At 45.0% G+C, this 137,558-nt stretch overlaps 2 protein-coding genes and 1 long non-coding RNA gene across 11 annotated transcripts; 1 reads left to right on the plus strand and 2 right to left on the minus strand.

The window, feature by feature from the left end:
- Positions 1-1,055: 1,055 nt before the first annotated feature.
- LOC137431261 (uncharacterized) lies at positions 1,056-17,865 on the minus strand. Of its 4 annotated transcripts, none has more exons than XR_013624085.1 (4): positions 17,546-17,709; positions 16,021-16,169; positions 12,149-12,211; positions 1,056-4,012 (listed from the first exon to the last, which is right to left on the minus strand). It is a non-coding gene; the product is annotated as an uncharacterized LOC137431261 (long non-coding RNA). The 4 variants fall into 4 exon arrangements; XR_013624086.1 differs by having other exon boundaries at positions 16,015-16,169; XR_010985236.2 differs by lacking the exon at positions 16,021-16,169 and having other exon boundaries at positions 17,546-17,859.
- A 546-nt stretch (positions 17,866-18,411) lies between these two features.
- Positions 18,412-115,921, plus strand: LOC137431262 (E3 SUMO-protein ligase PIAS1). 4 transcript variants are annotated; one of them, XM_068122376.2, is made up of 11 exons: positions 18,412-18,730; positions 93,559-94,087; positions 95,356-95,440; positions 95,565-95,615; positions 96,242-96,332; positions 96,504-96,635; positions 98,157-98,262; positions 101,050-101,123; positions 108,707-108,867; positions 111,349-111,485; positions 114,728-115,921. In XM_068122376.2, the coding sequence occupies exons 1-11, from the start codon at positions 18,707-18,709 to the stop codon at positions 114,931-114,933; spliced, it is 1,596 nt and encodes a 531-aa protein (XP_067978477.2). In that variant the 5' UTR covers positions 18,412-18,706; the 3' UTR covers positions 114,934-115,921. The 4 variants fall into 4 exon arrangements, with proteins under 4 accessions (XP_067978477.2, XP_067978479.2, XP_078637882.1 ...); XM_068122378.2 differs by lacking the exon at positions 18,412-18,730 and adding an exon at positions 34,404-34,757; XM_078781756.1 differs by lacking the exon at positions 18,412-18,730 and adding an exon at positions 46,930-47,502.
- LOC137430549 (E3 SUMO-protein ligase KIAA1586-like) lies at positions 85,940-88,356 on the minus strand. Of its 3 annotated transcripts, none has more exons than XM_068121373.2 (2): positions 88,159-88,356; positions 85,940-87,484 (listed from the first exon to the last, which is right to left on the minus strand). In XM_068121373.2, exon 2 carries the CDS (start codon positions 87,470-87,472, stop codon positions 86,300-86,302), a length of 1,173 nt encoding a protein of 390 aa, XP_067977474.2. In that variant the 5' UTR covers positions 87,473-87,484; positions 88,159-88,356; the 3' UTR covers positions 85,940-86,299. The 3 variants fall into 3 exon arrangements, with proteins under 3 accessions (XP_067977474.2, XP_067977472.2, XP_067977473.2); XM_068121371.2 differs by having other exon boundaries at positions 87,866-88,205; XM_068121372.2 differs by lacking the exon at positions 88,159-88,356 and adding an exon at positions 87,778-87,862.
- Positions 115,922-137,558: the final 21,637 nt, after the last annotated feature.

The following is a 137,558-nucleotide window of genomic DNA, read 5'->3' on the forward strand; positions in this document are numbered from 1 at the left end:
GGCCTGGGCAGCTCACCATCATATAATCCACTATGAATTCTTCATTGTACCAGAGGGTGCTTGAGGATAATGTGAGGCCATCTGTCGGAAAGTTGAAGCTCAACTGAAGGTGGACCTTGCAACATGACAATGACCCTAAACATACCAGTAAATCCACTCAAACAATGGCTGAAAAGAAAGAAATGGAGGGTTCTGGAATGGCCAAGTCAAAGCCCGGATCGAAATCCCATTGAGATGTTGTGGGGGGATTTGAAACGAGCTGTGCATGCAAGAAACCCCTCAAACATCGCACAGCTGAAAGAATTCTGCATGGAGGACTGGAGGAGTGGGCAAAAATTTCTCCCAGTCGATGTCAGAGACTGGTGGACAGTTATAAGAAACGCCTACTTAAGGTTGTTTCTGCCAAAGGGGGCAATACCACCTATTAGAGCCAAGGGTGTACTTACTTTTTCCACATGCGAAATTTGCATTTATGTTTATTTAAATTATACAATGGACTACAAAATGTAAATGCTTCATGATATTTGTTATGTTATATCACCTTTATCTATCAATATTGTTGAAATGAAGATCAAATAGCTGTATGTTGAAATATGTTGAAAAAGTCAAAACTTTCCATGGGGTGTACTTACTTTTTCACGTGACTGTACATTACACCCGGGCAGTGTATAAACAGCCAAGGCCTGCAGGCCTTATGTGTTGGGCCCACCAGAAAACCAATATGGCGGCCTTGTGATTTCATCTCGGTGCGCTATGATGGGTGGAGTCAAGCGACAGATGTGGATGTGGTCCAGCAGCTGTGTAACCAATGGATGCACATTTCAAAAATCGACTCACGAGAATAACCCCAATAACAACATCATCAACGCAAAGCTCTTGTAGACCTGCGACATGTCGCAGCTAAAAACAAATGTTCCCAAAAATACTCATTTGCACTATATCAAATTGAACCCTTTCCATGGCATTTCATCGAAAATTGAACCATTGCACCTCGGTCAGTAAATCGAGCATATCTCGTTAAATTTTAAAGATACAACAAATCTGGTACCAAAATATAGGTTATGCATCTCCCCTTTAATACATTATGTTATGCTAATTAGGCCATTTGCAAAATCATGAATATTCATTACATTTAGAAATGTTGATTAAAATTTTTTTTAAATGTCAACTTCAACACATCTCAGAAATTACAAAGAGGATTATTCAAATCAAAATCTGTACTATTGCATTTCAAATTCAACACAATTACAATGATACCCAATTTGTTACTCTGGAATATGAATAAGTAGATAAGTTAGCTGAAAACATAATGCCTGCCATGGCTACCTTGAAAAACTATCATTTGTTTCTTCATGTCTCACGATAGCAATCTGCCAATGGAATTTAAAGAACTTCAGGCTTGACCCAGTGCTTGTTGCCCTAGCCTAGAAGAAATCAAGTTGATGTTTCTGGATTGTCATAAACAGTGTTTCAAGGAGGGTGCAAAGCAAGCATTTTGTGCCACAAGGAAGCCACCAAATTATCAATTACTATGGCACGACCTCTCTAAGACAATGTACATAACATATTCCTCTCAACTTCTCCAGTCTATTATTATCAATTAACTTTATTTACCCAGTTCTTAACCAAATAGGCTGGAATGCCAATGTACACACCTAGATAATGGGGGAAAATAATTCAGGTCCACTCGTTTCTAATTACGAGTAGGTTTTTTTGCAAAAAATTGAAGATGTCGGAAGTAGAAATTGCATTATCAAGTCTAATGTCTGGGGGGAGCTCCTCATCAAGTACACTTGATGTAAAAGAGGAGCCACCATCTGAATCGTAGTCCTCATTCTCCTCAGGGCTTTTACCCGTTTGCCCAATATCCATAGTAGTTTCAGAAGGGGGAATCAAACATGTAGGAGGGACACACTCAGTAGATACATCCTTGTGTGTGTTATTAGCTGTAATAATAGCTATATTGTTATCCTTAGCAGGAGAGGTAGTAAGAGGTGTGGGATGAAGAGGAAGAAGAGAGGGAAAATAAGAAGGAAGAAGAGGAGAAAGACCGGGAGTAACATTAACATCACTATATAGCATTTTAGAGGTGCCAGGTGAATCAAAGGAGGAACCAGCTGGTAAAACAGAAGCACATGCGGCCTGTATTATTGGGCGAGTACCCACGACCACTTGGGCAAAAGGAAATGGTACCAGTGAAGCAGAAAGAATGTTCGTTCCGGGTTGAGCTGCGCTTTGAGAAGGAGAAAGACATCTTCTTGTGCTGTGATTTATAATTTCAGCAGGTGCTACGTTTGAATCTCTGGTTCTTTTTTGTCATATTAACTGAGACAGGAAGTTGTTGCAGTGATGAACCTTGGTCAACGGTTCCCAAAACGTGACTCGTCCAAAAAGTCCTGGCCTCAGCAGTCAGTTTGCCTGACCTCAACTCTTGTGAGTTGCAGTGCTTTGCTATCATTGAGATGATTCTACAGATTGCAAGAGAACATTTGAAATTAGTTCTAAACAGCCACAAGTAAGCCTCGTCAATAGAGGGCCTTCAAAGTTATCCCATAATGCTGTAGGCACCACCATGTTGGTTGTATTCACTTCCCTGGCAACGATAGTATCAGTAGCTCTACAATCTAGCACGTTTACCTGTATTATGTAGCATATCTGTATGGCACGATTTTGTTTATGTGGCCAAATTCACCACAACCATAACGGACAAGGGTTTCTGTAATGGCATATCCCATACAAGTATCCTGCTCTATTTTGAAAGGGTATCTAGGGGGAAAGTCATAAATATCAGGGTCAGAAAAAAGCTCATGCTCCATGACTTGGGAAACTATCGGGACTTCAGCAACACAAATTTTTTTTTGTTCATCCGCGAAACTGCATTGAACATTTTCAATTCGACGATCTCACCAGCGGCAATTACTAACTTCTCTATGTCGATCTTTGATGGAATAAACACACACTAACTTGTGTTTACCGGGTTGATGCTTCAAACAAAGCAGAACGTAAACTTTGAACAGCCATGACTCTTCAATGAGCGGACATATAAAAAAAAAACTACTGACACCGTCCAAATTTCAATGGGTAGTGAGAAAAAGAGAAAAATAGGAAAGAAAGAGTAAAGAAGGAAAAAAAAGAAAAAAGAGTAAATAATTAAACACGATAAACTAGTTAAACTCAATAATATAAATCGACAGGGACACCACCCATCACTCAAAACAGAAATAACATGCTGAATACCATCCTAAGTACTCTTTTCGCACTATCTCTGACTCAGGGGAGAGACAAGAAAAGGAGAGGGGGGAGAATGGGAATAACATAAAGAAAACCAAGCTGAACAGTTTATATTTTGTATCCCACTGATATGCCAGATTTGGATCCGGACCTGAGGCAAAATCGAATCGGCTTGTTCTTGTCACCTGCTCAACTCATCCACCAAGTTTTGCCATAATCCGTCCACAACCATTTGAGATACACTGCTCAGACACAGGCAGGGGTGAAAACATAACCTCCAACCACCTTTGGTGGTGGAGGTAACCAAGCAAATATAGTCAGTCCAATAGATTAGGATACCACATTAGGGAAAGGCAATAAATACACAAAACTATCTAACGAATTGAAATTGTACTGCATCATCATGGTTAAATCTTTTTTGCTAAGGGTGTAGGCTCATGGAGGAGCTAAATGACGACAGCAGATTCACAAACTACAAAGGCCATGAGAGTAAGGGGTGGGGGCATACACAAGGATGGAAGAATAACACAAAACGAGTAAAAATGACCCAGAGAAGAACAGAATGGGAAATAATTTGTATGTACAAGAGATCATGGATGTGAATGGGTGAGCACATGAGGTTGTGATGGGCAGTGCATTTCAAAATCTGAAGTGAGAAGGACGAGACAACGGACATCGGGAGACGATTCCACAATAGAAAGCATCAAGGGGTGAATAGATGCAGGTGAGCCACCAAGGCTGGACTTTGGAAGGTGAGGTTCTATTGAGGAATGTGGAAACTCTGAGGGAGGGCAGAAATAGGATAGGGCAGGGCAGGAGGAACAAGGCCACATGTAAGATTGGTGTGTATAAAACTATATGCCCCATTGTACATGACGCCTGCAAACCTACTCCTCTATCCCTTCAACGACTTCACCTTCTACACCAAAGATATTAATTGGAGCAGATCAAGATAAGCCACTCGGCCGTGAATGGGAAGTATCCAATGGGTGTGCTCGACCGCTATTTTAGTAAGCAACTGCGCAAGCAACGCGAGCTTAGAGCAGAGCATGACACAACATTAGACCCTATGGGCCTACCTACAATCATGGACGTCCAAAAGGGAGGTTGCGGGAGGGGGGGGGTCTGCCCCTCCCCCCTCCCCCGGACCTTTCTCCATTTTCCCTTGTGGTGAAGCACGTAAAATAAAGATAGCAGATCTTTTAGGTGTTGCACACTCCACCTTAAAACGCGATTTTAATGTAAAATCCCGCAAAAAAATTGCGTAAATTCCTTCTTCACTTTAGTAGGCTCCAATTTACTGAATTATGTATGTTTCAGCAAAAAGTTGTGGTTAATTATCGTTTTTGTGAACTTATTATACGGGAGTTTCAACAGGACAAGTCACAAAATATTTGTCCTCCTTTGAATTCCCTCCCCCCCCCCCCCCCCCCTTCTGAAATTTATCTGGTGAATGCCCATGCCTACAATGCAAGATAGAATCTCAATCTCCATAGCCATGCCATCCAAAAATAATAATAACTTGCCATATCTTGTGTAACATAGTTGTGGGAGCAGTTTCAATCACATTTTGACGTGAAATATTTATCCACTTCTTGTCTGAACCAGGATGCCGTGGAGAACTTCTTCTCAACCATAAAGGAGGAAAGGTGGGTGCAGAGCCAATCAATCCATCTGCAAAGGAATTCAGGTGTGCATTGAGGATGTTGATGGTTGCTGAATTGATCAAACCGGCTGCTGGAGCAAATTGCTCACCAGACTCAGACAAATTCATTCTGACCCTGCAGTCTCACCAACAAGAAAAAAATGAGTCGATCAGTGCAGTTTGTCACACCTGTTCAGCACAGATAGAATAAATGTTGCAATTCCTAATGTTCAATTCAGGCTTCCTCAGCAGAACAAACCAGCATGCATCTCTGGTTATCTGTGTCGCAGAATCCTCAATGGACATGAATTGCTGTCATCGTGTCTGGTTTGCAGAAAGGCTTTTCGAAAAAGTGGTGCTGAATTGGATGATCCCACCCTGCTCTTCATTCACAACAGCCCATGCGACATCCAAGTCCAAATTTCGATCTCTGATAGTCCCATCAGATGAGTTCCTCACTTTTTGTTCACACTGTGAGGAAGCATTTCACACTGAATTCAGTGAATCTAAGATGAAGAGAAACAATATCTGTCTCCTCCTCAATGAAACCGTGCATCAGATGGATGTCTACAAGGGTTTGTACGGTTGCAGTGAGCAAAGGAAATCCAGAACAAGTACACATACATTCAAAGTACACCGCCCCCATGCCAAATAATTAAATATCCTACAGCGCGGCATTGCCTGGGCGTCTCCGGCACCCGGCAATACCGCAGTGCAGCTCATAGAGGCTGCATTGGGAGGCAGAGATGTACACTAATTGATTGATTAATTGTATAATTAAAATCAATAAAAGATTATCACAAAATATTTTCTTAATCAATTGGCTAATAGCATAACTAAACCACGAGTGCTTCATCCGAAGATGTATCTTTTAAAAATGTAATTAAATATGTCATTAATAAAAAATTAAATAATTAATTGATTAATCAATAAACAGTTAATGGATTAAATGATTAATCAATAAATCAAAAATAAACCACCACCATTTCATCAGAATCTGTAACTGAATTTATTTTTTTTCAGTAATTAATCGAAGAATTAAATATTAATTGATTAATTGATTAATTGATTAATCAATAAATCAAAAATATCCTTGATAGCCACATCACAGTCACTCATGTCCAAATATTAGCTTCCGAGCTCAAAAGGTGCCTGAGATATTGGCCAAATGAGAAAGAAAATAAATAAATGATTAATAATGAAAATAAATAAATAATAATCATTAAAAAATTAAATTATTAATCAATTCGGTCAGAGAACACATAAACCACCACCATTTCATCAGAATCTGCAACTTAAAAAAACAAAATTGTTTAGTCATTAATCGAATAATTAAATAATTAATCGATACATTGATTAATTGATTAATCAATAAATCAAAAATATCCTTGATAGCCACATCACTTGGTCACTCATGTCCAAATATTAGCTTCTGAGCTCAAAAGGTGCCTGAGATATTGGCCAAATGAGAAAGAAAATAAATAAATGATTAATAGTAATGAAAATAAATAAATAATAATCATTAAAAAATTAAATTATTAATCAATTCGGTCAGAGAACACATAAACCACCACCATTTCATCAGAATCTGTAACTTAAAAAAAAATTTTTTGTCATTAATCGAATAATTAAATAATTAATCGATTAATTGATTAATTAATAAATCAAAAATAGCCTTTGCAGCCAAATCACCTGGTCATGGGCATGTCCAAATATCATCTTCCTAACTCAAAAGGTGCCTGAGTTAATGGTCAGAAGAGAAATGAAATTTAATTAATAAAATAAGTACTTAATTAAACGCTAATAATTAAATAACTCCTCAATTAATTGATTATTCAAAAAACAAAAAATATCGTTTTTGACAAAGGACTTGCTCACTACTGTGCCGAAATTTCAGCTTTCTAGCTCAAAGGATGGCTGAGATATCGTCCGGACAAACAAACAAGAAAACAAACAAGAAAACAAGAAAGCAAGAAAACAAACAACCAGAGTGAAAACTGAGTACTCTCTTTCAGCGTGCGTCACTGCCGAGCCCCCTTCGGTGCCCAGCAATGACGATTTGCAATGCCTGGAGATGGCATAGGAAAGGAGCGGTGTACAACAAACAAACAACCAGAGTGAAAACTGAGTACTCCCTCTCAGCGTGCGTCACTGCCGAGCCCCCTTTGGTGCCCGGCAATGACGATTTGCAATGCCTGGAGATGGCATAGGAAAGGTGCGGTGTACAATAGTTGCAACATTTGTACGTGTCCATCATGCCACTGTCAAGAGGGGGTGTAGAAAAGTTCAAAAGGTGTCACACAAATAAGAACCAATATATTGACAGTTGCAAGTGGTTCTCGTAAAGACGTTGGACAACGTGCACATGTCGGGCAGTGTGGCAATCTTCATCTTGATGAAACAGAACTTATACGGAAGAAAGAAAGTAAGGTCAATTTACATACACTTGACTGAAAATGTTGGGTGATCATTTTGTTTGTATCAATAGAAACTGTAAAGTTGAATGAATATATATGAATGATAGTTTTAAGGCCATTTTTCCCCGAGAGAGCGGGGGTTAGCCTTGCGGGCCCCATGACAATCATGGTTCCCTGTTTGAGGCAATGTTTTTATGGCCGGATGCCCTTCCTGACGCCAACTCTTGGTCACGCTCTTACGATGCGCAGGGATACAGTGTGCCTATTCTGAATCGGGGTACACACCATGATCATTCATCCCAGCAAGCTGGTACTCAATTTGCCGACCTCGGAAGGATGACAGGCTGAGTCAACCCCCCTGGCGTTAATTCAGCGATCTACCGGGATTCGAACCCAGGATCCTAGGATCCCAAGCCGGCACCCTAACCGCTAAGCCAACGCCAGGCTGGTAACAGAAACTGTAAAGTTGATGCTTGAAATTGAAGGATGTACATTGTGGATATTTTGCAAGTTCTTTTCTTCTTCGTAAGTCTTTGATATATGGTTTAAAGAAGACAGGTGGTGGTCTATGCACTCTGAAAAAGTTGCCAGTATAGTAAATAAAATGATACACAATTAAAGTGAATGGTCGTGATGTACATAGTGGTATTTTGGAAATGTAAGACTGAAGAGAGAAAAGCCTGCCAAGAATGTGCGATTATGGAATGAGAGAAGATTGACGTGGATGTAATCTTCATTATGTGAATGAACTGTAGAGACTGAAAGTTTTGCTGCTATTGTGCACATTTGTTGGCATTATAGTGTGTGTGTGTGTGTGTGTGTGTGTGTGTCTTTTTTTGGGGGGAGGGGTGGGTGAGGGGGGGTTGGGGGGGGGAGAGAAGATCTATGGACACCACAAGTCTGAATATCAATACAAACAAAAGGGGACTATGGACTGATGCCATATATTTCAACTTCCTACCGATCCCTCACTCTCAAAACAAATAATTAGAAAATAAAATTAAAATCAAGGCGGGTTAAAAAAAAATTCCTGTTTATCATCGCCGCCCGCCCCATAAAAGTCGTCCGCCCCTAAAAAAATCTTTTCTTTTTTTTTTTTGCTCGCAAGTCAGTAAAATCCGTTCCCACTCAGTGGAACAGGTTCAAATTTGGTATGTGCTCGTGTACTGTCTGAGCCAAGTTACATGTGCGCGACAGTTTGACAGAAAATGCCGTTCGTTGTTTGCCAAATCCGGTGAACGTCCAGTGTTCTAAAGGCCTGGGTTGGTGTCAAACTTCCCTGAAAATGTCTGCTGCTCTTCTTCTGCTCCAATCGGATCATCTGATCATGTCCTTGTTAAAGTGGACATCTCTCTGACCATCCTCAGGGAGCCTGCTCAGCGTCGACGAGTCTGGCATTTCACTCAGGCCAACTGGCACGGTCTTCAAGCAGCCATCAATCATCTGGACTGGTCTCCCATCTCTACCACCTCTGACATCAACTCATCCTGGGAATTCTTCCAAAGTAAATTGCTCTCTCTCATGCACAGATTTATCCCATCTCGTCTTCAGTTGTCATACCCTTCCTCCCGTCCATGGTACACGGAATCTTGTGGTGAGGCTGTTGCCCAGAAACAACTTGCCTTCATCTCCTGGAAAGCAAATCCAACGGAAGGAAATCTCATTTCCTTTCACAAAGCCCGAAACAAGTGTGTGTCCACCCTCAGGAGAGCCAGGAAACAATATCTCTCCGTTCTCAAGACCGAACTCTCTTATCTGTCTCCCTCTTCCAAATCCTGGTGGCGTCTGGTCAAATCCGTTTCTGGTGTTTGTTCCCCCTCCATCCCCTCCCTTACCTCAAACGGCTACACAGCTGACTCCGCACGTGAAAAAGCTGAATGCCTCAACTCTGTGTTTGCCTCTAAATCTTGTGTCCCAAACCCATCCCTCTCTGTACCCACCATACCCAGTCGTACCCTGCTGCTCCTGGACTCCGTGTCCTTTCCTCCTGACAAGGTGGAAAAGTTTCTGTCAACCCTCGACTCTGATTCTGCAACTGGACCCGACGGCATCAGCCCACGGGTCCTAAAATCCTGCTCTGCCGCTCTATCTCACCCTCTCTCTGTTCTCTTCACCCTCTCTTTTGCTCAAGGTCAACTGCCATCTGCTTGGAAATCAGCCAACATCACCGCTTTGCACAAAAAAGGTGCAAAAACAGATCCTAGCAACTACAGACCAATCAGCCTTCTCCCAATTATCAGCAAAGTCATGGAATCCATCATTGCTTCGGATATGAAATCTTTCCTCTTCTCCAATGGCTTGATCTCTGATCATCAATTTGGTTTCAGACCAGGTCCAGACCTCAGACCTTTTCAGACCAGGAGACGAAGACTATGGACATGCTGCTTCTGCTGTCTCAACAATGGATGGAGGTCCTCAATGCCAAACAGGAAATTAGAGCTGTCTCCCTCGACATATCACGTGCCTTCGACACGGTCTGGCACCCCGCTCTGCTCACCAAACTCTCCTCCTTTGGTATCCATGGAAATCTCCACGCATGGCTGGCGGACTTCCTCTCTCGTCGTCGTCAACGTGTGGCCCTGAATGGGTTTCTCTCATCTCCTCTTCCTGTTCAGGCTGGAGTTCCCCAAGGCAGTGTTCTGGGCCCCGTGCTTTTTCTGGTCTTCATCAATGATCTCTCTGACTCTCTTGAAAATCCTCCCTATCTCTTTGCTGATGACTCCACTCTCTGCCGCTCCATTCCTCTTCCCTCAGATCGGCAGTCTGCAGCCTCCTCACTCTCTGAAGACTTGGACAAAATCACTGACTGGTCAAACAAGTGGAACATGTCTTTCAATCCTGACAAATCTCACTCTTACTATGTCTCTCCGAAAAGATCGACTGGACAACCCTCCCATCTACTTTCTCAACAATCCTCTCCAAGAAGTTCTGTCGCTCAAGCTTTTGGGTCTCACTATCTGCCATGATCTTTCTTGGGAAAACCACATTTCCAAGCTGGCCTCCAAAGCCAGTCGCCGACTGGGCATCCTCCGTCGTGCGAAGTCCTTCCTCGGCACACCTGAGCTCCTCACCACATACAAGGCTTTCATCCGCAGCTCAATGGAATACTGTTCTCCCCTATGGGCCGGTGCTCCTGCCTCACACCCAGCTCGGCTTCATGCTGTTGAAACCAAAGCTTTTAGAATTATTGGAATCTCCCGCGATGAAGCTATCTCTGAGGGCCTTTCACTCACTCACCGCAGGCAGGTAGGTGGTCTTTCTGTCTTCTACCGACTCCTCTCCGGCCTTGCACCCCCAGCTCTCTCTGTGCTCTGTCCCGCAAATATTCCTACAGGTCGCACAAGATCTGCCAGCAACCCTCTGATGGTTAAACTGCCGAAATCTCGGCTCTCTGCTCACCTTCACTCTTTCATTCCTCTTTTCTCCCGCCTCTGGAACAAACTCCCTCACTCCCTTCAATCCCACTCCTCCCTCCAGGTCTTTAAAACAGCTGTTCACCACCATCTCTTATCTTCCCCCATCCAAAACCTTGATCTTTTCTACCCCCGCTAATTCACCCCAGATCCACCTTGTTTGAAATTCCAACTTCTTTCCTGGAAGTCCTGGCAGTGTCCATATGTTTTATACCTCTCCCACCGCCCCCTTCCCATGCCCCCCCCCCCCCCCCCCCAAAGCCCTCGCCCTCTCTCAGATCTCTTGATGTCTCCATGTCTCTCGGTCCCTGCTCTCAAATGTGTTTGTGTCCTTCCCCCTCTCTCCCCATCTTGTCTACCGCTCCCGATGTTATATGTTTTATGTGTCGGTTTGTCTTTCTGTGTGATTAATGTTCGCTCTTTCACGAGCCTCGATCTTGTATACAAAAAAGAAAAAAAAGAAAAAAAAAGTGCCACAAAATATCACTCTAGACGTGTATTATGAGCTCGTGTCGGGAACGCTTGATGGTAAGAAATATAACCGTTTTAATGTGCGTTGTTGTTGTTGTTGAATATTTAGTGTGTGCGGGTTTTCCCCTCACTCCCCATTTACGTGGACCGCAAGGTTTTGCTTCTGATAAATGGGGTGTGCGCTTCCTTATTTTATTCATAAAGAATGGTGGGAAATGTTGGACTCCAGTTCTGTTCTAAACTAAAATCTGTCGATATATATCTGTACTGAGATCCCAGATCTGTATTTCTAGTTTTCATTCCCGGGTGGTTCAAAATTCCAAACCAAATCCAGACTTGGAAAAAACAGAATTTCAGTACAAAACACTGAATTTGATCTGAGACTGATGAATACTTGCAAAATTGCAAGTATTCATCAGTCTCAGATCAATAATTATTATTAGTTGTGAAAGGAAGTGTGCGTGTGTGTGTGTGTGTGTGTGTGTGTGTGTGTGTGTGTGTGTGTGTGTGTGTGTGTGTGTGTGTGTGTGTAGAGGGGGGGGGGGGGTGCTCATTTTTTCAATGTACAATTTTTCCCCACATTTTTGTTGTTTGAACCTTGATGTTTGTAGCTTGGCTGATAGGTAAACAGTATAGTAGACAATATACAACTATATTTTATCGTGATTTTTCTTTTTCAGGTGTACCAATTGAGGACACCAATGGAGTGGTAAACATCTCAGTGGGAGATAATAAAAAAAAAAGACTATGACCCATGTTGCAGCTAGAGATTCAACATTGGCAGATGTCATCAATACCCTTGGAAATTTCATTGAGTTCGTTATTACATGTTATTTTACATGCAACGTTATTACATGGAACGATGTGACAGAGAAGCCATACTACACGGCTGGCTATGAAGATGTGTGCTATTTCTGTGGCTGTGTTGAGGAGCTGAGTACCACAGATGAGCCATATCCTATATGCAGTACCTGCAGTAAGAGTCGTACTGCCGAGAAGAGGCCCACTCGGAAGTTCAAGAAGTAGTTGGTATTCTGAAGGAGAAGCCAAATATCATCGGCAAACGGGAGAGCCTTACGTGATAATTATTGATGTGGATTTCTAGTCAAAAATTAAACGAGCGCCACACTACATGTGTTAGTAGGTGATGATAGATACATGAATAAACGGCAATCAACATTCTCTTGGTGTTGAACTCTACTCAACATGTATGAGTGCTATAATAGCAGTCGCTGCTGATTGATAGGTGTATAAACGCGAATGTGGACCTCCAGTCAGTAGCTGCTGATATATAGATGTATAAACGCGAATCAGACATTCTTTTGATGTGGTTTATGTCCTCTTCCATGTCTACCAAACTGCTCAATATGCAATTATGCATGTACTGTAAAGTGATATTTCTTGGTGTGGAACTCTAGTCAAACATCTACAATCACGTGAAAAAGTAAGTACACTCCATGTAAAGTTTTGACTTTTTCAACATATTTCAACATACAGCTATTTGATCTTCATTTCAACAATATTGATAGATTAAGGTGATATAATATAACAAATATCATGAAACATTTACATTTTGTAGTCCATTGTATAATTTAAATAAATATAAATGCAAATTTCGCATGTGGAAAAAGTAAGTACACCCTTGGCTCCAATAGGTGGTATTGCCCCCTTTGGCAGAAACAACCTCAAGTAGGCGTTTCTTATAACTTTCTACCAGTCTCTGACATCGACTGGGATAAATTTTTGCCCACTCCGCCATGCAGAATTCTTTCAGCTGTGCGATGTTTGAGGTGTTTCTTGCATGCACAGCTCGTTTCAAATCCCCCCACAACATCTCGATGGGATTTCGATCCGGGCTTTGTCTTGGCCATTACAGAACCCTCCATTTCTTTCTTTTCAGCCATTCCTTGGTGGATTTACTGGTATGTTTAGGGTCATTGTCATGTTGCAAGGTTCACCTTCGGTTGAGCTTCAACTTTCCGACAGAAGGCCTCACATTATCCTCAAGCACCCTCTGGTACAATGAAGAATTCATAGTGGATTCTAGGATGGTGAGCTGCACAGGCCCTGATGCAGCAAAGCTGCCCCAAACCATAATATTTCCACCACCATGCTTTACAGTTGGTATCAGGTTCTTGTGGTCAAATGCTGTCTTTGGTTTTCACCAAACATGTCCTCTGGTACTGTGGCCAAATAGCTCTACCTTTGACTCATCTGTCCAGAGCACATTGTTCCAGAAGTGCTGGTCTTTGCCTAGGTGTTCATTAGCAAACTTTAGTCTTGCCCTGATGTTCTTTCTGGACAGCAAAGGTTTCCTCCTGGCACACCTCCCATGTAGATCCACTTTGTGCAGCCTCTTTCTAATGGCAGACTCATGCACTTTGACATCAACAGTGGCAAGAGCTACCTGTAGGTCCTTTGGTGACATTCTGGGGTTCTTCGAGACTTCTTTCAGCATCTTGCGGTCTGCTCTCGGGCTGAACTTGCTGGGCGGCCTAGCCTGAACAAGTTGGCAGTTGTTTGGAATCTTCTCCACTTGTAGATGATCTTCCGGACAGTCGAATGATTGATTTCAAATTGTTTGGAGATCTTTTTAAATCCCTTCCCAGACTCGTAGGCAACAATAACCTTCTTTCTGTAGGCCTCAGAGAGCTCTTTTGATCTTGGCATGGTGACGCTGCACACTTCAACAACAAAGAGCAAACCAAACTAAATGTCTGAGGTTTAAATAAGGCAGCTTCCTCCAAGATCCTCTCTAATTAGTGCTGTTAGCTAGATTCAAAATCCCGTCTCGGAACCGTCTCGATAAATTTTCAATTTTCATAACGGGATCTCGGCTCGGCTCGGTTCCCGGCAAAGTAAAAAAAAAAAAAAAAAAAAAAAAAAATAATAATAATAAATAATAAGGCTTCACAAATAATGGAATTTCATTACAATATATAAACAACAATGAAAAAAATTCATTTCTGATGTTGAGTACTTAAATTCCGACTTAGCTTCCATTTACCGGGATGAAATAAAATACACCGCCTACACATGCAGATGATCGGCCACCGACGGGACCGGGTTATCTCATTACAGTTTGTATTGTCGTGTAATTTCTTGCTCGGAATGTCAGAGAGAGGGAGAAAATGTTTCTGCCCAGGCATATTCGAGTCCTGGTTGGAGTTTCATTATCATTTTGTGAGTTGTGATCGCCAAGGGGCTCGCTCCCCCCCCCCCCCCCCCCCCGTTCCCCTCCCCTCCCCCGCCCGGCAATGCCGGGTACTTCTGCTAGTAAATTATAAATAAAGCAGGCGGTGTAGTGATCACCCCCCCCCCCCTCCTTATTTTGACTCTGTGACTAAAGTAAACGTAATCAACTTATCAGGCCTAAAGTGGAGATATAAAGATAACCAAAATACTTTCACATTCAAACCGTCAAACCAAACCCCGAGGGATTCTTACAATTTATAGATTTAGCGTTGCAATTAAACATAAACGTTCATCAAAAACTCATTTCATAAAACTACATAATGTATTGTACTTGTATTAATACATTGTGTGTAGAATAATCCGTTATAAACGTGTTTTTAATCTAAATAAACATCGTCCCTCCAATCACGGGGCCTCCAGCGAGTCCCTCGATATTAATGTGCTAAAGACCATAGCAACCACATTCCGTAACTCGTCTCCAAGGACGGACACGTGACCGCAGCGGGGCGGGGCGAGGCGGAGTGATACAGCGGAAGGATTCAACAGTTTAAATAAAGCCGCGACGCGGCGGATTTTCATTGGGACCTTCATCCTGATTTCGTTACCTCCGCCACCAAAGGTGGATGGAGGTTATGTTTTCACTCCTGTCTGTTTGTCCGTTTGTTTGTGAACACAATATCTCAAAAAGTTGTGGACGGATTCGGACGAAATTTTGTGGAGATGCAGCGTGTGTGACAAGGACGACATGATTAGATGTTGGTGAAGATCCGGATTCCGAATTCGGATTCGTTTGCAGTGCATTGTTTGTTGACGAGGGGAAAATCCTGGAACAGTGAGTTTACTTTATCTATCATCGTTTGTGTCAGTTCAGCTGCACTTGCGAAAAATGATGCTTGTGCAGAAGCAGAGTAATGAAAGCAAGGCTCAATAAATGCCTCTATTATGGAAAATATCTGCAAGAAGTTGGAATTTTAACCGGGATTTTTTTACCGAGAAATTGCGTCAATCAATTTATCTCGGGACCGTCCCGAGACCGTCTCGAAAGCCGAAACCGCCGGGATTTCGTCCCGGTCTCGGCTCGGTTGACAGCCCTATCTCTAATGATGTTCTACATTTTCACTTGAGCTGGTGCACCTGATTCTAATTTTAGGTATTTGAAGTAGTGATAAATGTAGGGGTGTACTTACTTTTTCCACATGCGAAATTTGCATTTATGTTTATTTAAATTATACAATGGACTACAAAATGTAAATGTTTCATGATATTTGTTGTATTATATCACCTTTATCTATCAATATTGTTGAAATGAAGATCAAATAGCTGTATGTTGAAATATGTTGAAAAAGTCAAAACTTTACATGGGGTGTACTTACTTTTTCACATGACTGTATGAGTGCTATAATAGCAGAAGCTGCTGATAGATAGATACATCTATGAGTGCTATAATAGCAGAAGCTGCTGATAGATAGATACATCTATGAGTGCTATAATAGCAGTAGCTGCTGATAGATAGATACATCTATGAGTGCTATAATAGCAGTAGCTGCTGATAGATAGATGTATAAATGCGACCCAGACGACATCCTTTTGATGTGGTTAATGTCCTCTTCCATGTCTACCAAACTGCTCAATATGCATGTACCGGTACCATGAAGTTGTGGCGGACACAAAAGCCCACTGGCGTGGTGACATCATTCCGCGCACCAAGTGGGCGGTGGCCACGCCCGAGGTGTAGGCGTGGCCTCATGATATACACCGGGCGCGCAGCCCGGAGCGCGCCAGTGTTACAGTGAGCTCCTGAAATAAAGACGCTTATAAGTTACCGCTTGTCCGCTTCCTCCTTGCTTGCAAGCAGCGCGCGTAACACCGCGCTTTAAAGTGATATTTCGTGGCGAGGAATTCTAGTCAAATATGTATGAATGCTATGGCAATAGCTGCTGATAGATACATGTATGGCAACCGGACATTATTCTTAAAAGCCGAAGTTTTGGTCCACCATTGTTATATGTATCAGCAAATATTTAAAGTAAATAGAACTCAATGTGACATAGGTTTCTTTATTTGAATCGTATAGGCACCCGCGGAACTACGTAACTTCCGGTTAGTGCACCCTTCGCGACAACAGTCACGTGATTGGATACGTTGAAAACAAACCACAAAAGGGCACGTGTTACTGCTGGAAATTATGGAAACGGTGTAGGTTATTTGATCATAACTCGTTTAATTCTTGTCTGATCTTTAAAATTTTAACTTTCCGACAAGCTAGAAATAATTCTCTTTCTAACAATATAAAGTTTTATGAAAAATAATACGAAATGCTTGTATAGCCGCCCGCGGAACTACGTAACTTCCGGTTAGTGCACCCTTAGCGACAAGTCACGTGATTGGATACGTTGAAAACAAACCACAAAAGGGCACGTGTTACAGCTTACTTCCGGTAGTCTCACTCTCACCTATCAGTGCGTACATACGAAGGTTTACTAGTTTAGAAATCATAACATGATTCATCATGTATGTCCGATCAAGTATATTTAAGAAAAAAACATATTGTGCGTTGAATAATCCATTAAAATTTCACTGAAAAAAAAAAAAAAAAACCCTCCCTACCCACCTTTTTTTGAAAAAAAGTGATGATAAACAGGAAAAAGTTTTTAACCAGCCCAAATAGAAAAGCAAATAGACAGCACCAAGGAGACAAGTCAACACTGTTCCAGAATATTTGCATGTTGTAGTTTAAACCCAATAGTTGTTTTTTTTGTTCTTTTTAATTCTTTTCTTGTTACAAAAACATTGGTGATTCTACCATTACGCCACCAAAGTAAAACATTTCATTAACAATGCAATTAATCCCATTCATTTACACACGAAAACAAGCTCGAAAAAAAATCTGCCTTTAAATTGATATTCCCTCCACTTCTTTGCACCAAAAGGAAAAAGAAAACCCTTCACCATTCAGTGCTACGTCATTGACACAGTAATCATGGAGCGCTGCAGGTAAGTTGCTTACTAAAATGGCGGCCGCTCCGCGCCAGTGCGTACTTCAATCTTTTATATGGGTTTACGGCCAAGTGGTTCATCTTGCTCTGCTCTAGTATCTTTGCTCTACACTTCCCCTTCACCCATTCATATACATTACACCCCACCATATTTTTTCACCCATTTCCTCCACTTACTTCACCATCGGCTTTACTTGACGCAGCACCAATTCGTCCTCGCCATGTTAAATCTTGGGAATGTTCAAAAAGAATTCCCATTTTTCGAGACTACTGCAGCTAACTACCTTGTCTTTGCCACTACACAGAGATTAACAAAATGCTAGCCAGGGGTGTGTTCACTGTTCACTGTTCACTTCCCAGATTTCTTGTAGAGCGCTCGCCAAATGATTTAAGCCGCCAAGCGAGCACTATCTATTCGAAACTGTTAATAAGCAACGACTGGCCTCGCGGCTCGCAAGCACTAGCTGTTTATTAAGTAGTAACTGAAGACTGAACACACCGCTGGACACTGGTGCTGAATAAATATTTGCAAAGTGACATTAAAGTTTCAAAAGTATTAAATTTCCAATTAGATTAAAATAAGTTTCACCATAAGCAATAGTAAAATAATGGGTAAACACAAATCCAATTGATTTTGTTACCACAGTGACTCGAAATAGTGCTTGTTCACTTGTACGATATGGCTTCCTATTATATATAATATAAAAGAATAGTACGTACTGGATATTAGTCCGAATAACAAATATTCAAACAAAATGTGAGGACAATTTATTTCTTCAGCACGTACTAGGTAACAACGTTGAGGTTATACACCACCCAATTTGTTTTAGTTCCCAGAATTTTACTTTTAACACATAAGGGGGTGAAAAATTTGATCATTGCAACCAAAATATTACCTCCATTCATACAGTCGCCAAGTTCTTCGTTGGAGATGGAAATGAACTGAGCCAAAACCGGAAGAGCGATCTTGTTGAAAAAAAAAAACATTCACCCCTTGAATCTTTCTAATATTCATTCGTTTAATTTTTCTATATATTTTTTTTAATTTCGTTTTTATTTTCTCAATTGAGCTGTTTATGTGGTTTTCTATGTTCTTCGTTACGATTTGAACGATATTAAGTGCCGCGAGTAAACGGAATCTTAATTCCAGACTTCATCGGCCAAATTGGGGGCGCTTGGCGGAAATTGGAAGTGAATTTTGAAAGCTGACTTAAAATTGGAAAGAATAGGATTTTTTTCCGAATTTACGAATGTTTCGAGTTATAGTAATATTTTATATAGAAGAAAGGTACGATTAGCGCCCTCTGTTGCTGTTAATGGCTAACTGCCTCGACGACCATGAGCGACTTGGCGGAACTAAAGGTAAATCGTACATTGCAAAACGACAAGAAATGACGAGAGGAATTTAAATCGGGAACCAAAGGTGTAATGAACATTTAATATAATATAACTGAAAAGGAAGTATTGTAAAGAACATTGTGCGTTTTTCCTCAGGAGGTTGTTGTGATTTGTGCTGAGCCTGAGGTGCTTGTTTTTCGTAACAGTATTAGGCCATTATGGCCGGCCAGGTCGGCTCCTCGGCGATTGGGTCCCAGTGACCAATTGTATGTTTTTTTCTGTAAGGATTTGAAATGTCACAATCACAAGGGTTTGGAGGAGGGAGATTCAAAGATTGAGTGTTTATGATGTAGAACAGGCAACCGCTTCCATGTCTTACTTTTTGGGTTACGTGATGGTATTTTAATGCTTTAATGTTCTGTTCTTGATGAATGCTAAAAATAGACAGGTCCATTGTACGTGACTACATGCATGATAAGTTAGAAGTGACGCATAATCGGGTTTTTCCCCACAAACGGGGTAAAAACTATCCAGAGGTCGTCAGTGACACAAAGTACACCAGACTACTGAGGGAGTCGTTTACAGAGGGGGTTCAGTACCCATGATGCAGTGCTCGGGCGCCATATTGGTTGGCAAGGTAAATAAGGCCAAATAATTAGCGTTAGCTTCCATTGCAGTAAGTCAGGATAATGAGGTAAACGTGCAAGATTGTAGAGCTACTGATGCTATCGTTGCCAGGGAAGTGAATACAACCAACATGGTGGCGCCTACAGCATTATGGGATAACTTTGAAGGCCCTCTATTGACGAGGCATACTTGTGGTTGTTCAGAACTCATTTGAAATGTTCAGTTACAATCTGTAGAATCATCTCGATGATAGCAAAGCACCACAACTCACAAGAGTTGAGGTCAGGCAAACTGACTGGCGAGGCCAGGACTTTATGGACGAGTTGCGTCGTGTGACTGTTTGGTGTTGTAGGCCCTACAGGCTTTTTATGACCTCTCTGAAGGAGGTCTCTCGGTGGATAAAACCTAGGACACGAGGTTTTGCAGAAGAAGGTTCGCATGTGAGGAGTGCAGGCAGTGTGACCTCATTTGACGAGAGTGCCATTGGAAATTAGTCTTGTTCTTGTGAACTCGAGAAGATGCGTTCCTTTCCGGCATTCTGGCATTACTACTGAACAGAAGTCCAAATCGTGGTTACCCATCTGCTATTCTCATCAACTTTCCTTCCAATATGGCTTTTGACGTTACTAAAATGCGCTCGCGTGTTTTCGGCAACGAAACCGGCCAAACCCGCGTCATGCGGGTCACTTGGCATATGAGGTTTTATAACTCCTACCCAGGAATTAGTATATTGAAGAAACCCACTTTACTGGGCAGGAGTAATAAAAAGGCTGGAATCTGTGCCGTTCTTATTTCCTTCTTGTATATGTGTCAACTGTGTTAATTTGAGGTCTATTCTTAGTCGGCGAGCATCGTAACTCACTCACGACATCATTCAGCCTGTTTCTGCCTTCAGTTTTCATCACTAAGCTTGAGAATGCAAGTTCACATAGGTAGGTTGTTGGGAACATCACTCGGACTTGCGTGACTACCTAGCACAGATGGCTCACGACCCACCGTTCGAGATACACTGAGCTAGAGAGTTCATAGAACACCTTGCCCCGTGCATTCTTGAGAAAAAGGACATTGGCGAAGTCTGTGAGCAGCAAATTTGATTGGTCAAGATGATGTACAATGCTGTAATATTTTGTCCAAGTACAGCTAAACTAAAGGTTTTTGAAAGTGCCAATAAGGTGATTTGCAGTCTACAGATGTGAAGTACATAATTCAATTAAAATAAAATAAAGGTTGTAGAAAAAACGATTTTTGGAAGTTTATGCAGCATCTTTTACACCACCTTATCTAACATGTTCAATTAGTTATCTGTGCCTGTTGTTTGTGTCCTTTATGACGTACCTAAAACAGTAAGTTTCTTGTTTAGAATTATTTTCAATTTTGATTGACTGCCAGAGTAAAAAAAAAAAAAAATCTCACTCCCCTCTACACATGTATGATCAGGATGAATTCAAAGCCAAAGTGCAGGTAAACTACAGGTTCATTTTCTGATTTGTGTTCAAAATATAACATTCAGTAGAAATGAAGTTATTCCTCCATCATAAACTTGCGTTTGTGGACAGGCAGACAGAGACAAATTGCTTGACTCCACTTTTCTCTTTGAGTGCTTGGGGTAATAAACATTAACAAACATAGAGGCAACCCACATCCCAAAAATGTGCATGAAAATAAGTGATTATTGGCCCAGGCCATGCACCTGTGACCTGACAATCGGCCTCCCCAACGTGCAAGCACTCATAATCTGAACACCCCCTCATAGTTTCAAAACATCATAATCAGGACTTTAACCCTCCCTCTTCCCCCTCAAAGACATTGCACATGATAACGCAACATGAAGTTGGTCATGACCAACAACGTGCTGTGGGAGATGCAACTTCAGATGCACTCCAAGGATTGATGTTGTGCCTTGTAGGTCAAACAATAGGTAAGTTTTCCTTTAACTGCTCCTCTTGAGAGTGAATGGAAAGCTTGTATCAGATGGTGTCAGCGCAAGTCTTTGTATTAGTGCAATTGATACTCTGAATTGGCTTGAAAGGATCTCAGCTTTGAGATGGTGTAGAGGAGATTGTCTAGCCATGAGTCTCATGCCATTGCATACCGGTAGTCGTTTCTTTGGATTCAAATTTCACAACTTTAGGATAATAGGTGCCCCTTCTTTGAGCTCAAGGTTGTGGAGAGGCATTTCAGATGGAGTGATGCTGTTCAGAGATATCATTGGATATGCAGCAGCTTCTTGTAGATAATCGCACACAATAAAATTAACACTGAGGTAAGTTGTTAATGGACTTTGTAATTGTTGCAAAACGAGGCTGTTAAGCTTGAACTTAGACACTAAGTGTTTGTTATTTGTTATCGGTGTTATTACACAAATGGAAAAGAAGCATTTCCTACTACGATCAGCAAGTTAGAAAAGTCTTCTTATCGTGTCCACGGACAGTCTATGCATGGCCCAGCCAAATCTGGACACATTTTTGCACCTTGTTGTTGAATTCGGCAAGATCTGCAACAGTGCAGGGTTCCTCTAGCGATGGACATTGCAGGAGATGTTGCATGGTCTGTGGCTCAGTTCCACATTCGCACGTTGTCGGGCTGGTTGTACATCCCCATTTGTTTAGTGACACCTTTGAACGACCTACACCAGTCCTAAGTCTGTTAAGGCACTTCCATGTTATCCAGTTGCAATTAGCTCCTGGGGGGAGGCTTTCATCAGGTAGAATTTCCATCACTGGGGGTTGTTTTCGAGACTGGCAAGCCTGTCTTTCCACAAAGCGATGCGGGCTTCAGATGGGGTTGATTGTAATGAAACGACACTGTTCATGAAGCTCTTCCTTGACTTTAGGCGGCTGAGTATAGATGTATGACCATGCAGAGAGTGCCTCTCATCTGATGTTTGACGGAGTCGCTCTTTCTTGCTGGCTACCATTCTTCTTATATCAGGGGGAGCTATACCCGCCAAGATATATAGGCTGTTGGTGTTTGTTGGTTTTAAACAACCTGTGATAGATCGGCTGCTTGCATTCTGAACGGCATCCATCTTCTTAGCATGAGTAGATCTTTCCCATGCAGGGCAGGTGTATTCAGCAGTGGTATAGCAAAGAGCAAGTGCACTGGTTCTCAATGTTTTGAGCTTGCTCCCCATCTTGTGTTAGTGAGCTTATTCAGGATGTTGTTTCGTGCGCTCACTTTTGCCTTTGTTTTCTCGATGTGGTTCTTGAAGATAAGGCATCGGTAAAGAATGGCTACTAAATAGATAGGGTGCTCGCAATGCCTCAGTGTGGCTCCACACCAGGTTACCTTAAGCTGGTGTTTGGCTTCACGGTTTCTCGGAGGTGGAATGCACAAACTTGCGTCTTTGCTGGGTTTGCGCGAAGGTGGTTTTATTCATAGGATATTAGTCCCTCCAAGGCCTCAGACAGCGTTTTCTCCATGGTGTTAAAATCAGTGCTTTGGGCAGTGATACATAAGTCATCGGCATATATAAAACGGCATGTAACACCATCTGTAGGTTGGTCATTTGTGTAGATGTTGTACAGCAACGATGCAAGCACGCTTCCGTGAGGAAGACCAATCTTCTGAATACGCCACCTTCTGCACTTCCCACCTAGTTCAACATAGAACCGGCGATTCTGAAGCATGCTTTCTAACAGCTCTGTTAAGTGGATATATTTTATCATCTCTAGGATCTTGCAGAGGAGACGCCTATGGTTCACTGTATCGTATGCTGCTGACAGGTCTACAAAAACAGTGCCTGTTAACATACCTTGCTCAAAACCATCTTCGATATGTTGGGTTGTTGTTGATTTGCCAGGACGGAAACCTGCTTGCTCTGGAATGATATTCTCATCTACAGTTAGTGTTATCCTATTGAGTATCAGGCGTTCAAACAGCTTATAGGTGTAGCAAAGCAGTGAAATTGGCCGAAAACTCTTAGGATCTGAGGGATATTTTCCGGGCTTTAATAGTGCTATTTACGTGTGCCTTCTGCCAAATCTTAGGCAGCTTTTGTGTTTCCAGACAGTGGTTAAACAATTGTAGGAGCCATTTCTTTGCTTGCTGTCCAAAATGCTTTATCTGCTCCGTTGCCATGTTGTCAAGACCATTTGCTTTCCCGTGTTTTAGACGAGATATACCAGTTTCCAGGTCTTTCATGGTAAATGGTCTAGTAAAACCGAGGTCCTCGCTGTACCTCTTCCTATCTAGTTGTGCTCTTGGTTGTTTCTTGTTGATTTTTCCATTTAGGAGCAACTGGTATGCAACTTGGTTAGCAGACACGTTTGGATGTTGGGCAGCTTTCTTGGGATCACCTCCAAGTTTGCGTATGAGAGACCATGCCTTCTTGTTATTTTTTGTAAGATCTGTTGTCTCCATCAAGGTGTTCCAGGTGTTTTGATGCTCTTGAGAGATACTTAACATCACCCTCTCACCAGTAGATAATATTTCCTCTGAAAAGGGGTCAGATTCAAACATTGAGACGTACTCTCAATAGAGTTCAGCATTCTCCTTGGTGAGACCAGGGATGTAGTGTACTCCGCAACCTTGGGGGATCTTCCTTCTGGCTGTTTTCTGGACAGCTTTTCAAACAGGTTGTAGTGCACAGGTAGTAGTGGTTTAAAGCATTTAACCTTGTGGTCAAGTGCTCGTGTGAAACCATTCCAATCGGCCTTCGTGAAGTTGAAGCGCCTTTTGAATGGTACGATGGTTGGTAACACTGCTGCATTTACCTGAATACCAATAGGACGGTGTTGTGTCTGTGGTATTGGGTCTGTGACAAACTTCTTGCAGAGGCCAGCGATGTCGTTGCTGACAATGGCAAGGTCTGGGTTATAACTACACTTCCAGCGGGCACTGTGGAAGGAGGCTGGCATTTTTGGATCGTGGATTAGCTGGTTAACGTGGGACTAAGCTGGTTAGCGTCCATCCATTCTTCGACTGCTTCTCCATCATTGTTTGACTCCTTGTACCCCCATTGGGTACTGTGGTTATTGAAATCTCCAATAATCTGTGGTTTTCTGTGCAGGTTGGGTACAGGGTTAGAGAAACTGAAATCTGTGCCAGGTGGCTTGTACACGTAGGTCACTACTACTTTGCTCAGCTCCACAGTTAGAATTTTGATGTTATCCTCATCTGTTTTATAAGTGGCTTCTGCAACTGCACCAGCTCTAACAAATACAGCACTGCCATATTGTCGATGAGGTCTTTCAATAGCCAGGACCATTCCTGGTATTTTTTGGCAGTTGTTCACACTTCCTCTATGTGTCTCCTGCAGGCAGAGGACATCACACTCAGCTCATTGCATAATATGCCAAGAATGTTTTGTTTAGCTAGAGAGAACCCTTCAACGTTAGCAGATATAACAGTCAATGCCGGTCTTGAAAAAGACCCATGTTTCTGACATTGACGACTACTTCCGTATTCAGGCATGTTGTTGGTACTTGATCAAAATCAGCAGTACGATAATGTTGTATACACTACTTGCTGTGCGTGGTGGTGGTAGAATTGGTTGAAACAGGGCCGTGACGTGAACGCTTCTATCTTGGCCCCAGTTAGAAAAGTGCTCGTGGTCCTCATCATGCATTGTCCTTACTAGGGCATGCGCGTACTATATATATATCTAAAATTATATCCCCCCCCCCCCCCCCCTCTATTTACATGAAATGGTTTGGTCCATTCGCAAAGCCAAAGCGAACGGCTTGCGAGTACGGTGACAATCCCCCCCCTCTATTTACATGAAATGGTTTGGTCCAAAGCGAACGGCTTGCGAGTACGGTGACAATCCCCCCCCTCTATTTACATGAAATGGTTTGGTCCAAAGCGAACGGCTTGCGAGTACGGTGACAACCCCCCCCCCCCCTCTATTTACATGAAATGGTTTGGTCCAAAGCGAACGGCTTGCGAGTACGGTGACAACCCCCCCCCCCCTCTATTTACATGAAATGGTTTGGTCCAAAGCGAACGGCTTCCGGAGTTTGGTAAAGAAATCGCCATCGCGTGCACAAACGCGCAGGAAAGCGAATGAATCGCAAATTCGTTTTTATTAGTTTTAAAACATAGTTTAACGCCAACATAGTTTGCAAACGTGAAATAAATGAATACGCTCTCAAATGTGCCATCCGAGGCAGAGTGTGTCCGCCACGTTCGGCACACGCGATAGTTCGCTGCTCTCTGATTGGTTGAATCGTTTTTTGGACATAGCTCGGTAAGTAATTGTCCGATTAATATGAAACCTTGAAAAGGCACATCCTCGGGTCCCCAGCAATATACCTGGCAAGTTAAAAGTATATCGGACCCGTGGTTGTTGAGAAACAGCGGTCACAGACAAACAAACGTACAAACGTACAAACAAACAGAGATTACTGGAATTATAGATAGATGTTCTGAGTGAGGTGCAATTGTTGGAGGTGAGTCCCACGTGGTCCCACGGAGGTGAGCTTCTCACTCAACTCTGTACAGTAATTGCTGTACTTCCATTTTGGACGACAGGATGAATGTGCCAGAAATCTCCTCCGAGAATGAAACATTCCCCTCCAAATGGCTCTGGCAATCCCCTCGGGTCTTTCAATGGTCAGTCCATTGTATTGAATGTATATCTGCAGGAATCATTGATGCTGATATCAGTTGAAGAGTCTGAGCATCCTTTTTACCATTGGCAATATTACAAGTGGAATTTCGTTTCAGTAGAATAGAGATTTTGAACCGAGAACGTGGGCATTCTATCTTTGAGAAGTGTGCTCGCTATGCCAGAGTATGCAACATACACAACTTTGAAAGCCATTCCTCGAAAAATGTGCATAAAGGTATGATAGAGAAATGTTTTTCCTGGGCCACCTGTTCCATCTACACAAAGACATCGCTGCTGAGATTGTCTGCATGGTGACATGACGTTGAGCTTAATTTAGCTAATGTGTTAGTTTGCTTTCCCAATTGTTGTTCTGCCATTTAATCGGTGGCATTATCCCTCGGTTCTTTATTCACCTCAACAAACTTATGAGGAATTTGTGGGAAATTGAAGTCAGATAATCTACCTTCCTGATATACAGTCGGACCCCGACATTCGTGGTCCCAACATTCGCGGGTTCCGCATATTCTCAGTTGATAAATTGCGACCTGCTTCTACATTTGCGGCCCTGTGTCCTGTGTTCGCCGTTTTTCGTGGATGCAAAAATTTAATTTCCACGAGCCATGAGCATGACAGTTCTAAAACACATCTTCCACCAGCTAGGCACAAAGCAACTGGACATGCACAAAAAACATATCTTCCACGAGCCATGCAGATGACCTGCTTTTGCATTTGTAGCCTGTGCTTCTCGTTTTCACGGAGGTTCGCGATGCAAAATATAAAAATATTTTAGCTGCGCTATAAACGAGCTTCGTGTGATATCCCACTATTCACACTGTGGACAATGCTTTGTGGGATATTCCACCATTCATACTGTGAACATAGTTTCGCGGGATATCCCACCATTCATACTGTGAACACAGCTTCATGGGATATACCAGCTGCGTAACACGTCACCCCCCACGAGTTACTGCACAGAATGAAAACACTCCACCGCATCTATTAGTGCAATTAGCTGTCCCCATTTTCCCCAATGGAACAATGCCCCAACATTCACGGATTTTTCTCACCGTTCGCGGGATTTTCTTGGACATTCGTGGGATTTTCTGCAAATCAGGAACCGCTGAGAACCTATCCCCCTTTTTCCCATTGCAACAATGCCCCCACATTTGCGGTTCCGACATTCATGGCATTTTACAGGAACATATTCCCCGTGAATGTCGGGTTCTGACTGTAATTTCTATAATTCTAACTAATACCTTGTAGAGAAAGATGCTTGTCATTCAGAATGAACCAGTGTTGTCATCCAGGCAAATAAAATCGACAGGAACAAAATTGTCAAACATTGACTCTTCAAAGTACAGGAATAGCTGCATTATCTGCAGGCTGCCAGAAGGCACAATAACTCTCTCATTAGCCTTGGCATCTGCATAGGATTTGTTTCTTTAAAAAAAATTCTGCTATTCAAACTCAGTCCAACAACCCCATTGCCGTCACAGTATTCCCTATATGTGGTGTCGTGTGTAACTCACCATTGATTATGTGTGGGTCTGAAAAGGATGTTGCACTTGTGCGATGAAGGAGAAGAATTCTCAAGCTGAATCCTTCTGGCTTTGAGGGTTTCTCTTGGTACATTCAGCCAATGATGTTGTGGAATTTCTTTATCTTTGTCCATTGGACTTGCTTGTGAAAAACAGTGTTCCAGGATATCATGACGCAAATACTGATCTTCCTTATCACTGAAATTTGGATAGAAGTCGGTTGACAACTCAGAGATCCAAGCAATGCCATCTGAGGCATATCCAAGACCTGTCATGAATTGATTTATTGTGGGTTTACAAAAGATTGCTGATCTTCATGATGCAAGTGCAAAAAGGCAGGACTCCAATGCACAGCTTTGTTCCTGCATAGGAGAATTTTATTTAAAACTTGGACTGTTAATTTCGGGAGTCTTGCATCGGAGCTTGTCCATGTAAATATTATTTCTACTCTTTAAAACTGGATTCATTTGTCGCACAGGAAAATTTGTGAATACATTTTTTTAAAATATTGGTAATCTCAGGGGTCGAAATTATCGACGGCATCGACGGCAAAAGCCGGCGTGCCTAAGCTATTTGCCGTGCTGCCCCCAAACTTTTCATGATCACTACGGCAGAGAGTTGCAGTGCCCTTTTTCTTCAGTTGCTGCTGTGCCCTTTTTGTCAATAAAGCATAATAATAGAGACCAAAGTATGAATAAAGTAATGATGAAAACAACAAACTGACTTCGTCGGCTTTCGTTTTCTCAGTGCATGTCGGAACATTAGCGTAGTAAGCATATACATTGTCTAGGCTACCTCGTTTCCCGTTCTCTTACTGAATACAGAATGTTGCAGTCCTACTATCGTCCTTGGGTACGGGAAACGAGGTTCAAGGGCATCCCATAATTTATATTGGCCCCGCCTACGACCATTCGTCATCCCATACGTCATCCAGCATCATCAATGAAACGCAAAGCATTATGGGCTTCTATGAGCGCATAAATTACAGCGTGGCTATTATTGCCGATGTTTGCAAACCCACGTCGTTGCCTACCAACCGCACTGTATTAGCGGGTGTAATACTCGTGGTTGGGACGGCCTTCCGATTGCTTCTGTCCCGACTATAGGTATGTTACAATCCCGCAAGGTCAGCGGTGGTGTACATCTGCCGCTGTACCTATGCGCACATGTCTACGAGAGGCTGTAGGGATCTCCAAGAAATGCAGGTTTTTCATTGGCTGTCGGAGGGTATTTCCGCGTACGTCATAGCCGATGACGTAGTGGAATTGTTCGCGCTTCTAACCTCGTTTTCGAATTTACACGAGACCTCTTCAATTTATGTCATACGATCGACTCGAAAGTTTGGCTTGTGTTCAGCACTTTTCAAATCAACGATCGAATGTTCCGGACAAAATAAAAGGTATGTTGGGCGTTTTTCCAACATGTTATCTAGTTTGTGGTGGAATTTCATTGCAATCTGATGATGCGAAGTAAGATATTTTGGCCCTGATATCGGGCATGGTCCTTGCCGTGTTGAGCAACATTGAGAAAAGATGGCGACCTGTGTGATAAGATGTACTTACACTGTTGAATTTTTTCGCCGATTGTCGCCCGATATTTAGTATGAAAATATTGATCGTGGATATACAATCACGCAAAATATGGATGATTCAGATGTTAGTCTGGCATAATTTTGCAAAAAATGATGATTTTGATCATCTTGAGAGTGGATGTCAAATGATTTGCGAACACATTCAGCAACGTAAAATCAGCAGAAATGGCAGCATATCTAGTGACCATCTCTTCCACAGAGATCATGTACGGGAAGTGTAGCCGAAGTTATACGTAGTGTCATTGCTGCATCATGTACATGAACTGATTTTAACTCATTTTCATTCAGTTCTCTTCATTTTTAAGGAAGTTATGGGCTTTTATGTCATTAAATTGACTGTCCTCGATCACAGCTTTTGTTTTAAGTTAATGGAAAAACAATAGCAAAGAAGATGATAATTTCCGAGTATAAAAATGACCATAACTTCTTTAATACTGAAGATATGAAAGTGAATTAGGTATCAAATTAAAGGTCTTTCCATGCTTGTTCCTGTTCAAAAGGTCAGCGAAAAAGTGGAAGAACATGGAACAACTTACGGGCATAATTGATGAGCATGTGCTTAAACCAATAAAAGCATGTGGAACCAGATGGATTGGTCACCGACTGCTTGCTGTAAAGGCTTTGGACAGGGATTACAAGACCCTCCGTATGCTTTTTGACGACCTGGGCTCTGGTGAGAGAGAAGATACAACTGCAACGGTGTCTGCCACCATGAAGGGGTGCATCAAAAACTTGAAAACCCATAAATTTGCATTGTATCTGGCAGTGTATCAGGACTTGTTGCAAGAACTTTCAGTTCTGTCGAATAGATTCCAGGCAGAGGACATCCCCATCACCTCTGTGAGAGCCAGTGTTGAGGTTGCTGCTCTTGCCCTGAAGGCACAACTGGAAACTCCAGGCACTCATGTACAGAAGTTTCAGAGGGAAGTGCAGGAAGCCAACACTGACTCTGACACTGAGGATGGGGACAATCAGACCAAGAGGCTGAAGTACAGGGATCTGGAGCTTTATGGTCCTAGAGTTCCATCTGTTGAGGAGTTTCAGGCTGGACCCTTGAAAACTGTAGTTGACAAAGTGATTGATTGTTTGGACAAGAGATTTAACGAGTTCTATGAGAATGAGGTCCTGATTGCGTTTGAGGTGTTTGACCCCAGCAACATGCCAAAGGGCAAGGACACCCTTGCTGCCTATGGCAATGCCAAAGTCACTTACCTTAGCAATCACTTTCAGCAAATCATTGAAAGAAATGGTTGTGATCCAAGTCAAATACAAAGAGAATGGCTGTCCTTGAAGCTTGACATCAGCAGAAATCATGGAGAGGAGTCCAATTTCCTAGGTCTATGGAAGACCATTCTGACAGAAAAGGGCCACAAATACCCTAATATACTTCATCTGGTGCAGATCTGCCTTGTGTGCCCAGTGGCCACATCACATGTAGAGAGGCAGTTCTCAGCAGTGAAGCGTATTCTTGGGGATTGGAGGCTAAAACTGGGGTTGGGTATGCAGGAACACCTTCTGCGCATCAGCACAGAAGGGCCCGACCCCGACGACTTTGATCCTACACGTAGCGTTGCCAGGTGGCATTCTATGAGTGCATTTGGACGTAGGCCTGATACTACACCCCTCTCCCCCAAGGGTGATTGAATTGTAATCATGTATACCTGACTCAAGACTGAGTCAGTATTGAGTAAAGATGATGTCTGATGATGATGATGAAAAAAGTTCAACTCTGTCAAACAAAAGTTAACTTTGTTACATGGACATGATGACAATGCAGTTCTGACTGAGTTGAGTTGAGTTTTGAGAGAAATCAAATGTGGAACTGTTATTGAGATTCAAATTCTAAAAATACATTATTTAAAAGTTTAAGTTGATTTACTTGTTCTGTCTAACATTTCCCTGCCTGTTTAAGTTACCGACACACTTTGCCTTTGTGCCCACAAGAATAATTCTAGATTGCCTTGGTGCCCCCCAAACCCAAAAGAAAATGCCTTGGTGCCCCCCAAACCCAAAAGAAAATGCCTTGGTGCCCCAAAAAATTTGAAGTCATCAAAGGCAAACATTGCTGTGCCCTCCCTACAGAGTAATTCGACCCCAGTAATCTTGGTCGCCATTTCGAAAAAATGGTGACAGGATTGTTTAGAACTATTCAAAATGGTATGGAATCTAAAAAGATAAGCATGTTTACACATTTGGTGGCCATGTTGGAAAATGTCCACCCAAAGCGATTTTTTTTATTTTTTTTATTTTTTTGCTTCCAATGCCTCCATCTTATTAGTCCCCTCCTGGTTCCACCGGAGGGGACTATTGGTTTGCTCTCCCTGTCTGTCTATTTCTATGTCTGTCTGTCCATCCCAACTGTGGCTTTTCAGGCTTTTTCCCATACAACAACAACAGGCATTTTAAGGCCATTTTCCCTGCGAGAGCAGGGGTTAGCCTTGTGGTCCCAATGACAATCTTCTCCATTTTGCCCTATTTTCTGCATCTCCACTTGTTAACCCCCTTGCCCACATTTCTTCTTCCACCATCTTTCGCCAAGTCTTTATTGGTCTTCCCCGTCCTCTACTCCCTTCTACATTCATTTGCATCACTCTTCTCAACCAGTCACTTTCATCCTTCCTCAACACATGACCAAACCATCTCAACCTGTTCTCTTCACAGCATCAATCACAGGCTCTATTCCCATCATCTTTCGCAATTCATCATTTGTCTTCCTCTCTCTCAACGATACTCCGCACATCCACCGAACCATTCGCATTTCCACCCTTTCCAGCCTTCGTTGCTGCTCTACGTTCATTACCCATGTCTCGCTCCCATAAATCATAACACTTCTCACACATGCAGCATACACCTTTCCCTTCAGCTTCAACGACACTCCTCTCCTCATCAGCATGCCATTCAGTTCCCGAAACTTCTTCCATGCACATCTCACTCTAGCAACTTTTTCCCATCCCCTTTAACATATTCAACTGAAACTTGGTGCATGGCTTCATTATGACAAGTTACTGAACAAATTAGAGTTTCAGGGGTTTCGTCAATTTTTCATTGAGTTATGTCCTTTTAGGACTTGTTAAATATCACATCGCTAAGGGACATGTATTGCAAAGCAATTCTCGCTCTTGTTTTACTTGCTATAGCTTCTTGAACATGTTCCAAATTTGGTGCTTTTATAAGAAAGTGCACAATTCTTTTGAAATAAAGAGCTATGCCGCTGGACTAATAGCCTAGGCCATGGATAGTGACTACCTTCAGCTTTGGGTCCACTACTTGGAGGCGTCGCAATCTCAGGGTTCCACGATGCCATTGCAAATGCATTATTGTGTTTTGTTCACTCCAATCGCAAAAAGTCTCCAGTTGCCCATCTCCGCATAGCCAGCATCATCATTAGTGATCCTCGTGCTATTGCTAACTAATTTAATCTCCGTTTTCAAAGCAATTTTTCTTCAGATAACAATCCATTTATATTTGTTCCTTGTAGTTATTATTGCAATCTGTCATGGGGACCGTAAGGCTAACCCCCACTCTAGCAGGGAAAATGGCCTTAAAATGCATGTTGTTGTGTTGTTGTAGTCATTATTGCAATCAATTTATTTGGACACTCATTCAGACTAATTCTGCTGAAGTTAAGTTGCTTCGTACTCATAAATCACCTGGTTTTGACACCATTTCCCCTGCGCTCCTCAAATGAGCTGCCGATAGTTTACTTACCCATTAGCTACGATTTTGAATCTCTCACCACAGGCAAGGTCCCATCTGAATGGAAACCTGCCAATGTGGTTCCAATACATAAATCAGATAACTCGCACAATCCATATAATTACAGTCCAATTTTGCTTTGCTCTTCAGTCAGTAAATGTCTTGAGAAAAAAAATTGGCAGCAAACATCTCACTAATCATATGTACAGAGGTGGCATTGTTTGATTGCCAACGTGGTTTCCTTCCAAAACGTTATTGTATTGCACAAATTACTGCAATTTATCAACATTGGGCCAAAATATTGGATACCCCCCAAACCCTTTTACATTGACATTTTTAGACTGGTCCAAAGCTTTTGATTGTGTGAGTCTTTGTGTTCTTGACAAGTTGCATAAATATGGAATCTGTGGTTCAGTCCTGCCGTTTCATTCCTACAATCCCACCAACAATGGGTGCAGTTCTGATGGCTACATTCGGCCTAGGACTCCTGTTCCCCAGAGGTCAGTCCTCGGGCCCATACTTTTTAATTATTTCCCTATGACTTGTCATTTTGTGTCCAGTCTAGTTTTCTAGTCTGATATTTCTCCAAATATCTCTATCCACTGCCTGGCGAAGCTCTGGCAAAAGATAGCTTGGTTGCAGCCTTTATCCCACCCATCCAGGCTCCAGCACATACACTGTCTGTCCCTTCCTCTACTTTCCTTTACCATACCCAACATGATTTATTTCTCCAGACTTTCGTTTTCACCTTTGGTGTGTGTGTGTGTGTGTGTGTGTGTGTGTGTGTGTGTGTGTGTGTGTGTGTGTGTGTGTGTGTGTGTGTGTGTGTGTGTGTGTGCGCCAGTGTGTGTGTGTGCGCCAGTGTGTGTGTGCGCCAGTGTGTGTGTGCGCCAGTGTGTGTGTGCGCCAGTGTGTGTGTGCGCCAGTGTGTGTGTGCGCCAGTGTGTGTGTGTGTGTGTGTGCGTGTGTGTGTGTGTGTGTGTGTGTGTGTGTGTGTGTGTGTGTGTGTGTGTGTGTGTGTGTGTGTGTGTGTGTGTGTGTGTCAGTGTGTGTCAGTGTCAGCCATTGGAAAGGTAGTAATCGATTTGATTGGAAGGAAAAATTCAAATTGTGTGACGTCTTGCCCGTTTAAGCACAGGTACATTATATGCCTTTTAACAGGATTTGGATCTTGATGTATTGGTTCCATCAGTACCATTTTTATTATTCTACGCCAGCAGGGAACCTTTAGAATATAGCTTCACTGACACGGAAGGAGCAAACAAAATTGTATCTAATAATACTTTTTGACGCAATCGAAAAATTTATACAAGTACACGGAAGGAGCACACAAACAACAACAACCACGACAACAGCAGCAACAACTACTACAACAACAACAACAACTACGTGTTATAAGATCCTATTTTTCACATGTTTCACTTCATTTTACATCGACATTGAGACACAGATAGCAGTGCAATATGCTTGTGAAGTGCAAGATACTGTCTTTTGATTTGACTTGTAAGTGTAAGCGAAGCAATGGCGAGGCCCTGCTAATTGATGTGCATATCGAGCATCACGTACGTCGTATGAGCGACTAATAACTCTACAAGCTGTGATTATAAGATGCTTAAATCTAACAGAATCGATGAATTTTTTGAGCAGCGTCGTTGTGAAGCAGCAACACAACGTCAACAAAGGCACAGTGTTGCTATGTCGCCATCGCAACGACAAGCGGTTTATGACGGCGATGCGGCCCATATTAGACTTGCTTGTACAGTTCTGTCAGCATCGCAACGACAAGCAGTTCGTGATAGCCATGCAGCCCAGCGTAAAGCTTCCCGTGCTGCTATGACACCATCACAACGACAAGCGGTTCGCGACGCCGATGCAGCCCAACATAGAGCTGCCTGTGCTGCTATGACACCAGCACAACGACAAGAAGTTCGCAACGCCAATGCAGCCCGACTTAGAGCTGCCCGGGCTGTGATGGACCCTGAAAATTGCCGACGAAATGAAGCATGTGAGGTTGTAGAAACGACTGTTTCACGCGCTTCACTTCAGGTGTTTTTTTTCACAATTACACCAAGATTAGTATTTCCATCAGTGAAGTGACGGTTCTCATAGACTAGTACACATGCACAGTTTACAAACACTAGTTTTTACTTTTTTTCCCTGTAATTTCCTGGTCACTTAAATAAGTTCTCATTTGAAATGTCATCAATGTTCAACCTTTGATTGTAATGGTCTTGTCTCTTATCTCTTACCCCCATCCAAAACCTTGATCTTTTCTACCCCCGTTAATTCACCCCAGATCCACTTTTTTGAAATACCGACTTCTTTCCTGGAAGTCTTAGCAGTGTCCATTTGTTTTTACCTCTTTCCCCCCCCCCCCCCCCACCTTGACAAGCCCCCTCCTTCACCCTCCCCCCCTCCCCTTGCCCTGCCCCCTCCCCCACCCCCACCCTCCCCCCCTCCCCTTGCCCTGCCCCCTCCCCCCTTGCCCTGCCCCTCCCCCCAAGCCCTCTTCCTTCCACAGATCTCCCGATGTCCCTGTTCTCTACTGTTGTACTTGTGTGCTTCACTCTCTCTCCCCCCCATCTTGCCTCCTGCTCCCTTTATTATATGTGTCCGTTTATGTTTTTTGTGATTAATGTTGGCTCTTACACGAGCTTCGATCTTGGATACAAAAAATAAAAATAAATAGTAACAGTACCCCACGAGCTATGATCACTTACCTAGGTTTTTTTTTTTTTTTTTTTTTTTTTTTTTTGTATACAAGGTCGAGGCTCGTGAAAGAGCGAACATTAATCACACAGAAAGACAAACCGACACATAAAACATATAACATAGGGAGCGGTAGACAAGATGGGGAGAGAGGGGGAAGGACACAAACACAACATTTGAGAGCAGGGACCGAGAGACATGGAGACATCGAGAGATCTGAGAGAGGGCGAGGGCTTTGGGGGGGGGGGGCGTGGGAAGGGGGCGGTGGGAGAGGTATAAAACATATGGACACTGCCAGGACTTCCAGGAAAGACGTTGGAATTTCAAACAAGGTGGATCTGGGGTGAATTAGCGGGGGTAGAAAAGATCAAGGTTTTGGATGGGGGAAGATAAGAGATGGTGGTGAACAGCTGTTTTAAAGACCTGGAGGGAGGAGTGGGATTGAAGGGAGTGAGGGAGTTTGTTCCAGAGGCGGGAGAAAAGAGGAATGAAAGAGTGAAGGTGAGCAGAGAGCCGAGATTTCGGCAGTTTAACCATCAGAGGGTTGCTGGCAGATCTTGTGCGACCTGTAGGAATATTTGGGGGACAGAGCACAGAGAGAGCTGGGGGTGCAAGGCCGGAGAGGAGTCGGTAGAAGACAGAAAGACCACCTACCTGCCTGCGGTGAGTGAGTGAAAGGCCCTCAGAGATAGCTTCATCGCGGGAGATTCCAATAATTCTGAAAGCTTTGGTTTCAACAGCGTGAAGCCGAGCTAGGTGTGAGGCAGGAGCACCGGCCCATAGGGGAGAACAGTATTCCATTGAGCTGCGGATGAAAGCCTTGTATGTGGTGAGGAGCTCAGGTGTGCCGAGGAAGGACTTCGCACGACGGAGGATGCCCAGTCGGCGACTGGCTTTGGAGGCCAGCTTGGAAATGTGGTTTTCCCAAGAAAGATCATGGCAGATAGTGAGACCCAAAATCTTGAGCGACAGAACTTCTTGGAGAGGATTGTTGAGAAAGTAGATGGGAGGGTTGTCCAGTCGATCTTTTCGGAGAGACATAGTAAGAGTGTGAGATTTGTCAGGATTGAAAGACATGTTCCACTTGTTTGACCAGTCTGTGATTTTGTCCAGGTCTTCAGAGAGTGAGGAGGCAGCAGACTGCCGATCTGAGGGAAGAGGAATGGAGCGGCAGAGAGTGGAGTCATCAGCAAAGAGATAGAGAGGATTTTCGAGAGAGTCAGAGAGATCATTGATGAAGACCAGAAAAAGCACGGGGCCCAGAACACTGCCTTGGGGAACTCCAGCCTGAACAGGAAGAGGAGATGAGAGAAACCCATTCAGGGCCACACGTTGACGACGACTAGAGAGGAAGTCCGCCAGCCATGCGTGGAGATTTCCATGGATACCAAAGGAGGAGAGTTTGGTGAGCAGAGCGGGGTGCCAGACCGTGTCGAAGGCACGTGATATGTCGAGGGAGACAGCTCTAATTTCCTGTTTGGCATTGAGGACCTCCATCCATTGTTGAGACAGCAGAAGCAGCATGTCCAGAGTAGAGTGACCTGGTCTGAAACCAAATTGATGATCAGAGATCAAGCCATTGGAGAAGAGGAAAGATTTCATATCCGAAGCAATGATGGATTCCATGACTTTGCTGATAATTGGGAGAAGGCTGATTGGTCTGTAGTTGCTAGGATCTGTTTTTGCACCTTTTTTGTGCAAAGCGGTGATGTTGGCTGATTTCCAAGCAGATGGCAGTTGACCTTGAGCAAAAGAGAGGGTGAAGAGAACAGAGAGAGGGTGAGATAGAGCAGCAGAGCAGGATTTTAGGACCCGTGGGCTGATGCCGTCGGGTCCAGTTGCAGAATCAGAGTCGAGGGTTGACAGAAACTTTTCCACCTTGTCAGGAGGAAAGGACACGGAGTCCAGGAGCAGCAGGGTACGACTGGGTATGGTGGGTACAGAGAGGGATGGGTTTGGGACACAAGATTTAGAGGCAAACACAGAGTTGAGGCATTCAGCTTTTTCACGTGCGGAGTCAGCTGTGTAGCCGTTTGAGGTAAGGGAGAGGATGGAGGGGGAACAAACACCAGAAACGGATTTGACCAGACGCCACCAGGATTTGGAAGAGGGAGACAGATAAGAGAGTTCGGTCTTGAGAACGGAGAGATATTGTTTCCTGGCTCTCCTGAGGGTGGACACACACTTGTTTCGGGCTTTGTGAAAGGAAATGAGATTTCCTTCCGTTGGATTTGCTTTCCAGGAGACGAAGGCAAGTTGTTTCTGGGCAACAGCCTCACCACAAGATTCCGTGTACCATGGACGGGAGGAAGGGTATGACAACTGAAGACGAGATGGGATAAATCTGTGCATGAGAGAGAGCAATTTACTTTGGAAGAATTCCCAGGATGAGTTGATGTCAGAGGTGGTAGAGATGGGAGACCAGTCCAGATGATTGATGGCTGCTTGAAGACCGTGCCAGTTGGCCTGAGTGAAATGCCAGACTCGTCGACGCTGAGCAGGCTCCCTGAGGATGGTCAGAGAGATGTCCACTTTAACAAGGACATGATCAGATGATCCGATCGGAGCAGAAGAAGAGCAGCAGACATTTTCAGGGAAGTTAGTCATAACCAAGTCCAGAAGAGAAGATGTTCCGTTGACTGAGATCCGGGTCGGGAAATTGACAGATTGTGTCAGTCCCAGTGAGTCGCAGAAGTCCTTTGCTGAGGAGCCATGGCTGGTGAGAGAGGTACCCACACCCAGCCAACTGGCATGATGACAGTTGAAATCACCACATATGAGGAAGAGAGAGTTGGGATGAGTAGATAGAAGTTGGTCCATATCATCAGACAGCGAGATGTAGATGGAGTCATCACTGTTTGGTGGACGGTACAACACACATATGAACAAGAGGTGGGAGCGAAGGGGAAGCCGTAGCCAGAGGTATTCCTGGGGGTGAGGTGGAGAGAGTGCAGTGCAGGGCGAGTGAGGAAGAGAGTTTTTGATAAAGATAGCAACCCCGCCTCCAGGACGAGGCTCAGGTCTATCATACCGGAGGAGGGAGTAGCCCGGGAGAGATACTATGGAATCAGAGACATCATAAAGGAGGAAAGTTTCTGTTAAGCAGATCACGTCTGGTTTGACAGAAGCAACCTGTATGGAGAGATCAGTTAAGTTTGAACGAAGGCCCCGGATGTTTGAGGTCCATACCGTTAATGAAGAGGAAGGGGGAGCATCAGATACAGAACAGGGGGGAGGAGGGGTAGGGTAAGATGTGGAAGAGGTGGAAGAGGTAGGGAGAGCTGTTGAAGGTGTGTCAGAGATTTCAGAATAGCTCGGAGAAAGGGAAGGATGGGGCGGACAAAAGGTTTGATGGTGATTGGGTGAGCCACAATGAGGTGTTATTTGAGGAGGGGGAAGAGCGAGGCAGAAGGTTGGGGGAGATGGAGGTGAGAGTTTGAAGGGGGAAGAAGCGGGGAGGACGCTTTGAGGAGGGGGAGTGAGAGGGGGGAAATTGAGAAGCAATGAGGGTGGGGAGATTTGAAGGGGAGGGGTGAGGGGGAAGTTTGGGAGGGAAGGGGCAAGGGGAGGGATTTGAAAGGGATGGGATATGGGGGAGATTCGGAGGGGAGGGGTGAGGCAGGAGTCTAGGAGGGGAGGGGCGAGGGGGCGTCTTGGCGGGGAGGGGTGAAGGGGTCGTTTAGGAGGGAGGGGGCAAGGGGGGAGATTTGAAAGGGATGGGTGATGGGGAAGATTTGGAGGGGAGGGGTGATGGGGAAGATTTGGAGGGGAGGGGTTATGGGGAAGATTTGGAGGGGAGGGGTGAGATTGGATTTTTGAAAGTGTACGATTTATGGGAAACGAACATTTATTGCAAAATGAGTTGCTTGTGACCTTCGAGTTAAAAATACGTTTAAGGACGCTGGATGGAGGATGGAGTGCAGGAGAGTTTAGGGAATGTAGAAAAAAGGCACTATAGGAGATGGATATTTTTTTGGGGATGAATTGATTTGGTGAGCAAGTCGAAAGCAGCCTTTTAAAGAAGAAGAAGAAAAAGGTGTTATAAAATATGACGGAATACATAACTTGAGGGGAAAGTGTAAACATTGAAGGTTAATGAGTGAAAACTATCTGGGGAAATGGGGGAGAAACACGTGGTCGAAGAACGAACGAACGAATAAGAATGAATAAACGAATGATAACAGAGAAGGAAAATGTTTGTTTTTTTTTTTGTTTTTTTTTTTTGAGTTGAGATTTACACAAGGAAGTAGGCTATGGGTGAAAAGACTGGGAATACAGAGAACGAAAGTTATTGGATCACAAAAGACGGACCGCTGAGAGAAAAACAAAGCCTCAAGGTTGTACAGTGCACACTGTACAAGGCCTCAAGACACGACACGGCAAACAGACGATCAATTTATAAAAGATAAACACCGAGAAATAGGGTGCATCAAACGCCCCATGATTTTCAAAAAGTTGTTGTATTTTAATGTCTATTCCCTCAAATGTTACACTTGTTGGTAGAAGTATGTATGCAAAAAATAGATGAAATCAGAGGTGGTCCTGGGTGGCCACCGGCCACTTTTATATATTTAGGGCCATTTAGGGCCACAGCTAAACTACTTTACAAGATAATGTAAAATTAACTACAAGATAATGTAAAATTAACCATTATACCTATATACAAAAGTAAAGTCCTACTTTTACTAAATGCCTAATATCAAACAGTTAAAACAACCTTACATGTCAATGTAAAATTAACCAAAATCGTTCTTCATATTACAAAGTTGTAGTACAGTGTTGTAGTATTGTACTTTCATTGATTAAAAGTTTGAAAATGTATTAAGCACAACGCCAATGTCACTACTCCAACTTTGCTCGTTTCCGCAAATTTGGCCTCGCTTTGCGGTCACATTCAACCACTTGAAGAAGATTTTGGAAGTGGTCTTCTCTTCTTGCAGTTGAGACAAAATCAGTTGCGAGCTTTACTGCTCTCTCCGCAGGGTCATTCACAACATTAAGCCCATCCACAATGGACTTGGCTGCCTTGAAGTGCTCATTGTTCTGCCAAGTGTCAACATCCTCTGTTAGGAAGGTCATATCTAGGTGAAGAAGGTTTACTGTAAACCACGAGTCCTCGTTCACAAGATCAGCCAGGGTTGTCGCTTCTGTAATTTTTGGAAATGACGGTTTGCCATATCCAGAACCGTAGCGGTGTTTTGGAGTGCTTGGCATTTCATCTGGTTGTATGGCCAGTAACACATCTGCAAGGGCACGACGATCCTTTTGAGGAATTGCATTGCTGAACAGTGCCAAAACAACCAGTTCTGGGGTTAAATACCACAAATGTCTATCAAAGGCTTTCACAGCGCTGACTGAAATGGTTGAGTTGACAGCTTTATAGTTGAGCAGAGTCTTGTAAAAGCACAAATCAAACCATGGGGCATTTGAAGCAGACTGACATATGAGCCACCAATCACAATAAATATAAACAACAAAAACAACAAACTCCTTCAGTTTTTTCTGTTGATGTTGTGTTGTTACAGTTCCTCGAGGTAGTAGAGAAATTTGCTCTTCAAGTAGGCATATTTTGATGGAATAAAGAATCTTTGACATCCACCTTGCTTTATGCATGGCCCCTGGTCTGTGGAGTGTTCCTTGTTTTGTGACATCATCATCGAGGACTACCTGGCAGAGTTGTGCCATTTCCTTGTAGTCTTCCCTACAGTATGAAGCGCTTGTGCGGATTGTGCTTAAAACCTTGTTTTTGCAGGATAAAAGCAGCTGTTGTGCATAGTCATTGTACATGGAAATGTCAATTTTGGTTAAACTTTCATTCTTTGCATGCGATATGCGTTCCCAATTCTTCTGGAATTTTTGGAACAAAGATACTTCTGGAGACTTTGATGCCTCAATTTTGAGAACGTCAAACACATGATCCAGGATTACCTCTCCAACATGATGGCGACATGCACACCACAGAAGAGCACGGTCCAGTTTTGATTGAATGGTAACACAGGCAGCTGTAACGTGTCCAGTGTTTGATGCTGTTGTGTCAAAACATAAGTTGACAACTGATTGTTTGCACTTCCATGAATGTAGATACGTGTAAGTGTGCTCGGCAATGATGTCACCTGATGACCTATCACTTCCAGGAGGATATCTAGCCACCCCCAGTAGCTTTACATCAGTGGCATTCCCAACCAACACTGGCAATCTTTCTTCCTTGACATTCTTGTTTGTGAGCGTTGGTATCTGCTTGCCATCCCAGTGAAGTGTTGCAGCTGTTGGGGCGATCCAATTTTCTTGAATATCTTTGGCGATAGCACTTGTTATTGATCGTCGAGCCTTATCAGCAGTTGAGTACGACTTGGCCACACGACGTGGATCACCTCCTGCCTCTTGAATTACAGCTTTGGTGAGCGCAACCTGTTGAACAGGAGTTATGTTTAGTCGAGTAGCAACAGACACAACTGAATGTCTTTTCAGAATATCATGAGGAATAAAGGCAGATGTACCTGCATATGTTGATCTGTGGTGACTACGCTTCCTTTGAAACTCTGGAATCGCCTCTTCTTCAGTTTCTTCCAAGCTATCTGCAGAGTCACTATCATCAGAGCATACAGAACTAATTGTCATCTCTTGTACACTGGATGATTCATGACGTTCTCGTCTTGAAGCTTCCGCTAAGAGGCGTTTTTCTTTTCTATGATCTTTATCAACTTTCTTCTTGTCAACACCACCAAATGAGGCTAATCTGTCAGATTTCATTGACTCTAAAAATACTCTATCTTCCTCATTCTTAATGTTTGTCATTGCATCTTTTGTCCATACACCAAAGGTCTTATCAAGACGTTCATTCATGGTTTGCAACTTAGCCAAAGTGCTTGGAGATTCTCGGCGAGAAACAGGTATTTGACGCAATTTGTTATTGTCATTAAGAAGGTCAAGTATTAGTTTGCAGCATTGATGGTCTGAAAGCATAGGAATATTTGCTTTAGTGTAGAATTTTTTCAGCTGGATAAGGACGATGCTGGCAGATTTCCATTTCAGTGGCTGAGTTTGTTTGCCTTCACATATTTCTTTCTGGATGTACCACATCACGCATCGAAGAACCTGCCGGCAAGTTGGGAGGCGGACTCCTGTCAATGTACCATCTGCTTCTGTAAAAGCATTGCCAAGACCAAAAATGGCACTTGCTAATCTGGTCTTCTTATCTGCCATCTGAAAGAAAATAAAGGATATTATTAGACTACTAGTATGGGACCCACGATTAGACCTCCGATTTCATTCATGTAAAAATACAAACTAATTATCAAACCATCGTTTTTTGCATAAAATTGTTATATTTGTATTCCTCTCATCAAGACCTTCAATTTGATACCAAACATGACTAGGTTTGGGTGTAAAATAACAAAATCAAACATTTTTACATAGTGCGGCCCCGAAAATGGCCCTAAATATATAAAAGTGGCCGGTGGCCACCCAGGACCACCTCTGATTTCATTTATTTTTTGCATACATACTTCTACCAACAAGTGTAACATTTGAGAGAATAGACATTAAAATCCAAGAACCTAAGGGCGTTTGATGCACCCTACCGAGAAACAACCAAAGTTGCACACAATAACTTCACACACCGAAAGATAAATACAGTTTCGACAAAATACAATTGTGAACAGACTTAACTTCGAAAAACGTGGAGACCGTGTGGAGCTTCGAAAATCCCTGCCGCCGTCTCCAAGATCTCGCGAGTTCGCGAGGTTTAGAGTTTTGTTTTCGCTGCTGTTCTTTGGCGAGGCAATTGAAGTTATTCAAATATTTTGACCTTTATATTTATATGCAACAAATCGTATAATTTATTTAGGTGGTCAGATTGTTGCATGTTGATTCATTGTTGAGTTTAGTGTTCTCTCACAGGAAAGATTGCTGTCTCCCTCTCCCCCTCACCTCACCCCATCAAAGCCTCCTCCTCACTCTGCCCTCTCAAATGCTTCCTCCTCCTCCGATCCTGCATTCTCCCAACGCCTCTTCCTCTATCCCAAGCTGTGTGGACCTCAAACATCCGAGGTCTCCATTCCAACCTGACATCTCTAAATCCAGGCCGCTGCTGATAAACCGGATGCCAGCTGTTTAACAGAATCCTTCATCCCATTGGATGTCCCTGACTCCTTACTGTCTCTCCCTGGCTATTGTCTTTTCCAATTTGATAGGCCTGAACCCCAAACCGGCAGTGCAGTTGCAGTTTACATCAATAACTCGATACAGAACTTTCAAAATGACATTTGAATGCTAAATGAGGCCTTTTGCGCATGTGCTGAGTGCGTGTTTTCAGTGACTCAGTTCTGCACTTTTAATCTGCCATTGCAAGAGCAAGTTAAATATTCTTATAAACCTGATTTTCAGCATTTATATGAAAGAGTGGCAACTTCAGAATGGTTAACCATAATTATTCTGTTCCTGAATAAAAATTAGACTCTCGGAAATATAGGAAATACAAGAAATATCCTTGGATGAGATTTAGAGGTGTTGATTTCCTATAAGTTCCTGTCGATACAATACATCGATCCTGCTAGTGGCCGCAGTGGATATATTAAAATAACACACACGTACGCTTCTCATTTTAGCAACAAACACAACAACAGGCATTTTAAGGCCATTTTCCCTGATTGAGCCGGGGTTAGCCTTGCCTGCCCCATAACAATCTTCTCCATTTTGCCCTATTTTCTGCATCTCCCCTTGTTAAACCCCTTGCCCGCATTTCTTCTTCCACCACCTTTAGCCAAGTCTTTCTCGGTCTTCCCCACCCTCTACTTCCTTCCACATTCATTTGCATCACTCTTCTCAACCAGTCACTTTCATCCTTCCTCAACACATGACAAAACCATCTCAACCTGTTTCTCTTCACAGCATCCATCACAGGCTCTATTCCAATCATCTTTCGCAATTCGTCATTTGTCTTCCTCTCTCTCAACGATACTCTGCACATCCATGGAACCATTCGCATTCCCACCCTTTCCAGCCTCTGTTGCTGCTCTACATTCATTACCCATGTCTCGCTCCCATAAATCATAACACTTCTCACACATGCAGCATACACCTTTTTCTGCAGCTTCAACGACACTCCCCTCCTCATCAGCCCGCTACTCAGTTCCTGAAACTTCTTCCATGCACATCTCACTCAAGCAACCGTTGCCGAGTCTGATCCACCTTCTCCATTCAGCATGTCTCCTAGGTAGCAAAATGTTTTCACACCTTACAGCTTCACGCTGTCTCCAAGATCCATCAACATTTTCTCCATCTGCAGCTCCCTCTGTGCACACCTTACACTTGAATGTAGCTGCCACACTGGTTAATGACCCTCTCAGACCACTACATTTTAAAGAACATTTTTAAAGAGATCGAATTGAGTTCGATATCAGTTTACATCACTTTCAAGGATCAATTCATTTGTTTCGAAATGTGAAATGTGGTTTTTGTTTCTTTTAAAGGTCACATTAACAAAATCTAGAATAATTTCAACATAATTCCAATGAACTTTTGGTTCCAAGACATCTTGAAAAGTAAGTTCACCCCCACAAAAAAAATATTCCATATTAAATGCCGTGTGTGTGTGTGTGTGTGTGTGTGTGTGTGTGTGTGTGTGTGTGTGTGTGTGTGTGTGTGTGTGTGTGTGTGTGTGTGTATATATATATATATATATATATATTGTAGTGGATATGAGAATGGTTTTTTTTTTTTGTTGTTGTGTAAATTGCTGTAAAATATCGCCCTCCTTGCTCCAGTTATGTATAAAGGTCAAAGTGCATCCCGTAATTAGTTCATAAACACCACACGTTAGCCAATCATAGATTTCCCCCCTTGTTGACAGTTATATCCTTATTATGTGTATTAGTGTAAGGCTGTGTCTTCCATTAATTAAAATACTCCATTGCACCAAGTGAAATAAGGTAGATTCCCTTCCAACCCCCCTTTCGTCAATTGCCAACTGCATTTGGCTGTTGTCTGCAATTGCCGCCATTAAGCGTGGTCAGCTCGGGGAAGAAGGGCGTGCCCGCCCATCGTCATCAAGGGCGGAGCCAGAGGGCCGTGCCGACCAATCAGGGCCGAGGCGAGCTGACCGATGGGCGTGTCCTGGACACTAGCGGCTTGATCGCCTGAGGCGCTATAAAAGCGCGCACGCAAAAGCCGAGAGTGGTGGTTGGACTAAGCAAGAGAGGGAGAGGTGAATTAAAAGAGTTGAGTAAGGGATCCCTGAAAGAGCAGCAGCCACAGCAGCTTCAGCCACAGCAGCTTCAGCCACAGCAGCTTCAGCTTCGGGGCCTTGACGGCAGTTTCGAGCGGGGCCGCGAAGGAACGGTGGCTGCTAAACGCGCCGATCGAGAAAGGGCGGCGGCTGCTCATCCCCGACCCGACCGTGCTGCGGTTCCAGCTGAACCTTCCCCCCCCTCCAGCCATCCACCTCCTGCCATTCCTGTCATCATTCCCCGTGTGAGTCTGTCTTTTGTTTGTTCTGTCCTGGGTTAATTAAGACTGTAGGTAAGCTAGCATTGCACTGTCTCGGATTTCTTCTGTATATTATTTTATTATCTTTCCTTCTCCTTGGTTTTTTTGGTGCTGTAAATAGTAAATAAATTATATTTGTATTCCTTACCCTTTGTCTTTCTTCTTCTTCACATCCTTCGCTTTAGTCTTTTCCCCATTGAATATCTGTGGCGCGATTCGGCCAACGTTCAGGAATCGGGTTAGTCGGGGTAACTGTTAGGGCCGTGGTGCCATCCGCTCGGCAAAACAACATCCTATCCGCGGTCCGTAACTATATATATATATATATATATATATATATATATATATATATATATATATATATATATATATATATATATAGTGTGTGTGTGTGTGTGTGTGTGTGTGTGTGTGTGTGTGTGTGTGTGTGTGTGTGTGTGTGTGTGTGTGTGTGTGTGTGTGTGTGTATATATACGCGTGTGTCAGTCACTTTGTATTCTAAAGGGTTCCTGCTGTTGTAGAATAATACAAATGGTACCATATTGTGATAGCTTTACTTCAGCTTTACTTTGAACAAAATAACAATGCAAGTCTGCTTTACTTGGAATAAAAGAACGATAACATCCAGATTTACTTGGAAGAAAAGTTCTAATGTTGTAAGACATCTTGTCCATTTAATCACAAGTCGGTACAGTACTGTACTGTATAATGCCTTTTGCAGTACTTGGAGCCATGTATTGGTTCAATTGTTGCCATTTTTATTATTAGACGGCAACAGGAACCCTTTAGAATATAGCTTGACGAACACGGAAGGCGCACATAAAATTGTATCTCGTCCTACTTCACAAAGGAATAGAAAAAAGATATGAAAGTATACAGAAGGAGCACACAAACAACGACAACCATTGTCACAAAACCGCCACCCCCCACCCCCACCACCACCAACAACAACAACAACAACATCGCGTTCGATAAGATCCTTTTTTTTGTATATTCCACTTCATTTTACATGCCATGGAGATTCACAGTAAACATGTAATATTTTGTGAAGTGCAACATGCCCGTCAGGGAAGCAACAGGGAATGCCTGCGAGATGATGTGCATTTCAAGGGTCACGTACGGGCGACTAAGTGCAAGCGCTGCAAGCTGTTATTGTACGATGCATATATCTAATACAATCGCTGAATTACTTGAGCAGCGCCATTGTGAAGCGGCAAAACAACGTCAGCGACGGCTGCGTGCTGCTTTGTCACCATCGCAACGACGAGCAATTCGCGACACCGATGCGGCCCGGCATAGAATTGCCCGTGCTTCCATGTCACCATCGCAACGACGAGCAGTTCGCAACTCTGATGCGGCCCGAATGAGAATTGGCCGTGCTGCTAAGTCACCAGCGCAACGACAAACGGTCCGCGATGCCAATGCGGCCCGATATCGAGTTGCCCGTGCCGATATGTTGTCATTGCAACAACGAATTGTTCACGGCACCAACGTAGCCCAACATAGAGATGCCTGTGCTGCGATGGACCCTGAAAATTGCCAGCGATACGAAGCCTTTGAAACAGTTGAAACGACTGTTTCACGTGTTTCACTTCAGGTGTTTGTTTTTATTTATTTATTTTATTTTGTACATTTTTATTCCTCCATGACTAAGTCGCCGGTGGCATTATGCTTTCGGTTGTCCATCCAGCTGTCTGTCCATCTGTGCGTCCATCGTCTGTGTGCATAATCGTTTTATAACTTGAGAATGGCTGAAGGGATCGAAGTCAAACTTGGTACAAGTATATATAATGATGCAAAAATTAAATGGATTATGGCGTCAAGAGGTCAAACGTCAGAGGTATTGTTCGGTAAAATTTCTGTTACCGAGTCAATTTACGAAACGGTGATGGGATTTTGACCAAACTTAGTTTCAGTATATATTCTGATGTTTCGACATCAAGAGGTCAAAGGTCAGAGTCTGTAATAGGTTTTTGTTACCCCGATAACATAACATTGGCTGAAGTGAACAAAGTCAAACTTAGTACAAGTATGTATAATGATGTAAAGATAAACGGATTTGATTATGGGGTCAAGAGGTCAAAGGTCAGAAGTCCCGTTAGGTAAAGGTTCTGTGACTGTGCTAACTTGTAAACCAGAATGGGATTTTGACCAACTTAGTATAAGTATATATTATGATGCAAAGATTAACCGCTTAGGTTTCTGCATCAAAGGTCAGAGGTCATGTCAGGTAAATATATGATATTTGTGAACAGCTGAAGGGATTTATTTCAAAGTTAGTACAAGTATGATGTAATATATGTGGATGGAGGCATATTGGGCGCCATTGAAAAGTGCCGTTCTACTTTGCATTGAAGATTGGTATTCCCATCAGTGAAGCAACCAGTTTATATATTATGTGCACATAAATATACACACACATGCACACACACACATATATACATATATATGTATACAGGGTGAGTCAAAAGTAGCGCCCGATTTCTGTTTATATATATATATATATATATATATATATATATATATATATATATATATATATATATATATATATATATATATATATATATATATATATATATACTGAAACGCAAAAGAAACTTACCACCTTTGAAACCTTTAAATATCAACAATAACACAGCGTGTAGTAAATGTGTGAACTTATTTGCGGACAATCGTGTCCTCACTGTCAGACAAAACGGTCACGGATGGTCACTTGAACCTTCAATGGTCACTTCATAGCACAGCTGTTGAACAGCCGTTTTGACTGTCAGTGATTAGCCAAGGGGTACGGGATGATTTTAATGAGCTGCACGTGATGTCTTGATATTGGCTTTAAAAAGGCCAGTGCAAAATGGGCATTTTGACCGAAAAATTTGACCATTTTGACCAACTTCAAAAAGACCGAAAACGCAAAAGAAACTTACCACCTTTGAAACCTTTAAATATCAACAATAACACTGCGTGTAGTAAATGTGTGAACTTATTTGTGGACAATAGTGTCCTCACTGTCAGACAAAACGGTCACGGATGGTCACTTGAACCTTCAATGGTCACTTCATAGCACAGCTGTTGAACAGCCGTTTTGACTGTCAGTGATTAGCCAAGGGGTACGGGATGATTTTAATGAGCTGCACGTGATGTCTTGATATTGGCTTTAAAAAGGCCAGTGCAAAATGGGCATTTTGACCGAAAAATTTGACCATTTTGACCAACTTCAAAAAGACCGAAAACACAAAAGAAACTTACCACTTGTTTGAAATGTAATAAAATTGTAACAGTTAAAAATAAAACAAACCAACAATTGCTAATTGAAAGATTGGCATTTTATTGATGACATGTCAAGTTTTTGACCAAGATACACCATCTCATCAGTTTGTTCTACAGTACAGAACAGCACAGGGTGCAATGTCAGTCCCCTTTCAATAGCGTGTGTGGCCACCATTGTTTTGGATACAGGCAGTGCATCATCGGCGTATACTGCCTACCAGTCTTTGGATGGATTGCTGCTGGATTCTGTCCCACTCAGTCCTCAATGTCTAAAGCAGCTCTGCCCATGTCCTGGCCCTGCCAACTACGCGTCTCCCAAGCTCATCTCACAGGTGCTCTATGGGATTCAGGTCAGGGGAGAGCGCAGGCCACTGCATGGTGTTGATGTTCTCGCCTTGGAGAAATGCAGTGGTAAAGCGAGCAGCATGGGGACGAGCGTTGTCATGCTGAAAGGTTCTCAGTTCTGGGTGGTCTAGCAGGAATGGCAGCAGATGAGGTCGCAGGATGTTATCCACATACCGCTGGGCGTTAAGATTCTCATCCACAACCACCAGTGGCATCCTGTACCGGCCTGATATGGCGCCCACACCATCACACTTGGGCCACCCCACCTGTTGGCTTGACGCACGCAACAATCGGCATATCGCTCGCCAGTTCTTCTCCAGACACGCTCACGCCCATCAGGACTGTCCACACAGAACCTTGACTCATCGCTGAAAGCGACCTCATTCCACTGCGCCAAGGTCCACCGCTGATGCTGCTGGCACCATCTCTGTCAGTTGCGGCGATGGGCAGCCGTCATCACGGGGCCTCTGTATGGTCTTCTGGCAGTCAGGCCATAGTCATACAGTCTAGTCGTCTTCGTGCAGTATCATTGGAGATCCGTGGGTTTGCACGCCCCGGAGTTTCTGCCGCAGTGTGGGATGCTGGACGGAATCGATCCCGCAGGTGACTTCGGACCATCTGCCTGTCCTGCCTTGCAGTGGTGACTCTTGGCCTCCCTGATCGAGGTCTGTCATCTGCAGAGTTGTGGAGGGTGTCTCTGTCCACCAGGGCCGATATCGTCTGGTGTGAACAGCCAAGGCGACGTGCCACCTCACGGTAGCTCAGTCCGCCTTGCAGCATGCCCAGGGCACGCTGCCATTGATCCCTTGACAATCGTGGCATGTTGATTGAAATGCCCATTTTGCACTGGCCTTTTTAAAGCCAATATCAAGACATCACGTGCAGCTCAATAAAATCATCCCGTACCCCTTGGCTAATCACTGACAGTCAAAAATGCTGTTCAACAGCTGTGCTATGAAGTGACCATTGAAGGTTCAAGTGACCATCCATGACCGTTTTGTCTGACAGTGAGGACACTATTGTCCACAAATAAGTTCACACATTTACTACACGCAGTGTTATTGTTGATATTTAAAGGTTTCAAAGGTGGTAAGTTTCTTTTGCGTTTTCGGTCTTTTTGAAGTTGGTCAAAATGGTCAAATTTTTCGGTTAAAATGCCCATTTTGCACTGGCCTTTTTAAAGCCAATATCAAGACATCACATGCAGCTCATTAAAATCATCCCGTACCCCTTGGCTAATCACTGACAGTCAAAACGGCTGTTCAACAGCTGTGCTATGAAGTCACCATTGAAGGTTCAAGTGACCATCCGTGACCATTTTGTCTGACAGTGACGACACTATTGTCCACAAATAAGTTCACACATTTACTACACGCAGTGTTATTGTTGATATTTAAAGGTTTCAAAGGTGGTAAGTTTCTTTTGCGTTTTCGGTCTTTTTAAAGTTGGTCAAAATGGTCAAATTTTTCGGTCAAAATGCCCATTTTGCACTGGCCTTTTTAAAGCCAATATCAAGACATCACGTGCAGCTCATTAAAATCATCCCGTACCCCTTGGCTAATCACTGACAGTCAAAACGGCTGTTCAACAGCTGTGCTATGAAGTGACCATTGAAGGTTCAAGTGACCATCCGTGACCGTTTTGTCTGACAGTGAGGACACTATTGTCCACAAATAAGTTCACACATTTACTACACGCAGTGTTATTGTTGATATTTAAAGGTTTCAAAGGTGGTAAGTTTCTTTTGCGTTTCAGTATATATATATATATATATATATATATATATATATATATATATATATTTTTTTTTTTTTTTTTTTTTTTTTTGTATACTGAATCGAGGCTCGTGAAAGAGCTAACATTTACTTCACAAACAAATCAACCAGACAAACAAAATATATAAAAGGAGGGAGCGGAAAACAAGATGGGGAGAGAAGGGGAAGCACACAAACACAACATTTGAGAGCAGGGAGATGTGTGGAAGGGAGAGGGCTTGGGGGGAGGAGGCGTGGGAAGGGGGGGAAGGGGGAAATATATATATATTTCTGTCAGTTGATTGTTTGTTTGACCTTTGTATTACAGTGTACAAGAAGGTATAAATAAATGAATGACATGTTTATCTAACCATTTATTCGAGGGAAAATTATTACGGAAGTGTACCAAGCTGTTTTACTTGCAATTTTCAAAGCGCCCTCCCTCGTGATCGATGCACAATTGCAGCCGAGCGGCGAGCAGGCACAGAGTGGCACACACGCTTGCAGAGTTCGATATCAATTTCCTCAAACTTTGCAGTGATTTGAGCCTTCAATTCCTGAATGGTACGAGGCTTTTCACGATAAACAAGGTCTTTCATGAGCCCCCAAATAAAGAAATCTGGAGGTGTAAGGTCTGGGGAGCGTGCCGGCCACTCGATCGGACCGCGGCGGCCGATCCACTTTCCGGGAAAGTTTTCATCAAGCCACTGACGAACATGACGTCCAAATGAGGTGGAGCTCCATCTTGCTGGAAATAGCAGTCCTGATCTTGTACCCTGGGCCAATAATTGTCTGCAAGACAATTATTAACATGACATCCCAGAAAGAATCTGACAGCCAAAAAAACAGAAATCGGGCGCTACTTTTGACTCACCCTGTATATATATATATATATATATATATATATATATATATATATATATATATATATATATATATATATATATATATATATATATATATACACAAAGAATTAAGTTAAGCACCCCCCCCGTTTTTTTACAACCTCGCACATTACAAGTTTGTTGTCGTCAAAACAGTGTAATATACCCATGATATTGCTATATTTTCTGGAGAAGTGATATTATGGTCACATAAAAACATAACAATCATGCCGTTTTCAATATTTTATTCTGAATAATTTAAGGTGAAATTTTTTGGGAATTTTAGGCATATTTTCACCTCAATTTAAGTATGGAGCTATAGGTCCATCACGGACAGTGTGGATGACGTTTATGTTTTCTAACGTACAGTCATTGTTCTGAGAAGACCTCTAGCGATCTTTGCGTCAATAACGTGTGTAGGACCCACGTGATCGGATCACTGACTCAACCAATCACTTTTTTTCACTTTGATCACTCAATTTCATCAATGGATAATTGCTAATGTCATACCAATCATTATTTGATCTCACATACCTTAGAATATATGCCAATGTATACATATACACAAAGAATATATATTAGGGGGTGCTTACCTTAATTCGTTGTGTAGGGGTGCTTAACTTAATTCTTTGTGTATATATATATATATATATATATATATATATATATATATATATATATATATATATATACACACACACACACACACGTGTACACACTCATACATACACACACACACAAAAGTTGGATGCTTCAAGACTGAGACGAGACCAAATCTATAAGCCCCCGTTTCGGACTAAGTCCAACGGGGGCTAATAAACCCACAAAATGCTGGTGAAAGGGACATACATACATGCAGTGCTTATAGAAAGTCTGCAGCCTGTTTCAAAATTTTCAACTTTTGTTGCCTTATAGCCTGGAATTAAATTGCATTAAATCGGGCATTTTCCACCTTGATTTACACACAACCTAACACACAAATTCGACAAATTTCATTTGCTTTAAATTGCTTGCATACAGCAAAATAACACATATTTGACAAGAACCCTTTTTCGTGCAAAACCAATCTTGTTTGTCAAATAGAAGCAGTTTTGACACAAAAGTGCAAGTTTTTTTTGTTTGCAAGTCGCTATTCTCAAGCAGAAATATGTGTTTCATCAAATAGTGTGTATTATGCTTGTATACAGCAAAAATAACACATATTTGACAAGAAACCTTTTTAGTGCAAAACAATCTTGTTTGCCAAATAGAAGCAGTTTTGGCACAAAAGTGCATGTTTTTTTTTGTTGTTGCAAGTTGCGATTCTCATGCAGAAACGTGTGTATTTCATCAAATAGTGTGTATGATGCTTGAAAACAGCAAAATAACACATATTTGACAAGAAACCTTTTTCATGCTAAACCAAGCTTGTTTGCCAAATAGAAGCAGTTTTGACACAAAAGTGCAAGTTTTTTTAATTTGCAATTCGCTATTCTCATCCAGAAACGTGTGTGTTTCATCAAATAGTGTGTATTATGCTTGTTTCCAGTAAAATAACACATATTTGACAAGAAACCTTTTTCATGCAAAATCAGTCTTTGTTGCCAAATAGAAGCAGTTTTGACACAAAAGTGCAAGTTTTTTTTGTTGTTGTTGCAAGTCGCTATTCTCATGCAGAAATGTGTGTGTTTCATCAAATCGTGTGTATTATGCTTGAAAATAGTGCATCAAATAGTGTGTATTATGGACAGCAATCTTCATGTCATGCCATTGCTTTTCGATTGGATTTAGGTCGGGACTATGACTGGACCACTCGAGGACATTTATCTTTTTGTTCCTTCGCCACTCCAGTGTAGCTTTGGCTGTGTGCTCCAGTTTGTCATGCTGAAAGGTGAACTTCCATCCCAATTTCAGCTTTCTTGCAGAGGGCAGCAGGTTTTCCTCTCGGATATTTTTGTATTTTGCTCCATCCATTTTCCTTTCAATTCCAACAAGTGCCCCAGTCCCTGCTGATGAGAAACATCCCCATAACATGATGCTGCCGCCATCATGCTTTACAGTAGGGATAATAATAATAATAATTCATTTATTTTGTATAGCGCTTTTCATGAAGCCCAAAGGCGCTTTGACAGAGTGCAAAACATAATGCATAACAAAACATGAAAACAACAATTGCAAAAAGACAAGAATCAATAGGGAAATATTTAAAGCAAAAGGAGGGAGAAGGAGAAGTGATAGTAAGGGGTTAAATGCTGTGGGTTGAATGTTAAATGCAGTGCTGAACAGGTGGGTCTTGTGATGTTTTGAATGTGGTGAGTGAGGAGGAGTCTCTGATGGTGTGAGGTAGTGAGTTCCAGAGGGTGGGAGCAGCGATGGAGAAGGCCCTGTCCCCCCAGGATCTGAATTTGGTCCGGATGGGGGGGGGTCAGGAGGTTGGTACCAGCAGAGCGGAGGTTGCGGGTGGGAGTGTGTCTGGAGAGGAGGTCAGCCAGGTAGGATGGGGCCAGGTTATGGAGGGCTTTGTAGGTCAAGAGGAGGATTTTGTACTGGATTCTCTGGGAGATGGGGAGCCAGTGAAGCTTGTAAAGGACGGGGGTGATGTGGTCACGGGTCCGGGAATGGGTGAGTAGACGGGCAGCGGAGTTCTGATTGTATTGGAGTTTATTGGTGATTGTTGAGGGTGAACCATAGAGGAGGCTATTGCAGTAGTCCAGACGGGAGGTGATGAAGGCGTGGATGAGGGTTTCTGCAGCCGTGGAGGAGAGGGATGAGCGGAGACGGGCGATGTTTTTCAGGTGAAAGAAGGCTGTCTTTGTGATCTGTTTAGTGTATTTGTCGAAGGAGAGGGTTTGGTCAAAGATGACGCCAAGATTCCGGATGAGAGGGGAGGTGGATACTGGGATACCGTCGATGTTGAGGGCAAAGTTATGGGTGGATTTTGTGAGCGTTTTTGGGCCAATGATGATTATTTCAGATTTATCACAGTTTAGTTTGAGGAAGTTGATTTGAAGCCAGGATTTTATTTCAGAGATGCAGTTTGTCAGGATAGAGTGGGTGTCGGTGGAGACGGACTTGGTGGAGATGAAAAGCTGGATGTCATCGGCGAAGCAGTGGAATTGGAGACCATGACGGCGGATTAAGTGACCGAGGGGGGACAGGTAAAGGATGAAGAGGAGGGGGCCAAGAACTGAACCTTGGGGGACACCTTGGGGGAGGGGAGCAGTGGGGGATTTGCAGTTATTGATGGAGATGAACTGGCGTCTGTCAGAGAGGTATGATTTAATCCAAGAGAGGGCAGTGCCGGTAACGTTAAAGGTGGATTCAAGTCGGGTGAGGAGGATGGTGTGATCGATGGTGTCAAAGGCAGCGCTGAGGTCGAGGAGGACGAGAATGTTGAGGTTGCCAGCGTCAGAGGAGAGGAGAAGGTCGTTGGTGATTTTGAGGAGAGCAGTTTCAGTACTGTGGTTGGAGCGGAATCCGGATTGGAATGTTTCATACAGGTTATTGGCAGAGAGGTGATGTTTGAGTTGAGTGGCTACAGCGCGTTCCAAAACTTTAGACAGAAAGGGTAGGTTGGAGATGGGTCTGAAGTTGTTTAGGGTGTCAGGGTTTAGACCAGGTTTTTTTAGAATGGGGGTAACAGCAGCAATTTTGAGGGATGGTGGGACGATGCCTGTAGACAGGGAGGAGTTTATTGTTGCAATGATTAGTGGAGAGAGAGCAAGGAGGGAGGCCTTGACAAAGCTGGAGGGGATGGGGTCAAGAGTGCAGGTGGCAGTTTTCATTCCTATGAGGAGTTCAGAGAGGTCAGTAGGGGAGACTGGGGAGAATTGAGACAGGGGAAGGCAGGATAAGGGGGGGGGCAGGTGGTTGGAGGGGGAGCGGGTGCGGCGGTGGTCAAGCTGTTGTAGATGTCAATTTTGCGTTAGAAGAAAGAAAGGAAGGAGATGCAGTTGTCTACTGTGAATGACTGGGTGGTGGTGTCCAGGGGGCGGAGGAGTTTGTTTATTGTCGAGAAGAGTGCTTTTGGGTTTCCGGAGCCAGAGTGGATAATTTGAGAGTAGTAGGCGGAGCGGGCGTGGGAGAGGGCATCTTTGTAGTGTTGTAGGTGGTCCTTGTAGGCTTTTATTTTTTTATTTTTTATTTTTTTGTTTGTATACTGAATGAACTTGGGAGTGAACTGTGAGACCTGTTTTATTGCTGAGTCTTTCAAGTTGGCGAGCACGAGTTTTCATCAGGCGGAGTTCAGGGGTAAACCAGGGAGCAGAATGGGTGAAAGAAACTGTTTTGATTTTTAAAGGCGCAAGCTGGTCAAGGCAGGAGGAGAGAGTGTGGTTGTAGTAGTCAGTGAGGTCGGAAGGGGTGTGGAGGTCAATGAAGGGAGAAGTGGACATTTTTTCAGAGAGGGTGGATGAGAATGAGGTAGGTGAAAGAGCGGTTAGCTTACGGAAGTTGATAGTGCGATAATGTCTTGGTGTTGGGGTGGGGATGTTGATGGTCATAGTGATGGCTAAGTGGTCAGAGAGGGTGAGGTCAGAGCCAGAGAGATGGTGCAAAATTAATCCAGTGGAGCAGACAAGGTCCAAAATGTGACCACGGATATGCGTAGGAAAGTTGACATGTTGAGTGAGGTTAAAGCAGGTGAGTAAATCAGTGAAGTCAGTGGTTATTGTGGAGTCAGTGGAGTCCATGTGGATATTGAAATCACCAAGGAGGAGGATTGAGGGGGAGAGGGAACATAGCTGGGTCAGAAAGTAGGAGAAGTCAGACAGGAATAATGGGTGTGGTTTGGGAGGGCGGTAGACGACAGCCATGACTGACTGCATGCGACCAGAGAGTTTAAAAGCCAGGTGTTCAAAGGATGAGGATGAGGCGATGGGGATGAGGCTGGTCCTGATGTCTTGACGGTGGATAACGGCAATTCCACCACCTCGGCCCTCCGAGCGTGGTTTATTGACGTAGGAATATCCATTGGGTGTGGTGAGGTTGAGCGTGTAGTAGTCCAGTGGTTGTTGCCAGGTTTCGGTGAGACAGAGAAAGTCCAGTTTGTTCTCCAGGATGTAGTCGTTGAGGATGAGGCATTTGTTGTTGAGGGACCGGGTGTTGAACAGGGTGAGCTTGATGTTGTTTTGAACAGCGGGGATGAATTCAGGTGATTTAGCCAGGATTCGCAGGCAGGAGATGCGATTTTGTGCGTTGCCGTGACTAGGTGCGCTGGGACGATGAGTGGGAGTGCGCTGAGCCGACCAGAGGACGGGGATGGAGTGACCTGATTGTACATATACAAACTTACGACCGGAGCCACGGTGAATGTACCTGGGTCGTCGGAGGAGTCCATTTGATTTGATGGCAGAGATGCATGATGGGGTGGAGCGGGTATTGAGCAGAAGGAGCCTTGCGGCGGAGTACCGCAGAGCCATGCCAGGCAGGAGCGGAGAGGCGAGCACGAGGCCAAGGTTGAGGTGAAACAATGGTCCCAACGCACGGGAGCAGGCCCAAGGAAACGAAGGAGACGAAGGAGCCAAGGTAGATGAAGCCAGGAGCAGAGTCAGGACCAAGCAGAGGGCAGACAGGAGCAAAGAGACGATCACGAGGCCAAGGTTGATCACGGCAAAGCGGGAAATGCAGCGGCAATCAACCGCCGCCGCTACAAATCAAGATCACGGCGGGAAAACCGCCGCCACACCGCTGCGAAGGACACAACCCACGAGAGCGTGCCCGAGGAAACAGCGAGCAGGCGAAGGAGCCGGGTAGGCGAAGCAGGGAGCAGAGCCGGGACTATGCGGAGGGCAGACTCAATGGCCAAAAAATCCGCACGACCACCAAAAAAGCAAGCCACAGACAGTGGCCCAGTCGAAGAAGCGGCGAGCATGTGACGCCTGCGTCCTCTTCAGACCGGACCGGAAGCGGAAGCTCTTTGGGTGATGTGCTGTGTTGAGTCTGTGCCAAACATATAATTTTGCATTTAGGCCAAAAAGTTCCATCTTTCTTTCATCAGGCCACAAAACTGTTTGCCACATGTCTTCAAAATCTCCATCGTGGTTTTTTGCATACCTCAAATGGGACTCAAGGTGGGCTTTTTGAGTAATGGCCTCCTTCTTGCCACCCAACCATACAGGCCAGACTTGTGGAGTGCTTGGGATATTGTTGTCACAATGTCACATGCACACAGTGACCCGTCTTTGCCATCTTTTGCCATCGTCTTTGCCACATCTGCAGTTCCCTCCATAAAGCTCGAAACAAGTGTGTGTCTACCCTCAGGAAACCCAGGAAACATAATCTCTCTACTCTCAGGACTGAACTCTCAAACCTGTCTCCGTCCTCCAAATCCTCGTGGCGTTGTCGAGGCCACTCGCACTGGAATGGGTCACCAACAGACTTCAGACTGATACAGAGGAATTTATTCAGAGTTCCGTGTACACGGAGAGATAAGCATCTACACAAAGAAATAAATATATACGCAACCCTTGCAGATCTCTGAAGAGATGGTTGTAAAGCTGTCACATTTATACAAAGCACAATGCAGTAATACCCCGGCCTACGTCATTAATTGGTTCCATAAGCCAATTGGTTCCATAAGCCGTGATGTAACTAGAGTAAATAACCCGCGAAAGTATATAACTATCGCTAAACCTTAAAGAACACTAAAAACACATTTTAGTCATATTTTTTAATGAGTAATGAACACAATTAATAAATGAACTTGTAAAGAATAAAAAAAAAAATTAATAAGATTATGTTATTCACCTTAAACATGGCGTCTCTTCTGAACACAAACACACATTTTAGCAGTCTTAGCCGGCGGCGCTTTTTCAGTGACGTATGCGAGAATACGTTCCCTATAATGAATGATGGTCGATACCGTCGACCGTGGCAGCCCTAAGGCATAGACCTTATCGCGAATCGGTAAATATCAACATAGGGCGCTCCACCGCAAAGCATGATGGGATCGAAAAGGGGGCAAAGGTAAACACGAACCCAGAAGAGGAAGCGTCTGTCTACGATCGACGCTGTGTTTACGGAAAGGAAGATGGCTAATGTGAAAGAAATTCAGCGTTTTTTGGCATTAAAATCCAGCGATTTAAAGAAATATTTGAGGGAAAGGGGGTTCCCATTGGAGAAGAGAAACAACCTGCTTATGCAAGAACAGTTCCTGAATGTTGAAACCTCGATCGGCCATACAAATATCGCCGGGCTGGAACTTGTCTACAATGTTCGTCATCTTTACAATTTTTTTGTCCGACGTGTTTCCTCCTGTAGGTTTGGAAATGTATGAAATTGTTCCGCTAGGTGTAATACCAACAAGGCACTTGAGAGTAGGTCTTGACTTGTATTGGCTGTACACTTGAGAACAAAACTTGGGAGACGGTGCTTTGTCCTAATCCAAAGCGAAATGCGAGGTCCTCGTCGCGAAGATTAAGCCGAAGCTTCATGAGTGTCATGAGTAGTTGATCCTCTAAAGATTGAGATCGCTTAACTCCGAGTTTTGTAGTATCGTTTATTTGCCAGGTCTTGTCTTCCATTGATAATTTCCCCTTATAATAATGAAAGTTCTGTACATGAGGGGATACTTCTGCTAATAACCACTTAAACAGGTCATAACTAGGTAAACCTGTATAAAGTTTCACAAGTTCATCACAGTTTGCTATATCTGAAACAGTAAGCTTCTTGTTACATACTGCAATGGCGGCTTTCAGTTTTGCGATGGTGTCCTTGGCTTGCAAATACTGGCTCAGGAGCTGATCACAGTTCACAGTTAATTTGTCACAGTAAAAAAGTCCTAAAAGTAGTTTAAAGTGGTAAGGATCACGTAGTGTGTCAATGTAAACAAGCAGTCTGTCAAAGTGACAGCGACCGCCGGCGGCGCTATTGCCCCTTTCCGAACCCATGAGGCATTGCGGTTCCGATTCGCGATAAGGTCTATGCGCTATCACCGACACTTTTTCACCTTTTTCATACCTTTTAATCAGATTTAACCTATCTTCCATCATAACCACATTACGCTTGGAAACACTAGCATTATCCTTCTTAGGACCCATGGCTAACACAGACACAGTAAAGGAATACTGCACGTCGCCTCTGTTTTGAATGAGAACCAGCAGCTGCGCGTACGTACAGTATACTGTACGTACATTTTTATATATTTGTAATGTGCTTTTTATTGTATTTAAATTGTTTTTTAAGCTTCTTTTATTGTTAATTTATGTACTATTTTATTTATTTTAAATGTATTTTAAAGAATTTTTTTTTTTCACGTCCGTAGGAGTGACGTAAAGTCGCACATAATGACGTTTGCTGAACTGAAATTTACTCTAGAAGAGTGGCGTAAAGTCGGATTTGACGTAGGTCGAAATGGCGTAAAACGGGGTATGACTGTATGCTGGCAAAATTCACTCAAGGAAAGGAATGCAGTTCAGCCCACACCTTCTCACCAAAGTTGCACACAAGCATGTCAAAAAGATAACATGAACCAGGTGGCCAACCTTGAATTTGTTCCTAGCAGATATCAAGCGCTTTTTGCTAATTAAAAGCCTTTAACTACGTGAGTACAGTAATCACGTGGTTCCATAAGTCCTGTTTTCCTGATTGGACAAGAGTGACAATCATTATTTCACCCACTTCTACAGCGTCTGGTCAAATCGGTTTCTTGTGTTTGTTCCCCTTCCAATCCCTCCCTTACATCAAAGGCTACACAGCTGACGCTGCACGTGAAAAAGCCGAATGCCTCAACTCTGTTTGCCTCAAAATCTTGTGCCCCAAACCCATTGCTCTCTGTATGCACCTTACCCAATTGCACCCAGCTGTTCCTGGACTCTGTGTCATTCTCTCCCTACAAAGTGGAGAAGTGGCTGGCAAACCTCGACTCTGATTCTGCAACTGGACCAGATGGCATCAGCCCAAGGGTCCTAAAATCCTACTCTGCTGCTCTATCTCACCCTCGCACTGTTCTCTTCACCCTCTCCTTTGCTCAAGGTCATATACCATCTGCTTGGAAATCAGCCAACATTACCGCTTTACACAAAAAGGTGCAAAAACAGATCCTTGCAACAACAGACCAATCCACCTGCTCCCAATGATCACAAAGGTCATGGAATCTATCATCGCTTCTTTGGATGGAGGTCCTCAACGCCAAACAGGAGCAGTCTCCCTTGACATATCTCGTGCCTTTGATATGGTCTGGCACCCCGCCCTGCTCACCAAACTCTCCTCTTATAGCATCCATGGAAATATCCATGCATGGCTCGCGGACTCCCTCTCCTGCGTGGCGCTAAATGTAATTATCTCATCTCCTTTCCTGACCAGGCTGAAATTGCAGGTTATATGGCAACAAAAGGTGAAAATTTGGAAAGCGGGTGTAGACTTTTTATAGACACTGTACATACATACATACATACATACATACTGTTACAGACACGACTTTGATGTTAAGGTGGGCCGAGCGGAATGGCCGTCGTGTCCGCACAAATTACCCGACTATACTCGACGTTGACGGAGCCGCGCTACGCTGGCTCAATAAGGAAAAGAAGACACCCGGTTGGATTACAATAACACAATACGACACCAATGTTTCAATTCTCAAGACCTCCGGAGGAGATTATATTCGTGCGGAAGGTCAGATTACCGGGACGAGAGGTACAACATAGAAAGACAAGCACTTAGACACAATCTTATATTATTCCCCAACAGACGACAGGCAAACGGGACAAGGCTGACTCACACGGGGGTTGATGGCAGGAAAGCGGTTGTCGATGGCTCCAGGTCCTCCTGGGCTCAGGGCAGGATCAACACGGTTCGGTCCAGAGATGCGGGGAGGTCTCGTCGCAGCGCTCAGAGGTGACGTTCTTTCTCAGGCGGGTCTGTCTCAGGCCTCTCCAAACTCAGGCGCATCTGTTTCAGCGCTCGCAGGTCCTTCTTTCTCCAGCTGGGGGCGCATCTCACGTCACGTCCGCTACGTGGCCGCGTATATCCGGCGGGGAGTGACACGCCCTCGGCTCGCTAGCGCCGCCCCAGATGGAATCGGTCCGCCCTTCTGATTGGGTGCGGGGGGTTACCAGGCTCCGCCCTTGAGGAGGAGCTGACAGCCAGCCCCTCCGTGGTAACCCCGTGGAGCGCGTGGTCAATGGCGCTAATCGAGCCGGTGTGAGGACGCATCCTCCCCCGCTCCGCCGCCATCTCCTCTGTTGTTGTTGTAATTGTTGGGGAAGAAGATGGAAGGAGGTATGGGAAAGGTCCTAAACTCACTACTGATGCCATATAATCACATTCTGGTGCAACGAAGAGTCATAATTAATGGAGACGAGGCCTTAACTGACATAGAATAAGAATAACTAGGAAGATGTCCGAAAGTTGTCTACGTGTGGTGCGGTGGACCTGGGCACGACATTTAATGGGGGAATAAGGGGAAGGTCGGCTCTACTGATTGTTATTTACATGCAATGGGACTAGGGAATGGGGGATTGGGGAAAGTTGGGGAGTATTGGAGAAAATAGGGGAATATTTACAAGCGGATATGGAGGCCAAATTCCATATTCGCAACATTGCACCCTTCTCTACCCTCGGGGCGTCCCGACCCGATAAATTTTTACCTACTTTAGTGTGGCACGCAATGTAGTTCCCTCTACTATTAACTCTACCCTGAGTGCGACAGTTTTACAGATATTCACAAATGAGTAAATATGTCCCCCTGCGACGTTGCACCCTTCTCCTCACAGAAACACACCCACAGGATAACCGAATCCGGAAAGAATCCTCAAACTAAACATACAGCCGGTAGGGAGCATTATTTACAAGACTACGCTGCTATTTACACTACGATCCAGGACCTGTTTTTGGAGGAACACATGCAGATGTTATGCATAGAGAGAGCGCGCTTGCCAGCATCGATACACCAACCCACGAGTGCTCTGTGGCCGACGGCCTTTAATAACGTGCAGAGCACCCTTCCCGAGCATCAAAAGCACCACCCCACCACCAATCGGTGCAGTCACCATTGTTCATTGGAATAAAAATAAATTCGACAACCCCTAACCCTGCAGGTGTCTCTTGCTCTTCTTGTGGTGCACTTGGTGTTAACTAAAAGTGGTTCACCTGTATGGCATAGGTGCCACGTTGACCCATAGGTCCATCCCCGGGTGGTGCTTGGCCGCAAACGAACTGCGGTCCATTGTGGGTGGCCACAAACATTGCGGTCCATATGGTGTATCGATCCCGGCAGCAAACAGCGAAAGTGCAGGCCCACAACTGCGCAGCCAGCACCTCTCTCTCCTCTCTCTCTACCCCAAAGCCAGATCCTCGGAGGTGGGAGACAAAAGAAGCAGACAAGTGAGTAAGTTGGTAAGGGCGCAAAAGTGCACGCAATGTAAGGTGATGCACACTGGGGGCACATGGGAACCAGGTGAGACAGGTACGTTCCTATCGTACGCCCCCCCCCCCCCACCAGGTAACCTACATGGCCCCTCCCTTACCCCTTACTGTATCCACAAAACACAACACTACCCATAAACATCTACTTTACAAATCAACAAACATCCCTACTGTCTTCCCCGTTCCTCCCATAAACCAAATTCGTCTTCTCTCCCTCCTAACCAATCAAATTTGCCATTTTCAACTCTCATCAAAATTTGCCATCTCCAACTGCACATCAAAATTTGCCATTACCAATTCATCATCAGTCCCTCCTAGGGAGGGAGAGATGGAATCACCCCAATGTCTCATCCACGTCGTGATGCGTCTCACAAATCCACACAGCGATTCATCTCCTGCAACAAAACAAAGAAAACACAGGTGTGGAGTCATCATCATCACCACAGGTAAGTGGCTGCGTATGGTGCGACAGGTTCATCAATCCTAACTATTTCCTAAGTGACTTTAACAATTTTACACTACCCGGGGTCTTTCTCCGGCCAACCCATTGGCCCTCTTACACTATGGGTTCTAAAAACCAATTCCCATTGGCCAAACTGTGGTGCGCTTCAATTTGGGGTCTCACTCCCCCGATTCATCTCCCGGTGCCCTCGCACAATTTCTGGGCTGCGGCGTGTACCTCTCCCAGTGGGTCTACCCACCTGCACACCTCCACCACTGCAGTTGCCTCCGAGCTTACCTGCTCCTTGCCCTAACCTAACTACCTGGGGAAGGCCCTCTGGCACTCTCCCCACTCGGTGCCCTCTCTGGCACTGGGCTACCCGGGTCCGTCCTCCGGATCCTCGGGCCCCATCCACAACTCTACCGGCTCCCAGAGCCCACCTGCGGCCTCACCTGGCCGACATCCTCACAGTGGTGGAGTGCCCAACCAACTACACGCACTAACAGGCTACACGCCCAGCCATTTCCACAACACTAATGCACCCATTCACAACACCATTCTGCAACCGCACCACAAGTGCCAATATCCAACCACAATTTACCTGTACCCTCTACCTAACACTTACACTACCCGCCCCGGGTACTCGTGAAAGGGGTCCACTCTTCCCCCATCCACACCTTCGCACCATGCACACCACTCCGTACCACTCACTCCAACTCTCTCCACACACCTGTACCTGCACACCTGTGCTCTCACACCTGGTGCCACCTGCACCCTTCTCTCCCCAAGCGCATTCACGCTGATCCACACACTCACTACTCACACACTGCTCCACACACCTGTCCAGTTGCACACCTGTGCAATCACACCTGTCCAGTTGCACACCTGTGCAATCACACCTGTTCAATTCTCACTCACACGGCATCATCTCAGCTAACTACTCCCCTCTGAAACTTGCGCTTCCCAGTCGTCCCTTTAAACTATTGCGCTCCCACGTCATTATCATCCATACTAATCTACCTGCGTCCCCACTACAGGTATCAGTCACTAACTAAACTTAACGTTACCTAATGTCATCTGCTAGATCCCTACACACAATATCCTAACCCACCCGGGCTAGTTTTCACTGCCATACACCCCATAAACTATTGCTCCTTTGCCCCCCTCATGGGAAGGGTGGCAGGGATGCCATCCCACCACATCGGGGGTCTCTCACTACCAATTTTGCACATCAAATTTCAACAAATCAAAAATTTGCCAATCACTACCCATCATCTGCCAATCACTACTGCCAATCCCTTGCCAATCATCAAATTTTGTTTTTCTCTAATTTTGGGTCCAAAACACTAACCTCATCACCCAGTCGACTCACTAATACCTCTCGGTGCGCCAATTCCTGTCCAAAGCCCGGCTTCGTAAAGCCAAGCCATGAATGCTGGTTGTTCTGTGCCAGCGGCTGGGTGCGTCCCGCATTCGGTGCAGGGAAGGAGGTTTACCCGGGCCGAGATCCCACGCACCATCTCGGCACGGAGCCATCCAATGCCCCGATCTCGACCTGCCGGCACGTCTCACCAAAAAGTGGTCGCCATGACGACCCTTTCTATCGGGCTGCCAGCTCCGCCTAGTGGAGCCTGGACGCGGCCGTTCAAAGCGAGGCCCGGCACGCACCGAGGGCCTGCTTCGGCTAAAAGTCGCTCTAACCTCTAACCCGTGTAACGTAGATGCTTCACCTGGACGCTTACACCCCGCAGCCCGTTCCTTGCTCACACATCCAGCCGTGCCCATGCTCCTCGTACCTTTCCTTACACACCCAGGTACACTCATTCCACTCACAGCCTTGGTCACACACCTGACCACCGAACACTTTGGCACACATTCGTCGCTCGCACACCTCACCAATACACCGCTTCGCACCCCCTCCTCGGTCACCTCCTCTGTGACAATCACAGGTGTGCTCTCATTCGCACACCCAACCACGTGCCTCACCACCAACTCCAGCGTGCATTCCCACTCACGCTCTACCATTCCAGGTGTGCATCCTTCCATCCCAGGTGTACATCCTCGCTCACCTGTCACAACTAACTCACGCTCCTTGTCACTCTCGCTACTCTCACCTCCATTCTTGACAGCGCACTCACCCTTACTCTTGACAGCACACTCTTTCCTCGTGCACCTGTCCGTCACACACCTTTCTCGCGCACACTCTCCCGTTACACCCTCTGTAACACTCACCACACCGCGCTTCCATGTGCCCCCTCGCACACGCGCTACGACCGACTCGCTCTCGCCAGCACCCTCACTCCTTGGCACGCACTTTTTCCTCACACACCCCAGAGTCGGACTTTCTCGCACACCTCCTTTTTCGCACACCAGACCTGTCGCACACTTCACCAACGGCCTCTCACGAACACCCGGGTCCATCTCGACCCCCAAGCTTCTTAAATCACCTGGCGCATCATACGCACGACCATATTGGTCACCACTTACACCGGGTCCTCTTCCTCTTCGCTTCTCCTCCATCACCTGCGAATCCCTCATCCGGTTAATGAGCACATCATCACGATCCAAACACAGACTTTGGACCAATTCTTTTATCTCCTCTTTTATCTCTTTCTTATCCCCTCTCCGTCGCTTCTTAATTTCGCTCATCCCTTCTTCCACTTCTTCTAATTTGTGCTTCACCTCTTTTATTCCCCGGTACGTCTCCTCAAGCTCATCCTCTAAGGCTACCTTGACCGTTTCCAGGTGCGTCCTCACCTGCCGGTCCTTCGTCTCCATTACCTCTATCACCTCGTCCAACCTCGTTGTCAGTCCCTCACGTACCATCTGACATTCCCTCTTTGTCGCTATCAAGTCGTTTTTTATGTCGTTTTGTGTCGCTTTCAACCCTCCTAATACCGCAGTGTTCCTTTGAACCTGCTCCGTTAGTCCTTTTTGTCCCTCCGTCAGCTGTTCCACCTCCTGCGTCAGGACCTCTATGCCCCCTTGTAACTTTACAGTCCCCTTTCTCACCTCCTTCTCCATGCGCTCCTTACAGTGCCTCACCTCCTCGCGCACTCCTCCGACCTCCTCACTCACTCCTCTTCTGATCTCCTCTCCCATCACTTGCATCTCCTGCCCAGATGCCACCCTCATCTGCTCCATTTCCTCCCTGTGAGCATCCAGTTTGTTTTCTACCCCCATTCTGACCCCCTCTATCTGCTGCCCCATTTGGTTAACTTCCCTTTCCGCTTGGTCCCTCATGTCCCTCAATTTGCCTTCCATACTGTTTTCTAACCCTATTAACCCATTTCTCACCTCTTTTATCCCGTTGTCTAACCCCTCAAAATTATTGTCTAACTTCCCAAATTTCTTGTCTAACTCCTCAAAATTATTGTCTAACTTCCCAAATTTCTTGTCTAATCCCTTAAAATTATTGTCTAACCCCTCACCGGTACCCCTCGCTTCGTCCCTCATTACCCCCATTTCGTTTCCCATTACCCCCATTTGGTTATTCATTACCCCCATTTTTGCTTCTAGCCTCTCCATAAGGGCCCCCATTTGCAACATAAAAAGGTTCGGATCCACCAGGGGCGCTGCCACGGTCGCGGGCGCGGTGACCAGCGAGGCGCCATTTTGCGCTCCCGCAATGTCGGGCACAACGACGCTATTTTGTGCGTCTGCTACCCTCGCTGCTTCGCTCTCCTCCTGTCCCTCATGTCCCTCAATTTGGTCCTGGACCGACCCTGCTTCACTCTCCCCTACCGGACCCCAGCCGTCTTGATCCGCCATAGCGCGACTTTCAAAATTCGAGTTTCGTAACACAAATCCAAATTTTTTTTTTTTTTTTTTTGTTATAATTTCGGCGAGCGCAGTAACCGCGGGACCGCGCTCCGGATCGATTTTGTCGAGCGCCGTACGCGCTCCGGCTCGATTTTCCCTCCCAAAATTTGGGCCTAACTAATTTAGTCCCGGGTCCGAATCTCACTCCTCGACACCAATTGTTACCGTACTAACACAATTGGTGTCCAAAATTTGGGCTAAATAAATTTAGTCCCAGGTTCGAATCCAACTCCTGACAACCAATTGTTACAGACACGACTTTGATGTTAAGGTGGGCCGAGCGGAATGGCCGTCGTGTCCGCACAAATTACCCGACTATACTCGACGTTGACGGAGCCGCGCTACGCTGGCTCAATAAGGAAAAGAAGACACCCGGTTGGATTACAATAACACAATACGACACCAATGTTTCAATTCTCAAGACCTCCGGAGGAGATTATATTCGTGCGGAAGGTCAGATTACCGGGACGAGAGGTACAACATAGAAAGACAAGCACTTAGACACAATCTTATATTATTCCCCAACAGACGACAGGCAAACGGGACAAGGCTGACTCACACGGGGGTTGATGGCAGGAAAGCGGTTGTCGATGGCTCCAGGTCCTCCTGGGCTCAGGGCAGGATCAACACGGTTCGGTCCAGAGATGCGGGGAGGTCTCGTCGCAGCGCTCAGAGGTGACGTTCTTTCTCAGGCGGGTCTGTCTCAGGCCTCTCCAAACTCAGGCGCATCTGTTTCAGCGCTCGCAGGTCCTTCTTTCTCCAGCTGGGGGCGCATCTCACGTCACGTCCGCTACGTGGCCGCGTATATCCGGCGGGGAGTGACACGCCCTCGGCTCGCTAGCGCCGCCCCAGATGGAATCGGTCCGCCCTTCTGATTGGGTGCGGGGGGTTACCAGGCTCCGCCCTTGAGGAGGAGCTGACAGCCAGCCCCTCCGTGGTAACCCCGTGGAGCGCGTGGTCAATGGCGCTAATCGAGCCGGTGTGAGGACGCATCCTCCCCCGCTCCGCCGCCATCTCCTCTGTTGTTGTTGTAATTGTTGGGGAAGAAGATGGAAGGAGGTATGGGAAAGGTCCTAAACTCACTACTGATGCCATATAATCACATTCTGGTGCAACGAAGAGTCATAATTAATGGAGACGAGGCCTTAACTGACATAGAATAAGAATAACTAGGAAGATGTCCGAAAGTTGTCTACGTGTGGTGCGGTGGACCTGGGCACGACATTTAATGGGGGAATAAGGGGAAGGTCGGCTCTACTGATTGTTATTTACATGCAATGGGACTAGGGAATGGGGGATTGGGGAAAGTTGGGGAGTATTGGAGAAAATAGGGGAATATTTACAAGCGGATATGGAGGCCAAATTCCATATTCGCAACAATACATACATACATACATACATACATCTATATTATAATAGGCGAAGGTGATTCTGTTGGACGTCTGTCCGGGGGTGTGGCTTAGTCCGTTTGCAGAGTAGCTCCACCCATTCTTGGAGAGGCTTCATGTAAACAAATATCCACCATTTTATTACCTCGAATGGCTTTGAGGCCTGTTTAGTTAGGCCCATGCTGTCTTTCTCTCTCACACAGGTTTATTTCAATTCTAATTCGATATATCATTTCATTTTTAACAGTCGCTAACATAGTGTTAAACTCTGTTGAAAAAAAACGGGAAGAGAATCCCAAGAAAGTTTCCGTTTATAGAACGAAATGAATTCTCAAAGGCCTGTAAACTAAAGCCCATTCATTGAGAGTCACCCTCACGATTTTATCGAATTCACCATCTGATTTAATTTTTATCGATGGTTTTAGACTCGGTGTCAGAAATAATTGAGAACATTCATGCACCCACGGGAAATTGCCGAGATATATTTATAAAAATCGCGCCACGATGATACACGAAAATACACCGCCTAAAATAACATTCGGGGAAAATGTCGACATATATTAAAAATTCGCTTTTTCTTTTCCATTAACATTTATTACTTTTACGTTTTATGAGAGTCGGCACAAAAACGACATGTATATCTTCGATCTTTCTTATTTCATTCAACATTATTATCCGGAAGTAAAATATGTTTCAGGAAATTACCCATAGTGGGGCGGCATAGCTCAATATATATCCACAATCGTTCATTTTTGTGATAGAAGCACCAAATTCGGCAGATGTGTTGACTAATATATTTAGAACAAATATGGATATTGGGGCATCAGAAACGCGCCCCCTGGTGGCCATAGCAGCCATTTGATTCATAAACGATTTTAAAAATATATAAATACATTTAAATACACATTCAATTAAGAAAAATACAATTAGACACACACACAGTCACTCACACACATTTTCTGCGAAGCTACCCTCCACAGCTACCCCCACCCACCGCTATCAGGCCAGCCAGCACATGCGTCATGCCAAAACCAGTGCAGTCGACTGTCCAAGGCATCTCCTGGGCTGCATACCATGCAAGTCACCAGCCTGCCGGGGAGGAAATCATATGCCCAAGTGCCCTACTCCCTCTGTTCCACGAGAGTGCCCACACCATGGCAATGATCAAACACGTGATGGACATAGTCAGAAAGGCTGTTCAACATCTGAATGCTGAGCAGACACCGGTACTAGCATTTGATCAACCCTTGTATGCGATTGCCAAGCAGATCCAGTGGAAGTGGCCAGAGATGTATGGGGAAGACAAGATTGTTGTGATGTTTGGTGGCCTGTATATAGAGATGGCAGCTCTGAAGACCCTGGGTGATTGGTTGAAAGGCAGTGGCTGGGTTGAAGCACTGGTACAAGCGGAGATAACAACAGCAGGCACTGCCGACTCCTTCTTGCGTGCAGCACATGTTACTCGCACCCGACGTGCCCACCAAGTCACAGTGGCTGCATTATACATCCTGCAACATCGGGCCTACAGTAACCGTGACACAGATACAGAAGACGATCCTTTGAGCTTTGACGAATGGTGCCGAAAGAGGGGCGAGAGCTGCCCTCAATTCCAGTACTGGGCAACAGTCATGGAATTGGAGCTGTGTTTACTGGTCTATGTGCGATCCCTGCGTCAGTCCTCTTTCAGCATGTACCTCGATGCTCTGACAGAACTCGTCCCCTGGTTCTTTGCTCTGGACCACACTAACTATACCCGCTGGATCCCAGTTCATCTCCATGACATGTCTGAACTACCAACAAGACACCCAGATGTTGCCAGAGAATTAAATGCTGGGAATTTCACCATTCAGAAGAGCAACAGGGTCTTCTCAGCAATCCCTATCGACCAAGCACATGAGCAAAATAATGCTTGCATCAAGAGTGATGGAGGGGCAGTAGGTCTTACAGACAACCCTAGTGCCCTTCGGCGGTGGATGGTAGCTGGCCCTGAGGTTGCCGCAGTGATTGAGGACTTTGAAGATGCACACCAGCTCATGGGAAGAGGAGATGAGGTGCTCCACCATGACCAGACAGCAAGTGTGCAGAAAGCATTTAAGAAAGACGTCTGCTCCCTCATCAATGTATTGGAAGAACTGGGCAATCCATTTGAAGAGGAGAGCAAAGACCTGCTTGTCCTTGACAGCAAAGACATTGCTGAACCATCGGCAGTGGAGACTGTTAAAAAGGCACAGAAGATTGGTCAACAGCAGTTTCAAGCATTCACAAAAGAATGTCTTGTGGATAGAACAAAGCCCATTGATGACCCAATCCACCGCAACCGGTTGACACTGTTTGTTGGCTCAACAAAAAAGATGGCAAGTAAGCAGAAGCAGCAGCTGACCTCAATGAAAAGTGATGTCGAGCTGTTCTCACGACTCTACATTAGCTGTCAAACAAGAGATGGAAACCTGGAAGACTTCTTTCAGCATGAGAACCAAGCATGGCCACCAGCGCTCTCCGATGGAGGAAGATTACGACTTGGGGCCAAGAGTGACCTTCTGACATGCCTGGAGGACCTGTCTCTAGCTCAGACTAAAGCCCCTGATGCTACTTGTGTCGTTCTTGATGGAGCTGCCATCATTCAGATGATGAGGCCAGCAGGTGCCAAGACATTTGATGAATATGCCCAGCAGATATTCATCCCATACATCTCTTCTCATCTGCGCAGTGTGTCACGCGTGGACCTCGTTTGGGATACTTACAAGGGTGACTCCCTGAAAGGCACAGCAAGAGCCAAGCGTGGAAAGGGTGTAAGGAGACGTGTGGTTGGGAAGGCTGCCATACCAGGAAACTGGCAGAACTTTCTGCGGGTTGACAGCAACAAAACTGAACTATTCAGTTTCTTGTCCAGGGTCCTCCTTCAGGTGTTCTGTGAAGAAGACAAGGAAGTTGTCCTCACTGATGGGCAGGGTGTGCTCAGCACACAGCTACTTCAAGATCTCCACACCCTGGCCCCATGCAGCCATGAAGAGGCTGATAGTCGTATGCTACTGCACGTATCACATGCTGCACAGCATGGCCACCAACAGGTGCTGATTCGGACTGTTGACACTGATGTTGTGGTCTTGGCTGTGTTTGCCATAAGTCTACTACCATCTGGATGTGAACTCTGGCTAGCATTTGGAACAGGCAAGAGCTTTCGCTACCTGGCAGCCCACCAAATGGCTGCATGTCTCGGACCAGAGATGTCATGTGCCCTTCCAATGTTTCATGCTTTGACAGGCTGTGACACCGTATCCAGCTTTGCTGGACATGGAAAGAAGGCAGCATGGTCTACATGGAAGTCGCTTCCAGAATTGACAGATGCACTACTGATGCTGGCAAGTGGACCAAACGAGATCCCAGATGATGCAATGAACATTATTGAGAGGTTTGTCATACTTCTCTTTGATAGAACAAGCACCTGCACCAAGGTGGACGATGCAAGAAGGAAGCTCTTTCTACGGAAAAACTCAGTGCAGAAAATACCACCTACCCGAGCTGCTCTGGTGGAGCACGTCAAGAGAGCAGTTTACCAGGGTGGTCACATCTGGGGAAAGACACTGCTACCAGACCCTGTGCTACCAGACCAACTGACTGGGGATGGGTGAAGACAGAAGGATTGTATGAGCCCCACTGGACGACATTACCACAAGCATCAAAATCCTGCTACGAGCTGATCTCTTGTGGCTGCAAGAGTGGTTGCAGAACGTGCTGCAAGTGTAAGAAGGCTGCTCTTCAGTGCACAGGCCTCTGCTTCTGTGAAGGAGAATGTGAGAGCTGACCCTAAAATTCTCTGACCCCAAAAAACATCAAATGACACGCAGGTGTCCGGAAGAACCACACATTTTGGAACTGCACCCCAGAGACACAGAAAACACTGCAGGTGTTTTTCACACTATAAAAAATTGGTTGAAAATCTGCAAAATGCCCCTTTAATGGCTTCAGTACATTCACTGAACGTTGTTAGATATCGTATGTTCAAACTGTTACAGTGTAATTGTTAGTATGTTCACTGAACATTGTTAAATGGCCTTTGGTAATACAGCTACAGTGTAATCCACTATATCACACCATGTTGTTAGATTTCTTTAATTTAATATTGTCCTACATTGGAATACTTTTTTTTTTCACTTTAACTGGTCTTTAAATTATATTTGTGGTGCTGAAAACATGGTAACAGCAGCTTGGGGGTGACCAAAGTGTTCTATTCCATAAACCGCTGGCAGCCATTTTGGAAAATGGCTGCCACTGTCATCAGAATGCCAATCTACAATGCCCCAATATCCAGATTCATTCAACATATATTAAGCTACTAGTACCGACTGCAAAGCCGCAATGAGCCGGCGAAGCCAAAGCCTCTTGCCACTATTTTACCCATCACTATGGCATCAGTAGGTTAGGTAGTTGGTAGGTGTAGTAGGTACCGTACCTGGTAAGACTTGGTAAAAGAGGAGAGCAGACAGTCCTCAAAAAAACATGACCCATCACCAGGGACAGCTACTGCAGCATATTCCCAAAAAGAAGACAATGGTGTCACATCCGATGGCTTTACTTGGTGCAACGTAAAAACCTCTCTCAAGTTACCACGGACTGTTGTCGAATCATGTTTCAGTGATGATAGCACTGGTGGAGGTTGTACCATTTTTCCTTTCATTTCGGTTCTTGTTCTTTCTCCGTAACAGACAACAGTGCCCAAAGCAATGACGATTTAGCTTAGGAAATTTGAGTCTATGATGAGAGCTATTTCGAGCAGCATATGCTTACGCGTGATTCGGTTGTTTTGCACCAACCTCGTTCCCGGCGTCGCAGACGTGTCGAGGGCGCTGGTAAGATGTCCTGTATCGAGGGCGCTGATTGGCTGATTCGGTTCTCCGACGGCCGCGAGATTTCTAAAAAATAATTCTTCGTCAATTTTAGAATATTTGACGCCGTTTTCACCGTCCGAAACGCGTAATAAGCTGGTAAAAAAATATTTTTTCAAATGCTCGAATCTCATTGGTTCTAGTGTTTGATGACGATTTTTGTTGAAGATAACGAGGTTGGTCTTAACGTATTTTAATTACTAATTAGAGGTTTCATTATATTGTGAATCAAAGAACGACGGGTGAAACAAACTCCTATTGAACTTTTTCGCAATTGTTTTATGCAAACTTCCGCATCCGGTCGATGGTGCCCACGCACCCCACCATTGAGCGCTTTCATTTTAGAAATATTTTTGCAAATGCTCGACTCTCATTGGGTCCGGTGTTTGGTGACGCGTTTTGTTGAAGATAACCAGGCCCGTGCGGGCCGATGTTGGTCTTAAATTATTTTATTAATACATCGGAGGTGCATAAGATTGTGAATCAAACGACGACGGGTGAAAGAAACTCCGAATGAACGTTTTAAATTTGTTATGCATACTTCCGCCTCTGCAAGATGGCTGCGCCCACTGTGCTTCGGATTCTCGAGCCAAGGCATAATCAGGTTTTCAACATAATACGTACTCGTTTATTGACAACACCGGCTTCGCCGGCTATAAATGTAGAAAATCTGGCGCTTCTATCACAAAAATGAACGATTTTTCAGCTATGCCGCCTCGCTACCAGAGATATTTCTTCGTTTTTATTTCATTAGTTACTAGCAGAAGTACCCAGCGTCCAAAGCCAGTCGCCGACTGGGCATCCTCCGTCGTGCGAAGTCCTTCCTTGGCACACCTGAGCTCCTCACCACATACAAGGCTTTCATCCGCAGCTCAATGGAATACTTCTCTCCCCTCTGGTCTGGTGCTCCTACCTCACACCTAGCTCGTCTTCACGCTGTTGAAACCAAAGCATTCAGAATCATTGGAATCTCCCGCGATGAAGCTAACTCCAAGGGCCTCTCACTCACTCACCGCAGGCAGGTTGGTGGTCTTTCCGTCTTCTACCGACTCCTCTCTGGCCTTGCCCCCCCAGCTCTCTCTGGGCTCTGTCCCGCAAATATTCCTACAGGTCGCACAAGATCTGCCTGCAACCCTCTTATGGTGAAACTGCCAAAATCGAGACTCTCTGCTCACCTTCACTCCTTCATTCCTCTTTTCTCCCGCCTCTGGAACAAACTCCCTCACTCTCTTCAATCCCACTCCACCCTCCAGGTCTTTAAAACAGCTGTTCACCACCATCTCTTATCTTCCCCCATCCAAAACCTTGATCTTTTCTACCCCCGCTAATTTCACCCCAATTCCACTTTTTTGAAATACCAACTTCTGTCCTGGAAGTCCTTGGTGTCCTTGTGTTTTATACTTCTCCCTCCCCCCCCCCCCCCCCCCCCTTCCCACGCCTCTTCCCCCCAAGCCCTCTCCCTTCCACACATCTCCCTGCTCTCAAATGTTGTGTTTGTGTGCTTCCCCTTCTCTCCCCATATTGTTTTCCGCTCCCTCTTTTTATATATTTTGTTTGTCTGGTTGATTTGTTTGTGAAGTAAATGTTAGCTTTCACGAGCCTCGATTCCGTATACAAAAAAAGAAAGAAAAAAAAAAAAGTGTGTGTGTGTATATATATGTATATATATATATATATATATATATGTGTGTGAGTGTATATGTGTATACAGTATATGTGTGTGGGTGCACGTGTGTGTATATGTGTGTGTATGTGTGTGTGTATACATATGTGTGTGTATACATATGTGTGTGTGTATACATATGTGTGTGTGTATACATATATGTGTGTGTGTGTCTGTGAATAAGAGAGAGACCGAATTGTGAGGTACAGAAATGAAAAAACGAGGTGTGTGTGTGTGTGTGTGTGTGTGTGTGTGTGTGTGTGTGTGTGTGTGTGTGTGTGTGTGTGTGTGTGTGTGTGTGTGTGTGTGTGTGTGTGTGTATATATGTGTGTGTATATATATGTGTGTGTGTGTGTGTGTGTGTGTGTGTGTGTGTGTGTGTCTGTGAATAAGAGAGAGACAAAATTGTGAGGAACAGAAATGAAAAAACGAGATGTGTTTGTGGATATGTGTGTGTGTGTGTGTTTGTGTGTATGTGTGTGTGTATATGTGTTTGGGTGTATGTGTGTGTATGTATGTGTGTGGTTGTACGTGTGTTTGTGTGTGTATATGTGTGTATGTGTGTGTGGGTGTGCACGCACATGCATTCACATGTTATCAGAAGTAAATACATTGTGTAGATTACATCATTTGTGCATCTGATAAATTGCCAGTAACAATTTTGTGAAACTGAATGTGCAGGTGCAGCATCTAACTCAATATGTCGAAATGTCTCACACGTCCATGCCCCGTGGGATTCCCACGAGTGACCCCAGGGCCGATTGGAGTGGAGAGTGAGGGCCGATTGGAGCGGAGACTGAGGGACGATTGGAGCGGAGAGTGAGGGCCGATTGGAGCGGAGAGGAGTGTGAGGAGGTATTGGAGAGTGGTGTGAGGAGGTATTGGAGAGGAGTGTGAGGGCTTGGAGAGGAGTGTGAGGGCTTGGAGAGGAGTGTGAGGGCTTGGAGAGGAGTGTGAGGGGTTGGAGAGGAGTGTGAGGGGTTGGTGAGGAGTGTGAGGGGTTGGTGAGGAGTGTGAGGGGTTGGCGAGAAGTGTGAGGGGTTGTAGAGGAGTGTGAGGGGTTGTAGAGGAGTGTGAGGAGGTATTGGAGAGGAGTGCGAGGAGGTATTGGAGAGGAGTGCGAGGAGGTATTGGAGAGTGTGAGGAGGTATTGGAGAGGAGTGTGAGGAGGTATTGGATAGGAGTGCGAGGAGGTATTGGATAGGAGTGCGAGGAGGTATTGGATAGGAGTGCGAGGAGGTATTGGAGAGTGTGAGGAGGTGTTGGGGAGGAGTGTGAGGAGGTGTTGGAGAGGAGTGTGAGGAGGTGTTGGAGAGGAGCGAGGGGTTGGAGAGTGAGGAGCGATTGGAGAGGCAAGTGGGGCGCGATTGGAGGGGAGTATGAGGAATTGAAGACGAGTGTGAGGGATTTGAGAGGAGTGTGAGGGATTTGAGAGGAGTGTGAGGGATTTGAGAGGAGTGTGAGGGATTTGAGAGGAGTGTGAGGGATTTGAGAGGAGTGTGAGGGATTTGAGAGGAGTGTGAGGGATTTGAGAGGAGTGTGAGGGATTTGAGAGGAGTGTGAGGGATTTGAGAGGAGTGTGAGGGATTTGAGAGGAGTGTGAGGGATTGGAGAGGAGTGTGAGGAGGTATTGGATAGGAGTGTGGGGAGGTATTGGAGAGGAGTGTGGGGAGGTATTGGAGAGGAGTGTGAGGAGGTATTGGAGAGGAGTGTGAGGAGGTATTGGAGAGGAGTGTGAGGAGGTATTGGAGAGGAGTGTGAGGAGGTATTGGAGAGGAGTGTGAGGAGGTATTGGAGAGGAGTGTGAGGAGGTATTGGAGAGGAGTGTGAGGAGGTATTGGAAAGGAGTGAGGAGGTATTGGAAAGGAGTGAGGAGAGTGGGATTGGAGAGGAGTGTGAGGAGGAGTGGGATTGGAGATGCGTGAGGGTGGAGAGAGGAGAGTGTCAGGTGGAGAGAGGAGAGTGTCAGGTGGAGAGGAGTGAGGGGTCACATATTATGTGAAATAAATAAATTGTGTTCATTCCACCATTTCTGGATCTGATGAATTGCCAGTAACCATTTTGTAAAAATGAATGTGCAGCATCTAACTCAATATGTCGAAATGTCACACACGTCCATGCCCGTGGGATTCCCACGGGTGACCCCACTAGTACATACATACATACATACATACATACATACATGCACTGGACAGACAGACAGCGCACAGCATTGCCCTTTGGGCTACGCCGTTAAAAATAATAATACCCAAAATAAATTTGACACAAAAAATAACACACTTAAACAGTATGTATAATGATTTAACCACATACTGTGCAGTCCAACTTGCACAAATAAACAGGAATGATTGCTATGTGGTCATAACCTGCGACAAGATCTGATAAAGGGATTTTTTTTTTTTTTTTATTTTTTTTTTTTTTTTTTTGTATACAAGATCGAGACTCGTGAAAGAGCGAACATTAATCACACAGAAAGACAAACAGACACACAAAACAAATAACATCGGGAGCGGTAGACAAGATGGGGAGAGAGGGGGAAGGACACAAACACAACATTTGAGAGCAGGGAAATCGGGAATGTGTGTGGGAGGGAGAGGGCTTGGGGGAGGTGGCGTGGGAAGGGGGGTGGGGGGAGTTGGGAGAAGTATAAACACAAGGACACCATGGACTTCCAGGAAAGAAGTTGATATTTCAAAAAAGTGGATTTGGGGTGAAATTAACGGGGGTAGAAAGGATCAAGGTTTTGGATGGGGGAAGATATGAGATGGTGGTGAACAGCTGTTTTAAAGACCTGGAGGGTGGAGTGGGATTGAAGAGAGTGAGGGAGTTTGTTCCAGAAGTGGGAGAAAAGAGGAATGAAGGAGTGAAGGTGAGCAGAGAGTCTTGATTTTGGCAGTTTAACCATAACAGGGTTGCAGGCGGATCTTGTGCGACCTGTAGGAATATTTGTGGGACAGAGCCCAGAGAGAGCTGGAGGAGCAAGGCCGGAGAGGAGTCGGTAGAAGACAGAAAGACCACCAACCTGCCTGCGGTGAGTACGTGAAAGGCCCTCGGACGTAGCTTCATCACGGGAGATTCCAATGATTCTGAACGCTTTGGTTTCAACAGCGTGAAGACGAGCTCGGTGTGAGGCAGGAGCACCAGCCCAGAGGGGAGAGCAGTATTCCATTGAGCTGTGGATGAAAGCCTTGTATGTGGTGAGGAGCTCAGGTGTGCCAAGGAAGGACTTCGCATGACGGAGGCTGCCCAGTCAACGACTGGCTTTGGAGGCCAGATTTGAAATGTGGTTTTCCCAGGAAAGATCAAGGCAGATATTGAGACCCAAAAGCTTGAGTGACGGAACTTCTTGGAGAGGATTATTCAGAAAGTGGATGGGAGGGTTGACCAGTCGGTCTTTTTGGAGAGACATCGTAAGAGTGTGAGATTTGTCAGGATTGAAAGACATGTTCCACTTGTTTGCCCAGTCAGTGATTTTGTCCAGGTCTGCAGAGAGTGAGGAGGCTGCAGACTGCCGATCTTAGGGATGAGGAATGGAGCGGCAGAGAGTGGAGTCATCAGCAAAGAGATAGAGAGGATTTTCAAGAGAGTCGGAGAGATCATTGATGAAGACCAGAAAAAGCACAGGGCCCAGAACACTGCCTTGGGGAACTCCAGCCTGAACAGGAAGAGGAGATGAGAGAAACCCATTCAGGGCCACACGTTGACTACGACTAGAGAGGAGGTCTGCCAGCCATGCGTGGAGATTTCCATGGATACCAAAGGAGGAGAGTTTGGTGAGCAGAGCGGGGTGCCAGACCGTATCGAAGGCACGTGATATGTCGAGAGAGACAGCTCTAATTTCCTGTTTGGCATTGAGGACCTCCATCCATTGTTGAGACAGCAGAAGCAGCATGTCCAGAGTAGAGTGACCTGGTCTGAAACCAAATTGATGATCAGAGATCAAGCCATTGGAGAAGAGGAAAGATTTCATATCCGAAGCAATGATGGATTCCATGACTTTGCTGATAATTGGGAGAAGGCTGATTGGTCTGTAGTTGCTAGGATCTGTTTTTGCACCTTTTTTGGGTAAAGCGGTGATGTTGGCTGATTTCCAAGCAGATGGCAGATGACCTTGAGCAAAAGAGAGGGTGAAGAGAACAGAGAGAGAAAGTGAAAGAGCGGAAGAACAGGATTTTAGGACCTGTGGGCTGATGCCGTCAGGTCCAGTTGCAGAATCAGAGTCGAGGGTTGACAGAAACTTTTCCACCTTGTCAGGAGGAAAGGACACAGAGTCCAGGAGCAACTGGGTACGGTGGGTACAGAGAGGGATGGGTTTGGGACACAAGATTTAGAGGCAAAGACAGAGTTGAGGCATGCCGCTTTTTCACGTGCGGAGTCAGCTGTGTAGCCGTTTGAAGTGATGGAGGGGATCGAGGGGGAACAAACACCAGAAACAGATTTGACCAGACGCCACCAGGATTTGGAAGAGGGAGACAGATAAGAGAGTTCGGTCTTGAGAACGGAGAGATATTGTTTCCTGGCTCTCCTGAGAGTGGACACACACTTGTTTCGGGCTTTGTGAAAGGAAATGAGATTTCCTTCCGTTGGATTTGCTTTCCAGGAGACGAAGGCAAGTTGTTTCTGGGCAACAGCCTCACCACAAGAATCCGTGTACCATTGACGGGAGGAAGGGTATGACAACTGAAGACGAGATGGGATAAATCTGTGCATGAGAGAGAGCAATTTACTTTGGAAGAATTCCCAGGATGAGTTGATGTCAGAGGTGGTAGAGATGGGAGACCAGTCCAGATGATTGATGGCTGCTTGAAGACCGTGCCAGTTGGTCTGAGTGAAATGCCAGACTTGTCGACGCTGAGGAGGCTCCCTGAGAATGGTCAGAGAGATGTCCACTTTAACAAGCACATGATCAGATGAGCCGACTGGAGCAGAAGAAGAGCAGCAGACATTTTCAGGGAAGTTAGTCATAACCAAGTCCAGAAGAGAATATGCTCCGTTGACTGAGATCCGGGTTGGGAAATTGACAGATTGTGTCAGTTCCAGTGAGTCGCAGAAGTCCTTTGCTGAGGAGCCATGGCTGGTGAGAGAGGTACCCACACCCAGCCAACTGGCATGGTGACAATTGAAATCACCACATATGAGGAAGAGAGAGTTGGGATGAGTCGATAGAAGTTGGTCCATATTATCAGACAGCGAGATGTCGATGGAGTCATCACTGTTTGGTGGACGGTACAACACACAAATGAACAAGAGGTGGGAGCGAAGGGGAAGCCGTAGCCAGAGGTATTCCTGGGGGTGAGGTGGAGAGAGGGCAGTGCAGGGCGAGTGAGAAAGAAAGTTTTTGATAAAGATAGCAACCCCACCTCCAGGACGAGGCTCAGGTCTATCATACCGGAGGAGGGAGTAACCCGGGAGAGATACTAAGGAATCAGAGACATCATGAAGGAGGAATGTTTCTGTTAAGCAGATCACATCTGGTTTGTCAGAAGCAACCTGTATGGAGAGATCAGTTAAGTTTGAACGGAGGCCCCGGATGTTTGAGGTCCATACCGTTAATGAAGGGGATGGGGCATGGGAGATCTACACCAAACACAGTGTATAATCAGCAGAGGCCTTCAGGTATAATGTTAGGCCCACCAGAAAAATGCAAGATAGCGGTCATATCATTTTGTCTCTGTGCTTTAGTGAGTGGAGTCGAGTGACAGATGTGGGTGTGGTCCAACTGCTGTCTGACCAATGTGTGCACATTTCAAAAATAGATTCCAACAAGAACCCCAACAGCAGCAATGCTAAGCTCTTTTAGTCTTGTGATTTGTCCACTGGTAAAAAATGTATACTGTTATAGCAAAGAGCTCGGGTTCACTCAGAGAGAGGGACGGGGGTTGTCCAACCCCTCGCTCTCCTCTTTGCTAACGTCACTGCCCTCCTCGACACTCTTCCAGGCTATGTCGATGGCACGGCTGGAAGATGGAGTGGTGGTGGCATGGCTGGTTGAAATTGCAGTGGAGGTGGAAAATTTATTTGCTCTTCTAAAGCTGTCATGGGTGGCTGGTGGCTTTTTGTTTCTTCCGTTGATACAGAACTTGGCAGCAGTTGATGGCACTGCAAACAGTGTGGGCAACCTCTCCACTCCTCTGTGTCTGAGCATTGTTTTCTTGCAACAACTCCAGAGCCTTATCAAAAAACAGGAGGGAGAGTCTTCCCAAGGATCTTAACTGTGAGGCTCTTTTCTAGGGTGGGGGGGAGTGTCAGATTCCTTCTCTTCTGCTGCTCTCACCTGCTCCAGCTGGAGAAGCTCCTCGTCTGTCATTTCCTCTGCATGACTAGCGAAGAGCTGTTCCACATCTCTCTGTTTGGCCTCAGTAAAGCTAGCCTTATGTGCCAGCTTCACTGTGTCCTTGTTTGCCTGCTGCATGTTCCTCGGATTGATGTCGCCCTCGTCATTTCCAGTGGATTTGTGAACACATTCCGGGCGCACTTTTTTTCCACACTGCATTCATAGTTGAAGCAGTTACCTCATTCTATGCCTTGCTAATATTTTTGAGTGCCTTCTTGATATTGTACTCCTGCCAAAACTCCTTGATTGTCATTTTGCCCTGCTCAGTCTCCCTGACAAGCTGGCCCATGGTGCAGCGGAGATAATCGCTCTTAGATGTTGCAAATGTGGTATGAGGTAATAGCTCTTAAAAACAGCTTTACATCCTTTCTTGACACGCAGAGGTATAGTCGGTGATTGAGGTGGACGTTTGCAGGCATTTTGATACTATTATCAACAAGTGACGTTTTTTGAGTGCTGCAGAGTATCTGAGTGCAGTGATATTAAGTCAGTAATAAGTATCCCTACAGATGTTGGTCAGACAGTCATGTGATCATATGTGGTGAGCGGCGAGGTATTTTGAGAGGTGTTACATGATGGTGAGGTGTTTTGAATTGTGCAGTAGGAGCGGTTTTTATGTTATTTTGGAATTTCTCCGAAATGACCTCAAAGAGTGGGTCCCAATGTATGTCCGTTCCATACGCATTTGACTAAACCAATACCATCTCTCAAACTACCCGACCGATATGGACGAAATTTGGTATGATGCATCAGAACAGCAAGGTCTCTTGGGGTTGTGCTCCCCATCTGTATGTGTCCCCTATAAAGGGGATGAAAGAGGGGTTTGCTCCAAATATTGGTATTTTATTCAAAAATCTTCTTCTGAGAAATCGCCAGACAGACCACACCAAACTCACCACGAGGAATTGGGAATATGCCTTAACCTTAAGCTTTGCTCCCCATGGCCATATCTTCCCTGGAAAGCAGGGCTGGTATGACCTTCGTGAAGGGCTCCTGGGGGTGAGGTGGAGCTCCTGCCTATTGCTCCGGAGATCCTAATCGATGTTCTCGGGAGGCCAATATGTTTCCTGTGGGCGGGTCGCACTGTATGAGCAGTCAGAAGTGACCAAGCGAAGTTACCATCCAAATGCTGACGCAATTTTACACCCCCCGACTCTTCAACACACAGTATGCCAATCCAGAAATGCAAGGCAAATTCAAAACCGTGGAATAAATGCAAATCCTTTACTCAAGATCAAGAAAAACAGAGTATATCACCAAGGAATAGATAAATCATCAGGAAAAGAAATCCCACTGATATGCAGTGGTAAAGATCAAGTAATTAAAGAAGAACAGACAGGCGCCCAAGACAATATGGACAAGACAATTAAACAACCCACCTGGTATCCCTAGCTAATCCCAAAGGGGAGGGAGGGGGAAGCAAAATAACAAAGGAATATTCGCCAGAATATAAAGAAAATAATGGGTAAAATAAAAGCGGGAGAGGAGGAGGGAAATTCAGGCCTGTTTCAGGTGGCGTCCGGCTGCTTTGCCCCAGACACGTGTCCCGAGGATGGCGCCTCACCTCCATTCTTCTCTTTATCAGTGGGTGTCCTCAAACTCCACGAACGACTTGCCCAGAGCAGTTTCTGAAAAACCATGAAGCCGCACGTTGCTTCTGGTCGGCTCAGACGATACTTGACGAGGAGCAAACGTTTCTGCTCCCTCTTCCACTTTTCCTCACGATTCCACGTGCAACAGGAAAACCCTCCTCCACCCCAATCTCTCCGGCACCGACTGTGCCTCCAACAGGCAGCCCTTGGAGAGATTAATGAAATACTCAAAAAGCTCACACAGGCCGAGTTTCTCTTCAAAACTTGGACCGCGTGTCATGCGTTCGTCTTCGCCTTCGTTCCCCCATCCCAATGCACTCTTCTTCCTCTCTCCTCCTCTTCTTTCTTTTTCTCCCAGAGGTTCTTTCTCTATTCAGTTATGTAGAGCTCCGGTGGGAGGGAGAAGGTTGATAAGGAAGATTTCTTTTTTTTAACAAAAGAATAAAAATAAAGTTGAAAGGGAAGGAAGAAATAAAAGAGCTAATCTGGTTTCACAGCTGGCCTGGCATTTCACACAAGATACACCCTAACAATCACAGCTTCTCATCATTGCAAGCCCAGCCCCACAAGTGTACCATCATTAAACAATTTACCCCACAAATGCAACAGGGGCCACGGGCTCCTTCCCCTAATCCCTCATCTTCACCGAGACATATTTTCCTCAGAAACTATATTAACCGATTATGGACCAAATTTGGTATGATTCATCAGAACATTGTAAGGTCTCATGGGGTTGTGCTACCCATCCGATCTGCCCCCTATAAGAGGGTGAAAAGGGGTTTCTCCTCAAATTCAGGTAATTTATTTTGGAATCTTCTCAAACTGTGGGGAAATAACAGTCGGTCCCCATGGGGATATTTTTTAATTATGCAGTGAGAGGTATTTTGAATTTTGCAACGGGACTACAAGTGAACTTTTGAATTGTGCAGCAGGAGTGGTTTTGAATTATGTGGCTTTGATATGTTTTTATTGTGGCGGCGAATTATTTAGTAATACACGGCGGGAGGTGTATTTAATTTATGCATCAGGACGACAGGAGGACTTTTAAATTGCGAGCAGTTTTAAATTCCGTCAAAGGCGTTGTTCCAGTTCTGCCATTGCACGAAACATGTTATCAATTAGAGAGAGAGCCTTTCTTGCAGAAAAACATAAAACAGACAGCCTTGTAGTAAGGAAAGCCTCAGTTCTGATACCAAGAACAAAAAAACCCCCACCAAAAATACTCTGTTTTGATCTGTATACACAAACACGCGTGCATGCCTGCATACACTTACACGCTCACACGCTCCTATGCACATGCACACACACACACACACACACACACACACACACACACACACACACACACACACACACACACACACACACGGCGGCAAGGGAGGCAGCATGACTTTGCATGGATCGTCTGGGACACGGCCTGGCCTGGAGGCTTGCTGGGTTTCTCCGACCTTATCATGCTGGGACCAAGGGCCCAGGATTTAGCCACTACCTTTATGCCATGTTATGCCTGCAGGGAACCGAGCTCTGTGATCCATTTACGTGGGCGGTTTTGGGGGGGGTTGGGTAGGGGAGGGGAAGTCACCCATGGATTTTGCCGACTCTAACCTGCGAGGAGGACGCACACAGAAAGGGGAGGCCTGAGATTTTGTGGACCTGAGTGGAATGGAGATCTGATATTTAGCAGACCCGAGTAGGAGTAGGAGTGGGCATGAGCTTTGGCGGAGCCAAGTGGAATGGGGACCTAAGAAAGATGAGGACCGGTGACACGTGCACACACACACACACACACGCATGAGTCATGATTTGCACGTACAGATGCATGATTATGGTTTATACACGTTTGGTTTTGCTTTTGCTTTGGCATGTTTTGTTTTGTTTTGTTTTGGGTGACATCATATGCTGTGTATTGTATGCACACATTATTTTTATCCATTTAATACACATATGCATGTTGGGTAGTATACACGCATGTTATACATGACATATACAGTGGGTTTTTTTATTTTTATGTTTGAGGTTCCAGGCACGGACTATATAGCTCCCATTGAGGCCAGTACAGTGTACATGCGTCTTGTGCGTGACATATTGCAGGGGTTGAATTACTCTGCAGGGAGGGCACAGCAATGTTTGCCTTTGATGACTTCAAATTTTTTGGGGCACCAAGGCATTTTCTTTTGGGTTTGGGGGGCACCAAGGCATTTTCTTTTGGGTTTGGGGGGCACCAAGGCAATCTAGAATTATTCTTGTGGGCACAAAGGCAAAGTGTGTCGGTAACTTAAACAGGCAGGGAAATGTTACTGACAGAACAAGTAAATCAACTTAAACTTTTTAATAATGTATTTTTAGAATATAAACAGTTTCAGAAAACTCGACTCAACTCAGAACTGCATTGTCATCATGGCCATGTAACAAAGTTTAACCTTTGTTTGACAGAACAAGTAAATCAACTTAAACTTTTTAATAATGTATTTTTAGAATTTGAATCTCAATAACAGTTTCACATTTGATTTCTCTCAAAACTCAACTCAACTCAGTCAGAACTGCATTGTCATCATGTCCATGTAACAAAGTTTAACTTTTGTTTGACAGAGTTGAACTTTTTTCATCATCATCATCAGACATCATCTTTACTCAATACTGACTCAGTATTGAGTCAGGTATACATGATTACAATTCAATCACCCTTGGGGGAGAGGGGTGTAGTATCAGGCCTACGTCCAAATGCACTCATAGAATGCCACCTGGCAATGCTACGTGTAGGATCAAAGTCGTCGGGGTCGGACCCTTCTGTGCTGATGCGCAGAAGGTGTTCCTGCATACCCAACCCCAGTTTTAGCCTCCAATCCCCAAGAATACGCTTCACTGCTGAGAACTGCCTCTCTACATGTGATGTGGCCACTGGGCACACAAGGCAGATCTGCACCAGATGAAGTATATTAGGGTATTTGTGGCCCTTTTCTGTCAGAATGGTCTTCCATAGACGTAGGAAATTGGACTCCTCTCCATGATTTCTGCTGATGTCAAGCTTCAAGGACAGCCATTCCCTTTGTATTTGACTTGGATCACAACCATTTCTTTCAATGATTTGCTGAAAGTGATTGCTAAGGTAAGTGACTTTGGCATTGCCATAGGCAGCAAGGGTGTCCTTGCCCTTTGGCATGTTGCTGGGGTCAAACACCTCAAAGGCAATCAGGACCTCATTCTCATAGAACTCGTTAAATCTCTTGTCCAAACAATCAATCACTTTGTCAACTACAGTTTTCAAGGGTCCAGCCTGAAACTCCTCAACAGATGGTACTCTAGGACCATAAAGCTCCAGATCCCTGTACTTCAGCCTCTTGGTCTGATTGTCCCCATCCTCAGTGTCAGAGTCAGTGTTGGCTTCCTGCACTTCCCTCTCAAACTTCTGTACATGAGTGCCTGGAGTTTCCAGTTGTGCCTTCAGGGCAAGAGCAGCAACCTCAACACTGGCTCTCACAGAGGTGATGGGGATGTCCTCTGCCTGGAATCTATTCGACAGAACTGAAAGTTCTTGCAACAAGTCCTGATACACTGCCAGATACAATGCAAATTTATGGGTTTTCAAGTCTTTGATGCGCCCCTTCATGGTGGCAGACACCGTTGCAGTTGTATCTTCTCTCTCACCAGAGCCCAGGTCGTCAAAAAGCATACGGAGGGTCTTGTAATCCCTGTCCAAAGCTTTTACAGCAAGCAGTCGGTGACCAATCCATCTGGTTCCACATGCTTTTGTTGGTTTAAGCACATGCTCATCAATTATGTCCGTAAGTTGTTCCATGTTCTTCCACTTTTTCGCTGATCTTTTGAACAGGTAGAACAACTGCCTCATGAGGTCATCAATCTGAAAAGACAGTGGTGGAAGACATGTTGCATAAAGATGTGTTTATGGCACTTGTGTTTTTATGGCACTTGTTTGATTATTTACATTTTATCATCCATAACTATTGCTTCCTCTATGGCTTGGCATCCTGATTTATGTTTCTACTTATTTATATTTCAGGCAAATTCATCTGTCCACTATATTGACGTCAGACAATGGGCTTCAATCAAAAACTGTCAGAGACACAATACTAGTGATTATATTGACTAAGTATGACATGGCAACAGACTTACCACTGCTCTTTACCGACTTACCACGGTAAAATATCTTACTTCGCATCATCAGATTGCAATGAAATTCCACCACAAACTAGATAACATGTTGGAAAAACGTCCAACATACCTTTTATTTTGTCCAGAACATTCGATCGTTAATTTGAAAAGTGCTGAACACAAGCCAAACTTTCGAGTCGATCGTATGACAGAAATTGAAGAGGTCTCGTGTAAATTCTAAAACGAGGTTAGAAGCGCAAACAATTCCACTACGTCATCGGCTATGACGTACGCGGAAATACCCTCTGACAGCCAATGAAAAACCTGCATTTCTTGGAGATCCCTACAGCCTCTCGTAGACATGTGCGCACAGGTACAGCGGCAGATGTACACCACCGCTGACCTTGCGGGATTGTAACATACCTATAGTCGGGACGGAAGCAATCGGAAGGCCTTCCCAACCATGAGTATTACCCCCGCTAATACAGCGCGGTTGGTAGGCTACGACGTGGGTGTGCAACCCTGCAATAATAGCCATGCTGTAATTTATGCGCTCATAATAGCCCATAATGCTTTGCATTTCATTGATGATGCTGGATGACGTATGGGATGACGAATGGTAGGCGGGGCCAATAGAAATTATGGGATGCCCTTGAACCTCGTTTCCCGTACCCAAGGACGATAGTAGGACTGCAACATTCTGTATTCAGTAAGAACGGGAAACGAGGTAGCTTAGACAATGTATATGCTTACTACGCTAATGTTCCGACATGCACTGAGAAAACGAAAGCCGTCAAAGTCAGTTTGTTGTTTTCATCATTACTTTATTCATACTTTGGTCTCTATTATTATGCTTTATTGACAAAAATGGCACAGCAGCAACTGAAGAAAAAGGGCACTGCAACTCTCTGCCTGTAGTGATCATGAAAAGTTTGGGGGCAGCACGGCAAATAGCTTGGGCACGCCGGCTTTTGCCATCGATGCCGTCGATAATTTCGACCCCTGATATTGCACATATTTTGTGAGTACACTTGCACACCATTGCATGCACGTATACACACATATACACACACCACACCCACACATACAAATACACATGTGTGCGCGTGCATACATACACATACACACACACACACACACACACACACACACATGCTAATGGAGGTGGATACTTTGAGACCTGGTAGATCTCAGTCCAATCTCCTGAGGCCCACCCACTTGTGAGGATAGCAGGTAAAAACAAATTGTGCGCACACACACACACACACACACACACACACACACACACACACACACACACATCATACTTTCGTCTGGGGATTTCCTGTTATCATAGAATAATAAGAATGGTGCTATTGGGAAGCTAAGAGTAATATTAGATTTACTTGGAAGTTTCGTTTTGTTTTGATTTTGGTTTTTTGTGGGGGGGGGTTTTGGGTTTGTTTTTTTTTTGGGGGGGGGGGAGGGGTTTTGGGTTTTTTTTCGGTGGTTTTTTTAAAAAGACATTTTGTCCATTTACCCGAGTACCATTTGCAGGACTTAGAGCTAAAATGTAGTGGTTCAAACGGTACCATTTTTTACTATGTTGGTCTACACCAACAGGAACCCTTTTGAATATATCTCTACGGCCATGGTAGGAGCACATAAAAATTATATTTCATCACACTTCTCGAAGCAATTGAAAAAAAAAAAAAAAAGTACACGGAAGCAGCATACAAACAACAACAACAACCACAGCCACGACGGAACCAACAACAACTACTACTATTACTACTACTACTACTACTACTACTATGTGTTATAAAATATCCTTTTTCACGTGTTTCACTGCATTTTTAATCGACACTGAGATGCAAACATTCAGTATGTTTGTGAAGTGCACAATGCTGTCTTTTAATTAAACCTGTGAGCGAAGCAACGGGGAGTCCTTGCTCCTTGCTCGATGATGTGCATATGAAGGGTCACGTACGAGCGACTAAGTGTAAACTCTACAAGCTGTAATTATAAGATGCATAAAATGAACACAATCGATGAATTAATCGTGCAGCGCCGTCGTGAAGTGGCAAGACGACGTCAGCAACGGCGCCGTGCTGCTATGTCACCATCACAACGACAAGCAGTTCGTGACGCCAATGCGGCCCGACTTAGAGCTGTCCGTGCTGCTTTGTCACCATCGCAACAACAAGCAGTTCGTGACGCCAATGCGACCAGACTTAGAGCTGCCCGTGCTTCTCTGTCACCAGACCAACTACAAATGGCTCGTGACGCCAATGCAGCCCAACATAGAGCTGCCCGTGCTGCTTGGCCACCATCACGACGACGAGCAGTTCGTGATGCCAATGCAGCCCAACATAGAGCTGCCCGTGCTGCTCTGCCATCACCATGGCAAGCAGTTCATGACAATGCGGCCCAGCATGGAGATGCCCGTGCTGCTCTGCCATCATCACCACGGCAAGCAGTTCATAATGACAGTGCGGCCCAGCATGGAGATGCCTGTGCTGCTCTGCTATTGTCACTACAAGCAGTTCATGATGCCAATGCGGCCCAGCATGGAGATGCCTGTGCTGCTGTGCCATCATCACCACAGCAAGCAGTTCATAATGACAGTGCGGCCCAGCATCGAGATGCCTGTGCTGCTGTGCCATCATCACCACGGCAAGCAGTTCATAATGACAATGCGGCCCAGCATGGAGATGCCTGTGCTGCTCTGCTATTGTCACTACAAGCAGTTCATGATGCCAATGCGGCCCAGCATGGAGATGCCTGTGCTGCTGTGCCATCATCACCACGGCAAGCAGTTCATAATGACAATGCGGCCCAGCATGGAGATGCCCATGCTGCTCTGCCATCATCACCACGGCAAGCAGTTCATAATGACAATGCGGCCCAGCATGGAGATGCCTGTGCTGCTCTGCTATTGTCACTACAAGCAGTTCATGATGCCAATGCGGCCCAGCATGGAGATGCCTGTGCTGCTGTGCCATCATCACCACGGCAAGCAGTTCATAATGACAATGCGGCCCAGCATGGAGATGCCCATGCTGCTCTGCCATCATCACCACGGCAAGCAGTTCATAATGACAATGCGGCCCAGCATGGAGATGCCTGTGCTGCTCTGCTATTGTCACTACAAGCAGTTCATGATGCCAATGCGGCCCAGCATGGAGATGCCTGTGCTGCTGTGCCATCATCACCACGGCAAGCAGTTCATAATGACAATGCGGCCCAGCATGGAGATGCCTGTGCTGCTCTGCTATTGTCACTACAAGCAGTTCATGATGCCAATGCGGCCCAGCATGGAGATGCTTGTGCTGCTGTGCCATCATCACCACGGCAAGCAGTTCATAATGACAATGCGGCCCAGCATGGAGATGCCTGTGCTGCTCTGCTATTGTCACTACAAGCAGTTCATGATGCCAATGCGGCCCAACATAGAGATGTTTGTACTGCGATAGATCTTGAAACTCACCAGCACTACGAAGACTTTGAGGCTGTAGAAACTATTCTTTCATGTCTTTCACTTCAGGTGTTTTTCGCAATTATGCAAAGACTGGTATTTCCGTAAGCGAAGTGAGGAATCTTGTGTGCTTATAGATATATTGCATATGCGTGTACACACATAAATACATGTATACCTACCTACATACATACGTACATGTAGACGCACTCACACCAAAACAAAACTTCACAACTTAGTCCATGAATCAAAATCTTTCACCGAAACGGAGGTGGGTACTTCAAACTCTGTGTGGACTCCACCTTCTGAAACTGGCATAATTATGGGGATTACAACTAACGACACACACACACACACACACACACACACACACACACACACACACACACACACGTGTTTTTATGTTGCCCTTTTCCCTGCAATTTGTTGTCACCAAAATAAATTATTTAAATGTCATTGATGTTCAACCTTTGATTGTAAACCAATAGAACACTCCAGGATTCTTGGGATTAGTGAACAAAAATCCTTGTGTATTTATCGTCCTGCATTCTGTTTTCACCTCTGTCTGTCTGTCTGTTTGTGAACATGATATCTGAAAAAGTCGTGGACGGATTTGGACAATATCTGGTGGAGAGGTTGGGTTTGTGGCAAGGACGAAACAATTAGATTTTGGTGAAGATCTGCATCTGGATTTGGATACTATAATTTTTTAAGTGATTATTCATCATTGAGTAAAAATATATAAACCACCTTTAGAGGCCATTTTTCCCCGCAAAGCAGGGGTTGGCCTTTTTCGGGAACCGTGGTTGTTGTTGTTTTTCGGTCCCCTATTTGAAGCAATGTTTTACGGCCGGATGCCCTTCCTGACGCCAACCCTTTTTGCCGCCTTTAACGACAAACAGGGAATTACCAGTGAACTGGTACTCAATTAGCCGACCTCGGAAGGATGACAGGCTGAGTCAACCCCCCTGGCGTTAATTCAGCGATCGACCGGGATTCGAACCCAGGATCCTTGGATCCTAAGCCGGCACCCTAGCCGCTAGCCCAACACCAGGGATGACAATCAGATGAATTATGAAATGAAAACAGATGGATTATTCATCATTGAGTGATGGGGCTAAAACGATATCTCAAAACGTTATGGACTGATTGGGACAAAACTTGGTGGACTGGTTGTGTGTGTGACAAGGACGAATCGATTCAATTTTGGGAAATATCTGAATACGGATCCGAATACAAGAAATTTTTGATTTTTTAAAGTGATTCTTCACCATTGAGTGATAGAGCCAAAAAAGAGCCAAAATAGCATGGTGTTTCAAAAAGTTGTGGACAGATTATGACAAAATTAGGTGGATTTGGTGGACGAGTTGGTTAGGCGACAAGAACAAGCCAATTCGATTTTGGTTCAGGTCCGAATCCCGATCCGGCCTATCAGTGGGATACAAAAGGTAAACTGTTGCGCCTGGCAGAGGTATGCGCCCTACGGAGTGCCGTTCTAGTTGTATTTGTTTTTATTTTACCTTGACTTTGTTATTTCGTAAAGCCAAAGCTAATTTTCTCCCCTTGTAAGGATGTAGCTTGTGGTGTTAATATTTTGTTCTATCGTATCCTGGTGTTGGCTTAGCGGTTAGGGTGCCGGCTTGGGATCCTAGGATCCTGGGTTCGAATCCCGGTCGATCGCTGAATTAACGCCAGGGGGGTTGTCATCCTTCCGAGGTCGGCAAATTGAGTACCAGCTTGCTGGGATGAATGATCAGTGTGTACCCCGGTTTAGAATAGGTACACCGTATCCCTGCGCATCGTAAGAGGCGACCAAGGGTTGGCATCAGGAAGCGCATCCGGCCATAAAAACATTGCCTCAAACAGGGAACCATGATTGTCATGGGGCCCGCAAGGCTAACCCCTGCTCTAGCGGGGGGAAATGGCCTTAAAACGATCATTCATTCATTCATTGTACAGGTCTGCTGGTTGACCATTCCAGTACCTTTCAGGAGCTTTCCAATACCAGTACCCCATGAGATGTGGTTGCTTACCTTGAGAGTTATGTTTTAGCTGCTTGTGTTTACTGAAGCAATATGTTATTCACTTTTTTTTTTACCCTTTATTTTAATAGTCAACAGGTCATATAATTTATTTGTGTTGTCAGATGGTGGCATCGTGATTGATTGTTGAACTTAGTGTTCTATCAAAGCATAATTTGCTACTTTTTTTTTTTCATTTGATTGCAAATGTTATGGTACTAAGAACAAACAAAAAACACCAAGTGCTTCTTAAACTCTGTGTGATGATTTCTGCAATATTATTGATCCCCCTTTTTTTTTCTCCCACATTCTCCTCGTCTTCATCTGCCTTCTCTGATATCCCAGCATATGGTTATGACATTTCGCATAACAGAACTGCAAGTGCTCCTGGGCTTCATGGGACACAGCCGGACCGGACGCAAGCGAGCACTCCAGACAGCTGTTCTACAAGCGCTTGAAATGGGATGCACTCCTGCTATTCATTTTAAAATACGCGAGCTCCACCGGCATCGTTACCCCAGAAACATGCTTACTGCCATAGATGTTTCATCTGCTCTGCCTTCATCGTCGCCTCCTAGCGCTGGAGATATCAGCGGCTCTGACCCACCACTCTCGCCTACTCGGCTTCCCCTCTCCAGCAATCAGCAACAGACGTCCCCGTCGCACTGCATTTCCTATGGTTTGGAGCCAGTTTGTGACCTTGATGCAGAGCCTGTATCTCAGAGCAAACTTCCTTTAAGCCTCAAAAGCTCCACGCACGACGAGGAGCTGAGCATGCAACCACTGTTGCCTCAAGTGGCACCACCTATTGTGACCCTTGTCAATCTTCCATTTTATGACATTATTAATGAAATAGTTCAGCCAACAAGCCTTGGTAAGTTGTGGTGCATGAAATTGTGGTACTCAATACTACTTGTGTGTAAAACCCATGCAACATGTTTTTAAGGATTAATTTAGTGTACTGGTCATTGGTGGGTGCTGATAGGTAATAGTAACGATTTTCTTTATAATCACTACCTCTATATGGCGTTGTTTGAAATCATAGTTTTTTATCTGCTGTTCATTATATTATGAATACAGGGTATCACAAAACTTCTGCAATTCCCCTAAACGCCTTTGTACTTACTCCACTCCTCCTCAAAACCTTCGGCTGAAATTCGATCTTTGAATATCGATGTTCCTCTGCTGGCAGAGTGCGAGTGGAAAATTTGATTGGTTGAGATTGCTGGCAATTTTGCCAACTTCAAAGCCAAAGTGCTGCTAAACTTCAGATTGTTGGATGTGCTAAGAAGCTGATTCATGTTCTATAGTGTTCAAAATATAAAATTCAATCAAAATAAAAGAAGTTTTTCGAACTGCAAGAAGAAAACCCAAACAGTCGAATAAGAAGCTTACCACCGTTGATGCATTTGGGATATGCTGTCTTTTGCACGACCTTATTTAACACTTAATGCATCATGCGTCATGCCTGTTGTTTGTGTCCTTTATGAAGTCCATAAAAACAGCGCAAGTTTCCTGTTTGGAATGATTTTCAAATTTACTTAGAGAGACTGAAGCAATGCTTTACCCAGCTGTGTGCATGCAGTAATGAGACAGCATACAATGTTGCCAACTTCAGAGCCCAAGTACTGCTAATCTACATGGTTTTGGCAGTGATTTGTGTTCTACAATGTTCAAAATATATAATTCACTTGGAATAAAGTCATTCCTTGGTCACAGACCGACAGAATGAAGCAATTGCTTCCCCCCGCCTTGCTCATGCGCATGTGGGGTAATAACCATGCATCAAGTGTATTCGATGTCCCTACACCGGCATTTCATTTTTGGGACAATTTGTTTACCGATCTTAAGTTAAGTGTACTTTTCTATTTTTGTTTTATTTAATCTCTCTCGTACACCATCATAATACGATTTGCATTTTCCTTGAACTTTCCAGTTCACTATTCGTGGTGTGCTCTTAATTTTCCCTTGGTTTTTGTTTTATTCATTATCTCTTCTCTCTAACATATGGAGGGCCTTTATAAAGGGAGACAGCATTTGTCTGTGTGCATACGTGCTCCGAGCATGCGAAACATTTGTTGGTGTACACGCGGTTCATTCCTTGTTCTGATCATTTGGCATTGATGCCGTTCGTTGCTGCAGATTCTAAGAAAAACCAGCAAGTTCAGGAAGCTTCGCTTGCATTTATCCTGACTCCCCAGCAAGTTTCACACATCATGTATGCTCGGTATGTTTGATGCTACCCTCCTGCTGTGTGGTGTTTTCTATGGTGGCTAACCTTGGCAAATGTGTGTGCAACTTGCAGGTGTTTATGTTGAGAAAGTCCTGATTTTGAATTTGTTCTTTTCAAGGGATATGATGTCTTGTTCCAGACAGGACTCTCTCGCGTATGTACATCTGAGGTGAGCTGTGATTGGTTGATTTGTAATGACAATAAGTAAATAAATAAAATCTATATTATAAAGGAAGCTGTGTCTGTCTGTTTGTTTGTCGTGTTATAACTTGAGAACGGATTAACGGATTTCAATACACCCAATACACCCACTACAGTGCATTCGGGTAACTCCCGGGAGTGTTTGATGCCCCAAAAAAAATGTTTCAATGTTTTTTTTTTTATGGGTACATGGACACGCGTGTCAAAACTACGTTGGTCGCCCCTGCATGGAGAGCAGGATCTTCCAGGAATCCTTCCCCTCCCCTCCCCCCCCATAGATTAGCCATCGCAGCAAAGATTGGTATTTCCGTCAGCGAAGCTACGGGTCTTATATTCCAGTATATACTGTATAATATCTGTAAACTCTTAGAGTCTAGAGACTCTAGACCATGTAATTTTACAAGTTGGTCTCACTTCCACTGGGAGGTGGATAGTGTACACCATATCATCAGTGACTCTCATGCCAACTTTGCTATTGTATTGTACAAGTTACTTTTGATTGACTGATTTTATTTTTTAGAAATATATATATATTTTTAGTAATTTGTCAATCTTTACCCTTTTTGTAATGATATTGATTAAAATTCCTCCCAGGTTTTGTCTGTCCGAGACGAGCTGTGCTCAAGTCGATCATCACCCACCAAACCTGTCTATCAAAGTGAATGGGAAATTCTGCCCACTGCCTGTGAGTTGCTTTGCATTGGTATGGACTCTTGTTGAAATGAACCAGAAGGTGCATCTACCCCTCATAGAATGTTCCTGTAAAAAAAATTGTTTTTTTTTTATCACATCCACACATTGAACATGCTGCCCCGGTGCTTTTTCAGAAAAACCTTTTTTTCTTGGTGCTGTGCAGGGCCCTTATCCACCAAAGAATGCAACAGAGATCAAGAAACCAAGCCAACCCATTGATGTTACCTCATTCATGCGCCTCATTGCATCGGTGACGAACCTTGTTACCGTGTCCTGGATGGCCGAATCCTGCAGGGTCAGTCTGTTAGACATTGCAAGCTGGTTCCTCTCTTGAGGGTAGATTTTTGTGTTTCTTTTCTTCTTCATCTTTTGGTGATTTGATAGTCAAAGTTCTGCTAACGGTCCTCGGAGACTATATCACTGTCGATGAATGTCCCGGAGAAAGCTTTTGTAAATGTGTATGTTTCAGTTTAAAATTTGTTTGAACCCAGGATAGTTGCAGAGTTCCTGTATAAAAAAAAATTGTTCAGTAAATTCGTAGCATTGTATTAAAGGGGAGACTTTTTACTCTGCGCTCACGAAGCGAAAAGCGGAGTTAAGCGATCGGTTACGTGAACATGTATGTACGTATGACGCATGTCGTACGTAACTGTATTTTTTAAAATTCATTTTCTCGGAAACAGTTGGTGCTGTTGACACAAATTTTTCACTATCATATGCATCTACTCATGTAGAATTTTGTGATAAATATGATGTCATACGTCACATGGTATGGGCGCCATCTTGGAAAACCTCAAAAAAATTGGACGTCTATCTCCAAAACCTCTCCATGAAAAAGACTGGGTGAGGGACAAAACCGGGTGACTTATCTCTTGTGGCAGCAGGGGAGGGGAGGATGGGCGTGGAACAGCCACGAGCAGGTGATGAGACGAGCAGGATGATGATCAGGCAAGGGAGAAGATGAGAACAGCACCAGGACCCAAAGCAAGACGACCTCCTTGAAGCTCTCCACCTTAACACACTCCAATCTGCTTAGACCCCTCTCAGTTCTCCTCCCAAAACAGCGAGCTCTCCTCTGAACCATTCCCGCTCCTCCCTGCGCACCAAAAGCGAGATCTACTTGCTCCTCCCTTTTCTCCCTTGATAACCCTCTGCCCCTCCAGGGCTTTGGGCTCCACCCCCTTCAGGAGACGATCATAGCTCCGCCCATCCCCCTGCCGTCTGCCTTGTTCTTCTCTGCTCTACAGAGCTGTGACCCGGTGCGCCCGGCGGAAGTTTAGAGGGAGGTTTGTACGCACATTTAATTAACTTAATCCCTAGCTATTTATTACAAAGCACCACCCCTCTGCATGGTGCACATTGAAATAGACAATCCTTAAGCTAATGCATCCCTACTTCTTACATCGAGATTTGCTTCCTACTCACACAATCCATCCCGTTTTATTTTTAGTTTTCGTTTGTGGTCTTGACTTATTGTGCCACGATTTGAATTTGACTTATTGCGCTTGATCTGGTCACAGCAGCATTCCTCTTTGCCTTCATGTAATTTGTGGTCTTTATCATGATGATAATCCCTTTTAAGGAACTTCAATGCAGGATAGAGCTATTTGGCCCCTACAAGCCTGTGACATTGTTGACAATGATTATTTGTCCATGCTCTCCCCTCTTAAATGCTGAGCATCGAGCAAGGAAGCAGCACATCCCGTTTATAAAGCTTTGGTATGTGTCTTCCGGGGTTTGAACCGCTGACCTCCCAGCCTTGGAGTGGATGCTCACGTGCACAAGTTAATGCTTCAATGAACTGTCCTCTTTACAGAGTTACTGCATGGCAGTGCACCTGGTGAAACGACTTTCCTCTCCGTTACTTCTGAGTCGGTTAAAGAACAAAGGGATTCGGAACGCCGATCATTCAATAGCTCTGAGTAAGTAATACTTTTTACTTCTATCAGGGCACTTCAATGCTCCTTAAGGTGAAACGAATGACAATTTTCAAAAAATAGTAATTATATGAAACCCATTTAAGTTATGGACACACTTTTCGCAGCCAGCCACAGGCACCACAATCATTGCTGTTAAATTCACCGGAGTCATATTTACCTCCGCACCGAAGGTGGAGGTTATGTTTTCACCCCTGTCTGTCTGTTTGTTTGTCTGTGAACAACATATCTCAAAAAGTTGTGGACTGATTCAAATGAAATTTGGCAGAGATGTAGTGTATGTGACAATGACGAAATAATTAGATTTTGGTGAAGATCCGGATTCGCATCCGGCTAGGAGAAGTTTTTAAGTGATTCTTCATCATTGGGAGATAGGGCAAAAATCGATTATATAACATGATATTTAATTTAAAAAAGTTAATGAATGGATTTGGACGAAACTTGGTGGACAGGTTGGGTATGAGACAAGGACGAATCGATTCGATTTTTGTGTATATCTGAATATGGATTCAGATACTAGAGTTATTTAATTCATAAGTGATTCTTCACCATTGAGAGATCGGGCAAAAAGCGATATACAACATCATATTTAAAAAAAGTTGTGGATGAGTTGTTTGGGTGACAAAAACAAGCCCATTCGATTTTGGTTCAGGTCCAAATCCAGATCCGGCCTATCAGTGGGATACAAAACATAAACTGTTCAGCTTGGCGGAGGTATGCGCTCTTCCGAGTGTCGTTGTAATTGATGCTTTACTACCCTGCACTCGCAAAGTGAAAAGCAGGGTTAGGCATTTGGTTGTTTACGTACATGCGTACGTGTGGCGTACGTGCGTTGTCTGCATATTTAAAATTCATTTTCTCTGCAACCGTTGGTCCGATTGACACGAAATGTTACCATAGGAGCGCCTCCGCCTGTATAATTTTTTTATTCATAATTATGACATCATAGGTCATGTGGTACGGACGCCATCTTGGAAAAAACGTGACACCTCAATATCTCCGAAACAGCTCAATGGGAAAAAAAGCTCAATGGGAAAAATTGAAACAGGCTCATTGTCAAGTACTCCCCATGTGGAATAAGATATGTTGATGATGTCATCGGTGCCTTCATTATGACGTCATAATTTGACAAGTACAACGCTTGATATGATCAGTATGAAAAAAGGAATTTCTCTGCAACTGTTAGTCCGATTGACACTAAATTTTGACCATAGGATCGCCTCCTCCTGTATAATTTTTTTAATGATAATTATGACATCATAGGTCATATGGTACAGGCACCATCCTGGAAAAAAACAAAAAACGTTGCACCTCGATCTCCAAAACCGCTCCACGGAAAAAATTGAAACATGGCTCATTGTAAAGAACTCCATATGGGGAATAAATGTTGTTAACGATGATGTCATTGGTGCCTTAATTATGACGTCATCATTTGACAGGGACAATGCTTAGTCTGATCAGTTTGAAATTTATTGAGCATGATCTATGCAACAATTATATGAGAGAATTTAAGTTTATGATGTAATCGCTCACGTGGTCTGGCAGTCAGATTGGATCAAATAAAATAAAATAAACCTTTAAAAACAGAAGAGTTGGCTTGCACTGAGTTGTCTGCGCAGGATAAGTATTCTATGAATACCATCTAGTTTTTACATTTTTTTTCCATACATAAATCGGATGTAAAGTGAAACGTTTGCTCATGTTCAGCTCTAATAATTTTCAGATTTTAAATCTCTTATCACTGAGTACATTGTTGTTGTTTTTTCATAGCTTTTGTTTTAATAATCAAAGTTATAATGTTTGCTTCATAAAAGTCACATTTTTCTGATGTTTGATACTCCTGCTTGAAAATGAAACTGTTTCACCATGTCTCAAGGTTTTATTTCATTAAAGCATTACATGGATGACTTGCTTTTGCTCTGGAGTTGCTTTTCTCCTGTCTTTTACAGGCCTCGCCTCCGAAACCCATTTGTAAAGTCTTTCTATATTTTAATTTTTTAGTCAATTTTATTTCTGGCAAAGGCAGTGGATGCCTTTATGCTTCAATAATCTCTTGTGAGCTTCCAATGGTTTTCCACCTTCCAACATTGATATGATGAGTGCACATGACAAGGAGTGATGCCAGTTTGGAAGTCATCACGGAGCTGTTCCTTGTGCCTCCTTGTGCTAATTTTCTTCCGTCCAATTGGCTTGCAATTTGATTTTTTTTAAATCTTGTAATTGCACACACTTCCCTGTTTCATTCCCTTAAACTCTTGAAGTATCTATGGGATGTGGAAATTGCAAGAAAAATAATTTTTGGATCATCATGCCTGTACAATTTATAAATTCCAGCAGGTCGTACTAATATACAGCTAATCCCATGCATGCGATTTGGCCGGCTTGATTACTGGCACACAATGGCCTCCTGTTTTTGTTCAATAAGGTTGTCAACTTTGCATCACAGGCTAAATGCAGGTGGGGCAACTGGTTTTATTTTCTTCTGGATTTTTTGACTGAGTACTACGACTACGCTACGACTGCTTCAAAATGGCGGATTTTTATTTTCATTTCATTCATTTATTTATTTATTTTTACTTGAATCCAACGGCTTTCGAGGATTGATTCTACATTAGATATCTCCATGATTAAGATGCGATCAACTGAGGAATAATATATTATTGTCCCTATATAATCAGTGTTACTAACTTGAGCAGTGTTTAAACGTTTCAGTATAAATGGGGTATATGTTGAAGTGACTAGACTGCAATGATTCTCCACTTTGTCTGACAGTAAAAGAAAAGCTGAGGGCAGATCCTGAGAGTGAAGTTGCAACGACGAGTCTTCGAGTTTCTCTTTTGTGCCCTGTAAGTGGGTTTTTTCTGCACAGGCTGTAATGGGATACCTCTCCCCTCCCCTTCCCTTACCCTGAACCCCAGAGGCTATAACAAATTTTTTTATCCTGTACCATATAACCTTCCCGTACACTCCCTCTCCCCACCCCTGTAAGCACCAGTTTCCAACTCATTCCATCCAGCGGTTTCGGACACACACCTACGGGAGCACACCGACGGGAGCACACCGACGGGAGCACACAGACGGGAGCGCACAGACGGGAGCGCACAGACGGGAGCGCACAGACGGGAGCGCACAGACGGGAGCGCACAGACGGGAGCACACACATTGACGCACGCAGATGCAGACCACATGTCGACACAGACATGAACACACACAAACGAGAACACACACAGACAAGAACACACACAGACAAGAACACACACAGACAAGAACACACACAGACAAGAACACACACAGACAAGAACACACACAGACAAGAACACACACAGACAAGAACACACACAGACAAGAACACACACAGACAAGAACACACACAGACAAGAACACACACAGACAAGAACACACACAGACAAGAACACACACAGACAAGAACACACACAGACAAGAACACACACAGACAAGAACACACACAGACAATAACACACACAGTAGACAAGAGCATACATAGACACACACACGACCACACAGAAACAGACACGACCACACGGAGACAGGCACGGACACACGGTCAGAGACACGATCACACACACACACACACATGGACACGAACACACACAGACACGAACCGAGATGAACGGACACGAACAGACACGAATGGACACGAACACAAACGGACACGGACACGAACAGACACGAACAGACATGGACACGAACAGACACGGACACAAACGGACACGAACGAACGGACACGGACACGAACGGACAAGAACGGACACGGACAAGAACGGACACGGACAAGAACGGACACGGACAAGAACGGGCACGGACAAGAACGGACACGAACGGACACTGGCACGAACAGACACTGACACGAACGGACACGGACACTGACACGAACGGACACTGACACGAACGGACACTGACACGAACGGACACTGACACGAACGGACACTGACACGAACGGACACTGACACGAACAGACACGGACACTGACACGAACGGACACTGACACGAACAGACACTGACACGAACGGACACTGACACGAACGGACACGGACACGAACGGACACGGACACTGACACGAACGGACACTGACACGAACGGACACTGACACGAACGGACACTGACACGAACGGACACTGACACGAACGGACACTGACACGAACGGACACTGACACGAACGGACACTGACACGAACGGACACTGACACGAACGGACACGGACACGAACGGACACGGACACTGACACGAACGGACACGGACACTGACACTGACACGAACGGACACTGACACGAACGGACACTGACACGAACGGACACTGACACGAACGGACATGGACACTGACACGAACGGACACTGAACGAACGGACACGGACACTGACACGAACGGACACTGACACGAACGGACACTGACACGAACGGACACTGACACGAACGGACACTGACACGAACGGACACGGACACTGACACAAACGGACACTGACACGAACGGACACGGACACTGACACAAACGGACACTGACACGAACGGACACGGACACTGACACGAACGGACACGGACACGAACGGACACTGACACGAACGGACACGGACACTGACACGAACGGACACGGACACTGACACGAACGGACACGGACACTGACACGAACGGACACGGACACTGACACGAACGGACACTGACACGAACGGACACTGACACGAACAGACACTGACACGAACGGACACGGACGGACACGGACACTGACACGAACGGACACTGACACGAACAGACACGGACACTGACACGAACGGACACGGACACTGACACGAACGGACACTGACACGAACGGACACGGACACTGACACGAACGGACACTGACACGAACAGACACTGACACGAATGGACACGGACACTGACACGAACGGACACGGACACGAACGGACACGGACACAGACACGAACGGACACTGACACGAACAGACACGGACACTGACACGAACGGACACGGACACTGACACGAACGGACACGGACACTGACACGAACGGACACTGACACGAACGGACACGGACACGAACGGACACTGACACGAACGGACACTGACACGAACGGACACTGACACGAACGGACACTGACACGAACGGACACTGACACGAACGGACACTGACACGAACGGACACTGACACGAACGGACACTGACACGAACGGACACTGACACGAACGGACACTGACACGAACGGACACTGACACGAACGGACACTGACACGAACGGACACTGACGCGAACGGACACTGACGCGAACGGACACTGACGCGAACGGACACTGACGCGAACGGACACTGACGCGAACGGACACTGACGCGAACGGACACTGACGCGAACGGACACTGACGCGAACGGACACTGACGCGAACGGACACTGACGCGAACGGACACTGACGCGAACGGACACTGACGCGAACGGACACTGACGCGAACGGACACTGACGCGAACGGACACTGACGCGAACGGACACTGACGCGAACGGACACTGACGCGAACGGACACTGACGCGAACGGACACTGACACGAACGGACACTGACACGAACGGACACTGACACGAACACGGACACGTCCGGACACGGACACGGACACTGACACGAACGGACACTGACACGAACGGACACTGACACGAACGGACACGGACACGGACACTGACACGAACGGACACTGACACGAACGGACACGGACGGACACTGACACGAACGGACACGGACACTGACACGAACGGACACGGACACTGACACGAACGGACACGGACACTGACACGAACGGACACGGACACTGACACGAACGGACACTGACACGAACGGACACTGACACGAACGGACACGGACACGGACACTGACACGAACGGACACTGACACGAACGGACACGGACGGACACTGACACGAACGGACACGGACACTGACACGAACGGACACGGACACTGACACGAACGGACACGGACACTGACACGAACGGACACGGACACTGACACGAACGGACACGAACGGACACGGACACTGACACGAACGGACACGGACACGAACGGACACGGACACTGACACGAACGGACACGGACACGAACGGACACGGACACTGACACGAACGGACACGGACACGAACGGACACGGACACTGACACGAACGGACACGGACACTGACACGAACGGACACTGACACGAACGGACACGGACACTGACACGAACGGACACTGACACGAACGGACACGGACACTGACACGAACGGACACGGACACGAACGGACACGGACACTGACACGAACGGACACGGACACTGACACGAACGGACACGGACACTGACACGAACGGACACGGACACTGACACGGACACTGACACGAACGGACACGGACACTGACACGAACGGACACTGACACGAACGGACACTGACACGAACGGACACGAACGGACACTGACACGAACGGACACGGACACGAACGGACACTGACACGAACGGACACGGACACTGACACGAACGGACAAGGACTCTGACACGAACGGACACGGACACTGACACGAACGGACACGGACACTGACACGAACGGACACGGACACTGACACGAACGGACACGGACTCTGACACGAACGGACACGGACACTGACACGAACGGACACGGACACTGACACGAACGGACACGGACACGAACGGACACGGACACTGACACGAACGGACACGGACACTGACACGAACGGACACTGACACGAACGGACACGAACGGACACTGACACGAACGGACACTGACACGAATGGACACGAACGGACACGGACACTGACACGAACGGACACTGACACAAACGGACACTGACACGAATGGACACGAACGGACACGGACACGAATGGACACGGACACTGACACGAACGGACACTGACACGAACGGACACGAACGGACACTGACACGAACGGACACTGACACGAACGGACACGGACACGGACACTGACACGAACGGACTCTGACACGAACGGACACGGACACGAACGGACACGGACACTGACACGAACGGACACGGACACTGACACGAACGGACACTGACACGAACGGACATGGACACGAACGGACACGGACACTGACACGAACGGACACGGACACTGACACGAACGGACACGAACGGACACTGACACGAACGGACACTGACACGAACGGACACGGACACTGACACGAACGGACACGGACACTGACACGAACGGACACGGACACTGACACGAACGGACACGGACACTGACACGAACGGACACTGACACGAACGGACATGGACACTGACGGACACTGACACGAACGGACACGGACGCTGACACGAACGGACACTGACACGAACGGACACGGACACTGACACGAACGGACACGGACACTGACACGAACGGACACGGACACGAACGGACACGGACACTGACACGAACGGACACGGACACGAACGGACACGGACACTGACACGAACGGACACGGACACTGACACGAACGGACACGGACACTGACACGAACGGACACTGACACGAACGGACACGAACGGACACTGACACGAACGGACACTGACACGAACGGACACGGACACTGACACGAACGGACACGGACTCGAACGGACACGAACGGACACGGACACTGACACGAACGGACACTGACACGAACGGACACGGACTCTGACACGAACAGACACGGACACGAACGGACACGGACACTGACACGAACGGACACGGACACTGACACGAACGGACATGGACACGAACGGACACTGACACGAACGGACACGAACGGACACTGACACGAATGGACACTGACACGAACGGACACGGACACTGACACGAACGGACACGGACACTGACACGAACGGACACTGACACGAACGGACATGGACACGAACGGACACGGACACTGACACGAACGGACACGAACGGACACTGACACGAACGGACACTGACACGAACGGACACTGACACGAACGGACACGGACACTGACACGAACGGACACTGACACGAACGGACACGGACACTGACACGAACGGACACGGACACTGACACGAACGGACACGGACACTGACACGAACGGACACGGACACTGACACGAACGGACACGGACACTGACACGAACGGACACGGACACTGACACGAACGGACACGGACACTGACACGAACGGACACTGACACGAACGGACACGGACACTGACACGAACGGACACTGACACGAACGGACACTGACACGAACGGACACTGACACGAACGGACACTGACACGAACGGACACTGACACGAACGGACACTGACACGAACGGACACTGACACGAACGGACACTGACACGAACGGACACTGACACGAACGGACACTGACACGAACGGACACTGACACGAACGGACACTGACACTAACGGACACTGACACGAACGGACACTGACACGAACGGACACCGACACTGACACGAACGGACACTGACACGAACGGACACTGGCATGGCCAGACAATTCTCAAATCATACAAGTATACTGTAATTATGCTCCCAAATGCAGACGTAAACTTTCACCAGTAATAGGTGCTTTTGCCTTCAAGTTGATTCATGTTTAAATTATATTTGAGCCTGGTAGGATGGCTCAGACATAGTGTACTTCTCTTTGAACTGTCTTACCTGAGTTTGATTCCCGACTTGACCATAAACTTTCAGATTGGTGCTTCACAGGCAGGGTGTTGCATTAATGAGTGAATGGTTCTTCGGCCAGGGATGTTAAGCCAGGTGCCATGCATCCTGGGACTTGAGGACTGAGTTGGAGCCTTCGTTTCTCAAAAGAGAACGCCAATGCTAATTTAAAGGTCACGACTTGCTTAACAATCGCTGGATACAGCGCCATCTTAATAGGGTCCCTCCTTCCCTTTCCACTGTTACCCCATTTGGATGTCGTTCAGGTGTATTTTCATATACACATTAAATTTAAAAAACACCAATTTTTTTGTGCATTCATCATTTTATAGGTTTCTACCAGCAGGTCTAATGAATTTTATTTAAAATTAAATATATTGTTACGTTTGTGGGGGGTAGGTAATGAAATACCTTAGTCCAGATAGAATTGTATAGATTAGCGTGCCCCGAATGTCGTAAAGAAGAAGAACCTTCATGTAACTAAGAAGGGAATCTGTTAGGCTGCATGTCCGGTAAGATCGTATATGTGTCTCCAAGTGAGGGGTGGAGCTATGCTAATTAGGTAGGGCTTAAGAATAAACCCCAGTGTGTAATTGTCCTTGTGACTTTCCCTTCGTTCTTATAAAGCACACTCGGCCAGCCTTGACCTTGGCACATTATACCGACAAGCCCGACAGAAACCCATCATATTTGCTGAACGGCAAGGGAACCCCGCCCCCGAATGTTCTCGATCGGCGGCAAGAAAGGCCGTGAGGACCTGCCCCAAAAGGAATGATTGGTCCATGGCCATGGACTGAAGTGGTGGGGCATGGGGATTGGTTTGAGGGTGACTTCAGCGAAAAGAGGGGAGGGTGCATCTCTCTCTCTCTCTCTCTCTCTCTCTCTCTGTCTGTCTGTCTCTCTGTCTCTCTGTCTGTCTCTCTGTCTCTCTGTCTCTCTGTCTCTCTCTGTCTCTCTCTCTCTCTCTGTCTCTGTGTCTCTCTGTCTCTCTCTCCTGGCTTTGGTCGTGGGCGGTCACGTTTTGCCTGTGTGGAGATCTGTGAAAGCTTTTGGGAGCTTTGCAAGTGAAAGGGAGGAGGTTTTGGCGGCTGTGTTGTTCTTTGGAGGCGAGGAGGCCGCGAGCGAGCCGAAGGAGGTCGTGCTGTCTGCTTGCCTCACGCCGGTGGCTGCTAAGGGTACAGCGCCACCGCCATCTTGAGCGCTTTCCGCGTGGTTGCTTCGAGCTTAAACGACCACCAAGCTCCCAAAGTACCCGTCGAGACCACAGCTGAGTGCCGGCAGAAACATTATTTATTTTTATTTTATCATTCCCCTTGTCTGTATACGAGTCCGTATCGAGGTTTTCTCATTTTGGAATTTTAGAGTTTACCGTACATTTCTTTGTTATCCTGGCATTTATTTTCATTATATCCTTATTTGTTGCATTTTCAATTTCTTGTCCTGTACGTTTATTTGTTTGTGGTTCGGAAATACCTTGTCGCGTCCATCCATACAGGTAAGGACCTCGCTGCCCTCCACTACCCCCGCACGTCACTACCACTATAGTTGGGTATACGCCTCAGAGGTAAAGCTCGGTGGGCTATCCGTCACCCTGAGGTCTTCAACACAGGGTGGACACAACTGGTGTCAGGTAGTGGATTCAGACCCGGTGGACACTCGGTGTCTGAGGGTTGCAAGTTCGACACCCGCTGTGGGCAAATTGCGCTCAGCATTTGGATTATAAATTTAATAATCGCCTCTCTCTCCCCCTCTCCTCCTCTCCCCCTCATGCAACTCCTTCTTACTTTTGCTGCAGCTTGGGAAAATGCGTCTTCTCATCCCTTGCCGGGCATTCACCTGTGCACACCTGCAGTGCTTCGACGCCGAACTTTACCTCCAGATGAATGAGAAAAAAGCTACATGGAACTGTCCCGTGTGCGACAAACAAGCTCCCTACGAGAGCTTGTTTATTGACGGGCGAGTCTTTTCTCATTTCTTGTGTTTTCTACTTATCATCTTCCATGCTGGCGTTTGATTAATATGATTTAACTTTATTACCCTCGCCAGAGGAGAGGGTATTGCATTTAAAAAAAAAAATTTGTATACAAGATCGAGACTCGTGAAAGAGCTAACATTAATCACACAAAAAGTCAAACCGACACATAAAAGACAAAATAAGGGGAGCGGTTGACAAGATGGGGAGATAGGGGGAAGGACACAAACACAACATTTGAGAGCAGGGACATCGAGAGAACTGTGGGAGGGAGAGGGCTTGGGGGGAGGTGGGAGAGGTATAAAACATATGGACACTGCAAGGACTTCCAGGAAAGAAGTTTAAATTTCGAAAAAATGTATCTGGGGTGAATTAGCGGGGGTAGAAAAGATCAAGGTTTTGGATGGGGGAAGATAAGAGATGGTGGTGAACAGCTGTTTTAAAGACCTGGAGGGAGGAGTGGGATTGAAGAGAGTGAGGGAGTTTGTTCCAGAGGCGGGAGAAAAGGGGAATGAAAGAGTGAAGGTGAACAGAGAGCCTAGATTTTGGCAGTTTAACCATAAGAGGGTTGCTGGCAAATCTTGTGCGACCTGTCGGAATATTTGGGGGACAGAGCACAGAGAGAGCTGGGGGAGCAAGGCCGGAGAGGAGTCGGTAGAAGACAGAAAGACCACCAACCTAACCTGCCTGCGGTGAGTGAGTGAAAGGCCCTCGGAGTTAGCTTCATCAAAGTTAGCATTTGAGTCCGTTTGTCTGTCTGTATGGCTGTTTTTTTGTTTGTCTGTTTGTCCACACAGAATAAATATGATTTTGTCTGCAACTGTTGATCCAATTGACAGGAAATTTTCACCATTGGTGCTCCTCCTGTATAATTTTTAATGGTAATTATGATGTCATAGGTCACGTGGTATGGGTGCCATCTTGGAAAAATCGAAAAACTTTGCACCTCTATCTCCAAAAGTGCTGTATAGAAAAATTGGAGACATTGCTCATTTCAAAGAACTCTCCATGGGGATGATGGTGTCATAGGTTCCTCCGTTATGACGTCATAATTCGACAAGTGCAAAACTTCTTCCGATCAAGATGAAATTTATTGAGCATCATTTATGGATAAATTAGTGGAGAGAAAAAATAATGATGTTATCGGTCACGTGGTTCAGCCGCCATATTTGTTTTAACACAAAAGCCTTAAAAAAAAAAAACACTAAAAACACATCCTGGTGAGGGTCTGCAATCTCTGATTGCTCTTTCTTGTTATATTTGTCTATGTTTGTCCTTTATTCAGCTTAACCATCTTCCAATGGGATGGTGCAGAGGTAGTGCACTTACCTTTGAGCTGTCTTGTGTGGGTTTGAATCTCGGCCTGAGTATTAACTTCCCAAGCAGGGCGTTGCAGGTTTTAGACAGGAACCGCCCAGGGTAGTACAGTACTAACGTTCGGACTTAGTATAGGAGCGTTAAAGTGGTGCCCGGAACTATCTTACACTTTCCGTGTCAGGATTGCTGGTCTTACTTTCTGTCTCACTCAAACTACAGCTATAGGGCTAGCTTTAATCTTTCATTTAAGGCCCAGCCTCGATGAGGGCTATATCAGTCCATGCCTGGAGCCTTCAACATAAAATAAAAATAAAAATAGACCTGAAATATCCCATCGTTTGTCATGTAAGAGTAGGTGAGTTAATGCCAGCACCCTGAACAAATTTTAAATTCCTACCCAAATAAATCGGTTCCAGTTTAACATCAGGCTTGGCCAGTCGACAGTGAAAGACTACAGCTAAAAACATTTTTCAGCCACCCAAGAGGATGGGAATAATTGAGGACATAAAAGTAGATTTTGCTGTGCCATCTTTGATATATTAGCCCTGTCTTCTTTTAGTATAATGAAGAATTAGTCTTGCTCGTGGAAGCCAGTGTCGATTTGTGTCGGAGGACAAGTATAACAATGGATGGAATCAACAGAATGTTAATTGTAGTATGCTAACCTCCTTGGGAAGCAATTGGAAGGTGTTGTTTTGGGGGTTAACCTTCTGGATGAAAAAGACGTTTCATCATTCTTTTTTTGTTGTTGCTGTAGTTTGATTGACGGTTGACGCCCAAAACGTCAGCTTCTCCTTGCCTTCCACAGCTGTTGGCGGTTAGCGGTTAGCATACTCTTGCTCAACTCAACATTCTGGTGATTCCATCCATTGATCTATCTTGTTTTAATTTGCTTCGCAGAACCTGTAGTTCTAAGTTTTTGAGGAAAATAAAAATAAAATAAAATAGTAGTTTTTTGAGGAAAACCTGTTGGGGTTGGGATGCAAAAATGCACATTGCACCATCCAACGGTGTCAGAATTCATATCAGTCGAACACACACACACAGACGCACGTGCACAGACAAGCCAGTAAGTCATTAGGGTCTTACTGGCTTGGAATTGTTGAGCGCCTACACCTTTATATGAAGTATGCGGTTTTTGTTCACAGTCTCTTTGTTCTCATCCTGAAAGCCTGCTCGGACGCCGATGAAATTCAGTTTGACCAAGATGGCAACTGGAGGCCAAAGCCAAAGATGTCGATCGAGTCTGTTTCTTCTGCTCCAGTGTCCTGCCTCTCCTCTGATGGTAAGTACTTAAAACCTCAACTATGCGATACAGTAAATACTGTACTGGATATTTGATATTTCCAAACAGCCTGTGTTCAGACAACAGTGGGTGATTTTGGTCTTGTGACGTTGGGAGAAGTAACAGGTTATGATATTGGGGTGACTATGCATCGTCCCAGTGCAAAAAATAAAAAAGGGTCGACAAATTTTATTTAACCAGAGCAAAGGTATGTCTGTTATTGTGCGCTGTTTACTTCCATTGCTAATGTAATCGGTTTATACATGCAAGAGAAGGGAAGGAAACATTGAAACTGGCAAGATAAATGGTTGAGTGAGGAAAGGATAATGGGGGTAATAAATATCAAAGGGTCAGAATTAGGAATGATGATAGAGGTGCACTGCTTCCTTGAAGTTTTGGAGGGAAAAAGTATACAAAACAGACTCGAAAAGGTGGTTTCCATAGATGGAATAAGTAAGAAATAATACAGTTGAGGTTAGCAGTCAGTCTGGATTTTGGAAATTTATCCAGGAGGGGGTTACTGGAAGAACACGTGCATCTTGGAGTTGCTGGAGAGGGTTGGAGGACTGAGAAAGCATATGGAGCAATGTTGGAGAATATACTGTAGAAAACAAAGACCACCGGCCTACTTGCAGTGTGAGACCAACAGACCTTTGGGCTTATGGCCTCGTCATGGGAGATTCCAAAAATTTTGAGAGTTTGAGATTCCATAGAATCCAGAAGAGACATGTGATGCTGTAATGCTAGCCCATAGTACTACATCAATCTACAGACAAAGGCTTTGTATTATAGACTTTGACTAGTTCTGGTTTTCCAAGGAAAGACTTGGATTGACGAAAGAGGCCCAGTCTACAGCTGGCTTTGGAGGCCAGCTTTGCTATGCGATCAGCCCAGGAAAGGACACAGATGATGGTGAGGGCCTAGAAGTTAGAGACTGAACCTCTTCCAGTTAATTACCAAGGATATAGATAGGTGGGTTGGTTTGACGATCACGCCTTAGAAGAGATAGGATGAGACTATGGAATTTTCCAGGATTGAAGGACATTTTCCATTTATCAGATGAGAGTATATTTCCAGATCAGCAGAGAGAAATGCTGTTGTCTGCTGAGCAGAGGGATTGGGGTACAATACACTATTTGTATTCGTCCAATGGTTTAGAGTTTTACAAACTCCTACCACAAGCAGATATTAACTTATTTGCCCTCTACCATCCCCCTTACTCGGTTTTGCACCTCCTGCCCTCACCACTGGAGAAAATGAACTTTCTCCAAACCCCTTATTTGTTCCTCTTCTGTTTTCAGTGATTACTTTGGGTTCATGTTTTCATGCGTTTTCTGGAACTGGGATATTGAAGTTTTTGCAAATGTGCCAACGGACTATTCTGCATATTCTGTTGTGCCTTTATGGGTGTGCTGACATGAGTTGTTTTTACATCCTGATGGGAGGTGGCTCGTACTTTGTTTCTACTTTGCAAAATCTACACTTGTCCGATTGACTTAGTCCCGCGGTTTTCTTTAAGCCATTGATACAATGGTCCTCATCCTGAAAGCCTCCTTGGACATTGGTGGAGTGTCCTTGGTCTTTGGCATTTATTATGATTTGTTCTCCATCCCAGTTTGGCTGACCTGTTATTGGGACTCTAAAATTGAAGGGATGTCTTAATTGATGAAAATTCAGAAATCGATGAAAAATTAAAATATTGGAGATGCACCACTTCAAAGTTTAGGGACGTATGTGTTCCATGGTCCTTAGAGGTTTCCCTTGTGCAGTTACCTTTTATGAAATAATCTCCTCATACAGCGGCGGTGATTACTTTACACGTTTGGGGGAGACGACCGGGCATTGTGGAGGGCTGTCGCACAAGATTTTAGAACTGATGCTGCAAAACGCAAGAATAAAACAGTGTAATGGATGTATATACTGATGTTAGTGTCACCACTGTGATGGACAAGATGCACAAAAATTCACGTGAAATACAATGTAAATTTAAATGTTCACCTTACATTGTTTGTATACAGACAGTGTTTACTCCATGTTTTATAAAAACAAACAAAAAAAAAAAAACCCAAATGTGAATTTCTGTCCTGTTGACAGGTTTCTGTCCTGTTGGTGAATTATTGTGTTATCCCCTGTCCGTCAACTTTATAGAGCCGGTCTTTATGTACGTGGTATATTGCTGCTGAATTTAACCACAGTTGTCCCATTGTGTTGCGGAGTCAGTTTTTCAGCTGATGGAGAGAAGTGAATGAACGCTCTGCTTGACAGGAAGTAATAGGGCAAACAAGCAGTAGCCAGTGAAGTTTCTCCACCTGTTAGAAAAAGACACCTCAGATCAGGTGACATGGCAGTAAGTGTTCCCCGAGTGTTGAAAACAGTTTTGGGTGGAACTTCTGATGGAACATTTTCAACTGGAATGGAAGTGCTTCACAGTCGAGTTCAGGATACATACTGATGCGATTTTTGTCCACTTCAGAAGTTAGCAGCGTTGTTTCCAAACACTGATATACAGTCAACCTGGTAGTTGATGCTGCGCTTACAGTAAGTAGCTCATTTAGCTGCTATCCATGTTGATAATGCCATGCAGTCAAAGCTTGTCGAAAACTGTGATCTCTCTAACAGTCTAACTGATCAATTTTAGCGCGATTAGACCGATCCATCTTCTGTGATCCAAATGATGCCACTTGAATGGAATCAGGCCTGAATAGCAACTCAATTTCTGATGGAAAACACTAAAAAAAAAAAACAAAGGTTTCTTGCCGTGTATATATCGCCTATGTATTTCCTTTGTGGTAATTCGGGAAATGTTTTTGTGGTTTTCTCCTTTTATTGGGAAAATCTACATGGGAAGAAAAATAATTGTTGGTTCATCCACGTCCACTTTGTACTCATACCACGTGTTCTTCTTAGCGCTGCCCTAGTCCCCATATGTCTTCATTTATGTACATGGCAGTTAGGAACCTTTTCATTTTGTTGACAAAAAGTGATCCCCAAAAACTTTTTGACCCCCCCCCCCCCTCCCTCCTCCCCTACCCCACATTCCACATATGTCCAATGTGTTTGCTCTTTATCCTTTTGTTTTACTTGTATACATTTACCTTTTTCTCCTTTAACCTACCCTTTTTACCTGAATTGTCTAATTCCTATCAATTTTGCTCTTGTATTATTACAAGGTTAACATGTACAAACTATATGATTTGTAAATACGTTTCTTAGCAATTATATCCTGCCCTTTGACTCATCAGGTCATTTGGACTATGGCAACATGGTGACAGCACGAAAAGACAAGCGGTCATTGCAAGTCATTGACTTGACGGGGAACGACTCGGAGGATTCGTCGTCGGACCAAGACTTGGATCAGGCCAGAGATCCTAAACGGTTTTGCAGTACACTTTTGGAAAACAGGGCTAAGGAATACAACGAGTGGGTTGAGAGAATGACCTGGTGGTAGTTTTCTGTGGAGACTACCCTGAAATTTGCACGCTATTACCCAGGGCGGCAAGACCCCATTTTAATGAAAAACGCAAGTCCTGCTATAACAGGTCGTTGGCCATGAATACTTTCAATATGTACGTAGTAACACTTTTACAGCCAATCAACAAGCTCAGTAGCTTGTTGGTAGGGTTGGCCATCTGGAGAGTGTTACTTGTCTATCGAAGACATTTATACCTAACATCCTTTTACAGCACGACTTTTGCATTTGACCCACCTTGTCCCCAGGGTATATTCTTAATTAAAAAATAAAATCCTCCCACTTGTTGACTTTCCTTTTGGTATGTTTTCCAAAATACTTTTGATCTTCTGCTTTTTTTGTCGACACATTGGTGCTATTAGAGCATTGGATCGCACAGTTTTGATTGGCCCACTGTAATTTGAGCGAATACATTTTATCGCCAAAAAGACAACTCATGGTTGTACAAACCCCAAAAAGACTACGGTACTCATGGTTGTACAAAGTATTGTGTTATGAGTACCCACCCTATTTTTCTGGCCACGCAACCCTTCCCTTTTCCTTGAAGGCCTGTCCATGCATCCAGTAGCTTGTGGAGATGAACCTGCTGTGAAAAGGGCCATTTTCTGCTTTATCTCCGATTCAATTGTTGTATAAAAACGATATCCCAAGTCTTCGATGTTACAACACTGAAAAACAATTGGCATTATTATTTCCCCTTATTCGGGAGTACCCTAACAAAGAGAAGCCATTAAGGTTATCCGCGCGACTCAGTGAACATTGTGACTTGTGTCATTGCATCATAACTGCCTACATCCAAACCACATTCCTTAAACCCACTCTTAAGTATTGCATATTTATTTTTATCTTTTGTTCATGTGTAACTGTGCATTCAACAATGTGCCTTTGCTTTGTTTAATAAAATAAAACCTTCAAGTTGTAAAAAAAAAAAAGGATATTAAAAAAAAGACTTTTCAATGCAAAAAAAGGACTTTTTGCCTGTACATTTGTGGATGATTGCACCAGGATTTTAATGTGGCGCTGTTGTGTAGACTATCGAGTGACTGCTTTCATTACTTTACAAGTTTATTAACTGCATTGCTGTACACATTGTCTATCCTGATTAGTCTGGGCTCATGGATTGGCAGAACGACAAAGGGCAACAAGTTGACAAACCACAAAAGGCCATATTATTGGCCTTTTGTATAATAGAGGGATGAGCATACACAAGGAGGAAAGTCGTATCAACACAGGAAAGGAAAATAATGGGAAAGAATCGGTGTGTGTGGAAGAGATTGTGGATGAGCGTTGGTGAGCGCTTGAGGTTTGTGATTTTTTGAATTATATGTACAGTCACGTGAAAAAGTAAGTACACCCCATGTAAAGTTTTGACTTTTTCAACATATTTCAACATACAGCTCTTTGATCTTCATTTCAACAATATTGATAGATAAAGGTGATATAATATAACAAATATCATGAAACATTTACATTTTGTAGTCCATTGTATAATTTAAATAAACATAAATGCAAATTTCGCATGTGGAAAAAGTAAGTACACCCCTAGATTTATCACTACTTCAAATACCTAAAATTAGAATCAGGTGCACCAGCTCAGGTGCAAATGATTAGAACATCGTTAGAGAGGATCTTGGAGGAACCTGTCTTATTTAAACCTCAGACATTTCGTTTGGTTTGCTCTTTGTTGTTGAAGTGTGTGGCGTCACCATGCCGAGATCAAAAGAGCTCTCTGAGGCCTTCAGAAAGAAGGCTATAGATGCCTACGAGTCTGGGAAGAGATTTAAAACGATCTCCAAACAATTTGAAATTAATCATTCGACTGTCCGGAAGATCATCCACAAGTGGAGAAGATTCCAAACAACTGCCAACTTGTTCAGGCCAGGCCGCCCCAGCAAGTTCAGCCCGAGAGCAGACCGCAAGATGCTGAAGGAAGTCTCTAAGAACCCAAGAATGGTTTGTCAAAGTGCACGAGTCTACCATTAGAAAGAGGCTGCACAAATTTGATCTACATGGGAGGTGTGCCAGGAGGAAACCTTTGCTGTCCAGAAAGAACATCAGGACAAGACTAAAGTTTGCCAATGAACACCGAGGCAAAGACCAGCACTTCTGGAACAATGTGCCCTGGACAGATGAGTCAAACGTAGAGCTATTTGGCCACAGTACCAGAAGACATGTTTGGCAAAAACCAAAGACAGCATTTGACCACAAGAACCTGATACCAACTGTAAAGCATGGTGGTGGAAATATTATGGTTTGGGGCAGCTTTGCTGCATCAGGTCCTGGGCAGCTCACCATCATAGAATCCACTATGAATTCTTCATTGTACCAGAGGGTGCTTGAGGATAATGTGAGGCCATCTGTCGGAAAGTTGAAGCTCAACCATAGGTGAACCTTGCAACATGACAATGACCCTAAACATACCAGTAAATCCACCAAGGAATGGCTGAAAAGAAAGAAATGGAGGGTTCTGGAATGGCCAAGACAAAGCCTGGATCTAAATCCCATCGAGATGTTGTGGGGGGATTTGAAACGAGCTGTGCATGCAAGAAACCCCTCAAACATCACACAGCTGAAAGAATTCTGCATGGAGGAGTGGGCAAAAATTTCTCCCAGTAGATGTCAGAGACTGGTAGACAGTTATAAGAAACGCCTACTTGAGGTTGTTTCTACCAAAGGGGGCAATACCACCTATTAGAGCCAAGGGTGTACTTACTTTTTCCACATGCGAAATTTGCATTTATGTTTATTTAAATTATACAATGGACTACAAAATGTAAATGTTTCATGATATTTGTTATATTATATCACCTTTATCTATCAATATTGTTGAAATGAAGATCAAATAGCTGTATGTTGAAATATGTTGAAAAAGTCAAAACTTTACATGGGGTGTACTTACTTTTTCACGTGACTGTACTAGTTTACTAGTGAGGTACTCGTGCTACGCATGGGTGGAGGCCAGAAGCAAACACACAATGCAGAAAAGGTGAATGCTAAAGCATGAAACCAATAAATTCCACATTCCTGTAGCACCTTCAGTCACACGTCAGACATGGACAGCAAGTTTGTGAAGGACCTCCACGAAAAACGTACCCGTTTGCAAACAAACAGGTACGTGTGTTCCATACCCAGTCAATGGCGAATCTGCATATGGCGATCTGCGAATGTCACGTTTAGAAAGTAGAAACCGTCACGGCATTCCGTCATTCACTTGAACTCGATATCTCTTTTTTCATTCCAAACAGCATAACTCCAATCACAAATTATTAACATTAATATAAAAAATAAACTTTTAACAACATTCGTGACATAAACAAATATTTAAATCCTGATGTGAAGTTCCGTACGGTTGGGTGAGCACAATTACGAATTCAAAATCGTAATTGTATTCACTCATTTCCAATCATCAATTGATACTTTAACAAAACGATTAACACGATTAACGTTTAACGATTAAACATTACGATTGAATGACGGTTGTATTTGGATATTATCAAACCCGTGCATTGCGTAATCTGTCCACTTCTGCATTCGCGGCAGGTTCATAATTCTTATTAAAATCTAAACAGTATTTGTAGAATTTCAATAAAAGCCACATCCCTGTTCATATTGGTAAATATTATTCCATCGTGTTTGGAAAAACTGGAAAATTTGAAAAATTGGAAAAACAATATAGCCTATTTTACTCCAGGGGGTCCTAGGATTACCCACCTAAAATATCGTTGCGATCGGTTGAGCCGTTTTTGCGGTACCTTCAAACGGACAGGCGGACATTTGGTGAATTATAGTAAGATTATTTTGGTTTGTGATGCGAGTGCTTGATGTTTGTGATAGATGGGTAGTGTATCTGAAAGACTACAGTGAGGAGGATAAGAGAAATAATTATTTCCACAACTTGAAGCATAAGGGAAAGAATGAATACAAGTGGGCAACCAGAATGGACTTTGTGAAGGTGAGCAGGTGAGGCTTTCTTGAGAAACATGTAGGACCTGGGGTGGCTTAAGGATGGCAGGAGAAGCAAGGACAGATGAAAGCTTGTATAAAATAGAGAGCCCACCAACTTGCTGCCAGTGCGAGATTGAACGTTATTGGGAATAATGATGTGAAAGGCCTTGTTTGACAGCCTCAAGAGGAGGAAGGTGAGCAGCAAGAGACCAACCCAGACTGAGGAGCCATACCCCCATGGAGTTTCTGCTTGTTTGTACACCTTGTTGACTGTGATAAGCTTGGTATGGCTCAGGAATGACTTGGCTCTAGGGAGATTAACCACACAACGACAAGCCTTTGATGCTTGCTTTGTGACATGATCCTCCCATGAAAAGGTTATGGTAGATAGGCCAAGATGTTCTCGTGATTGCACATATTATAGGAACTGATATAGAGTGGTTATTTGATTGTTGATCCTTATGGAATCCAGTATGAGAGTTTGTGACTTCCCGGTGTTGAACATCATGTTCCAAGTCGATGACCAGCAGCTTATCTTGCCCAGAACTGACGAAATGGATTCAACAACGGCCAGCCTCTCACAAGTGCATCTATTGTTTTTCACAGGGTGGAGTCATCAGCAAAATGCAAAATTTGGTTTTCACGAGAATCTGACAGATCATCGATATCAATCAATAATAATGTAGGTGTTATGACACTGCCTTATGAAACACGGTGCTGAAAGTAAAGATCATGGGACAGGACACCATCAAGGACGACCTGCTGTTTCTGCTCAGAGGAAATTAGACAACCACTTGAGCAGAGGGCCCAGAATACCAAATTAAGACAACTTAGAAATCAAGGCTGGTTGCCAAAGTACTATTATGTTTGTGGGGTAGTGATTACTTTAGACCAGGAAGATTTGTATAGGTAGCATGCGCCGATTGTCGTGAAGAAGCAGAACCACCACCATGTAATAAGTATGGCATTTGTTTAGCCCGGATGGCGGATTAAGGTGTATCTTCGTCCCCATTATGAGGAATGGGGCATGTCAACTAGCTCAGGGATTATGTTATTTCCCTGTATGTCTTTCCCTTGGTGATTTATCCCCGTGTCTCTTATGGCACTGCATTAGACACATAGAACAGGAATCGCCCTAATAATAAAACCAACCGGAAGCCAGTTCTGAGCACTGCCGATGGTACGGCAACCAGCTACATCACCACAAGCTCGGGCAGGCCGAGGACACGCCCCGAGGAACTGTGATTGGCCAGGGCTCTTGACCAACAGGAAGGCCGGGATAAGAGGCAACTCGCTGATTGGAGAAGCACCAAGGATGTGAGAGCCGGGGCGTAAAAAGAACGTCTGATGGAGATTCACTCTCTTGTGCCTGCTCGTTACTGGATACGATAGAAAACGGTCGTTTTTCTTCCCTTCTTCTCTTCACCCTCTCTGTTCTTCACTCCGCTCTCTCTCTCTTTGCTTCGCTCTGCTCTCAGCCACTGGTCAGGAACGCGGCAGTCGGTATTTGTCATTCTCGCCCTGAACCAGCGATCCGACCGTTTTCGGAGATGTGCAGAGGCAACAGGGAGAACCGCGGCCCGGGAACTGTGGTTCTCCATGCAGAGTACGGGTGGACGAGGCCAGGCATGGCTGGAGGAGTAAGTTGCAAGCAGCCCGTTCGCCTCACGCGGGAGGCCTTCATCGAGGCTGAGTGAGGCCTGTTTGACGCCAATGCCCTGGACGATTTTTACGACCCTGACGAGATCCCGCTCATGATCATGGGAGGGAGGGACACCCTCATGGCATCATGAGGGCATCATGGGAGGACACCTTATTTCCAGTTTATTTTATCCCTTTGTCTGTTTTCAAGTCTGTTATGGGGATGTCCCGTTTAGACATAGTTATCGTGCATTTTCTTTGTACTGGCATTCCGTTTAATAAATCCTTTTGTTATTTTTGTACATTTCTAAAGGCCGTCTTTGAGTTATTTTCCACAGGTTTGAGGACCCCGGTGGGATCGATAGGTAAGACCCTTCATCTCTCCCTTTCCCTTTCTTCCCCTACATATATCAAGTCCGCATTTGATCAGTGCCTCAGAGTTAAAGCTTGCTCGGCTATTCGTTCCTGGGAAAGATTTTAATCACCAGGAACACGACAGTACCAAAGCCTCAAGAGCTATCTAGTGCGATGGCCCCAACCTCTGGCTTGTGGTTCAGGGCTGTGCCAGGACTAACATGTCAAATGTGGAAGGGTGAGGTCTAAAGCCAAACTGGTTATCAGAGATTAGCTAGTTAAGGAGGTAGTGTCTGAGGTCGGCTGCAGTAATGGACCCCAATACTTTCCTTAAATTGGGTATAAGGTTAGTCGATCTGGAGTTGAAGGGGTCAGTTTTAGAATCTTGATGGATAGGAGTGATGTTTACAAAGACAAATTTCTCAGGTTTCTGGGTTTGTATCAGCCTTTCATTTTATCTCAGATTGACCTGCTTCCAAGGTTAAATAGTTAATAGGCCATTCCAAACTTGACTTTGTTGCCGTCAATTGTTTTATGCTCTGTTTCCTTTCTTATTCGTATCAATTGTTGTTTACTCATCGATTTTGTTGTGGACATGTTTGGTGATTTGATATTGATTGTGCATCTATCTGCCTCTGTGAGTTAGGCCTTCATGTGTTCAACGGGTCTACATTGTCTTTCATTAACTCTGTGCTAAACTTTATTATTTCCCCATCCTCCATTCCAAAATAGCTAGATCCCCGCTAACTATCCTCCTGGGTTTCCTTGGTAGGGAATCCTTTCCTCCACATCCAATCCTTCAACACGTTTCACTAACCATTCTCACACTCCAACGCATTCGCTTACACCCCCTCCCCCAACCCCTAACCCCCTCCTCACCTGCCTCTTCCCCAGGTACTTTTCATGCTCACCTTCATCTCTGAGACGATGATGTTACGCCCGAACTACTATAGTTCCCTATCTCGTGAATTCCCCATCATCCCTTTGCACTAGCATGGTCCTTTTAATTAGCAGGTGCTAAGGCCGAAAAAAATAGACTTGGCATTTAATATGGGATTTTTTTTTTTTCTTGACTTGGGTTTACTTTCTTAACTCAGTATATCAATCTGGTGAGTTTATTTTACACTTTGGTGATTTATTTGTTAAAAGAACCATGTCACTGATTGTCTGTCGCAGCAAGAAGTCAACAACAGGATTATATCACAGGTGGCGTGGCAAAATGTACTGTTACGTGGTCCTCCCGGTAACTACCTGGTCTCGGTGACCCCCGGACCGTGGGAGGCACCCCGCCAGAAAGATATGATTTATACGCTTTCGTAACGCAATCAATATGAATTCCAGTCAATAAGAAACCCCACACCAAGGATCTGGAGTAATCAATAATATATTCCCCCCAGGAATCAACAACCATCAACAATCAACAATCAATCACTAAGATGGCCATCTTACATATGTGTCCCCTTTCCCCACTCCCGACCCCTTGGGTACTCACGACCCCTTTGGTCTCTGTCCCTCACAATGTCTCTGGGCCCTTCCTGACCAAGATGATGGTCGGCTTCTCCGCACACGGGCGGTTGAACGAACCCCGGGTGGACGTGCTCCAAACGTGTACGTCGCGCACCGGGGACAGCTGCTGCAGCGCACACCTCCTTGCCAAGCAACGGGGCAAAACCAAGCGCGGCTTGCAACGCACGCGAGGCCCAAGGTGCGACCCGTACACGTCCTTGTAGACGGTGAGGCGAACTGTGCCGGACGCTGGGTTCCGTGCACGAACCCACGGCAACTTGACGTGTCAAGGGGTAATTACCCCGCGCAGGTAACTCCTTTTGTCAGACGGGCTTTCAAACGCAGCGTCCTCCACGCTGCTCTATATCGATCCCAACTCGCGTCGGAGCTGGGCAAGGAAGAGGAAGAAGATCGTCGCTTCTCCAGGACCTCGTGTCTTTTCTTCTTCCATTTCCAGTCTCCTTTTTCCCAGAAGGGCTCCTGACCCTTTAATCACAACAACCTTTAATCGACTACACATTGATAAGCAAAGACCTGAATAGTAATTCACATAAATCCACATAAATCCGTAACAGTACGGACAGGTGCATTTGATGATTGGCTTCACAGTCAGGTATACAAGGGTTGTTGCGTTCTGTATTAGTGGAAAACAACTGCTGCATGTCTCCAAAAGTTATTGCCGCTTCCTCTGGAGATGGTCCGTCAACTCGACAATGCTGTTTGTCATGGAGTGGTGGCTTTACGAAATTACGGCATGAAACAGCGTGCTATTGCTCGGCAGTATGGCATCACTCAAGGTCAGGTGTCAAAGATCCTGAAACGAAATGCTCAGAGGGGTGTCCCTACTCCAATACCGAGGCCAGGACGTCCCCGCAGAAGCACAAAGAGGGATGATCGCCAGCTGCACCGGTTAGTCCGCAATGGCCGTACCAAGTCAGCTAATCGGCTTAGGGCTGAGTGGCAGAAACTGACCAATGTGCCTGTATCCAGAAGGCTAGTCAACCAACGACTGCTTCAAGCAGGCTATCGTGCCAGGCATCCCCTGAGAAAGCCACGCCTGACCAGACAACACCGCCAGCGCCGATTGCAGTGGGCCAGAGAGCACCGTCAATGGCAGCCAGGACACTGGAATCACGTGATCTTCAGTGACGAGTCTAGATTTCTGGTCTATCGTCAAGATGGCCGCGTCCGAGTGCGCAGACAAGTGCATGAAGCCTACAACAAAGATTGTCTGTCTGAGTGCCAGGAGTCCAAGCTGGAGGTGGTGGGGTGACCGTTTGGGCTGCTTTTCATGCAGGGGGCAAAACTGACCTGGTTGTTCTGAATGGAAACCTGAACCAGTTCAAGTACAGGGCCATTCTGGAAGAAACATTGCTTCCATTTGCTCGTGCAGCCTTTCGAGGAAACTTTGTCTTCCAAGATGACAATGCACGGCCTCATCGTGCTCGCATGATCCAACACTTTTTTGCTCACCGTGGTGTAGAGCATATGGAGTGGCCTGCCATGTCCCTGGATATGAATCTGATAGAGAACTTGTGGGCAGAATTAACGCGTCAAATCGACCACTTGAACCAGCAGCCGACCTCTGTGCGTGAATTGCAGCAGGCTATTGTCACTGCATGGCAAGCGATTCCTGTCCAAACCTTGGCAAATCTCGTGAACAGCATGCCTCAACGTGTACGTGCTCTCCTGAATGCTCGTGGGGGTTACACGAAGTACTGAACTGTAATTTTACTGTCCGTAATCCCAGTCGTAATTTAACTTTTGTTTTTGTTTAAAAAAAAATTGCCTAATGTGCAAAATAAAGAGATACTTCTGGAAAACGTACAGAAGTTTAACACAGTACTGTCCATGAATTGAGTTCGATATCAGTTTACATCACTTTCAAGGATCAATTTATTTGTTTCGAAATGTCAAATGTGGTTTTTGTATCTTTTAAAGGTCACATTAACAAAATCTAGAATAATTTCAACATAATTCCAATGAACTTTTGGTTCTAAGACATCTTGAAAAGTAAGTTCACCCCCACAAAAAAAATATTCCATATTAAATGCCAAGTCTGTATATTGCTGGTCTCTGGTCAGACCAAAGTTCCAGAATTGATGCGGCGATGCAGTTTTTTTTTTTGAAAAGCATGGATTGAACATGTAAAGGTGTTGTTTTTTGTGTCCTCATGCCTTGCGGTCCTCATCTGCCGTGGCGCCGTCCAGAGAGAAATTAAAGACAGCCAATGGGACTTGTAGGCCTTTTTGTAAATAATGAACACAAGCTTAAGTTATTTTAAAATGTATTTATTCTGAAAATCATTAAGTTCTTCAAGCATATTATAGACTGCCATTTCGTTCTCGGGATCGCCTCGCCGTACCGTCAAACATTCCAATGCGTCGATCGTGTCAACACTGTGCATGCGCAAGCGGTCTAACAGGCCGATGGTCTCCCACGATCTCTTCTCTCAGTCCACCAGATTATCACAGACACTTACAACTTCATGACAAACGAGATAGCATCCAGTCCTAACTAACTAGACCACCCGCAGCTCTCTAGGCCTTCTGGTTGCTTCACACGAACCCGAAAAAGAACGTCTTCGTTTCAATAAATGACAATATCCAGCCGATTGGATTCATGACGTCACGGCACACAACACTCCTCATATCTTTGGAACGGCTGGTTGGATTTGAACAAACTAAACGTAGTTTTGTAGGGGAGAACCATGCGCGAACGTCCATACCAATGGCGACCCTCACATACCCGTATTTCCCGAGATAGCGTGCCGGCCCGGCAACAACAGGCGTGCTGATGTCGGTACCGTTAGAAATTTGAAAAAAAAATATTTGTTGACACGCAGGGTCAAAATGGATGCGCGCGCTGACCAGAGACCGGAAATATATTTTTCTCGGCCTAATCTATCTACATACTGTCTAAATGCTACTGGCCTCCTAGTCTGTACCTATGTCTCTTGTGCCCCCATGTGTGGAGGGACTTGTGCCCCCACCTGCTGAGGTATACTAGGTCTCTTGTGCCCCCAATGGTGGAGGTATACTTGTTCTGCCTCCACTGCCTGCAGGGCCTGAGCGACCCACAGTAATGCTACTTTGCCCTGGTAAGGCCTCATTCAGTCCACATGGACCGTGGCTCCATTCTGATCTTTGTAGACCATGTCGCAACAGGAAAAAAAAACCCAAGCCCTACCAAGGCAGAATTTTGGGCATCGGCCCTTCTTGCTCTGGGGGTTGAGGAACCAGATTCTTGGCCCCAAAATATACTCACTCACCTGAATCCAGTGGTCATACTGTCGTGGCCAAAAATATTGGCACCCTTGAACTTTTTCAAATAATGCACCATTTCTTCCAGAAAATTGTTGAAATAAAAAATTATTTTGGTATCCATATGTGTTTCTTTTGTTTGCAGTGGAACAAAACAAAAAAGCTGAAAAAATTACTAAATCTTAGCTTACTCCACACAGAAATCCTAAAATGGCCGGGACAATATTGTTACGGATCGCGGATTAGATGTTATTTACCGAGCGGTGGTATTGCCGCGACCTAACAGTTCCCCCGATTCTTCCCCAACTCACCCGATTCCACCCGACGTTGACCAAATCGCGCTATGCTAAATCAATGATTGGAAAGGACACAACGACTGGGATAGATGAAACGACGCAAGGGGTACAGTTCTCAAGACCTCCGGAGGAGGATATAATTAGTGGTGGAGAAAAGGGGTAGATTACAAGGTAATGAGGTAAAGACACAGAAAAGATGGGCACTTAGTTACAGTCTTATCTTATCCCCGACAGACCACAGACAAACGGAACAAGACTGACTTACACAGGGATTGATGGCAGGGAAGGACAGGTCGGTTGATAGCACAAGGTGCACCTTGGCTCAGGGACAGGATAAAGCACGGTCCAAAAGATGCAGGGAGGTGTCACAGCGCTCGGAGGTGGCGTCCTTCTCTCTCCAAGCTCAGCGCGCATCTGACGTCACCTCCCTCTTCCTGCGCATGCTCAGCGGGGAGTCACACGCCCTCGGCTCGTTGGCTCCGCCCCAGATGGGACCGGTCCGCCGCTTCTATTGGGCGCGGGGGTTACCGGGCTCCGCCCTTGACGAGGAGCTGACAGCGAGCCCCTACTTGGTAACCCCGTCGAGCACATGTTCGATGGCGGCTCGTTGGAAAGGCTTGGTGCCCTCCCAACACCCCCTACCAACCAAGCCGGAGTGAGGACGCGCACTCCCCGCGCCGCCGCCGTTGTTGTTGTTGTTGTTGTTGAACCGTGAGGAAGAGCTGCGGGGAGGTATTGGGAGGTCCTAAACTTCCTAACGGTGCCATACAATCACATTCTGGTGCAACGAAGAGTCAGAATTAATGGAAACGAGTCCTTAACTGACATAGACTAAGAATAACTAGCAAGATGTCCTATAGTTGTCTACGTGAGATGCGGTGGACCTGGATGCGACATTTAATGGGGGAAATAGGGGGAGGTCGGGTCTACAGAGTGTTGTCTACAGAAAATGGGACTAGGGAATGGGGGGATTGGGGATAGTTGGGAAGTATTGAGGAAATAGGGGAATATTTACAAGCGGATATGGATGGATGTAAATCGCATATCCGCAACAATATTATTGGCACCTTTTCGAAGTTGTTAAAAGTAATTAGATCTCAGGTGATTCTCCTTTACTTTGGAATTGAACTCACCTATGGTGGGTTGCAGGTGCCTGCAATATAAAATCACTCATTCAACCAGTTTGAATAGAGAAAAGGAGTCATTCTGCTGTTTTGTGTCGCTGTGTGTACCATGAGAAATGAGCATGGAGAAAAGAAAGAAAACCAGAAAAATGTCTGAGGAGGTCAGACACAAGATTGTAGCCAAGCATGGACAATCTCAAGGCTACAAGTCCATCTCCAGAGACCTTGATGTTCCTGTGTCCACCGTATGCAATGTTATCAGGAAGTTTAAGGCTCATGGCACTGTTAGCCAACCTCACTGGACGTGGCCGCAAGAGAAAACTTGATCGAAGATTGCAGCGAAGGATTGTTTGAATGGTGAAGAAAGCACCTCGATCAACTTCCAAACAGATTCAAGCTGACGTTCAGACACAAGGTATGACAGTTTCAACTCCCACCATCCGTCGCCAACTCAATGAAAGGGGATCCTATGGTAGGAGACCCAGGATGACCCCACTGCTGAGAGAAAAATGAGGGAGCACAACTGGAGTTTGCCAAAAAACACCTGAACAAGCCAAATTCCTTCTGGGGTAATGTCCTGTGGACAGATGAGACCAAATTAGAACTTTTTTGTTGAAGCACATCATCTGTATGTGAACAGAAAACAAAATGAAGCCTTCACAGAAAAGAACACCTTACTTACAGACAAACATGGAGGAGGTTCTGTGATGTTTTAGAGTTGCTGTGCTGGCTCTGGCACTGGATGCCTTGAATGTGTGCATGGCATCATGAAATGAGGAGATTACCAAGGAATTTTGGAGCGCAATGTACAACCCAGGGTCAGAATGCAGGGTCTCCGTCGAAGGTCATGGGTCTTGCAGCAGGACAATGACCCCAAACATACTTCAAAAATCACCCAGGAATGGCTCAAGCGAAAACGCTGGACTGTTCTGAAGTGGCCAGCAATGAGTCCAGATCTAAATCCCATTGAACACCTGTGGGGAGATCTGAAGGTGTAGGAAGCTCATTCATGGCTAAAGGAAGTGCTTGACTGCAGTTACTTTGTCCAAAGGTTGTGCTTCCAAATATTAAGTCGAGGGTGTCAATAATTATGTCTGCCATTTCTTTTTATTTGATGATTTAAAAGGATATATTAAGTTCTGAATCAAAAACAAAAGTTCTGTAATATTAACAATGAAATAAAGAATTGTGGAGACCAAATACTTTTGTCAATTTCAACTTATTTTTCGAGAAAATTGTGAGTTATTTGAAGAAAGTGCAAGGGTCCCAATATTTTTGGCCACGACTACCTGTGCTTCATCCACACGTCCATCAGATGGAGTTGAAGGCACGTGAAGGCATGGACCTGCTCTTTGCCTTCCTCCAATTGATGATCTTAACTCTCAACCATACACGAGCAGCACCAGACGACATGCGGTCGCTTCGTGCTGGAAGGTTCTGTCAGCCAAGTACAGGAGATGTTCGTACATTCGTTCCTGCGGTTAGTGGCAAAGTTTGCCGTGCCACCTGGGCTGCACGGACTAGGATCTTATGAGAACGATCTGCCAATTGATCCCAGTCCTCGTGTCTCGTGCAAAAATTGCAATTTTGTTCCATGCAAGGGTGTGAGAGGGTGCATCGGTATTCCCATGAGCTTGCATGGCTCTGGGTCACGTTAAAATCGTACAACCGCAACTTCAACAATCACCTTGCAATTATTTGACCCTCGGGTTCCTTGAACCGTAAGAGCTATTGCAAGGAGTGATCCGTTCTGACCACCAATTTCTACCCGTACAAGTACAGGTGGAGGTGGGTCATCAGATAGCATAGCCAATAACTGTGTGTGAGTGTCGCAATAATCAATCTCGGGCTGTCATGCCCCGGCTATAACACGCGATCGCTCTTTCCATGTCAAGAGGCTCAAACATATACAACAAACATATACAAGCAAGACGCAAAGATCTTAAGCCAGCCACCTTAACCGTTAAGCCAAGACCAGGTTTAGGAAGAGTGGAAAGGTGTGGGGTATTGGAGAAAGCATGAGGAGACCTAATGGATAGCACCTCCTCGACGAGGCCAAACGATACAGGGAGTTTGTCCTACAGAAGAACCACCTAATTATTGCGCAATACGTTCCCAGGCTCAAGGTGCTAATCCTATATTTTTGGAAGATGACTACTCCATTAGACAAAAAAGGTCTGAAGCAGCTCACCTGCTTCCTTCAATATATCTGTTATGGGTTTAAATTTAAAGGAATATACCAAAAAAAAAAGAAGTGAGGATCCAACCAGTTAGGAAGCTTGATGTATGCAGGTGCAGGGGTGGATCTAGGAATTTCAAGATGGGGGGGGGTGCATGAGACAAAAGCGCTGTGGGGGGGGGGGGGGGTGCATGAGAAGTTTTCACCTTAGGGGTGTGTGTGCGTGTGTGTGTGGTGTGCATGTGTGCGGCATGTTTTTTTGCGCGCGCGTGTGTGTGTGTGTGGGGGGGGGGGGGGGGGAGGGATGTGTGTGTGTCTGTCTGTGGTGTGTGTGTCTGTATGTGTGTGTGTCTGTCTCTGTGTGTGTCTGTGGTGTGCATGCATGCGGCATGTTTTTTGTGTAGTTCTACTGGAGCTTTCTGATATGGAATTTCAGATTTGTGTAGTTTTCGCGAAATGATTGTTTTGATCTCCTGAGTTAATGAGGCTAATTAACTACAAAGAATCCAGAAGAATTCCCATGTTTCCAAACGCACGCCATGTTAAGGTGTATAGAGCAGTTTAATAGGTGCTGGGCAAAGCCCGGCACAGCCATGCGCCGAGGTTGTGAAGCTCAAGGCAAAGGGTTCTCCCCACAAAAGAGATCAGATGGGACAGCGGAATGTGAATTATTAGTCCCCTACCGGTGTACACCGGAGGGGACTATAGGTTTGCACGCCGTCCCTCCGTCCCTCCCTCCGTCTGGCCGTCCATCACGCAAAGAACAGTTTTCCGGACTTTTTTTCTAAACTCTTAATGCTAATGATTTCAAACTTGTCACGTGGTTTCCTCATGATAAGTTACAGATCAAGTTCGAACTTCACGACGTTTCGATCATTTTTGACAAAGTTATGGCACTTTGAACTTTGGTAATTCTGGCAGATATCGTTAATTAAACGATAATATAAAAAAAATGGATATCTCTTGAATCGCCAGTACCTCAGACCGTGAGTTGGTAAAAATTTATATAATTCACACAGTGCAATACGTGCAGGTCGCTGCACGGAGTGACCTTGCGGGCTTATCAACGAGGCGAGGTGTGACACACGTGTCTCAGCATACCTCAGATTAAGTTTGAAAACCAGCATCAACCGTGCATAAATTTGCATATTCGATCATTTTTGACGAAGTTATGGCACTTTGAACTTTGGTAGGCGACATGTATTGCAGCGCAATACTCCGAATGCTTGTTTTCTCGTGCTTCTGCTGACCTGTCTGCAAGGTGTATAAATCGAAGTCCCGAGTGCGAATCACAGGTGAGCCCATCCTGAGGTAATTAGCGATTGGGAACGATTTAGAACCTGTGGGTGAATAACCTTTGGTAATTTCCCCCAACAGTTTTCCGGACGACAGACTGTCGGTAGGGGACATGGATTGCAGCGCAATACCCAGAATGCTTGTTTTATTAATCGTAAATTATGCTATTTTGGAATAGACGGCGCTTGTGTTTCTGAATGAAAATGTCACACATCATGTGGGGATAGGGTGACGTCATGGTGTATGTTCATGAGGGCCAGAGATGCCATCCGACTTTCTCCGTGGAATATCTCAGGTAGGTCTTCAGACTACGCAGGCAAGAAAATGAGCGTTTGGCCTCACAGGAGTCGACAGGGAGGGTGCATCCAATATGTAGTAGGACTTTGATGGATGGAAATTTGTCTCCATCTGCTGCGCAGAAACAATCCATGAATGTGCTTGGAAGCGTGTTGTTGGGCTTCCTTCTCCAAAACATCTGCCAGTCTCTAAGCTCATTTATCAGTCCTGCGGGATGTTCCATGTCGTTTTCCCAACGCAATAGCTTCTGATGTCGGGCTGGAATGTCCCAGGTATCGGCGATTATTGCAGATGGCATCAGCAGAAACAGATCACTACCTTCCCGATTTTCAGCACAGAATCAGGTGTCCATTTCCTGGCTGAGGGGGTCGAGAAATGGATTGGACACGTTTCTGAGGTATAAGAGCAAGGAGTGTTGGCGGCAGTGTTTGGACGATGGATTTGTCGTTTTACAACTCTCGGCATTGTGACGTCACCTCCTACAGATTCTATCATTCTATCAGGGGAGGGGGAACGGGGGAGGAGGGAGAGGAGAGGGTGGGAGGGAGAGAGAGGTGGGAGGGCAGAAGAGGAGGGAGGGAGGGAGGGAGAAGAGGAGGAGGGAGGGGGAGAGGGGAGGGAGAGAGGAGGGAGAGGAGGAGGGGAGGAGAGGGGAGAGAGGAGGGGGGGAGAGGGAGAGGAGGGGAGGGAGAGGGGAGGAGGGAGGAGGGAGGGAGGGAGGGGAGGGAGGAGGGGAGGGAGGGAGGGGAGGGGGAGGAGGGGGGAGGGAGGGAGGGGGAGAGGAGTGGGGAGGGGGGAGGGGGAGGGAGGGGGAGAGGGAGAGGGAGAGGGGAGGGAGGGGGAGGGGGAGGGATGGGGGAGGGGGAGGGGAGGGGGAGTGGGGGGAGGGGAGGAGGAGGGGAGGGGGGAACGGCTAGCTTCGCAAGCGATAGCAGGCTTTTTACTTTTATTTTTACCTCAATGAGGGCTATATATATCGTCCGTGCTTGGAGCCTTCAAGTTCAACATATTTTTTTAATGAAAAATAATGCAGATGTATAACAATCCACCAATGTCAAGTTCAGAAATGAATGCAGATCCTTTACTTTGCGATACAAACGCAATTCCCGCCATTTCCACTCACGATCGAGGCCTCCACAGTGACCGCGCCTCTTCTTCCTCCTAGAACTTCGTCTCACTTCTTTCACTCAAAATGCACGAAATTCTGCCGCATGAAATTATGTAGAGGCCTCGTCGGGGGGATATAAGGTAGATAAGGAAGGCGTTGTAACAGAAGAATCAAAATAAAAGTGGAAGAACATAAGGAAATGGGAACTATTCTGGACCCACAGTCAAACCCGACAAACCATTGCAATACACCCCAAACGTCTAGCGCCGCCACAAATACACACCATGGAATTGCAGCTAGCGCAGTTTTTTTAAACCATTGATATTAAAATAAAACGTAGCCTAAAACCACCGGGATTTTATGCTGATTCCGAATCTGTCTAAAACTTTTCTCCGATGTGTAGTTCTTGAGTTATAAGCGGACATCCAGACAGAGACACACACACACACACACACACACACACACACACACACACACACACACCTCCTTTATATATAGAGATATAACATCGGGAGCGGCAGACAAGATGGGGAGATAGGGGGAAGGACACAAACACAACATTTGAGAGCAGGGACCGAGAGACATGGAGACATCGAGAGATCTGTGGGAGGGGGAGGGCTTTGGGGGGGGGAGGCATGGGAAGGGGGGGTGGGGGGGTGGGAGAGGTATAAAACATATGGACACTGCCAGGACTTCCAGGAAAGAAGTTGGAATTTCAAACAAGGTGGATCTGGGGTGAATTAGCCGTGGGTAGAAAAGATCAAGGTTTTGGATGGGGGAAGATAAGAGATGGTGGTGAACAGCTGTTTTAAAGACCTGGATGGAGGAGTGGGATTGAAGGGAGTGTGGGAGTTTGTTCCAGAGGTGGGAGAAAAGAGGAATGAAAGAGTGAAGGTGAGCAGAGAGCCGAGATTTCGGCAGTTTAACCATCAGAGGGTTGCTGGCCGATCTTGTGCGACCTGTAGGAATATTTGGGGGACAAAGCACAGAGAGAGCTGGGGGAGCAAGGCCGGAGAGGAGTCGGTAGAAGACAGAAAGACCATCGACCTGCCTGCGGTGAGTGAGTGAAAGGCCCTCAGAGATAGCTTCATCGCGGGAGATTCCAATGATTCTGAAAGCTTTGGTTTCAACAGCGTGAAGCCGAGCTAGGTGTGAGGCAGGAGCACCGGCCCATAGGGGAGAACAGTATTCCATTGAGCTGCGGATGAAAGCCTTGTATGTGGTGAGGAGTTCAGGTGTGCCGAGGAAGGACTTCGCACAACGGAGGATGCCCAGTCGGCGACTGGCTTTGGAGGCCAGCTTGGAAATGTGGTTTTCCCAAGAAAGATCATGGCAGATCGTGAGACCCAAAAGCTTGAGTGACAGAACTTCTTGGAGAGGATTGTTGAGAAAGTAGATGGGAGGGTTGTCCAGTCGATCTTTTCGGAGAGACATAGTAAGAGTGTGAGATTCGTCAGGATTGAAAGACATGTTCCACTTGTTTTGACCAGTCTGTGATTTTGTTCAGGTCTTCAGAGAGTGAGGAGGCTGCAGACTGCCGATCTGAGGGAAGAGGAATGGAGCAGCAGAGAGTGGAGTCATCAGCAAAGAGATAGAGAGGTTTTTCCAGAGAGTCGGAGAGATCATTAATAAAGACCAGAAAAGCACAGGGCCCAGCACACTGCCTTGGGGAACTCCAGCCTGAACAGGAAGGGGAGATGAGAGAAATCCATTCAGGGCCACACGTTGACTACGACCAGAGAGGAAGTCCGCAAGCCATGCATGGAGATTTCCATGGATACCATAGGAGGAGAGTTTGGTGAGCAGAGCTGGGTGCAAGACCGTATCGAAGGCACGTGATATGTCAAGGGCGACAGCTCTGATTTCCTGTTTGGCATTGAGGACCTCCATCCATTGTTGAGACAGCAGAAGCAGCATGTCCAGAGTAGAGTGACCTGGTCTGAAACCAAATTGATGATCAGAGATCAAGCCATTCTGGGTTTGACAGCAGTTGTTATTGTAACTTGTGGGCTATCATGTAACTTTGCTGCTGATTGGATGAAAATCAGCTTTAGGTGAAGTGTTGCTGGGGAAGATTGTACTGAGCTTATTGAAACCTGGGTCAATGGAGTAGGGCAAATGGTGAACTTTTAAACTCTATTTACGTAAGGATGGGGGAGTCATTTCTAGGAATTGTAGCTGCCACGTCATCAGCTCATAATCTCGACAGAGATAACATGCTGTGCTGTTCCTCTTGGCAATGTATAAATACCACTAACTTGCTTGATTTTTCAGAAAATGGTGGGGTTGCTTGGTGTATACTCATCTATACACAAAGAATTAAGTTAAGCACCCCTACACAACGAATTAAGGTAAGCACCCCCTAATATATATTCTTTGTGTATATGTATACATTGGCATATATTCTAAGGTATGTGAGATCAAATAATGATTGGTATGACATTAGCAATTATCCATTGATGAAATTGAGTGATCAAAGTGAAAAAAAGTGATTGGTTGAGTCAGTGATCCGATCACGTGGGTCCTACACACGTTATTGACGCAAAGATCGCTAGAGGTCTTCTCAGAACAATGACTGTACGTTAGAAAACATAAACGTCATCCACACTGTCCGTGATGGACCTATAGCTCCATACTTAAATTGAGGTGAAAATATGCCTAAAATTCCCAAAAAATTTCACCTTAAATTATTCAGAATAAAATATTGAAAACGGCATGATTGTTATGTTTTTATGTGACCATAATATCACTTCTCCAGAAAATATAGCAATATCATGGGTATATTACACTGTTTTGACGACAACAAACTTGTAATGTGCGAGGTTGTAAAAAAACGGGGGGGGTGCTTAACTTAATTCTTTGTGTATATATGATGACTACTCTCTCCGCATGCACGTAGTTCAATAAATTTCCTTGTTCAGTCTGAGGCAGTTGATCCATTTCTTGGCACAAGTGGCTCCCACACAGGTGAGCTATTTATTTAATCAGCTCACCAACTGAACTTCAATCACAAGTAGAAGTGGCAATACACAGCTCCAATGTATATCATCAACAAAATGCCCCAACGACCCTGATTAAACCTTTTTTTTCAGCATCAATCGGATCATGTTGGGAACCAGAACTCTTCGAAGCTCCACTTCTGATCACAGCAGATTTGGATTTGTATCACTGCCATGACAGCTGTCAAAAAGAAAAATCCTGCAAAGCACAGGTAACCAGAGGTATGACAGTGATTTTAAGGCCCACCACATCTCTTAACACGATGGCGACAAAATTCTACCAAGATCAGCATTTCTGATAACGGTGAATTAAAAACCGAGATCACCAATCACCCAGAAAACCTCAATGCCCAATCAGTGAAGTTAATTGAAAGACCATTGATGTGAAAAGATAAGTGGTCATAAAGTTAGCTTAAATTTTTATGCCCCTGCCGACGAAGGTATTGTTTTCAGGTTATCTGTCCGTGATAGGTTGAGAACGGCTGAAGGTATCTCAGTCAAACTTGGTGCAGGTATGTATATGAGGTAAGGATGAACTGATTAGATTTTGGGGTCATGAGGTCAAAGGTCAGAGGTCATGTTAGGTCAAAATCCTGTTACCATAACTTGTGAACCAGTAAGGGGATTCTGACCAAATTTGGTACAGTTATGTAGAATGATGTCATGATTATATTTTGGCATCAAGAGGTCAAAGTCTGTAATGTGTCCAACTTGAGAACAGCTGAAGTGATCCAATTCAAACTTGGTACAGGTATGTATAATGATGTAAATATTAACTGATTATATTTTGGCGTCAAGAGGTCAAACGCCAAACATGTCAGGTAAAACTGATAACTTATTGTTACGGATTCGTCACTTCCGTTGTTGAGGTTTTCCTCCACTTGAAATATTTCTGATTCTATGTACTATTATTGTCTTCCAAAGGTCTATTGTTTATGAACTGTTTTCAAAAGGTAAAAAGAATTGTTTTAAATTAAACCGGAACCGGACGACGAAGAAGAGGAAGAAGAAGACAGAAGGCGTGGCGAGTAAAGTCGGACAAGACGCGTAGCTTGCAACTCCGTAGCGAGCGCTATCGAACGAAAGTCGCGAGTGCCTTTTGTTTCCTTGAAAGGAATTTCCTGCGATAGGTGTTATCGCTGGAGGACTGAGAAACCTGCGTAATCAGGTTTAGGCGTGGAGGTTCGGAAGAATCCTCGCCAAGTCGCTTCGACTCAAGTAAGAGCCGTCGGCCATTTTGAACCTCGCGCTTCGTTCACCGAAAAAGGTTTTGCTGCGCGTCAGCTTTTCTCACTCTCCTGTCATCTGCCGGGGATGTGTGCGCAAAAGCGGCGTTTGAAGATTACATTGCGGTTCGCTGATTGAACTGTGAACGTGCACATCTGGTATCGCACCTTTGGGATTTCCCTGTCCACGGCCAGTCTGTTTTTGGTTTGGACCACGTGACTGTCCACGCTTTGCCTACGCCTCATTACTCACCTCATCACTACTCGCAGGAGGGGATCACCTTTGAGTTATCGAGACATTGAGGGTTCTTTTTCATTCACTGGGAGCACAGTGAGTTATCTTACTTTAGCTGATGGTATCATCTTAAGATGTATTGAGTGCACTTTGATTGCTATTGGTTGTACCGGTATTCTTGTGTGTGATTTTTAATACAACATTTGTTAGTTTATAATCATTGGTGTGGTTTTCACTATTGATTACTGACAGAATAACATATTTTTCTGCCGTGGCTCCTCTCGGGGTTCGGAGGTATACCGAGACCAGGAGGTCGGGGAGGAACACCTAACATGATAATGATGTAATGATTATATTTTGGCATCAAGAGGTCAAAGTCTGTAATGTGTCTAACTTAAGAACGGCTGAAGTGATCTAATTCAAACTTGGTACAGGTATGTATAATGATGTAAAGATTAACTGATTATATTTTGGCGTCGAAGTTGTTACATATTGTTACAGGTTGTTACAGGTACAGCATAGCTGGATGGGATACCTTAATGGTGGTTCACCACTGATGGTATGAAATCGCATAGTGACTGATTATATATATATATATATATATATATATATATATATATATATATATATATATATATATGACGATTGAACCTTGCTGGTTCAGAAGCGAGCTTGGTGTATGGCAAGCGACCTTCTCCACACGCATGAATTTATTCAACTGGTGCACCCACAGATTCCAGGAGGGGCAGGAAGGGTCATTCCTCTTTGGGGTATATAGATTACAGTCGATCTATGGACGGGTCTCAAGAACATTGGGTGTGTGTTCATTTACCAAGTTTCTTGTGGAGAGATCGCCAAGTTGTTTAAGCATTCGAGCAAGCACTCCATTCAAAACCATTAAGGAACGGCTGGCTTGGCAAGCGCTAGCTAGCTGCTTGGTAAATGAGGACACCCTGGTCTTCCTCCCTTTGTTTCATATTAAACAGCAGGAGCGAGTTTCAAAAGTCCACTCCAAAAAATGCCACGGTAGCAGCAGAAAGGGCCATGTTATCAACTCAACATTTGTGGGGTATATAGAGTACCATAGATCTTTGCTCAGTTCTGTAAGTAAACCTCACTTCATGGATGTCAGGAT

This window comes from Myxine glutinosa, chromosome 7 (assembly GCF_964187855.1).
Source record: "Myxine glutinosa chromosome 7, kmMyxGlut1.1, whole genome shotgun sequence".
In the NCBI taxonomy this organism is placed as follows: Eukaryota; Metazoa; Chordata; class Myxini; order Myxiniformes; family Myxinidae; genus Myxine; species Myxine glutinosa.

Coding starts and splice junctions, on each gene's coding strand:
- LOC137431262 (XM_078781756.1), top strand. CDS start 46,963: ATGCCCGTCAGGGAAGCAACAGGGAATGCCTGCGAGATGATGTGCATT. Junction 47,503..93,558: donor TTTCACGTGTTTCACTTCAG/GTGTTTGTTTTT, acceptor CTGATATCCCAG/CATATGGTTATGACATTTCG. Junction 94,088..95,355: donor AGTTCAGCCAACAAGCCTTG/GTAAGTTGTGGT, acceptor TCGTTGCTGCAG/ATTCTAAGAAAAACCAGCAA.
- LOC137430549 (XM_068121373.2), bottom strand. CDS start 87,472: ATGAGGCAGTTGTTCTACCTGTTCAAAAGATCAGCGAAAAAGTGGAAG.